Source organism: Ips typographus, unplaced genomic scaffold (genome assembly GCF_016097725.1).
Source record: "Ips typographus isolate SLU unplaced genomic scaffold, UJ_Ityp_2.0 IpsContig93, whole genome shotgun sequence".
NCBI lineage: Eukaryota > Metazoa > Arthropoda > Insecta > Coleoptera > Curculionidae > Ips > Ips typographus.
In genome coordinates, this window is record NW_028098583.1 from 38,196 (window position 1) to 182,374 (window position 144,179).

Below are 144,179 nucleotides of genomic sequence, written 5' to 3' on the forward strand. Positions count from 1 at the left end.
TTAAGCCACTATGCACAGATAGATATTCAGGATCTTCGAGAAGAATTTAAGGATTTAGTCAGCAAATGGGAGACACTTAAAAATTCTGTAGACGACCAAAAACACGTAGAAGAAGATTCTGACTCAGAACCAGAAGCAAGCAGTGAGACTTTATTTAGACATTCTAAATCCGCCAAACCCAACTGCGACTTTTGTAGAAATTGCGTACGTTGTGTTTACAAATTGCTAACGAAGTTCAATTTATATAGTAGCGCCTACAGCAATTTTTTATGGCATACGCCTTTGTGCTGACGTTGTCAACAACGCAAGTACAATGCGAAAGAACATTACATTACAACAACGAGATTAAGAAGTACTATGAAACAGGACAATTTAGAATCGTTAATATTGTTAAACATGGAAAAGGAAACCTTAGCAAAAACCACAGTGCAAGACATAATTGCGGAAATATGCAATATAGCTCCTGGCATAAAAAATTATTTAAACGGGTAAAATAATACCTGTTGTTGTGTCCCACATTAATAAATTGTTTTAACATGTTAGAATATTATTATTAGTAGTCTTAGTTTGTTTAGTCTTCAGCTAAACATATATCTTAATGTTATATAAATAATCAGGGTAATTAAGGACAATCATAGTTTATAGATCTTTTAACATTTCATAATTACAATTAGTAAGCAAAACGATAATTGTTTAACTATATTCAAAACAGCGTAACATAGCGTTCTATATTATTTAACAGTGGTTGCAATAATTATAGTTCAGCAGCCACCAAACTGTTTATAAATTGTTTACAAATGATGACTGTAACAACCATGTCAAAACCATAGAGTTTAATTGTTTCTGAGCCACTGGTATGTTTAATAGTTTAGTAAGATTGTTAGTTACATGCGTAGGATTAAATCAGTATTGAAATGGCACTCAAGACTCTCAATAACTCTACCCACCCAATCTAAACCTTCAACCTCCTCAATATTAAACATGGTCCTTCGAGTCTAAAATATTTAATCAGTAACCTATGTTAGCCACAGAACAAAAAATCTAATCAAGTAATATTCGGCCGCGAGTCGCGTATACAAATCGATAACTCAGTGCAGATCGCGTATACAAGTGCAGATAACAAGTAAAGTGAAGTGATTCATTCAGTGCAAGTGAAGAGTTTAATCTCAACACAAAAATGGAAACCGTTAACAAATTAAGCAAAGCTCAAGAGGTATTAGGACAAGAGATCAAACGCATTCACACCAATATAAAGAAAGACCCATTAAACAGAAAAACCCTACACCATGCACCTAAGTGGTGTAAGCAACCTTTACTCGGTTCATTTCGTCTTGGCAGCGGTTTTGACGTAGGTCAGGGTAACGCTTGTATCAGCGTGCGGTCGCATATTATTGATGCATTTGTTTCGACCTAATACATTATGCTGGTATTCAAAAATATCCAACACTTAAATAAAACGAAAACTCGTTATTTTAATCTGTCTATCCCCCCATTATCACATACCCCTGACATTTATATTTATTCAAGTATTTACTTGTTCGGCACCTACGGCATTTCCCGATATATTTAACGTCCCTCGTATTTTTTCTTTAAGTATGCCATTTTAATTATATCATTTTGCTCATTGTAGGCAAATAACTTGTAACACGCGCGCTTAGATAATCATTTTACACACTTTTGGCGTAACTGCGGAAAATTAGACTAATATCCGTTCGTGAATCTTTCAATTGGCCATTAAATTCAGACGCGGATAAGAGAATAAAAATCCCTGAGCTCAGTAACTTCAAATTTAGGTACAACTCGGTATGTGAAGTTTGTACCCAACAAACGTAATATTTTCACTTCAACAAAATTATTACTTTGTATACAAAGTGTTACAATCTTTATGTCAGTTAGGGATAGACGGTGCCTTATTATCGTTTATTTATTTCACTTATACAGCACTGCATTCACAGCAGTTTTGTCATTTTATGGACGAAGCGGTCCTTTATTTTTTCGTCTCCAGTCACTTTCTCTGTGAGCGTGAGTGACCGAAGTTGTTTCCACTACAGCGAAATTTTCGTTTTTCCCTTTGTTTTTCCAGTTTGTGTTTAAATAGTCATGGGCGGTAAGTTGATCTGTGCTCTTTAGCTCATTACTCGTAGGGTATGTAACCTCACGTTTTTTTTTTCCTATTTCATAGACAATTCACCTCCACGCTTCACCCCAACACCGGACAGTGCGCGCGTGGGTGGCGTATCGCCGCCCTACGTGTCTTGGGCTGCCGTTGCAGCTCGTATGACAGGACGGGAATCTCAACTCAGCAACCCGTGGGGGTCCCCTGACCCGTCCAGACCAGCGACACCCCCGGCCAAAGCCGATGAGCCTGCTACGGGGAACGGGACTGCCCCGCCGCAGCCCGCTGATAGGGAGGTTCCTGCCCCTAGGCATGGAGCCATCATCATAATTAGTGGTGCCAATTGCACCATTAATTTCAATTATTATTAAGTTTTTTTTTTTTTATATATATATATATATTTTAATATATTCTTTAGTTGTTCAAAGTTGTCTCTTTCGTGTGTCTTTCCCATCTTGTCCTCTTATAAAGGCGTGCATTCTGGGGTCCAGGGATCATAATAGGGTAATATTCTGCTTACGTGCACAACTTCTCTTTTTGCTTTATCTGATCTGCCCTTCTGTATCTCATAGTCCACGTCTGACTTCTTTCGTCTTATATAATAAGGTCCGAACCACCTAAGCAGTAATTTTTCACTTTTCCCAACTTTCCTTATCGGGGTGAAAACTTTCACTTGGTCACCCTCATTAAATTCCATATGCCGATGTTTACAATCATAACGAAGTTTATCTATGTTTTGTCGTCTTTTTATGTTTTCAGCAGCAAAATTACGTATTGCCAGACTAGTTTCCCTAATTTGATTGCTATCAAGAGATTCAGTATGCGGCATAATGTTCGCTTCAGTTGGTAAAACAGGTTCTCGTCCATATACTAACATAAAGGGCGAGAACTGCGTGCTGTCTTGCTTCGCTGAATTATAGGCAAAAGTTACATGTGGTAAGTATTGGTCCCAATTTGACTGATTTGTGTTGGTGTACATTGCCAACATATTTGCAAGAGTCTTATTAAATCGCTCCGTAAGACCATTTGTTGCTGGGTGATATGCCGTTGTAAATTGACTTGTAGTGCCCATTTCTTTCAATAGATTTGTCACCAATTCTGATTGAAACACTTTTCCTCTGTCACTTAATAACTCCTTAGGCGCTCCATGTCTCGTAATTATTTTTTCCAAAATAAATTTTGCTACGGGCCCTGCTTTTCCACTCGGTAACGCCTCAGTTTCTGCCCAACGTGTTGCATAGTCTGTTGCTACCACTATCATGGTTTTACCATTGCTACTTCGGCGGAAAGGGCCTAAAAGGTCAATTCCCACCTTTTCAAATGGTGTTCCGACAGGAATTGGGTGTAAAAATCCTATCGGCTTTTGATTTTGCTGACCTTTCCTAGCTTGACAATCTTGACAACCCTTAACAAATTTCTCAACATCTTTTTGCAACCCTTGCCAATAATACCGTTGCTTAATTTTTGATAGTGTTTTTGCTATTCCTAAATGACCACTCAGCGGTTCCGAATGGTGAGAATACAAAATTTCTCCCACTAACTGTTGCGGTATTACTAATAGCTTATCTCGACCTAAATCATTCGGATTTACTCGGTATAAAATTCCTGATTCAATCCTGAAGTTTTTTGCCTGCTTACGTAAACCAATTGTAGCATCTTCCGGGTTTTTGATTGTCATTATTATTTGGAAAATTTTTTCATCTTTCTTCTGTAACTCCTCAATATTACGAGTATCCAAAATAAATGTTGGTATTTCTTCAACATCGTGTTTGTCCGTATCTGGTTGCAGTACCGGATATCTACTTACACAGTCAGCGTCTTTGTGCGCAATCCCTGATTTATGGCACACCGTGTAATCAAATTCTGACAGTTTTAATGACCACCTGGCTAAACGACCTGTGGCATCTTTCAATGTCTTTAGCCAACACAAAGCATGATGATCAGTTATGATTTTTACAGGTTTACCATAAATAAAGTGTCTGAAGTATGAAAGTGCCCATATAACCGCCAATCCTTCTAATTCAGTTATGGAATAATTTTTCTCCGCTTTGCTAAGACTTCTGCTTGCGTAAGCAATAGGGTGTAACTTATGTTCTGTGTCTTCCTGCAACAATATAGCTCCTAGTCCATCTTTACATGCATCTACCCTTAATTCACACCCTTGGTTTGGCTGAAAATGTGCCAACACTGGTTCACTAATCAATTTCTGTTTTAGTGTTTTAAACGCTATGTCATGTATGTCCTGCCAATCAAATTTATTCTGCTTCTTTGTCAGATCATGCAAGGGGCGTGCAATTTTTGCAACATTTTCTATAAACTTCCGGTAATAGTTACAAAGTCCTAAAAAGCTTTGTACACCTTTTACATTTTTTGGCCTTGGAAAATTTTCAATTGAAATTAATTTTGATTTATCAGGAAAAATTCCATCTGTTGAAATTGTATAACCAAGAATATCAATTTTTCCTTTTAGATATTCACATTTTTTAGGTTTTAACGTTAGGCCTGCACTTCGAAGTCTATCGAAAACTTTACGTAATTTTTCCAAATGTTCATCTATTGTTTCAGAAAAAATTATAATGTCGTCCATGTAAATTAAAACTTCTTTCCATTTTAAATCTCTAAACACTACATCCCCTAACTGTTGGAATGTTGCCGGGGCATTGCACAACCCAAAAGGCATTACATTAAATTCCCATAACCCGTGACCTGGCGCCGTAAAGGCAGTAAGTGGCTTACTTTCTTCTTTTACTTTGACCTGCCAATAACCTGAATACATGTCTAACGATGAGAAATACTGGGCGTTTCCTAAGTAAGTCAAAATATCCTCAATATTAATTCCTGACCACGAATTTTTCACTGTTACATTGTTTAACTTGCGATAATCAACACAAAACCGCGTCTCTCCAGACTTTTTCTTTACTAATACGACGGGACTTGCCCAGGGCGAGTTACTTCGTCTTATTATATCGTACTGTTCCATTTCCCTTATTTGCGTATCTATTATTTCTCTTTCTTTTTGTGCTACTCTGTAAGGTTTTTGTTTTATAGGTTTAACATTTCCTACGTCAATTTCGTGTTCAATTACATCCGTTCTCCCCATATATTTTGGTGTTTTTGAAAAAACGTCTCTATACTCCGCAAGTAGGGTTCGCAATTTATTCTGTAATCCTAAGTTTGCTATATTACTTAGATTATGGTCATTCATTGTAATTATTTCTTCATCATTTTCGGTTTCATTAATAAAACAAACTGGAATTTTTGTCATGTCCGTTTTAATCGTTTTCTCGAGATTACCAATCGTGGAATTCTTTATTACAAAAAGTCTACGATGACCGACATTTTTAAGCTTAATATAAAAATGTCCATTCTGCAAAAACGGTAATCCTACGCAAATAAGACCTCTCGGTCGTAAAAAACTATCTTTCTCAATAAAACAATATTCCGCTAAGTCAGATGGTTGTAGGTTCAAGTTCAATCGGGTAACTATATCATTCCCAGGTTTCAACACGTAATCGCCGGCGACGGTAATTTTCAGGGAATTTACTGTTGGCTCGTTTGCTATGTTTACGAACAAATCTTGCTGTGGATCGCATTCTTCAGCTGAATCATAATCCCCAAAATTTATGATCAATTTGTCCGAACCATGCTGCAATGTCACTTTATTGTTATTATAGTCAATGACTGACTTTGTCGTCTTCAAAAAGTTATGTCCCAAAATTAGAGCTTTAGACAAATTTTTTACCACTAATGCTTCAACGCGTATCTCTTTATTATTAACTTCAATCGTCACTTGTGAATTTCCAATAGGTGTAAGAGGGTAACTGCCTGCAGTAATTAATTCAACATCATTTTCCAAAGGATACATGTTATTAATATAATTTAAATCCACAATATTTTTACACGCTCCAGTGTCTAGAACGACATTTACATTTTCTTGATTATTTACTTTTAAATGCACATACAATAACCCTCCTTTGACGCCCTTTGATGACAGGTGGACAATCTCGTTAGGGCTTCCTATTGACGAAATTGTCCTCTTTCGTTTGGGTTTTGATATACCCGATCATTTCGACGGTTATCTGGATTATTTCTGGAACTGTTTGCATTCCAGTTGCATGATGCATGCCCTATTCTTTTGCAATTAATGCATCTAATGCGTCCATCGTGTGTTCTTGTACTAGGTAAATAGCTATTACCTTGATTTCGGTAAGGTGCTCTGTTTCCATAATTTGGACCATAATTTTTACTCATTATTTCTATTCCATTGCACATTCCGATTTTGGTAATATGGCCGTTGACCGCCATTATTTGAACCACTATTAACGGTATTGTTCCTTGGTGGCATATTTCTTGTAAAATTTCCACGATAATTGACAAAATTCCTGTTCGGACCGTTACTGGCGACATTCCTGTTATCCACGAAATTTCTCCCTGTGCTATTACTATTATAATAGACTCGATTTCTATTTTGATTGCCATCTCTGCGTGGAAAATTTGTTGTATTTCCCGGTCCGCTCCTGATCATTTGATTCTCGTTATTCAACGCATCGGACACGGAAAGCAGTGCCGCCGTATCACGTGTCATCTGATTCACCAGGGTTCTCTCTTTAATGTCACTTAGCTTTAACACTAGCTGTTTTAAGTCATTAAAATTTTGATTACTTGAACTCAGCAAGTAATACATTTCATAGTAGGATGGGTGTAAACCATTTTTAAAATGGTCCCTAAACGTGTCAAAAGACATTGTCGGGTCAATTTCTGTTGCCAACGCAAGTAAATCAAAATAATATTTTTTAACATCCTCATTGTCTTGATGTTTTCGTGTATTTAGTCGAAACTTTAACTTTCTTAGTGGCTGTTCACCAGAAAATTCTTTTAAAAAGTCCGTTTTTATATTTGTCCATGTTTTTGCCTGGTTTGCCGGTTCGTTAATATAACCATCAAACCAAGTCTGAGCCGGGCCTTCCAAGAAATTTGCTAAGTAGGAAATTTTGTGGTTTTCCGACCAGCTGTTTGCAATCGCTGCTTTTTCATATTTATTTACAAAAATAATAGGAGAGTCAATCGATGGGTTAAATGTAGGTGGGCATGTAAACTTTGGTGTAGCTGGAGTTTTTGGCTCAGCCAAAGCTACCTGCAAAGTCATGTTAGCCATTGCTGCAGTATTGTTAGGACGTATTACACTGTTTCTCTCTTGAACTAGATAGAATAAGGTAGGCTCTGGCACTACCACTTCTAAGGGACTTTCTTGCCAGAACTCTTCTGATTCTCGCGATTTAGGCGGAGTCCTACTCAATGAGGCTCTTGGCTTAAAAAACTGTTCTGGGGATCGTGATCTTGCTTTGGAATCTTTAGCTTTCTGAACTCGGGAAGTCGAAGCTTTGGTTGTTTGAATTCGCGGGGTTTCAATTTGAGCACTTACGACAGTTCTTTCGAAAGGGCTCTCGTCCTCACTACTTGTTAAACTGACAATAGAAGTTGTTTTGTCAACTTCTGGGGCACCTGCAGAAGCAGAGGAACCGACAGTTGAGCTATGATGCGCGGGTTTAAATTCTCTCAACTCCTTTAAGACTTTTTCGGGGTTTTTTCCTTGAGCTAGTGCTTGTTGCAAAACAAATTTTTCTTTGTCTGATACACTTTGAGCTCTACTGCGAGTTCGTACTCGTGATTTGTCACTTGGTTCACTCATGTAAAATCTAATACGAAATGTTTGGCAGTATTTTTAATTATTTCGATTTTCCAAGTTTTCGGTCAAAATTTAAACGATTTTTTTTTTAAACAATTTGATTATTCCTAGCAATTTCTTTGCGAATTTGCTTGTTCATCAAACTAATAATTTTTTTGACGCTAAAATACACAAGCATTAATACCCCCATGCACAGAAAAATAATAATTAAAATTTCCTTTGCCGACCATGAATTATCTTTTTCTGAATTATTTGATACACCTCCACTGTTCCCTGCTTGGGAAATAATAATTTCTTCCTCTTTTGAAGATGTACCACCCATATTAAACCAAAATTTTGTCAAATAAGCGCTTTAATAGCAAAGGTAATCCCCAAAAAATCACTGAATAAATCAACGTTACTATCCCTAGCCAAAAGATAATAATACCTAAAACTTCTTTTATAGTCCACACATTATTTTCCTCAATCGGTATCATACCCCAAAAAATAAAAATAAACAACTCAACTATTGTTTTTCATCCATCTCAAAACAGACCGGCACCTCCACCAAATGTCACGTTTAATCTATGAGCCCTTCTGGGTTCACCAATTAAACTGACTCACGACAATAAACGTCGTGCCGGGATCTCAGTTTTAGGGATGGAATCAAACACTGAGTTTTTCTCATATAACACTTAAATCTATTAAATATGATATACACAAACGTGTCCGCACAATACGGTTATAAATACTAAAAATTGACAATTCTACAATATGTACTTACATAGTCACAAGCTAAGGACTTAGCATTTCTGGCGGCTGGCTTGGTCACTTCGCGTTTGAACAACTTTGGAGAACGGACTAATTAACTTGATCTTTTCCCGAGGAGAGTCGACATTTCGACTTCTCGGGTCAGCTGGTCGCACTACCGTTGATCGGTTCACACTTTTTCTATACTGCTAAAATCGGCGTATTTTATACCCGATTGATCGGCTGACGCAGTTTGTTATTGTCGCTTGTTTTTCACATTTCTGTAAAGCAGGTGGTGGTGACACATCACCGATACGGTGCACTCGGTGCATGACACACTCGGTGCATCACGGTGCGACCTTGCCTCGTGCGCTTAATATTTCGCAATCCTGGAATACTTTTATGTTTTTTAAGTTAATCAGTCCATCTTTTCAATTAACGGATTTTCCATTCGTGACAATACGTTGAAGAAAGGAGAACTCAAGTTCAGAAGCTATGGAACGAAGTTAAAGTAAATGACACCCAGCTCAAAGAGCTGACAACATTAGAAACGCAACACGCTACGTACTTTGCTAGCAATTACTTTGAACAAATCAGAACCATTTATAACGATGCTCTACAAGAGTTAAACAACTGCAAGGAAAAACTACTAGACGAAGAGAGAAAACAAGAATGAAAGCAACAAGATAAGCAGAAAAAAAGTGCCACTCTAAATCAACTCACGCAGGAACAAACCTTGCGAATGAGCGATTTGGATGAACTGGTTGAAGAATTCACTGCAACATTTGATCCCGAGGTAAAAAGTGGACTTTTTTCAACAATTTTGAAAGACTGGAACATCGTAACATCCTTACACTAGGAAATTTCAAAATTGGACGTTGATAAAGTCTCAAAATATTTTGAGGAAAACAAATTCAAGCAACTTCGTACCTTGATTGCCAAAATTCAAGGACAATCTAACAGCAAATCATCACCTCTGAAAAGCGAGGTAGAAAACCAACAACCACAAACGTCAGTGAATAGAACCAATAACATCAGCCTACCTCAAATAAAGATACCAATATTTACTGGAAACTACGAAGAGTGGACGCCATTTGAAGACATGTTCAAGAATGTGATCCATAACAACGAGGCACTCAGCGAAATCGAAAAAATGAACTATCTAAAAGCTCATGTCACAGGGGAAGCTGGCAGAGCAATTCAACATTTTCAAATCAGTTCAGCGAACTACCATATTGCATGGGGTCATCTCAAAGAGAGATACAGTAACGAACGCCTAATCACCAACAAGCTTATTAACAAAATACTGGATTTACCTGACAGCAAACAAGAATCATCAGAGCAGCTAAAAGAAATTTACAACACAACAAAAGAATGCTTGAAAGCCATTGAAGCTCTGAACATGAATACATCTCAATGGGACCCGATCATCGGTTGCGTTCTACTGCGGAAAATCGATAAGAGAACACAAGAGCTATTTGAAGCTAGTTTGATCAATCCACTACAAGTGCGAGAACTCGACGAGATGTTGAACTTCATCCTTAAGCGGTTTCGAGCCATCGAATCCATATCTACCGATCGACATGACGGACGCGAAAACAATAGCAGCATGGGCAGTTATCAACCACATCAGAGAAAACAGCAAAGTCAAAGCTGTAAGTACTGCAATTTATCTAACCATACCATTTATCAATGTTTAAAATTCAAAGCATTAACAGCTTATCAACGGTTTAATGCTGCTAAAGAAAAACGGTTATGTTTAAATTGCTTAAACCACGATTTAACTACAAAATGCCTGTCATTTCAAAAATGCAGAATTTGTTTTCAAAATCATCATACGCTCATCCACAAAGAAAACAACCACAACAAAACGAAAACGCCAAACGAGCAGAAATCAAAACCATATTTCAATCAATCAAACAGGGTAGGAACACATGTCGCGCATGAAGGAGGTAAAACATTATTAGCGACAGCAATCATTAGAATTCAAGATTCAGATGGAAAAAAACGAAAATTTGAGAGCCTTGATCGATTCAGCTTCGCAAGCATCGTTTATCACTATGGAAGCTGCCAATTTACTACAATTACCCAAACAGAAAATTCATGCCGAAATTTCTGGTATAGGGGGATCAACCAATGAGAGCTGCAAATACAAAATATCTGTACAATGCAAACCACGCATTACTAGCAAATTTACGTTAAATACTGAACTGCTGATTTTACAAAAATTAGCAAAAGATATGCCAGAACACCCAATTGAAGTAAACACCGAATTATGGCAAAATAAAATTCTTGCTGACCCAGGCTTCGGAAAGCCGGGTCCAATTGATGTGATTCTTGGAGCCCAAGAATTTCACGAAATTTTGTTAGAAGGAATGGACAAGTCAAACGACGGCCTTGTAGCGCAAAATACAGAGTTAGGCAGGATCATTTGGGGAAGCATTCATCAATCCTTAAAACAAACCAACATTGCAGTAGTAAGCATGATAACACAGTCTGAAGAGAAAGAATTATCACGGTTGGAATTAGAGGAAATTTCGGAAAAACGACAATTAACAAGCGATGAAAATGCATGCGAGGCATTTTACGATAAAACAACATTGCGTAATTCGAGCGGTACGTACACTGTTCAAATTCCGTTTAAAAACGAAATTGAGTCATCGCAATTAGGTGAGTCAAGGCCAAGAGCGTTGGCACGTTTACTGTCCTTGGAGAAACGATTATCTAATGATTACAAGTTGAATTTGGAATATAAAAAATTTATGAGTGAATACATTAAGCTAGGTCACATGAAACAGGTGCAGTGGAGTAACCAAATCCAAGGAAAATATTACATACCTCATCAACCAGTTATCAAAGAAACCAGTACGACTACAAAGTTGAGAGTAGTGTTTGACGCATCATCAAAAACGACAAATGGAAAAAGTTTAAATGACATCATGCACGTAGGTCCTAAAATTCAAGATGACCTTATAGATATTTTATTACGTTGGAGAAGTCACAGAATAGGATTTACAGCCGACATAGAGAAGATGTATAGACAAATTCGAATTTCCGAAGAAGATCAGGACTATCACAGAATCTTATGGAGATTCTCGACAAACGACCCAATTCAAGAATTCAAGTTATTGACCGTAACGTATGGAACGGCTGCAGCACCATACTTGGCTGTAAAAACAATTCAAAGGTTAGCGGAAGACGAGAAAATGTCGTATCCAACAGCATCAAAAATCAGCTTACAGGACTTCTATGTGGACGATCTAATGTCAGGTGAGTAGTAGAGCAATGGGGATACTGGACCATTTTGATGAAATGGTGAAGGCGCGAGGCGTAGCGTGTTGCCCCCGTAGCCCCGTGGGGGCCCCCTCGTGACGTGGGGCCCCCTGTCACTTGTCATACGTCACACGTGGGGCCCCCCTGTCACTTGTCATACGTCACCCCACCTGTCACCATTTTGGTGGGTGGGGCCCCCTGTCACTTGTCATACCCCACCTGTCACCATTTTGGTGGGCGCGTCCCGGTGCCTGCGTGTCACTTGTCAAAACAGGTTCGGTGAAGGTCACCCCCACCCCAACCCCAACCCCTAACCCCCAACCCCTAACCCCCAACCCCTAACCCCCAACCCCCAACCCCTAACCCCAACCCCTACACCCCAACCCCAACCCCTAACCCGAACCCAAAACAACCACTAGTGGAAAATAAAAAAATACTAAGTACTTAATGTTTTTTTTTATTGCGGAAGTGTATTAGACACCCAATCATGTATTTCAATACAATTGCGAAAACTACAAACATATGGTTTATCTGCTAAATGCTCCATGCATTTTGGGTAACTCGGTTGAGTTGGCGGTGCGGACCAATCCAATGACATATCAATAATACTTGACCCATTGAAATGGTAACTTCTTTAGCAATAAATTCTGAACCTTGCACCCCGTTTAAGGTAAAACCTTGAATATCAACAGCAAACACTTTCATTTTTTTCAGAGAGAGCTCAACTTTTTAGGTCAACAGTCGGACACCTACTGAAAAATGATCAAAAAGTGATTTTTAATTTCATACATGGTCTGACCAGGGTCACTACGTAGTAATTTTTACGCTTATTTTTCAAGTAATTAGGTATTTGATTGCAAATATATTCAAAAACAACAAATTATGCTTTTTGTTAATGTCCTATCAGCCCATATTTGGTGCTGCACTTTTCCCACCATTGACACATAATTGTTGTTGATGTACGCTTATTTTTCATGTATCTACCCACAAAATATATTTAAAAACAACAAATATGGGGTTTGTTAATGTCCTATCGGGCCTACTATCAATACATAATTGTTGTTTTTCGCTTATTTTTCATAAATCTGACCACAAAAATATATTCAAAAGTGACAAAAATATGTTTTTGGTAATGTCCTATCTCCCCTTTCTTTGGTCACAACTGCATATAAAAGCAGCGAACGCAGTAGTAAAAATAAACAGATCTTTTCTTCCAAGTCAGTTTGCAGCAGCTAAGATACAACAAAGAACAATGCCTAAGTCACCTGCCATTAGTGATTGTGCTGAAACCCTCATCGAGTTGTGCAACATTGTTACACCACCACAAATCCGGCCCGACGAAGTGATTGAAGAAGAAGAAAACCAAAATAATGATGGTGAAGATGTCGTAAGTGATACCTATAGCTGCTGTACGTACAATCCGAATATTGACGTGAGATTACGAATAAGGGAAGTGAATGATTTTTATGAGGCCCAGGTTGACAAGCGCATCCACAGCATTACTGGAGATGTGAATCAACGAGACAAGGATTGGTGGTTGTGGAATCGTGCTGTACAGCACCATGATTCAATAGTTTTTTGCAATTTCCATTATGTTCTCGAGATAAGATCTATAAATTTAATTATGAATATTTGCCCCGAATGCCATGAAGATTTTGACGATGAGTTTTACAAGAAAGTGGCTTATCACTACAAGGGTGTGTCTTTTTTGCTAGTGCATGAGCATAACTATTTTCATATGAATTGTGATGTGTGTTGTAAAACAAGCGCCTATAATTTCAATTTTTCATGTGTTTGGGGCAACAAAATACAAAAACGTTTAGAAATGGTAAAATTATGGGGAGCACGAGAAGAAGAAGAAGAATAAAATGTGTTTTTTATACTTTTTGGTTCTTTATTTTTCCACACAAAAACTCTCTTACAGCAGCAGCAGCAGCAGCAGCAGCAACATTGTTTTTATTAGTACCCCCACTTGAAAAACAAAAAAATAAAACTTGTTTATTTAATTTACTTTGCGAACAATTTCACTAAGTGGTAATTGCTCCATAATACAATCCTGAATTATTACACAATAAGCTTTAGTAGCTGCGGGTATACCCACTCTTGTTTCAATTTCTATTTTAACATCAATAGCAGATGATTTTAGGCTATCATCACGCCGAGAACAGTCAATAACAAAAATACTGTGGGTTTTAAAAGCATCATAATCCAAAAGTGTTTCCCTCCTTTCCGCTGAATTAAAGAAACTCGATGCAAATTGTACATAGTTGTAGTGGGCGTCAGCATAATCATTATTGGTAAAATTTAAATTCAATCGCTCATAAGGATAATATTCACCGTTGAGAAATAGTCTGATATCAGATATATTCAAATTATCAAACTGAGTTATGTCCTTCAAAGCTTGATTAATTCTGTTTGTTTGAAATCCAACGATGATGTAACGAGGGCAATCTACATCTGTAGTTGTTTTCACACTCCAAATCTCTTTTGTAGAACCTGCATTAAGGCTAGGTAATTCATGTAGTTCCCATTTTCGGAATGGAATTAGAATGGGTTTATCGTTACGTAATGATTTTAGCAGCTCAAGTTTAGTTTGATCATTGGGTGCCACATGTTTGACTTTTAATTCAATATTATTAATAGTTAAGGTGAATGTTGTATCATCCTTGGATACGAGAACACAATTAGTGTCAGTTCGTGAACGAACGAATCTAAAAGTGTGTCTTCCACTCATAATTACTTGATAATCTTGGAAAATGCCAAAAAAGTGTTTTAAGGGTATCCTCATGTAAAAAGTACCATCCGTATTTACTGACACATTCTCTGGGTAACTCCAGCTGGCTGTTTTTAAATGATTTTTATCACTTGTATTGTAACACAGATAGCCACGAATTAGGCTGACAATTCCGGGATTTTTAACATGTTCAACTTCAACACCGTTTAGTTCATAGGTCATGGAATCAAAGAAAAATCCTGCTGCATTATTCACTAATTTCACATCACCCGTTCCCGCTATTTTTGATAGTTTTCCTTTAATAGACAAAGCTGCATCGCATAATAGAACCCAAGCATCATTGCGGTTTACAGTTATCTCAATAATATCATTGTTTTGAAAGGATTTTATGTATGGTAAATATGTTCGAAATTCGATGTGATTAATGGAATTGTCGCTTGTAGGCAGTTGGTAGAGGTCTAAAATTTGGCTTGGCAACATAGCCGATTGAAGATAAGAATAAACTGTTGACGGTAGATAACGTTCCGCTTAGGTTTTTACTCCTGCTGTGCCGCAAGGGAACTGCTGACGGTGTACCATGCACTTGATTTTTATAGGGTGTGATCACTAAGACCATTTTTTTAATTCCAATCGAATAATAATTTCTTCGCCACGAAAATTTACTAAATTAGAATTCTGATCAAGAACTTGTAGAGTAATGTTACTGATATCAGTACGATCGATCGGTAAATATATTAAATTTCGCGGCACTTCGTCAATTGCAAATCCGGGGTCGCTGTTTATCGGAAATTCGTAGATGGTGTGTGAAGGTCGATCGTTGTAGTAAGCTCCTTGTGTTATGTTACTATCAATATGAATGGTTCGTACTTTTACAATGTTTACAGGTAGATCGGATTTATGTACTTCACCAGCTTTTAACAGCCGATGTGAAAAACCCAAAAGTCCGGCTAATGAACTCTCAGGCCTAAAGTCTATGTCGAAAGTGGGGTGAAATATTTCACACTTTAAGGTATTATTATTTGGTCGCAAGAAAAACGTTGGCTCTCCTTCTTTAACTATATTGTTTGACCCTTGTTGAAAGAAGCTTTTTAAATAATTGTATATATCGGTTATTTCATAAGCTCCGGGAGAAATGTTGATAGATTTTGCGGATTCGGTATTATCTATATAATGAAATATACTGTTGTTTGTTTCGATGTTGGGTATTGTATTATACGAATGAAATCCAATTAAAGCAAGACTATATTGGAAACTTGGGTTCAAATTGATGGGTATGGGGAGGTCTATAGATAAAGTTGATTGACGTCCTTTTAAAGTGAAGATTAAGGACATACTGACTGACAGTAGTGGGATTGTGGGGTATTTTATAGACAAATGTTACTAAAAAACATAAAATTTTATTCAATTACATTATATAAAAATTCAATACAAAGATGGCCGCAATTATATGTGTTGAATTTCTGATAACGATCCTTATTGTATAATATTTTAACATTAGAACCAAAGTAACGAACTAGTTCTTGTGGTGGTTTTAATTGGCCGAAACTATCAAAATAATTTACAGTGTTGCCATGTTTTTTGTATGCCACCCAGTGAGTACCTTTATGAACTGAAGAGTCCAAGTTGACTATACCACATTCCCTGTATTTAATAGTTTTGGGAAGCGTATCTCGCATAAAGACCCCTCTAAAATGAGGTATTTGCAATTGTTTTATATAATTTAAAATTTCATAATTGCTCAAGGCATGTTTGGGAAGGGCTATTGGAAGTTTTTTTTTTTTTAAATATAACCCAAATCCCCGTTGCGTTTTTTTCAGATAAAGTCCCGAGCCTTTCACTCCAATTTCCTCAGTTTTCTTTTTATCTCCTGTTAGTTTATTTTTTGCATTTGTAATATCTATGACATTCTTGGCGACAGTTGATGCACCCCCAGCCAGTGCTCCAAGCGCTCCTAACGCCGAGAGAATTGGTAAAAGTGGTAATATTCCCCCCAATTTTTTATCATCAAAAGGGATGCTTCGGGGAATTCGAATTTTTCTTTTACCTCCAGCTTTCTTTATAGCAACACGCGCTGCACGAAGCGCATGTAACGATGATTTCCTTAACAATTTACCATTCTTACCATTTAACAAATCATTCTTATTTTTAAGTAGTTCAGTCAACGACTTGGCAGTAGGTCTTAAAATGGTGTTGAATGATAGGGTTTTCTTTGCTTTCTTTTTCATGCCCATTCCCAATTTTCTTTTTACTTTCATACTGTTTGTAATTAGCCACGCAGCACTTTTTTCACCAAAACTTGAATTTTTCGCCTTAACACGGTCCCAAGCTTGATTTTCTAATATTGCATCAGCTTTATGTCGGTCTTGTAACGATTTATTTTTGCTGTATGCAAGATCGTGCTCTTTGCAGGCACTATCTAAAGGATTAATTCCAGTGTCTCCTCTAGCTAAGCGTTCTTTCACACGAGTTCCGGGTCCACACCACTGATAGGAAGGTAGATGTAGTTCAAAGGGTAATTTGTTAATTAGGGAGTTGACAATACCAGCACCTGTGTGCTCTTGGATTATTAACATACTACTGAAGTTACCATCTGTAAAACAGCTATATAAATAGGTTGTTCACCTAACACAAGAACCATTTTTCTCTATGAAAATGGAGGTAGTGCTGCAAGACATAGATCTTCCAATAGAGAATTTAGACTTTAAAACAACTGAAGATGTAAAACATAGCAAATTATTGCCAAACTGTTTTCGCGCCATAATTTGTGGGCGAAGTGGTTGTGGAAAGACAAATCTGTTTTTATCGTTATTGTTTAATGTGAATGGATTACGATTTGAAAATGTGTATGTGTATTCAAAATCTCTTTTTCAACCTAAATATGCGCTATTGGAGGAAGTGTTAAAAAATGTTAAAGGTGTGGGGTATTTTCCCTTTACAGATAATGATGAGCTAATTGTCTATCAAAATGCTAAAAAGAATTCCATATTTATATTTGATGATATTGCATGTGAAAAACAGGATAAAATACGTTCATATTTTTCAATGGGTCGACATAATGACATTGATGTTGTTTACATTTGTCAAACGTATTCGAAAAATACCCAAACAATTAATCAGAGATAATTGCAATATAATAGTTTTGTTTAAACAAGATGATGTGAATTTGAGACATGCTTTTGATGAACACGTGTCACCAGACATGACTTATGATGTTTTTAAAAAATTGTGTTCTGAATGCTGGAATGATAAGTTTGGAGTTTTAATTATTGCTAAAGATTTTGATTTAGATAGTGGGCGGTACCGTAAGGGTTTTGACAAGTATATAAAAGTGTTGTAACTGTTTGTATACTTTATTTCCGTTATGAAACTCCTTAGTAAAGCAGATGCAGAGCGTAAAAGAAGAATTGCCGAATTGAGTCAAAATGTTCGGAAAAAATATCAATCTCTTAAGCTAGGCCGATCTGAAGAGGACAAAACGTTGAACGAATTGTTCAAACCAGTTACAAAACCACTTGCTTTAATTCTAACGCAACAACAACAACAACAACTAGTTCAACCTCATCAAGAACTAAAACCTAAGAAATTGTTTGAGGCGGAGGAGGAGGAGGAGGAGGAGGTTGAGGGGGACGATGAGGATATAAATAATGAAACCAAAATAGAGCAGAATAGTGATGACACAAGTGATGACTATTATGAATCTTCTGATTCTGACTACTCTAAGATTGCACAAACGTACATCACAGAATACCTCAAGGCATCGCCAAAAATAGATATAACATTTGGACCTGCATTTAATAAAGCTGCCGATAAATGGACTTTAGGAAAGTCAGATCTCAGTTTTAAAGATAATGGTGATATAATAATAAACGGTACACGATTTAAAGGAACTAGGGGGCTTTACAATTTGTTGTTTTACAAAGATCCAAGTGATTTTGCAACCAGCGACCATGAGAATTATAAAAAAATTGTAAATCTGACTAATTTATACAGAACAGACTTTCTACCTGCTGGGAAAATAAAGGGGAGTTCATCTGCTAAATATAAGAATCTTGTTCGTAATTATCTATTACCTGCTCCCACACCTCAGAAAAAAGGTGGTGAAGTGAAAATGATTTATAATACAAATCCAGTTGACTATGTATGGTGGAATGATGTCAATGAACTAGTTGACCGATTACGACTGTTATATGCATCGAAAGGGGCCGGCAATACTTCCCATGATAATGAAATCGCATCAATAATTGAGGAACTTAAAGAAGCAAATATTATTTATTAGGTCTCAGTATGAAAATGAGTCTTGATAAGTTCGGACGTCACTCCAGAAAACAAGCTGCAACAAGTTACTCCAAATCAGTGTTACCCCATACACCTGAAGGAGATATTGATGCAGAAAATTTGAGAATTTGTAATTTAAAACCACCTATAGACGAAAATGATGCAACTACTAAGGAATATGTAAATAATTTATTGTCAAATATAAAAGATACAAAAGTAAAAATGAGTAAGGAATATGTAAATAATTTAATTGCAATTTATATAGATAAGAATATAATAATAAGAGATATAAAAAATGATGTTGATAAGGCGCATGATCTACTTAAGCAACAGGAAACTATCTTAAAAGATCTTCAAAAACAGTACAAGCTCTGGTGCTATAGAAATGAAACCTGTGTAGTTCTCCCAGATATCCCCCGGTGATGTCTAAAGAAAAAATTCAGCTTATTAACGAGTTACATAAACCCATTCGAAAAAAGTTTCCTAGACGACGTACTATTATTAAGGGTTTGAATGATCTGTGGCAAGCTGACCTTGCTCAAATGGATATGCATGTTAGAGAAAATAAACAATTCAAATATTTCCTTGTTGTCATTGATTGTTTCTCAAAGTACGTTTGGACTGAACCTTTGAAGACAAAATCGGGTGAAGAAGTAACTGCCGCATTTGCTAAGATACTACAACGTGCTAAGACTGGACCGAAAAATCTTCATACGGATCATGGAAAAGAATTCTATAACCACAGGTTTCAAAATCTCATGCAAAAATGGAATATTAATCATTATAGTACCTTCAGTCACACCAAGGCCGCTATAGCGGAACGCTGTATCAGAACGCTTAAGGAAACTCTTTATAAATTTTTTAGTTTAAACGGAAGTCACAAATGGATTGGTATATTAGCAGACATTGTTAAAAACTACAATGAAACCATACACTCAACTACAAAAATGAAGCCCGTTGATGTTAATAAGAAAAATTAAAAAAAATTGTTGTCTACAGCATATAATAATATTAAAATGGTTGATTTAACAAACAAATTTAAGGTGGGCGACTTAGTACGTATTAGCAAAGCAAAACATGTTTTTGAGAAAGGATTTTTACCTAATTGGACTACTGAACTCTTTAAAATTAGTCAGATTAAACTTACAAATCCTGTAAGCTATTTATTGGAAGATCAGCAGGGTAGACCCATAAAAGGGGCTTTTTACCGTCAAGAATTACAAAAAACCCAACAACCGGAGGTGTTCTTGGTTGAAAAAATATTGCGAAAGAAGGGTCAAAAGGTGTTTGTAAAGTGGCTTGGTTTCGACAAATCTCACAATAGTTGGATAGATATTAGTAATAAATTATAATTTTCAAATGCTTAAAAATCTGATCAATTAAGTTTAAGCATCTTTGAGAACCCAACAAAATTGAAAAAATGACTGCCTCCTATGACAATAGTTGTATATTAGTAATAAATCATAATGCACATGCGTTAAACTAATAAAATAACACACACACAGCTTATCACTCTAAAATTAGTAGTGCTTCAATTTTCATTAAAGCAACATGTGTAGTGAAGTATTAGATCAGGATGTTACTGAGCTTTTAAATATGTATGAGAAAGCTACGCATAAAAACATTGCATTTAATGGGGGGCAGTCAACCAGAACAACAGTGTTATCTGCTGAACACCACTTTTGCATGCCCCAGTAGCGGATTTGACAGTTGTATTGGTCTTAATATGTCAATGGATTTTCAACCAACTATAAGGATTCCAGTGGCAAACGGTACATTTTGTTTTACCGAAAGTGAGTGGAAACACCTCATTATCAATCTTCAGTGGTTTCAAAACAATTACTTTAAGAATAACAATGACGTCAGCATGCAAGTTTCATCCTGCAACGGCTTAATTACGACACACCTAATGAATGATAACACTAAAGTTCTTGCGTTAACCAATCAGGACGCCACATTGTACTTAACGGAAAGTAATGTATGCGATTTGTGCATTATTGATTGGTTTTTTATAGACACTAAAATTAGTGAGTTAAAAATATTGGATTTTGCCAAATATTATTATAATTTTGTAAATGTATTTCACGACTATATAACTGTTCATCATGTTTCTGTAGATAAAATTGAAGCTCTTGTACGCGTGTTTTGTAATATTAATTCTCATGTAGAAACATATTGTATAAGGGAGTGTTTAGCTAATAACAAAAAACAGCTTATACAAGATTTGCAAAACAATAAAAAACCATGAAAACGTGATTGAAGTATTTCACTGGAACCCTAACCTATGACAAATAAACCAGTTTAAAATTAATTGTATATCACTTTCTTAATCATATTACTCCCAACTTCCTTGCAGTAATGAAGTGCTTAATTGTGTTTTTGGTTTTAGTTAGCAGTTGTTGTTGTGATGCTAATTTTAGTGCTACAGATTATTTAACTAAATATGGTTATCTTAATATTTCAAGTGCAAATGAAAACGCTCAAACAGATCTAACGGATGCCTTAATGGCATTTCAAGAGTACTACAGCTTAAATGTAAATGGAATTCTTGATGATCAAACATTAGAATTTATGAAAAAAGCTAGATGTGGTGTGAGTGACAATGCATTTTCACTTCAGGGAAAATGGGGTAAACAGAAATTAGTTTGGCATATTGCTCACCCTACCACTCCGTTACCACATGCAAAACTAGTGCAACTAGCCTCGCAAGCTTTTAGTGTGTGGAGCAATGTTACTAATTTAGAATTTATAAGAGACATTAGAGACCCGGATTTGATAATTTCATTTGTTAGCTATAACCATTCTAACCAGGTTAGATGCTTAAAGAAAAACTGCCCTTATAATTTTGATGGGGTAGGTGGTGTATTAGGCCATGCGTTTGGACCAAATGGACGCAATGGAAGTACTTGTCTCGAGATTCACTTAGATTCTTCAGAAAAATGGTATCTAGGTACAGATAAAGCACCTTCAAATGAGCACAGCTTCATAGATGTTTTAACGCATGAGATTGGTCATGCGCTCGGACTAGGACATTCAGCTGTTCCCAAAGCCATCATGTATGCATACTACAACGATAATTCACGCTTACACTCGGACGATATTTTGGCTATTCAAAGTTTATATGGATTTAAAACTACTACTACTACTACTACTACTACTACTACTACTATTGAGCCATCTCGCACCGTCTATAAACCTACTCTGACTAGTACCATGCACACACCCTATACACAGCCGCTCTTACCGTACAAGCCTGAAATTAAGCCGCAACTTGATATATGTGATGTAAATCCAAGTGATTTGTTTTTCTTAATAATGCATTACAACTTATATATCCTACATTCAGATCAAATATGGATTATGGATTTACAGTTTAAGAAAATGTCTAAAAAGAGTATTTCTATCTACTCTGTATTTCCTTTTTTACCTAAAATAGAAAAAATTACGGCTGCCTATCAAAGACCTAATAATGAATTAGTTTTAATTGTAAATAAGGAAATCTATGTTATAAACGATAAAAATTTTAAGCTAAGTAGAAAACTTTATTTATCAGATCTACAGATTCCCTTTGAAAACGATTTGATTGGGGCAATCAACACCTATAGCGGGAAAACCATATATTTTTTTAGCGATAATTATTACTGTATAATCAATGAATGTTCCTTCACTGTAGAAAACTATGGGTATATTTCGAAAGACTTTAACGGAATTCCTCCAGCTATAAATGGAGCTTTCCGTTATACCAATGGGTTGTTGTATTTTTTCCAAAATCAGCGCTATTTTGAATATGATGAATTTTCAAATGCTTTAAAAAAATCTGATCAATTAAGTTTAAGCATCTTTGACATTCCCTGTCCAAATTTGTTCTTGTATGAACAACTTAAAATACTACTTACTCATATAACAAAGGTTGTAAATAAATAAAAAAAAACATTGTATAAAGTACATAATTAGCAGGTTTATTACAGCCCCCACAAAGCACGCCTATTTCATGTAATCTAACTACATGATTACAATGCTCACAAAAATAAAAATCCATTATTTCAGAACATCGTAGGGAATTGAGAAAGTCCACCTGCCCCTTCGCCTCCTCCTCCTCGTTTTCGTGTGGCGCGAGTAACAGCTCTTCAAACGGAAGGGGTGGTATTAGCAATAACAATTCTTTAAAACAACAGCAATTTTCTGCATCCAAAACGGTTTTACTCGACACCTGATCCATTTCAAACACCGTCATTTTTTTTTTCTCTGTCTAAACTAAAATAGAATTTTTACTGTAACCTCATCACAAATGCATAATCACTTGCGTGGGTGATGCAGTTCATGCGTGGGTAATGCAGTTCATATGTAAAATCTTGGCTTTCACGCGAGTCAAGTAAATTAATAATATAAACATTTGCATAGGAATGACTTCATATATTTTATTCCTTTATCACATGCATTGGAAATGTGGTAAGCGAGGCGGAAATGTGGTAGACCACCCCCCTCCCCCAAATGCATATAAAACCAGTCAACAAGAGTTGAAAACATTAGTCTACGCACAAACGTACCTATCTACCTTAAACAAAACAATCATGAACCTAACCAAAATTAACGAATCCGGCAGTTTGGTTGAAAACCCTCTACTAAAGTTTCAACAACTTGAATTAAACCAATTGTATCCCTTGCACAACCTAAAAGTGGTCAATTCAAAATTTGGTGATGTGGTTCGGGCCGAGTTGTCTGACAGCGTGGTGTTTTTGCCTAGTCGGATGACGACACCCATTAAAGACAGTTTGGCGGAGTTTATACCGCTGAAATATGGCCTAAAATTTTTAGGTATGAAAGTGGTTAGTGGTTTATCACCAACACCAATTGTGGAAATAACGGAAATTGATTCACAAATTGGTTCGGACCAAGTTAAAGAAAAATGATTTCTACTATCAAAATGTGTCACAAGAAAAGCAAAATTATTCTAGGCTTGATCAAAATCGAGGTATAAGAAATAGTAATACCAGAAATAATTATTCATCAAAATGTAAAACTTTTAATCGAGGTAGCAACAAGTTTTACAATTTTGGACAAAATAAGAATGTTTCTACACATCAGAATCCTAGTAAATGTGAAAACTCAATGTTAAGTGTTGATGAAGTTGCTCTAAACTCGACAAACAGTAAAGATAGCAATTTATTGTCAATCAAAGCTTCAATAAATAACGAAGACAATTTGTTTGATGTAATTTTAGACACAGGATGTGAACCAAATTTAATTGATTTAAATCTTATAACTAACATGTCTTTATCATCAGAGAAAATCCAATTAACTTCGGTAGGAGGTTATACTTTTAACCCAGTTGGTACTTCGAAAGTAACTCTAAAAATTAACAACATAAAGTTGGATATTGAAGCATTAGTAGTGAAAAATCTTTCTAAACCTCTAATTTTGGGACATAATTTTTTATCGAATTTTAACGCAATGATTGATTACAATAACAATATTTTGAGTTTTTCAACCAACAACAACGATAAAGTAACAGTTAATCTCAATCGACCTGATTTAGATGTTACATCTAAAAACCAAGTTCAGAAAGAGTATCTAATGGGTGTAGAAATTTCTGACGTCAAAAACACAGTAAAACCTGTAATAAAATTAAAAGTTGCTCGAAAGTATATTGTAAAACCAAATACGCAAATAACGTTAAGATTGAAAACAGCGAATAATGTACCTGATTTAACGAAATGCATTTTTATTAAAAGAGACAGTTATTTATGTCCAAGAAATCTGTGTGTAGGCACACCATTTTTGCAAAATGGACACAATTTATACATTAAAATTGTCAATAAGGGATTTAGAACAGTTCCTATTTTAAAGCATTCTGTTATAGGTAAATTCGACGTTAATGAATCAATCAATACAAATACGACAAAGGATTCAATGTTATGCATTTCAGAAAAACGCAAATCAAAAACTGCTAATAAGTTTCAGTCCGATTTTCCTGTTCAATCGAAAATGTTACATCCTAATTTACAGACAAGTAACATAAATGAAATCGATAATATTGATTATCGAAGAAACGTTGCGATGTTTAAATCAACTCATAAAACTTCACACCAAAATAGAGACACAGCTGACCAAGTCGAATTAAAAAATGTAACATTCCCAGTATACGAATTTTGTGGATTACAATATTCAAAGCAAAATGGGTGCTTTTAGCATTTCTATTTAGTAAAAGTTTGTATAAAATTTAAGCTAAAAAAAAAAATAAAAAATAAATAAAAAAAAAACTGCTGTCAAGATAGCAGAGGAAATAGTCACCAGACAGAGAGCCAATCAAAACCTCACAGTGGCCAGCGTCAACGCTGCTCAAGCAGGTCAACTGACTGCATTATGGATGGCATCCGAGCAAACCACGTTGCTTGACCAGGAAGTAGCAATGCAGAAGGTGATGACCATTTTACGCCGCCATCCGCCCTCTAGGAATCGAATTCAGGCATACTTTAACTACATGATTGTTAATTTACGCCAAGAACAAAACGCAGCTTACTCCATGACAGAAGGTGAATGCAGGCAAAGATTGCATGTGGAAAATGATCACTTCTTTGATATTCCACTTGCTCCAGAAGTCCATCCCCAGAAATTTCGTGCATTAGAAATGGGCGCCAATTGTGCTTCTATAGATCTCCTTGTAGATGACAATACTAAGGAGATTTTCAGGAGTATGAGAGAGATCAATGATGTCCCAGTTATTATTGCACAGGACCTAGAGATTAACATTGTGCCTGAGAATGAAGTTTCCAATGTGTGGGCTAGACTTGATGAAGACAATGTGACTCAATTTTATCATATCCTCGGAGAGATTGAGGTTGAAGACATTTTTGTTAGGATGACTGCTTACTTAATTGTAAGCTTACTTAACATCACCAAGAGTGGGAATGTGACTGAAAGATACCTAGACAGACGAATTGACCAGCTTGCGACGGAATTCCAGGCTGCAAATCTTAACCTTCACATCAATTCTGAGATCATAACCGCTTATGCTAAGATGTTTCCGACTACAAATCTCACAGCCGATTACGTGTACAAAGTGTTGTCAACTTACTATACTATCTTTAAGGGAGTTGACGCCGGTCCAGTTACTTGGATGATTGAACAGTCCGCAGCGTCTAATGTGTCGGCAGCTCTAGCTGTTGCTGAAATGATCAGGAAAAACCAGTGCGAGAGGTACCGGGATCGATACCCGACTATGGCAATTTCATTTCGATGCTTCGATATGGAATTGTGTTTTGGGGTAATGCCAGCAACTTGGAGCAACCTTTTGTTATCCAAAAGAAAGCGTTGAGAATAATTTTAAATCTGGCATTTAAACAATCATGTAGGGGGGTTTTTCGACAGAACGGGTTTTTGACTGTTCCAGCCATATATGTGCTCGAGTGCCTAATGTTCCTCAAGAAACATCCTAGATGTTTTTCTTTATCAGCCATCACACATGAACATGGTACTCGCAATAAATACCGCTTGTACAATTGTCCTAAACATCGATTAACATTGACTGAAACCAACTGCATGTACTCAATGATAAGCATATACAATAAACTGCCTGCAAGGATAAAGGAGATTAACTCGATTCAGGCTTTCAAAAACTCTTTAAAGAAGTACCTATGTGATGTTGAACCGTATTCACTGCAGGAGTTTCTGGACTCTGATGGAAAATAATTTAGAAAATAAAAAATAATAATAAAAATGAAAGAGGTACTTTCGGTCTAGCAGTGCACGCTTATGCTGTCTGTCTTGTGTTAATTTTATATGTATTTGTTTTCATTATTCTGCATCTATCTAAGTTTATTTTAAGTAATAATTGTACTGTAAATGCTCTTTGTGTCAGTTTTGACGTTTTGACGCAACCATTTGACGTATTTCAACACATTTCTGTTAACTTATTGTTGTTGAAATAAAGGCATTTTATTTATTTATTTATTTATACATGGTTTGGTAATTATATTAGTGAGCCAGAAAATCAGATGAAAACATGGCTACTACTTTCGACTTCTCAAGCAATATTTTATACATTTCCAGAAACTGTTGGAAATAAGGGAAGTGATTCGGTCAGTTCCTTGCTTCATCACTTTGTATTCAACTATCTCAACGAAGAAGTTCAACATTTAGAAATATTTTGCGACTCGTGTGGGGGGCAAAATAAGAACTATACTGTGTTCCGACTTCTTCACTATATAGTCCACGTTGAAAAAAGGCTACAATCGATAAAACTTACTTTTCCAATAAGAGGGCATTCCTATTTGGAGTGCGACAAAGACTTTGGTTTGATTAATCAAAAGAGCCGAGCTGAAGTACCGGAAGATTGGATTGAATTATTCAAATCAGCTAGAGTTAAACCAATGCCCTTTGAAGTGGTTGAAGTGTAACAAAGCAATTTTAAGAACTGGACGTTCTTTTTTAACTCTTTTTTAACAAAATGGAACTGGAAAAATTACTGAAGCACAAGAAAATTGGTGGTTGTGGAATCGTCCAACACAACACCATACCATGTTATCATTTTGCAATTATTACTATTCAGCTATGATAGAATCAAATGGAACTATAATGATTCTTTGTGCAAAGTGTTACCGTACATTAAGTAATACGTTTTGGGAAAAAGTGGCATACAATGTTAAAGATGTAAGTTTAATGTTGGTTCACGAACATACTAAAGGCCACTTAAATTGCGATATTTGTGCTGTAGATACGTGCAATAATGATAATTCTTTAATATGTTATTGGGGAGAAATTAGTAAGCGTCGAGAAATTGTAAAGTTATGGAGCGCACGTGAAGATTAAATATTTTATAGCGATTGCGAAGACCTTTCACCACCTCAACTAACCAATTCAATGATGGCACCATGCGAGATTTCCTGTCTTCTGAATTTGCTGGAACTTCTTTGGCCCATTCAAGTGGAGCAACTTCCTTTTTACCTGATATTACAATGGTTAGAATTAACGCAAGTAATCATGCAGAACGAAAACAACTTAGCTGGCAAACGCTCATTAAAGAACTTTTTACTACCACTCCAGAAAATAAAGAAGCAAATCAAACTAGCGGGGAGCAACAAATTCAACGAATACACAATTTCATTTCCGAAGTTCGTAGATCTCTTAAAGGAGCACGACTACTTCACGACATTTTGCCAAACGTCACTAGAACCGAATCTGCAGCAATGCTTAAAGCAACAATGGGAACAAAATATAACGGTGGTTTATTCTGGTGGATCTTCCACACTGACCTTGTCCACATCCTCCGGTTTGTTCCTGGGTAAGCGGGTACTGCAAATGTTCACGCTTCAATACAAGTTGCTATGGATTTATTTAATTCTGAGTTGGTTGAAAAAAGTATAAATGATATTTATGAGTGGATAAGTAACAAAACTCCATTGTATGCAGCTTTTCATGGTAATACAGATGATTATTATTAATCTATTGAAGATTCAGTACAAGTTTTAAATGAACTTCTGTATTTTCAATATAATAATGATGAAACAAGTATTTTAAATTTTTTAACTGATTGTATTAATGTTATTGATAAAAAACTTCCAAAAGTTAATACAGGGTACGGCAACCAAACTTGCTGATTTGAACAGGGCGCCATGGAGGGAGTGGGTGTAAGACATGGGTGGGGATAGGCTTACAAGCAGGTGTCGGTTGGGAAGTTTTTTTGATATTAGCTTCAGTAGCGAAAATGCATTGGCCGAAGGAGCAACGTGCGTTTGTCGTAGAGGCCTACTTCTCCAACGGTCACTCGATCATCGCCGCGCAGCGTGCATTTCGGGCACACTTCAATATTCCCCCCCGAGGTGTCGTTCCTGGACGAGAATCGATTATTTCGTGGGTCAGCACCTTCAGGAGAACTGGCAATGTTCAGAAAAAAAGAATAGGGTTACCAAGGCCGGTAAGAACACCACAGAACATCGAGGCAGTAAGACAGTCAGTTTTACGATCTCCTCGGCGCTCGGCAAATAAGCATGCAGCTGCTCTTCGACTTTCGGATCGTTCGGTAAGGCGAATTCTGCATGATGACCTCCATTTTCATCCATACAAATTGGCTGTAGTGCAAAAACTTTTCGTACGAGATTTTCTTGCTCGACGAAATGCTTGTGAAGCGTTGAATGAAAACTTACCTTCCGATGCACTTGTGTTCTTCAGTAATGAGGCACATTTTCATTTGTCTGGGTGCGTGAATAAACAAAATATGCGCTATTGGAATAATAAGAATCCGAGAGAACTTCACGAGAAACCTCTTCATAGTGAACGTGTTTCTGTGTGGTGCGCCTTGTCGCGAGAAAGGATCATTGGTCCTTATTTCTTTGAGGAGAACGAGCGTGCGGTTACTGTGAATTCTGAGCGATATGTCAATATGATAGAGAACTTTTTTCTGCCTACTCTGGGAGAAATTGACATTAGAATATGGTTTCAGCAAGATGGAGCTACAGCACACACAGCGCGGAATGCAATGCGTGTTTTACGAGAAAACTTCCCAGGCCGTCTGATCTCCTTAAGAGGCGATCTGACGTGGCCAGCACGCTCGCCTGATTTAACCCCCTGTGACTTCTTTTTATGGGGCTATCTGAAAAGCATTGTCTACACTGATCGTCCAAGGACCATACCCCAATTAAAGGAAAATATTCGTCGAACAATAGCTGGCATACCCGTCGCTATGTTAGAAAAAGTATATCAGAACTTTGTAAATCGATTAACTCAGTGTATTGACAATGACGGGCGTCATTTGCCCGATATTATTTTCAAAACCAAATAATATTTAATTTCCCATTTTGTATAAATTTGATAAAAAATAGTTAAAACGATATCTATTTACTTTTTTGTTTTATTTGTTAGAATTTGTTATAACTAATCTTAAATAAGACGAGTTAAAAATTATGTTTAGTTTGTAAAAAGGTAAAATTACCTTTTTGTAATATGGTACAAGTTAGTTTTTGAAGTTGGTGTTGCGAAATTTTTTCGGGCTGTCTAATTTAATTTTCTTATCTTAAATAAAACGTTCAAAGTTATTACTCTGTTGCTAATTACAACCCAACAGGTTATGGGCCCAGAGTTCGTTATGCTGCGGAAGTGATTTTGAAGATAGTGTTACAGAGGTCTTCAGTAAAAATAAAATTTGGACCTGGTGTTTGGTCGTGGTCATAAAGGCATAAAATTAAAAACTAAAATGACGGAGGAAGACGTTTCTCAGATTGAGAGATTAACAAATAGTGAAACATATCAAATTTGGAAATTTCAAGTCACAATCCTGTTTAAGGCACATGGATTATGGGAAATTGTGTCAGGAATAAAGAAAATGGAAGATCTGGCAGATGATAAGGAAAAAGCAGATTTTGAAAGGAAAGACGCCCGAGCTCAGAATGTAATAATAACAACCATAGATAAGAAGCAACTAATGCATATTTTTAATTGTAAAAGTTCTAAAGAAATGTACGACAAGCTTAAAAACATATATGAGAAACAAACAGAAGACGAAAAATGTTATTTGATGCAACAATTTTTTAATTTTTCGTACAGCAAAGGAACTGACATTTTAATGCACATTAGCAAAATTGAAAACTTGGCATGTAGGCTAAGAGTACTTGGACAAGATATCCCAGACAGTATGTTGGCATCTAAAATACTTGCAACATTACCTGATCAGTTTAGAAATTTTGCTACGTCTTGGGAATCCACTTCACAAGGTGATAAAACCCTTCAAAATCTCTCAAACAGACTAATTGGAGAAGAAGAAAGACAGAAGAAACAATGCGAACCCGAAGGTATGGTTTTTAAAGCTCAGCTACAACAACAAGTAAATAAGAATAAAACAAGATTTGGAGGAAAATGTTTTAAATGTGGCAAGGAGGGACATATTGCTCGTTATTGTGACAAAAGGTCATGTAGAATATGTAAAAAAACAAATCATGTAGAAAGCAATCTTCCGAAACAGACAGAGCCAAGATCAAGGTCGACAGGAAACTCATAGCAAAATAGCTTTTCTATGTGAAGATATGGATTTAAAATCAAATACAGCAACTTTCTTCATTGACTCTGGAGCTTCATCGCATATGACAAGCAATAAAAATCTGTTCACTTCATTACAAGCAGATTGTTCAGATGTTTTAGTAGCCAAGAAGAATTCATCTATAACTTCAGAGGGTAAAGGATTCATTGAAACAGATCAATGTGTTCTTGAAAATGTGCTGTATGTTCCGGAGTTAAGCAAAAACTTATTATCGGTCAATAAAATTACTGAAAATGGTGGTGAGGTAATATTTACAAGAAACAAAGTGGTCGTTTCTAAAAATAAACTACCAGTGTTGCAAGGTCAAAAGGACAATAGTGGACTTTATTGTATTAAGTTGTCAACTGAAGAAAAATGTTTAATAACAGAAAGAAGGGATCAAAATGTTTTGTGGCATAAAAAATTAGGCCATCTTAGTGCTAGCAGTATGAAAAAACTACAAGATTTTTCAAAGGGCATGATTTTAAATACTGTAGAATGTGACCAAAAAATAAAGGATTGTGTAGTTTGCTTACAGTCTAAGCAAACTCGTAAACCCTTTAACAGCACTAGGACCAGAGCCACAAGACCATTAGAACTGATACATAGTGATGTGTGTGGTCCAATTGAACCAGAAACCTGGGATGGCAATAGGTATTTCTTGACAATAATGGATGATTTCACTCATTACACTCAAGTTTATCTAATGAGACATAAGAGTGAATCAGCTGAAAATCTTAAAAACTACATACACGAAGTGGAAGCTTGTCAAAATTTAAAAGTATCAAAAATACGGTGCGATAATGGAGGAGAATATAAAAATCGAAACTTCATGGATTGGTGCAAAGCTAGAGGTATAGTTGTAGACTATACAGTGTCCTACTCTCCTCAGCAAAATGGTCGATCTGAGAGGCTAAATCGAACCATAATGGAAAAGGCTAGAGCTCTTATATTTGAGGCAAACTTGGACAAGGCTTTCTGGGGTGAAGCTGTATACACTGCAACTTATTTGTTAAATAGAAGTCCTTCAAGTACTATGGATAAAACTCCTATTGAAATGTGGAATGGAAAAAAACCTGATTTAACAAATTTACAAATCTTTGGATGCATAGCTTATGCGAAAAGACTGGGACCAACGAAGAAGCTTGATTACCGTTGTGATGAGTACATTTTTGTTGGATACTCTTTAGGAAGTTATCGCCTGTGGGACAATAAAAATAGAAAAATCGTAACTTCCAGAGATGTTATCTTTAAAGAACCAGTGGTTAGACCAGAATTTAACACAACTAAAAAAACCGTGTTTCTGGAAGATAACCTAAATGAAGAGATTGAACATTTGGAACCTGCTTCAGATGTAAATTTACCTGAAAATGTCATGGATGAAATCTGCAATGAAAATGTACCTAATGAAGAAGTTTCTGATGTCCAAGAAGAAATCGAAAATAATGTTCAAACAAGAAGTGGAAGAATCATCAAGAAGCCTCAACGATTAAATGAGTACGTAATGCTGTCATACAGCGAAGCTATAAATGGGGTTGAAAAGCACAAATGGGTTGAAGCAATAAATGAAGAGAAGGAGTCATTAGAGAAAAATCAAACTTGGATGTATGTGGACAGAGAGGCGGCTAAAAGTAAGAAGATTTTAAGTAGTAAATGGGTTTTTCGAATTAAAGAAAATAATAAATATAAAGCTAGACTAGTAATTAGGGGATTTGAGCAAGAACAGGGAATAGATTATACGGAAACGTTTAGTCCAGTCATAAGTACAGCTCCGTTAAGAATTTTGATTGCTTTAGCTGCTAAAAATAGTTTAATAATTAGGAAATTCGATGTCAAAACGGCCTTTTTGTATAGCGAATTAAAAGATGAAATTTTTATGGAAATTCCAGAGGGTTATTCGAAAGTAAATTGTGAAAATAAAATCTGTTTGTTAAAAAAAGCATTGTATGGGCTTAAACAAAGTCCAATGAGGTGGAATGAACATTTTACTTCTGTTTTAAAATCAATTGGTTTGATACATCTTAAAAGTGAACAATGTATATTCAAAAATGAATCCTCCACCTTATTTCTAGCGATTTACGTAGATGATGGTCTAATTTTACTAAATGATGAGGAACAGATTAATATTTTGATTCAGAAATTAACAACTAATTTTGAGATAGTGTCCTGTAAAAATCCAACTTCCTTTTTAGGTATTGAGATTTGCAAAGGCAAAGATTCTATTAAACTTTCTCAAAGTAAGTACATATCAGAAATCTTGGATGATTTTGGTTTGGAAAACATGAAACCAGTTAGTACTCCTATGATTTATAATCCAAGCACTGATGATACTTGTTTGAACAAAGTTTTTCCTTACAGAGAATTAGTAGGTACATTACTATATGTTTCAAACAAAACTAGGCCAGACATATCTTATGCGGTAGGATATTGTAGTAGGAAATTAGATAAACCCTCAGAACGTGACGTAGGAAATATGAAAAGAATTTTGCGTTATTTAGTTTCAACCATCAATTTGGGAATTCAATATACAAGTCATAGTGAGGATTTAAATTTGTTAGCTTATAGTGACTCAGATTTTGCAGGAGATATATACTCAAGGAAAAGCACTACAGGGTATATCATAAAATTTTGTGGTGGTCCTGTAGCATGGTGTTCTAAACGCCAACCTATAGTATCACTTTCCAGTACTGAAAGCAGAGTATATAGCTGCTGCAGAATGTATTAAAGAAGCTTTGTTTTTAAAATCAGTTATAGATGAGCTTTTGGGAGTAAATATAAATATAAATCTACATGTTGATAATCAAAGTGCTATTACTATAATTAAAAATGGACAGTTTAACAAACGCAGCAAGCACATTGATGTCCGGTATCATTTTATTAATGAGAAGGTATCTGAAGGTATTGTTAAATTGTTTTATTGTCCGAGTAGTGAGCAGCTTGCAGATAGTTTAACCAAACCTTTAGATAAAGTGAAATTTCAAATTTTTAAATGTAATACGATGTTGGATTAGATTTATGTGTTGTAATAGATAATAAGTATTCTTATTTAAGATTAGGAGAGGGTGTTAGAATTTGTTATAACTAATCTTAAATAAGACGAGTTAAAAATTATGTCTAGTTTGTAAAAAGGTAAAATTACCTTTTTGTAATATGGTACAAGTTAGTTTTTGAAGTTGGTGTTGCGAAATTTTTTCGGGCTGTCTAATTTAATTTTCTTATCTTAAATAAAACGTTCAAAGTTATTACTCTGTTGCTAATTACAACCCAACATTATTCACCTTTCAAATCAGCAAGTTTGGTTGCCGGACCCTGTACTATACATATTTTAGGACCTCCTGGATCAGGGAAATCTTATTTTATAGATTGTTTAATTCATAATTTTTTTAACTTTAGTCAAATTGGAAACTTTAATAAGTATACTTCATTTCCATTACATGATTGTGTAAATAGACGAATTTGACTATTTAATGAACCAAATATTAAGCCAGGGGCATTAAAAACATTAAAATTATTGTTAGGTGGTGATTCGTGTCCAGCAAAAATTAAGTAAAGGGTGTCCCAGAAATATTTTCATTTTTGGATCTGTCCTATGGCGCAATACGCATGTTTCGGAGAAAGGAGATAGTTGGCAAACGTTTGGCAACATTGTTAAGTTTTAGTTGCAATGGAGCGTTTTACGGGACCGCAACGTGCTTTTTGAGTTCGTGCGTTTTATAAAAACAACGATTCTTATGCCCTTGTGCGTCGTTTGTACAGGAATCATTTTGTCATAGCAAGAATGAGAGATGTCCCAAGTGAAAATTTGATTAAATATTGTATAAGAAAGTTCGAGAACAGTGGAAACACGATGAATAGTAAACCGCTTGGACGCCCAAGGTCAGCGAGATCGAACGAAAACATTGAACGTGTACGCCAATTCGTTAACGAGGATCCCCGGCAATCATTAAGATTGGGTGCAGCGTCTTTAATTTTGCATAAGTCGACTGTTCATCGCATTATTCGCTAGGATATGCATTTCCATCCATACAAGATTGTTATCACACAAGAATTAAAACCGCAGGATCCCGCTAATAGATCAGAGTTCTGTAGAATAATGAGAGAGGACTTCAACGGTTGCAACAACATATGGTTTTCTGATGAATCCAATTTTCACATTAACGGACATGTTAACAAACAGAACTGCCGATATTGGGCCGAGCAGAACTCGCAAAATCTTTATGAGACGCCATTACACTCGCCTAAAGTTATTGTCTGGGCTGCTATGTCAAGGCAAGGAATCATTGGTCCGTATTTTTTTAAGGATGGTCAAGCTCAAACTGTTACATCTGAGCGCTACTGCCACATGATTAAGACTTTTTTAAGTCCTGCAATTCAGAACCATGGTGGCTACAATAGAAACACGTTTTTCCAACAAGATGGAGCGACTTCTCATGTCACGAATGCTTCCTTGGATGCTCTTGATCAGTTATTCCCAGGGAGGATCATCAGTCGCAGAGGAGACATTAACTGGCCACCAAGAAGTCCCGATTTGACACCAGCAGATTTCTTTTTATGGGGACACCTCAAGTGTAAGGTATACACCCAACCGCCACAGGATTTGAGAGAATTGAAGCAAAAAATACCAGATGAAATTAACGCTGTTCCTCGTGCAATGCTTCAGAGAGTGATCGAAAACTTCGGTTCGAGATTACGAGAGTGTGAAAACATGAACGGTGCTCATTTATCCAATACTCTTTTCCATAAATAAAAATTTAATATTGAGGCTTTCCTTTGGTAATAAATTTATTTAGAAAAACAATTTTTAGTATTTTTTTTATTGCATAAAATAAGCAAATGTTTTTGAAACACCCTTTATAAGAATGATATTCTAGACACGCCCTAAATAATCTGCCTCTGAAGAAAAAAAAGGTTTTTTTAAAAAACATAGTTTTGGGATCATTTGGGTTAATTAACTTGTCCGAGAAAACCCATTCATCCTGGCAAGTTTTAAAAGAATACTATTGGACATTCATTATTTGAAACTTCTAAGTAACATTGTATATTAGGTTATTAGGTGTAACAACAAACTGGTTCTGTCACCTTTGGATTCAACAGCACGCTACAACAAGGAATGTGTATTATTTTCCAATTGATGGAATAGTTTAATGAAAACCAGGTGGAGAGCTTGAACAATTTTGTCTGCTCGAAAAAGGCATATGCGTCTTTCATAAACGATGATATTTCTGCCGCAGACAAGTGGTGCACTTTGTCAAAAATGTGGAAGATCTAACTTTGAAACAAATAGTTCAGATAGTGATATCAGTTCCTTGTAGCAATGCTTATGGGAAAGATTTTCAACTTAATGAACCAGCAAAATTTAATACAAAATACTATTGTAAATGTTGACATAATATGCAATTAGTTAAGTTTTAGAGTACGTTCTTTAATAAAGTTTTAATTTGGATTTATAAATGTTTTGTGTGTTTTTAATTATCTTGCATAAAAAAGCGATTGAAAAAATCACCTAAGTACCTATTAACCTCTCGACAAATTTTCGTTTACTGTGTTTTTGCTCTCCTATTTTCCAAGAGACGATTTTCTTTTATAAAAAAGGTGGCAATCGTATTTATTCCTCGAATGATTTTGCTGCAGAATGTCAATCAGTTGAAAAGTAAATCGTACGTTTGATAGATATAAATGGCTGATTGCTGGTCTATGTTCACTCCCAATGTCAACTTCTGCACAGTTACTCAGTTCGCCATGCGTAGATTGACATTAAAAAGAATGACACTTTTCCTAATACTTCGCCATTTATTCAGACATTAAATGAAAATTCTTGAGCCAAATATTGTGAAGATGTCGAATCAATAAATTACGTAACAGTAGTAATACGTTTTCATTAATGTGGAACTAAAATATATGTTCTCGGTAATTGCTCAATGCTGCATATGGCAGAACAATAAAGCAAATAAAACTACCCACAACCCCCGCCTCCATCTTCAATTTATTAATAAAAAAATAGGAATTCCACTCTTCACCTGGACGACTAGTTTTGCTTCTCACCACCGGGACAATATCTGGAACAAAAAAATATATTAATTTTAGTATGTATTTGAAACCAATTTCTAAGCTTGCAAAACAAACACTTGCTTCTGCGATTTTTAAAAGGTGATTATTTTATAAATAAAAAATATCTGTATAAAAATCTGCGTTTGACAGTCCTACGCCTAACTCACAACGTACCATAAAAATGGTAAGATTTTATTTTTTGTTTATTAATCCCAATCCTCTGATGCGTTTCGCCGTACTACGGCTCATCAGGCCATAGAGGCTTGGTAACCAAAGAACAAAACCCATGCAATATTTGGTTCCATCTGTACTCAAGTCTATGAGTTGGAACGTATTAATAGCGTCCCAAAAAAAAACAAAACTTTACTATACCACATCATATCAGTTCCTAGATTCCGTTAAAGCGTCAGTTCAACAATGGAATTTTTAATAGTGACAAAAAATATTCGCGGTTTTAAATCATAAAGTGTTTCCATTAAAAAAAAATCAAATGTTTGTACCATAGTTCAAAAACCGACGACGCTAGAAATTTACTACGTCACTGGATTCTACAGAAAATGTCTTTAAAAATCCGTTTTAACTTCTTCAAAAAGTTTAAATTATATCTGAGATACCTCAAAAGTGATATTTTTCCCTAACAAAAAAATGTTATGAGAATTCTGCTGTAGCCATGTGTAATTTCAAACAAAAGTAGCAAACTGTCGCAAAAAACACAACTTTATATCTATGAAAATAAGAAATTTTGTTAATTGTAATTTTTGTTTAAAATGCAGGATAAAAATTTTATGGTTTTGAAACAATTATTTTAAAAAAGAGTAATAAATCTCCCGAAATCAAATATAAGAATATATTACAAAATACTTTTAGTTACTTTCAAATTATAATACACCAAAACAACATGAACGATGGAATCATTACCACAGTATAGCAAGAGTACAATAAATACACTCGGGTCGACATTTTTTTCTTAAGTCTGGTTTTTATTCCCTCGTTTTTAAAGAAGTATAATGAAAAATATCGTTCATAATTCGTCCAAAAATAGGTTTTCCGTGTTTGCATGTCTTCCGGTGTTCGGCTTTGCCTCACACCTGAATTGGTTATACGCGAACGGAAAAACCTTTACTTTTGTACTAATAAAATATACTATTACCGCACTACAGCGGAAAAGTGCTACTTCCGCTTTGAAAAATCGTACGGCAAAGTACACTTTTCCACACGATCGTAGGAAACATTATTTTAATCATCCAACTGAACATTGCCTTAACCCCTATAATAATTCAACAACAGCCGACCAAAAATTGTAAAGTGTGCATTAAGCAAAGTACTTTTTGAATATACTATTACCGCACCTTAACAAAAAAGGTGGTACCTACAAATAAGCGTAACAACCAACAAACATTTTCAAAAACTTTTAATTCCGACTTTGTTTAAAAAAATTATTACACAGGGTGTTACGAATTCGATGCATTAGCATTGCTATCTCAGAAACTATAGTTGATAGAGAGAGATGGAGGCAAAGATGCGCATTTTATTGCTAAATAATTATGGTGCAAAGACATACTTTAAAACAACTAATTATTACTAAAAGACCTTAAAAAACCTATTATACAGGCTGCTTAAATTTGGATAAACAAATCTGAATTTATTTTTCTTCAAAACCGCTGCAGATATTTTTATAAATCTTTGAAGGTAACTGTCAACAATACGAGTAAAGCACGTTTCGCAATAAAAAGAGAGATGCCGTTGTATGTACTGAAGTCATGACGTTGTATGTACCGCTATGCAATTATATGAAACGTAGGGTTGAGCAATTGCTAGCAATTTATTTTTCATTATTCTACTCCGAATACTATCTTTTTCTCGAATTAATTATAGAGAAAATGTTACTTTGCCGTGAAAACGCCGGAAATGCTTATTTTTAAGGCGCTGTAAAACTCAATACAAAAAAATTTCAAAAGCTACGCAACTTCAACAACGAAACGTAAATTCGGTATTGTGATGGTGGCTTAAGGACATAGTGAGGTCGCTGGATGGAATCAGACCAATGTACTCAAATCTGAAGTAGCATTAGCTTTAAAACGATGCAGCTTCAAAAAACTAAAACTCACTTTAGTATTTCGTAAAAAATGAGATCGAACAAATGCTCCCCGTTCTGGACGGTAAAGCTAAGAAGCTTTTTTAAGAGAAATTCGGATCACCTGGGTGTCCAAATTTATCTTGAAAAGAATTTCGACCATAGGAAACAGCAGTTCAAAACTCTGACCCTTACAGCGTTTTGCCTTTAGACTATTTTTTAACTAGCCTTTGTTTATCGATCTTTTACGTTATGTCTGTATTATATTGTCACGATAGAAATAAATCAAATTTATTACACTTGAACGGAAACATTAAAAAATGTGGAATTCATATTACCTACTTGAGCGGAAAAATAAAAAATGTGGAATGCGGTTAAAATGCAAATGCAATAGCTAAACTATGCACCGGAGTATAACCGGATGCTGGGTTGTAAAATATGCGAAATAGCGAGGATCGACAGGTCGTCACGAGTGGTCGGCTAAAGGAGACTAAGTCTGGAAGCTTCTCATTGGTGGAACCAGTGTTTGGCATGAAGTTATATCCTAGAGAGGGGATAATTTCAGTCAGTCCTGCTTTGCCAAGCAGAAACTCGGAAAATGGCGCTACAAGTGACAAGCCTCTCTCCAAGATTCTATCTTCATTAGAAGTGTAAGTATTACTATTGTACTTTATTTTTGTGTATTGATCTTACACCTATTTAATTATGATTTTATTGGAAGTTAGTAACGTTTTTATAATATTAGTAAACCGCTTATTTTATTAGTTAGTAAGTTATGAGTTGTTTAGGTTAAGGAACTTATTTAATAAAATTTAATGATGTGTAACTATGTGTTTTATTTCACACTGAAACGAGATCCCAGGCAGTAAACTTGCATTCAATTCAACACGTCACGTTAGTCGTGGCAATATAATACCTTTAAACGTATTAAACCTATTTCATTAAAAAATATATTTTTTACCTACTGAAAATTTTATAATTTGTCACTCGCAACGTTACGGAAATGGCCGCCTCACTTAATATACTAATTAAGCAAATCCTCTAGTTTAGACACCTTTTATTGTCCGTATGTCAAGGTGCTAGAAATTAAATGGCGATTATGTAGAAAAGTTAACAAAGGTCTAATAAAAAAATTATCTTAAAAAAAAATTGATTTATAGGGCAATTTTTTGTATGTCAAAACGGCCCTTGCTTAGTAGTTGCCTGAAATAATCATGTAAGTAACCAGACAATAGTGTGGTTTAAACTTCAGATCATGCAAACATTACTTTACACTTCAACTCATTAAAGAGGAAAACTATGGAACGCCGTTTTGCTCTTTAATGTAACGCATAAATAATGTATTGTTCAAACAATAGAAATTTCGGCGATACATTTTAAAACGTTGGTTTGAAAATAAATGTCAATTCCTGCGTTAGTTTAAAAATCATGTACATATTTAATACCACCAAATAAAAACAATGCTTAATTTTAGCGTTTGTTGAATTAAAACGTTACTTTCACTTTCCCCTCAGACAAACGAGTGTAAAAAATCATGGTAATTTGGCGATCCTTTAATTATTACGTTACTTTAAATATTTCAACCACAGCTTAAAATGAAACAATTGTAAAAATTCAGTGAATTTTTGCGTTCGATGATTTTAAACATTCGTTTAAAAAATACAAACGATGTTCAAAATAAACAATTGCAATAAATCCAGGAATTAAAACGTTGGTTGAATTAATACAATACATTTAACTACGAGTACCACATTTTTACGTTCGTTCGCGCAATCTATTGTAAAAAATACGTGCTGCTGCATGTTGCATGTGGCGGAGTTTGGAAGTAGAAATAGTAGGAATCTGTACGATAGGCGTTCAAGAGTTGAGGTTGCTTTAATAGAGATGTTATGTGGTCCCGATATCGACCGGATGATCGATTCTTTTAATGCGTACTGCGTACACTACGATATTATACGAGGTTTCTAACCAGTCTGGAATATTGCAAATGTTTTGAAAAGTACTGATTTAATTTATATTATATTTATATTTATATCGTTATAATATACGATTTTATAACTTTAATTGAGGGAACGATATAAAACAAAATTCTAACAAGTAGTACCTATGTACCTAACTCCCTACTTAATTATTTTTCCGTTGACCGTATATTAACAGTTTTTTTAATGGACAATAACGGAAGCAAAATTGTTCATTAATGAGTCCCATTAATGCATGATTTTTCAATTGTTTTACTTTAATGTATTTTCTTTAATGATACGCTCGTAGAAGTTCTATGTTTTTTTAACTGTATTAAACAGACAGAAAGAGGCGTACTTTAATTACCGTTAGGTTAGTTCTCCATCCGCCATTTCCGACAAAGCTAACTGTGAATGTCAGTTATCATACATGTTTTGTTGTCATTGTCAGTGGCGTGTATACAACTGACAATTAGTAGGTAAATATTAAATAACTTTTTAGGATTACAAACATTTATTATAGGTACAGGGTGCGGAATAACACACAGTCTTCTCCACTATAAATTTATTAACCCACCAGTTAATGGGGGCGCGCTCGACTAGTTTCGGGCATAGACATGCCCATCATCAGGAGCTAAAAGAATTAAAACGCTCTACGCTTTACGCTAACAAAGGTGAACTCAAAAATGTGGACAATGGCGAAGGACATATCTTAAAAGCTGCTTAACACATTAGACGCTGTCTTTCTATACAGGGATAGACAGCGAGACCCATTAGTAGCAAAGAGTTAACTTAACATTAATGGAAGGCAACTAAACTGTAAAATGGTTGAAAAAGAATTTGAAATATAAAATTAAAGTATAAAAAAGTTTCATTACCTTATCATGGAGAAAAAACACTTAACTACACTTAGTAACTATTAAATGCTACATAACAAATTTGTTATTAAATTTATAGTGGAGAAGACTGTGTGTTATTCCGCACCCTGTATTCTTACACCTCCACTGCGAGACAATGGACTTCTACTTCAAACTATTTATTATAGGTACCTATACTACAGTCGGCGGAAAATTGTTGTAACCAACTCTTATATTAATAAGCGATTAAAAATCTCAATTATTAACGCGTTTACTATCGTTTACGCGTTAAAACCTTTCGATTATTAATCGCATTCGTTAATACACTCGTTGGTTAAATAACTATAAAAACTCTAACTTCAACGCATTCTGATGGGCTACATGTGATAGCCCATACGTTTTCCTAAGAAAAGTTTATGTGGATTTCTTTTCATTTTGCATAGTTTTCGTGCAAAAAGTTCCTTTTTTTTGTACTAGTGCAACAAAGTCTTTTTTGAACTACAAAATTGCACGTCTAATAGGTACCTGCAGGTAGGAGAAATTCCTGTCAAGTCAGACATTTCATATTTTAAAATTAACAACTAATGTACTTTTGTCATCAAATAAGTCGATTTTATAAAAAATTTTGTATGCAATACATGCAAAAAGTCCCTTTTTGCACTTACGTGTTGTTAAACTCGACCTTTGGTCTCGTCTAACAATTTTCACGTTGCGTTCAAAAAAATGTACTTTTTGCACTTGTTGCATAAATAACTATTTTATAACGACACACCGCAAACAAGTAACCTGAAATACTTTTTTTAAGATTTCTCAAAATCGTTGGTCTGTCCTTTTCTTTAAATAAGAGAAAACTTACGTCAACTGTGCAATGTGATTTTTGTTTTTAAAAACAAAAAGTTTCGGCTGATCAAAACGTTTTCAAAGTCATTAAAACGCACACGCGGTTTTGGAAATACATATCATTATCAATAACGATTTTAAAATTCCTTTGGGCATACCTATACTGAACAACCCGAAAGACCAATAAAATAATAAAGAAATTAAGAAGAAATCTTAATAACCTAACTTCTTCGTTTTCGTTTCGCGCCAACTTCCCTGAGTTGTTCCTCACTTAAGTTTGAATATTTGTCTCTAAACCTTATGCCTTCCTTGTAACAGTTACGGTAAACAACTGTTTTAGAACAACATAATAGTTTTGATATTTTTGATGCAGAAAAACCTTCATTTACTAAAAAAGCTAATTGTTCTCTAGGAATAACAACAGCTGGACGACCTTTTCCTACAACAATAATTGCATAAATACCTTCTAAATCCTTTAAAAGTGCTAAGTACTTGTACTAATATATACTAATATATCAGTAGACACATTAGATGATGAACCATATTTTGTGATTTTTGATTTTTGTATGGTTATGTTATGATTTTGACTGCTTGAAGTTGGTTATATCCAGTAACTTCCAATTTGCTATTTATTGCATTTCTTCTCTTTCTCTTCTTAATAGGCATTTTCAGTTTTTTTGTCTGTAATGTAGTTAATAGTTGTGTTCCTTCTAAAGCCGATTACACGTTATAAAAACAAATATGGTTTCCATAGGTATATAATGTGCTATAGAAAAAATATTAACATTGAAACATCAATATCTCAAAAACCGTTGCTAAATTATGTTTTGCGAGAAATTCAAAGACTTATAATATACGGGGCCAGAAAAAAATCAAGTGTGACATCATTACTATTACGTTGATCCCTTTGTATATACCGATTCTACATCAAAATGCGCAACAAAAAATAATAATAAACAGCGTATTCGAGCACATTTTGAAAAATTATACCTTGATTTTTAAACGTTTGTGATACCTATCTATAAACAAGCGTAGTGCACTCAGTGCGGCTGTACGCATGCAAACAATCGATCATCCGGTCGATATCGAGACCAGACACATCTCTATTAACACGACCTCACTTTCTCGTTAGACGCATATAGTAGTTTTCTACTATTTCTACTTCCAAACTCGGCCACATGCAACATGCAGCAGCACGTATTTTTTACAATAGATTGCGCGAACGAACGTAAAAATGTGGTACTCGTAGTTAAATGTATTGTATTAATTCAACCAACGTTTTAATTCCTGGATTTATTGCAATTGTTTATTTTGAACATCGTTTGTATTTTTTAAACGAATGTTTAAAATCATCGAATGCAAAAATTGACTAAATTTTTACAATTTTTTCATTTTAAGCTGTGGTTGAAATATTTAAAGTAACGTAATAATTAAAGGATCGTTAAATTACCATGATTTTTTACACTCGTTTGTCTGAGGGGAAAGTGAAAGTAACGTTTTAATTCAACAAACGCTAAAATTAAGCATTGTTTTTATTTGGTGGTATTAAATATGTACATGATTTTTAAACTAACGCAGGAATTGGCATTTATTTTCAAACCAACGTTTTAAATTGTATCGCCAAATTTTCTATTGTCTGAACAATACTTTAATTTTTGCATTCACTTTAAGAGTAAAACGGCGTAATGTGTGTAACTTAAAAGCAATGTTTTAAATGACTAGAATTATTACAATAGTTATTTCGGACTTGGTTGATTAAAACGATTGTTTAAAAGAATGGTTCATCTAGTAGAAAATTTCCATAAGCCGTTGTACTCTTTAATGTCTTTCACGCAATCTAACGCCAAATTATGTATTGAAATAATCATGTAACGTAGAAAATAGTGTGGTTTAAAACTATTGATCATTCGAACGATACTTTACGCTTCGACTCATTAAAGAGTAAAACGGCGTTCCATAGAAAACGGTGTTCCATATCTATGCAATGTTATTGTCATGTTGTGTAAATTTGGTTGGCAATACAATCACCTCTGTTATGACATGCAACTAAAGTTATAATAATCAGACTATACCTCATTATTACTATTACTTTAAACATGTCTTTAGACAACAGTACATACATGGTGTTTTCTAACAATTGCAAAAAATCTTAATCATCGATTATACACCAAGAAATAATGCCAGTTTGCTATACAGGTAATTCAAATTCGACCCTCACCATTGGGAGAAAGTTTAAATTGGGGCAAAGTTGCGTCATTTAAAGCTCAACCAAATGCAGTAGTAAACATTTTGATTTTTCGAGTACTTCCGAAGATATTTAAAAAAACTGAAAATTTTATTTTTTAATTTTATTTATTTCTAACCTTATTTGAAGAGATATTCCAAAACTAAAAGCATCTTTTCATTGCCACTTTTTCCTAGCCATTCGATGATAGATTCATATTTGCCGGCCGACGTTTTTTGGCAGCCATCATCAACTTTCTTTTTTCTTATGGGGGCCATATTGGATTCTTAACCCACCAAATAGTACGTTTTATGCTGATTTTAGTGATGTATAATCAGTTATGATTTGCTTCATAAATAACAAAACAATTGAATAAAAACTAATTTTACCTTTGTTGGCTTTGAGGTTATGAGAGGTATTATGAAGATTACTTGGTAGTACTTGTCACACGCAATTGGCCTGAACATACTTAGACACAATGAAGGGCATGATTTTAAATACTGTAGAATGTGACCAAAAAATAAAGGATTGTGTAGTTTGCTTACAGTCTAAGCAAACTCGTAAACCCTTTAACAGCACTAGGACCAGAGCCACAAGACCATTAGAACTGATACATAGTGATGTGTGTGGTCCAATTGAACCAGAAACCTGGGATGGCAATAGGTATTTCTTGACAATAATGGATGATTTCACTCATTACACTCAAGTTTATCTAATGAGACATAAGAGTGAATCAGCTGAAAATCTTAAAAACTACATACACGAAGTGGAAGCTTGTCAAAATTTAAAAGTATCAAAAATACGGTGCGATAATGGAGGAGAATATAAAAATCGAAACTTCATGGATTGGTGCAAAGCTAGAGGTATAGTTGTAGACTATACAGTGTCCTACTCTCCTCAGCAAAATGGTCGATCTGAGAGGCTAAATCGAACCATAATGGAAAAGGCTAGAGCTCTTATATTTGAGGCAAACTTGGACAAGGCTTTCTGGGGTGAAGCTGTATACACTGCAACTTATTTGTTAAATAGAAGTCCTTCAAGTACTATGGATAAAACTCCTATTGAAATGTGGAATGGAAAAAAAACCTGATTTAACAAATTTACAAATCTTTGGATGCATAGCTTATGCGAAAAGACTGGGACCAACGAAGAAGCTTGATTACCGTTGTGATGAGTACATTTTTGTTGGATACTCTTTAGGAAGTTATCGCCTGTGGGACAATAAAAATAGAAAAATCGTAACTTCCAGAGATGTTATCTTTAAAGAACCAGTGGTTAGACCAGAATTTAACACAACTAAAAAAACCGTGTTTCTGGAAGATAACCTAAATGAAGAGATTGAACATTTGGAACCTGCTTCAGATGTAAATTTACCTGAAAATGTCATGGATGAAATCTGCAATGAAAATGTACCTAATGAAGAAGTTTCTGATGTCCAAGAAGAAATCGAAAATAATGTTCAAACAAGAAGTGGAAGAATCATCAAGAAGCCTCAACGATTAAATGAGTACGTAATGCTGTCATACAGCGAAGCTATAAATGGGGTTGAAAAGCACAAATGGGTTGAAGCAATAAATGAAGAGAAGGAGTCATTAGAGAAAAATCAAACTTGGATGTATGTGGACAGAGAGGCGGCTAAAAGTAAGAAGATTTTAAGTAGTAAATGGGTTTTTCGAATTAAAGAAAATAATAAATATAAAGCTAGACTAGTAATTAGGGGATTTGAGCAAGAACAGGGAATAGATTATACGGAAACGTTTAGTCCAGTCATAAGTACAGCTCCGTTAAGAATTTTGATTGCTTTAGCTGCTAAAAATAGTTTAATAATTAGGAAATTCGATGTCAAAACGGCCTTTTTGTATAGCGAATTAAAAGATGAAATTTTTATGGAAATTCCAGAGGGTTATTCGAAAGTAAATTGTGAAAATAAAATCTGTTTGTTAAAAAAAGCATTGTATGGGCTTAAACAAAGTCCAATGAGGTGGAATGAACATTTTACTTCTGTTTTAAAATCAATTGGTTTGATACATCTTAAAAGTGAACAATGTATATTCAAAAATGAATCCTCCACCTTATTTCTAGCGATTTACGTAGATGATGGTCTAATTTTACTAAATGATGAGGAACAGATTAATATTTTGATTCAGAAATTAACAACTAATTTTGAGATAGTGTCCTGTAAAAATCCAACTTCCTTTTTAGGTATTGAGATTTGCAAAGGCAAAGATTCTATTAAACTTTCTCAAAGTAAGTACATATCAGAAATCTTGGATGATTTTGGTTTGGAAAACATGAAACCAGTTAGTACTCCTATGATTTATAATCCAAGCACTGATGATACTTGTTTGAACAAAGTTTTTCCTTACAGAGAATTAGTAGGTACATTACTATATGTTTCAAACAAAACTAGGCCAGACATATCTTATGCGGTAGGATATTGTAGTAGGAAATTAGATAAACCCTCAGAACGTGACGTAGGAAATATGAAAAGAATTTTGCGTTATTTAGTTTCAACCATCAATTTGGGAATTCAATATACAAGTCATAGTGAGGATTTAAATTTGTTAGCTTATAGTGACTCAGATTTTGCAGGAGATATATACTCAAGGAAAAGCACTACAGGGTATATCATAAAATTTTGTGGTGGTCCTGTAGCATGGTGTTCTAAACGCCAACCTATAGTATCACTTTCCAGTACTGAAAGCAGAGTATATAGCTGCTGCAGAATGTATTAAAGAAGCTTTGTTTTTAAAATCAGTTATAGATGAGCTTTTGGGAGTAAATATAAATATAAATCTACATGTTGATAATCAAAGTGCTATTACTATAATTAAAAATGGACAGTTTAACAAACGCAGCAAGCACATTGATGTCCGGTATCATTTTATTAATGAGAAGGTATCTGAAGGTATTGTTAAATTGTTTTATTGTCCGAGTAGTGAGCAGCTTGCAGATAGTTTAACCAAACCTTTAGATAAAGTGAAATTTCAAATTTTTAAATGTAATACGATGTTGGATTAGATTTATGTGTTGTAATAGATAATAAGTATTATTATTTAAGATTAGGAGAGGGTGTTAGAATTTGTTATAACTAATCTTAAATAAGACGAGTTAAAAATTATGTCTAGTTTGTAAAAAGGTAAAATTACCTTTTTGTAATATGGTACAAGTTAGTTTTTGAAGTTGGTGTTGCGAAATTTTTTCGGGCTGTCTAATTTAATTTTCTTATCTTAAATAAAACGTTCAAAGTTATTACTCTGTTGCTAATTACAACCCAACATTATTCACCTTTCAAATCAGCAAGTTTGGTTGCCGGACCCTGTACTATACATATTTTAGGACCTCCTGGATCAGGGAAATCTTATTTTATAGATTGTTTAATTCATAATTTTTTTAACTTTAGTCAAATTGGAAACTTTAATAAGTATACTTCATTTCCATTACATGATTGTGTAAATAGACGAATTTGACTATTTAATGAACCAAATATTAAGCCAGGGGCATTAAAAACATTAAAATTATTGTTAGGTGGTGATTCGTGTCCAGCAAAAATTAAGTAAAGGGTGTCCCAGAAATATTTTCATTTTTGGATCTGTCCTATGGCGCAATACGCATGTTTCGGAGAAAGGAGATAGTTGGCAAACGTTTGGCAACATTGTTAAGTTTTAGTTGCAATGGAGCGTTTTACGGGACCGCAACGTGCTTTTTGAGTTCGTGCGTTTTATAAAAACAACGATTCTTATGCCCTTGTGCGTCGTTTGTACAGGAATCATTTTGTCATAGCAAGAATGAGAGATGTCCCAAGTGAAAATTTGATTAAATATTGTATAAGAAAGTTCGAGAACAGTGGAAACACGATGAATAGTAAACCGCTTGGACGCCCAAGGTCAGCGAGATCGAACGAAAACATTGAACGTGTACGCCAATTCGTTAACGAGGATCCCCGGCAATCATTAAGATTGGGTGCAGCGTCTTTAATTTTGCATAAGTCGACTGTTCATCGCATTATTCGCTAGGATATGCATTTCCATCCATACAAGATTGTTATCACACAAGAATTAAAACCGCAGGATCCCGCTAATAGATCAGAGTTCTGTAGAATAATGAGAGAGGACTTCAACGGTTGCAACAACATATGGTTTTCTGATGAATCCAATTTTCACATTAACGGACATGTTAACAAACAGAACTGCCGATATTGGGCCGAGCAGAACTCGCAAAATCTTTATGAGACGCCATTACACTCGCCTAAAGTTATTGTCTGGGCTGCTATGTCAAGGCAAGGAATCATTGGTCCGTATTTTTTTAAGGATGGTCAAGCTCAAACTGTTACATCTGAGCGCTACTGCCACATGATTAAGACTTTTTTAAGTCCTGCAATTCAGAACCATGGTGGCTACAATAGAAACACGTTTTTCCAACAAGATGGAGCGACTTCTCATGTCACGAATGCTTCCTTGGATGCTCTTGATCAGTTATTCCCAGGGAGGATCATCAGTCGCAGAGGAGACATTAACTGGCCACCAAGAAGTCCCGATTTGACACCAGCAGATTTCTTTTTATGGGGACACCTCAAGTGTAAGGTATACACCCAACCGCCACAGGATTTGAGAGAATTGAAGCAAAAAATACCAGATGAAATTAACGCTGTTCCTCGTGCAATGCTTCAGAGAGTGATCGAAAACTTCGGTTCGAGATTACGAGAGTGTGAAAACATGAACGGTGCTCATTTATCCAATACTCTTTTCCATAAATAAAAATTTAATATTGAGGCTTTCCTTTGGTAATAAATTTATTTAGAAAAACAATTTTTAGTATTTTTTTTTATTGCATAAAATAAGCAAATGTTTTTGAAACACCCTTTATAAGAATGATATTCTAGACACGCCCTAAATAATCTGCCTCTGAAGAAAAAAAAGGTTTTTTTAAAAAACATAGTTTTGGGATCATTTGGGTTAATTAACTTGTCCGAGAAAACCCATTCATCCTGGCAAGTTTTAAAAGAATACTATTGGACATTCATTATTTGAAACTTCTAAGTAACATTGTATATTAGGTTATTAGGTGTAACAACAAACTGGTTCTGTCACCTTTGGATTCAACAGCACGCTACAACAAGGAATGTGTATTATTTTCCAATTGATGGAATAGTTTAATGAAAACCAGGTGGAGAGCTTGAACAATTTTGTCTGCTCGAAAAAGGCATATGCGTCTTTCATAAACGATGATATTTCTGCCGCAGACAAGTGGTGCACTTTGTCAAAAATGTGGAAGATCTAACTTTGAAACAAATAGTTCAGATAGTGATATCAGTTCCTTGTAGCAATGCTTATGGGAAAGATTTTCAACTTAATGAACCAGCAAAATTTAATACAAAATACTATTGTAAATGTTGACATAATATGCAATTAGTTAAGTTTTAGAGTACGTTCTTTAATAAAGTTTTAATTTGGATTTATAAATGTTTTGTGTGTTTTTAATTATCTTGCATAAAAAAGCGATTGAAAAAATCACCTAAGTACCTATTAACCTCTCGACAAATTTTCGTTTACTGTGTTTTTGCTCTCCTATTTTCCAAGAGACGATTTTCTTTTATAAAAAAGGTGGCAATCGTATTTATTCCTCGAATGATTTTGCTGCAGAATGTCAATCAGTTGAAAAGTAAATCGTACGTTTGATAGATATAAATGGCTGATTGCTGGTCTATGTTCACTCCCAATGTCAACTTCTGCACAGTTACTCAGTTCGCCATGCGTAGATTGACATTAAAAAGAATGACACTTTTCCTAATACTTCGCCATTTATTCAGACATTAAATGAAAATTCTTGAGCCAAATATTGTGAAGATGTCGAATCAATAAATTACGTAACAGTAGTAATACGTTTTCATTAATGTGGAACTAAAATATATGTTCTCGGTAATTGCTCAATGCTGCATATGGCAGAACAATAAAGCAAATAAAACTACCCACAACCCCCGCCTCCATCTTCAATTTATTAATAAAAAAATAGGAATTCCACTCTTCACCTGGACGACTAGTTTTGCTTCTCACCACCGGGACAATATCTGGAACAAAAAAATATATTAATTTTAGTATGTATTTGAAACCAATTTCTAAGCTTGCAAAACAAACACTTGCTTCTGCGATTTTTAAAAGGTGATTATTTTATAAATAAAAAATATCTGTATAAAAATCTGCGTTTGACAGTCCTACGCCTAACTCACAACCTACCATAAAAATGGTAAGATTTTATTTTTTGTTTATTAATCCCAATCCTCTGATGCGTTTCGCCGTACTACGGCTCATCAGGCCATAGAGGCTTGGTAACCAAAGAACAAAACCCATGCAATATTTGGTTCCATCTGTACTCAAGTCTATGAGTTGGAACGTATTAATAGCGTCCCAAAAAAAAACAAAACTTTACTATACCACATCATATCAGTTCCTAGATTCCGTTAAAGCGTCAGTTCAACAATGGAATTTTTAATAGTGACAAAAAATATTCGCGGTTTTAAATCATAAAGTGTTTCCATTAAAAAAAAATCAAATGTTTGTACCATAGTTCAAAAACCGACGACGCTAGAAATTTACTACGTCACTGGATTCTACAGAAAATGTCTTTAAAAATCCGTTTTAACTTCTTCAAAAAGTTTAAATTATATCTGAGATACCTCAAAAGTGATATTTTTCCCTAACAAAAAAATGTTATGAGAATTCTGCTGTAGCCATGTGTAATTTCAAACAAAAGTAGCAAACTGTCGCAAAAAACACAACTTTATATCTATGAAAATAAGAAATTTTGTTAATTGTAATTTTTGTTTAAAATGCAGGATAAAAATTTTATGGTTTTGAAACAATTATTTTAAAAAAGAGTAATAAATCTCCCGAAATCAAATATAAGAATATATTACAAAATACTTTTAGTTACTTTCAAATTATAATACACCAAAACAACATGAACGATGGAATCATTACCACAGTATAGCAAGAGTACAATAAATACACTCGGGTCGACATTTTTTTCTTAAGTCTGGTTTTTATTCCCTCGTTTTTAAAGAAGTATAATGAAAAATATCGTTCATAATTCGTCCAAAAATAGGTTTTCCGTGTTTGCATGTCTTCCGGTGTTCGGCTTTGCCTCACACCTGAATTGGTTATACGCGAACGGAAAAACCTTTACTTTTGTACTAATAAAATATACTATTACCGCACTACAGCGGAAAAGTGCTACTTCCGCTTTGAAAAATCGTACGGCAAAGTACACTTTTCCACACGATCGTAGGAAACATTATTTTAATCATCCAACTGAACATTGCCTTAACCCCTATAATAATTCAACAACAGCCGACCAAAAATTGTAAAGTGTGCATTAAGCAAAGTACTTTTTGAATATACTATTACCGCACCTTAACAAAAAAGGTGGTACCTACAAATAAGCGTAACAACCAACAAACATTTTCAAAAACTTTTAATTCCGACTTTGTTTAAAAAAATTATTACACAGGGTGTTACGAATTCGATGCATTAGCATTGCTATCTCAGAAACTATAGTTGATAGAGAGAGATGGAGGCAAAGATGCGCATTTTATTGCTAAATAATTATGGTGCAAAGACATACTTTAAAACAACTAATTATTACTAAAAGACCTTAAAAAACCTATTATACAGGCTGCTTAAATTTGGATAAACAAATCTGAATTTATTTTTCTTCAAAACCGCTGCAGATATTTTTATAAATCTTTGAAGGTAACTGTCAACAATACGAGTAAAGCACGTTTCGCAATAAAAAGAGAGATGCCGTTGTATGTACTGAAGTCATGACGTTGTATGTACCGCTATGCAATTATATGAAACGTAGGGTTGAGCAATTGCTAGCAATTTATTTTTCATTATTCTACTCCGAATACTATCTTTTTCTCGAATTAATTATAGAGAAAATGTTACTTTGCCGTGAAAACGCCGGAAATGCTTATTTTTAAGGCGCTGTAAAACTCAATACAAAAAAATTTCAAAAGCTACGCAACTTCAACAACGAAACGTAAATTCGGTATTGTGATGGTGGCTTAAGGACATAGTGAGGTCGCTGGATGGAATCAGACCAATGTACTCAAATCTGAAGTAGCATTAGCTTTAAAACGATGCAGCTTCAAAAAACTAAAACTCACTTTAGTATTTCGTAAAAAATGAGATCGAACAAATGCTCCCCGTTCTGGACGGTAAAGCTAAGAAGCTTTTTTAAGAGAAATTCGGATCACCTGGGTGTCCAAATTTATCTTGAAAAGAATTTCGACCATAGGAAACAGCAGTTCAAAACTCTGACCCTTACAGCGTTTTGCCTTTAGACTATTTTTTAACTAGCCTTTGTTTATCGATCTTTTACGTTATGTCTGTATTATATTGTCACGATAGAAATAAATCAAATTTATTACACTTGAACGGAAACATTAAAAAATGTGGAATTCATATTACCTACTTGAGCGGAAAAATAAAAAATGTGGAATGCGGTTAAAATGCAAATGCAATAGCTAAACTATGCACCGGAGTATAACCGGATGCTGGGTTGTAAAATATGCGAAATAGCGAGGATCGACAGGTCGTCACGAGTGGTCGGCTAAAGGAGACTAAGTCTGGAAGCTTCTCATTGGTGGAACCAGTGTTTGGCATGAAGTTATATCCTAGAGAGGGGATAATTTCAGTCAGTCCTGCTTTGCCAAGCAGAAACTCGGAAAATGGCGCTACAAGTGACAAGCCTCTCTCCAAGATTCTATCTTCATTAGAAGTGTAAGTATTACTATTGTACTTTATTTTTGTGTATTGATCTTACACCTATTTAATTATGATTTTATTGGAAGTTAGTAACGTTTTTATAATATTAGTAAACCGCTTATTTTATTAGTTAGTAAGTTATGAGTTGTTTAGGTTAAGGAACTTATTTAATAAAATTTAATGATGTGTAACTATGTGTTTTATTTCACACTGAAACGAGATCCCAGGCAGTAAACTTGCATTCAATTCAACACGTCACGTTAGTCGTGGCAATATAATACCTTTAAACGTATTAAACCTATTTCATTAAAAAATATATTTTTTACCTACTGAAAATTTTATAATTTGTCACTCGCAACGTTACGGAAATGGCCGCCTCACTTAATATACTAATTAAGCAAATCCTCTAGTTTAGACACCTTTTATTGTCCGTATGTCAAGGTGCTAGAAATTAAATGGCGATTATGTAGAAAAGTTAACAAAGGTCTAATAAAAAAATTATCTTAAAAAAAAATTGATTTATAGGGCAATTTTTTGTATGTCAAAACGGCCCTTGCTTAGTAGTTGCCTGAAATAATCATGTAAGTAACCAGACAATAGTGTGGTTTAAACTTCAGATCATGCAAACATTACTTTACACTTCAACTCATTAAAGAGGAAAACTATGGAACGCCGTTTTGCTCTTTAATGTAACGCATAAATAATGTATTGTTCAAACAATAGAAATTTCGGCGATACATTTTAAAACGTTGGTTTGAAAATAAATGTCAATTCCTGCGTTAGTTTAAAAATCATGTACATATTTAATACCACCAAATAAAAACAATGCTTAATTTTAGCGTTTGTTGAATTAAAACGTTACTTTCACTTTCCCCTCAGACAAACGAGTGTAAAAAATCATGGTAATTTGGCGATCCTTTAATTATTACGTTACTTTAAATATTTCAACCACAGCTTAAAATGAAACAATTGTAAAAATTCAGTGAATTTTTGCGTTCGATGATTTTAAACATTCGTTTAAAAAATACAAACGATGTTCAAAATAAACAATTGCAATAAATCCAGGAATTAAAACGTTGGTTGAATTAATACAATACATTTAACTACGAGTACCACATTTTTACGTTCGTTCGCGCAATCTATTGTAAAAAATACGTGCTGCTGCATGTTGCATGTGGCGGAGTTTGGAAGTAGAAATAGTAGGAATCTGTACGATAGGCGTTCAAGAGTTGAGGTTGCTTTAATAGAGATGTTATGTGGTCCCGATATCGACCGGATGATCGATTCTTTTAATGCGTACTGCGTACACTACGATATTATACGAGGTTTCTAACCAGTCTGGAATATTGCAAATGTTTTGAAAAGTACTGATTTAATTTATATTATATTTATATTTATATCGTTATAATATACGATTTTATAACTTTAATTGAGGGAACGATATAAAACAAAATTCTAACAAGTAGTACCTATGTACCTAACTCCCTACTTAATTATTTTTCCGTTGACCGTATATTAACAGTTTTTTTAATGGACAATAACGGAAGCAAAATTGTTCATTAATGAGTCCCATTAATGCATGATTTTTCAATTGTTTTACTTTAATGTATTTTCTTTAATGATACGCTCGTAGAAGTTCTATGTTTTTTTAACTGTATTAAACAGACAGAAAGAGGCGTACTTTAATTACCGTTAGGTTAGTTCTCCATCCGCCATTTCCGACAAAGCTAACTGTGAATGTCAGTTATCATACATGTTTTGTTGTCATTGTCAGTGGCGTGTATACAACTGACAATTAGTAGGTAAATATTAAATAACTTTTTAGGATTACAAACATTTATTATAGGTACAGGGTGCGGAATAACACACAGTCTTCTCCACTATAAATTTATTAACCCACCAGTTAATGGGGGCGCGCTCGACTAGTTTCGGGCATAGACATGCCCATCATCAGGAGCTAAAAGAATTAAAACGCTCTACGCTTTACGCTAACAAAGGTGAACTCAAAAATGTGGACAATGGCGAAGGACATATCTTAAAAGCTGCTTAACACATTAGACGCTGTCTTTCTATACAGGGATAGACAGCGAGACCCATTAGTAGCAAAGAGTTAACTTAACATTAATGGAAGGCAACTAAACTGTAAAATGGTTGAAAAAGAATTTGAAATATAAAATTAAAGTATAAAAAAGTTTCATTACCTTATCATGGAGAAAAAACACTTAACTACACTTAGTAACTATTAAATGCTACATAACAAATTTGTTATTAAATTTATAGTGGAGAAGACTGTGTGTTATTCCGCACCCTGTATTCTTACACCTCCACTGCGAGACAATGGACTTCTACTTCAAACTATTTATTATAGGTACCTATACTACAGTCGGCGGAAAATTGTTGTAACCAACTCTTATATTAATAAGCGATTAAAAATCTCAATTATTAACGCGTTTACTATCGTTTACGCGTTAAAACCTTTCGATTATTAATCGCATTCGTTAATACACTCGTTGGTTAAATAACTATAAAAACTCTAACTTCAACGCATTCTGATGGGCTACATGTGATAGCCCATACGTTTTCCTAAGAAAAGTTTATGTGGATTTCTTTTCATTTTGCATAGTTTTCGTGCAAAAAGTTCCTTTTTTTTGTACTAGTGCAACAAAGTCTTTTTTGAACTACAAAATTGCACGTCTAATAGGTACCTGCAGGTAGGAGAAATTCCTGTCAAGTCAGACATTTCATATTTTAAAATTAACAACTAATGTACTTTTGTCATCAAATAAGTCGATTTTATAAAAAATTTTGTATGCAATACATGCAAAAAGTCCCTTTTTGCACTTACGTGTTGTTAAACTCGACCTTTGGTCTCGTCTAACAATTTTCACGTTGCGTTCAAAAAAATGTACTTTTTGCACTTGTTGCATAAATAACTATTTTATAACGACACACCGCAAACAAGTAACCTGAAATACTTTTTTTAAGATTTCTCAAAATCGTTGGTCTGTCCTTTTCTTTAAATAAGAGAAAACTTACGTCAACTGTGCAATGTGATTTTTGTTTTTAAAAACAAAAAGTTTCGGCTGATCAAAACGTTTTCAAAGTCATTAAAACGCACACGCGGTTTTGGAAATACATATCATTATCAATAACGATTTTAAAATTCCTTTGGGCATACCTATACTGAACAACCCGAAAGACCAATAAAATAATAAAGAAATTAAGAAGAAATCTTAATAACCTAACTTCTTCGTTTTCGTTTCGCGCCAACTTCCCTGAGTTGTTCCTCACTTAAGTTTGAATATTTGTCTCTAAACCTTATGCCTTCCTTGTAACAGTTACGGTAAACAACTGTTTTAGAACAACATAATAGTTTTGATATTTTTGATGCAGAAAAACCTTCATTTACTAAAAAAGCTAATTGTTCTCTAGGAATAACAACAGCTGGACGACCTTTTCCTACAACAATAATTGCATAAATACCTTCTAAATCCTTTAAAAGTGCTAAGTACTTGTACTAATATATACTAATATATCAGTAGACACATTAGATGATGAACCATATTTTGTGATTTTTGATTTTTGTATGGTTATGTTATGATTTTGACTGCTTGAAGTTGGTTATATCCAGTAACTTCCAATTTGCTATTTATTGCATTTCTTCTCTTTCTCTTCTTAATAGGCATTTTCAGTTTTTTTGTCTGTAATGTAGTTAATAGTTGTGTTCCTTCTAAAGCCGATTACACGTTATAAAAACAAATATGGTTTCCATAGGTATATAATGTGCTATAGAAAAAATATTAACATTGAAACATCAATATCTCAAAAACCGTTGCTAAATTATGTTTTGCGAGAAATTCAAAGACTTATAATATACGGGGCCAGAAAAAAATCAAGTGTGACATCATTACTATTACGTTGATCCCTTTGTATATACCGATTCTACATCAAAATGCGCAACAAAAAATAATAATAAACAGCGTATTCGAGCACATTTTGAAAAATTATACCTTGATTTTTAAACGTTTGTGATACCTATCTATAAACAAGCGTAGTGCACTCAGTGCGGCTGTACGCATGCAAACAATCGATCATCCGGTCGATATCGAGACCAGACACATCTCTATTAACACGACCTCACTTTCTCGTTAGACGCATATAGTAGTTTTCTACTATTTCTACTTCCAAACTCGGCCACATGCAACATGCAGCAGCACGTATTTTTTACAATAGATTGCGCGAACGAACGTAAAAATGTGGTACTCGTAGTTAAATGTATTGTATTAATTCAACCAACGTTTTAATTCCTGGATTTATTGCAATTGTTTATTTTGAACATCGTTTGTATTTTTTAAACGAATGTTTAAAATCATCGAATGCAAAAATTGACTAAATTTTTACAATTTTTTCATTTTAAGCTGTGGTTGAAATATTTAAAGTAACGTAATAATTAAAGGATCGTTAAATTACCATGATTTTTTACACTCGTTTGTCTGAGGGGAAAGTGAAAGTAACGTTTTAATTCAACAAACGCTAAAATTAAGCATTGTTTTTATTTGGTGGTATTAAATATGTACATGATTTTTAAACTAACGCAGGAATTGGCATTTATTTTCAAACCAACGTTTTAAATTGTATCGCCAAATTTTCTATTGTCTGAACAATACTTTAATTTTTGCATTCACTTTAAGAGTAAAACGGCGTAATGTGTGTAACTTAAAAGCAATGTTTTAAATGACTAGAATTATTACAATAGTTATTTCGGACTTGGTTGATTAAAACGATTGTTTAAAAGAATGGTTCATCTAGTAGAAAATTTCCATAAGCCGTTGTACTCTTTAATGTCTTTCACGCAATCTAACGCCAAATTATGTATTGAAATAATCATGTAACGTAGAAAATAGTGTGGTTTAAAACTATTGATCATTCGAACGATACTTTACGCTTCGACTCATTAAAGAGTAAAACGGCGTTCCATAGAAAACGGTGTTCCATATCTATGCAATGTTATTGTCATGTTGTGTAAATTTGGTTGGCAATACAATCACCTCTGTTATGACATGCAACTAAAGTTATAATAATCAGACTATACCTCATTATTACTATTACTTTAAACATGTCTTTAGACAACAGTACATACATGGTGTTTTCTAACAATTGCAAAAAATCTTAATCATCGATTATACACCAAGAAATAATGCCAGTTTGCTATACAGGTAATTCAAATTCGACCCTCACCATTGGGAGAAAGTTTAAATTGGGGCAAAGTTGCGTCATTTAAAGCTCAACCAAATGCAGTAGTAAACATTTTGATTTTTCGAGTACTTCCGAAGATATTTAAAAAAACTGAAAATTTTATTTTTTAATTTTATTTATTTCTAACCTTATTTGAAGAGATATTCCAAAACTAAAAGCATCTTTTCATTGCCACTTTTTCCTAGCCATTCGATGATAGATTCATATTTGCCGGCCGACGTTTTTTGGCAGCCATCATCAACTTTCTTTTTTCTTATGGGGGCCATATTGGATTCTTAACCCACCAAATAGTACGTTTTATGCTGATTTTAGTGATGTATAATCAGTTATGATTTGCTTCATAAATAACAAAACAATTGAATAAAAACTAATTTTACCTTTGTTGGCTTTGAGGTTATGAGAGGTATTATGAAGATTACTTGGTAGTACTTGTCACACGCAATTGGCCTGAACATACTTAGACACAATGAGGAAAAATGAGGCAATATTATTTTAAGCTTCAACACAAATTTGGAACTAAGTTAACAATATGAGAGCAAACCAACTGTAATCAGTAAGCCAACAGCACCACATAACTTTATTTAGTTAAAACTTAACCAAAACATAGCTTGATTTGATGTTTTTCAAAATCCCATATTAAATTATTTAAACTTGCACAACATTACAAAAAAAGCAATTTGGCAAAAAATGGAGTTCCTAAAATGATGATCTTTCTCTTGGAAACATATATGACCGGTTTAAGTTAGAGATAATGCTAACAAATCTCTTCTGATTAACCTAAATTCTGCAGCAATCCTTGTATAATAATAACATTTTGTGCGCCGGTTTCTTTTCTAGATACATTTTTAACTTGACTTGCTCTAATAATCGTCCGAATTATCGTGTTTGACAAGTACTGTCAAATAATGACATTTCATAAACCGTCTCATTAACTCAAAGCCGACTAAAGTAGAATTAGTTTTTATTGAATTTTATTTTGTCATTTGTGAAGCAAATCATAAGTCATTATACATCACTAAAATCAGAATAAAACGTACTATTGGGTGGGCTAAAAATCCAATATGGTGCCCATAAAAAAAAAGAAAATTGATGATGACTGCCAAAAAACGAAACGTCGTGTGGCAAATTGGAATCTATCATCGAATAGCTGGGGAAAATGACAAAGAAAAGATGCTTTTAGATTTTGGATATCTCTTCAAATAAGGTTAGAAATAAATAAAAACAAAAAATCTAATTTACAGATTTTTTCGGATATCTTCGGAAGCACTCGGAAAATCGAAATTTTTAAAACGGTATTTGGTTGAGCTTTAAATTGCGCAACTTTACCCAAATTTAAACTTTCTCGTATCTCTTATGGTTCTGAGATCCCAATGGTGAGGGTCGAATTTGAATTATCCTGTATAGATCATATTTCAAAAATGCTTTGTTAAAGAAATACAGGGTGTTTGGAAGAAAATCATTTATTTCTTCAGTATCGGTAACTGTTTTCAAGCAGATTTAATTTTTATTTTCAGAAAAAACATCTCAATTTCATAATGCACATTGATAGAGAAATTGGTATGGTTTTTCTGACAAATTTGTAAAATTGTAAATTTGTTATTTTCTCAAAAACTGTGACAGATACAGAAAAAACTAAAGAAGCAAAAAAGTTTCTAAATTAACAGAAATATTTCATAAAAAAATCATTGTGGCACCATTAAAAAGTTTGTGGAAGGAGAAAGGAGGTCTTAAACCCCAAACAATAACACAGAACTAACACTCAAGTATTTCATTAATTTCATAACAAAGCATTTTTGAAATATGGTTTGTACAGTTACAAATTTGATGCAAAAACATTGCTATCTCAGAAACTATAGTTGATAGAGCTTTAGTTGAATGAAGGCAAAGTTGCGCATTTTAATGCTAAATAATTTGGTTAAAAAAAATTTTCATTACTTCCGGAGAAATCCGACAAAAAGCGAAAGTCAAATTTCTATTTTATTTTTTTACTACTTTATTATTGATTATTTTGGAAAATCAATGGCACCTTCTGGAGGCACTTTTTTAGGCTCTTTAAGAAAATAGTTAGTTTTCAGCTCAGACGTTTCGATTTTTAGATACCATCATCAACTTAAATTTTTCAATACGAACCTGAACTTTTTATTTCGTTTTTTAGTAGCTACAGACCTCTTGAAACTAATGATGTGCCACACTTGTCAAAAAATTATATCTGCTGTACTTAAGTACCTATTTTTTTTTAAATATGCCTTTGGAATTCATATGTTGTCATAATGAGTAGATAATTTAGTTTGACATGATTTAAGAATTAGGTTTTGCTCTAACACTAAAAATAAAGTTTAAGCTGTTTCATCGAAACTCAACCTCGAAATCAAACACGTGAGTGTCTGAAAAATACATAATTAACCAAAAACATATTTTTTTAAATTAATGAATTGAAAAGTACTATAAGAAACTCTCTTTTTTTCAAAGGAGCAATGAAACTAATTTTGAATTATATCAAAGTAAATTATTTACTCATTATGACAACATATCAATTTCAATTGCTTAATTTATTTAAAATACTTAATACTTAAGTACCAAGTAGGTAATACATTAGATATATTTTTTTGACGTGATATAAGTTTCGGAAGGTAGCTACTAAAAAACAAAATAAAAAGTTTAGGTCCGTATTTGAAAAATTAAATTAAAATAAATTAATTTAATTAAAATAAGTTGATGATGGTATCTAAAAAACGAAACGTCGGAGCTGAAAACTAAAACTATTTTCTTGAGGAGCATTAAAAAGTTACTCCAGAAGGTGCCATTGATTTCCCAAAACTTTTTCGGTTTTTGTCGGATATCTCCCAAAGTAATGAAAATTTTTTAAATTTTTTCACCAAATTATTTAGCAATAAAATGCGCAACTTTGCCTCAATTTAACTAAAGCTCTATCAACTATAGTTTCTGAGATAACAATGCTAATGCATCGAATTTGTAACACCCTGTATAATACATATTAATTCAATGTTGAGCAATTCGGTTTACTAAAGTGTATAATGATGATTATTGTGTTAAATGTAAAACAATAATGAAAACAGCAATACTGTAAAAATTTTAATGTTAAGGTGAATTTATGCAGGACATTAAAATAGAATTAAGATAAACTAATTTAGTACTAAGAAACATCAACATGTGTAATTGCAACATGCATTTATGCAACTGAATTTTCTATTAAGTTTAGTTAAGTTAAATTAAGAAGTTGGTCAACTTTTAACTTTCTTAACTTAATATTACTTATTATTATTATTTGCTTATAGCACATAGCCTGAATAGGATTTGGACAAATGACAAATGTCAATTACATCTTATCTTGATTAATGTTTTCTTCCTTTGTCAGATTTTTCCGACAAAGGGCTCTGTGAGCCTAATGTCTGTTTCCCCCACACTTCCAAGACAAATTTAAGTATGTACCGGTTGACCCAATAAGACTGTTTCTCGGCCATATCTCGGGAGCCGTTCGTCGTAGGACTTTGGTGTAAAAAAAATTATTGGGCCATGAAGAATCGCTGGAAAATATTTTCTAGTTCTAAAAATAACCACCAGAGTGCGTAACTGCCATCTTAAATTTTAAAATCGCATTTTCTCTAAATTTCCCATAATAAACTAAAAAGTTTTTTTCATATTTTGAAAGAGAACCAGTTTAACTACAGTGTGACCCATTTAGAATGGAAACACCCCTATACAATTTTAGGTTATTAACCGATTTCAATGATTTTTTTTTTTTAAATAATTAGGAATGAAATGTCTATTACGGGAGAAAATTTTAAATATTTATTTCAGTTTTCAGGTCATATTACGATACTTTTTCTTGATAGAAAATGGAGAATTTTTATTAGCGATTTTTTTATTAAAAAAATTACTACGCCACTGGATCTATAGTGCTTTCAAATAGCTGTGACCAAAATTGATTTTATTTTTTGATTTTTTTTTGATTTTTTTTTTTTTTTTAGAAATTAATCAATTAATGAGTAATAATAAACAAGTAAATAGTAACACCATGTCTATGGCAACAGTTGATGCAGGGTGTTCTTTTCTGACCATTAGCTTAGAGGATTTTTGAATTTTAATTTGTCATAACTTTGTTATTAATGAATGGATTTTCATGAAATTTTGGTCACAGCTATTTGAAAGCACTATACAGGGTAATTCAAATTCGACCCTCACCATTGGGATCTCGGAAACTATAAGAGATACGAGAAAGTTTAAATTGGGGCAAAGTTGCGCAATGTAAAGCTCAACCAAATGCAGTTTTAAAAATTTCGATTTTCCGAGTACTTCCGAAGATATCCGAAAAAAACTGAAAATTTGATTTTTTGTTTTTATTTATTTTTAATCTTATTTGAAGAGATATTCCAAAACTAAAAGCACCTTTTCATTGCCACTTTTTCTCAGCTATTCGATGATGGATTCAAATTTGCCACACGACGTTTCGTTTTTTGGCAGCCATCATCAACTTTCTTTTTTCTTATGGGCGCCATATTGGATTTTTAGCCCACCAAATAGTACGTTTTATTCTGATTTTAGTGATGTATAATAATTTATGATTTGCTTCATGAATAACAAAATAATTCAATAAAAACTATTTTTACTTTAGTTATTGGCTTTGAGTTAATGGGCCGTTTTATAAAATGTCATTATTTGACAGTACTTGTCAAACACGATAATTCGGACGATCATTAGAGCTTTTAGAGATTTTACCTTAGTTAGCTTTGTTAATGAGACGTTTTATGAAGATTACTTCGTAGTACTTGTCACACGCAATTGGCCTGAACATACTTAGTCACAAAGGTGTACACGTGACTTGACTTAAACCGGTTTATTCACTCGAAGAGCTTAGGCCACTCGCTACGCTTGTGGACCTAGTTGTTCTTTTCGTGAATAAAAAATGGTTTAAGTCACTTGCTGTATAAATAACTATTAAATCACACTGAATGACATTCGCCTATTTACAGATGTAAACAAACAAGCATCAATGTTACATCTACGGGGCGCGGTGCAATTTTAATAGAACTGTAATTTTAGTTTTTTTTTTTTAATATAAGAAGTCGAAATTTCATAAAATACTGTATAAGACACGTGACTTAAACCGGTTTATTCACTCGAATAAATATGAATGAATAAAAAATGGTTTGTCACTTACTGTATAAATAACTATAAACTTGCAAAAAATGAAGTTCTTAAAATGATGATCTTTCTCTTGGAAACATAAATAAGCCTTTTAAGTTAGAGATAATGCTAACAAATCTCTTTTTCTGATTAACCTAAATAGTTCAGCAATGCTTGTATAATAATAACATTTTCTGCGGGGGTTTCTTTTCTAGATACATTTTTAACTATGATTGACGCTCTAATGATCATCCGAATTATCGTGTTTGACAAGTACTGTTAAATAATGCCATTTTTTAAAACGGCCCATTAACTCAAAGCCAATAACTAAAGTAAAAATAGTTTTTATTGAATTATTTTGTTATTTATGAAGCAAATCATAAGTTATTATACATCACTAAAATCAGAATAAAACGTACTATTTGGTGGGCTAAAAATCCAATATGGCGCCCATAAGAAAAAAGAAAGTTGATGATGACTGACAGAAAACGAAACGTCGTGTGGCAAATTTGTATCCATCATCGAATAGCTAGGAAAAAGTGGCAATGGAAAGATGCTTTTAGTTTTGGGATATCTCTTCAAATAAGGTTAGAAATAAATAAAAACCAAAAATCAAATTTTCAGTTTTTTTTGGATATCTTCGGAAGTACTCGGAAAATCAAAAATTTTAAAACAGCATTTGGTTGAGCTTTAAATTGCGCAACTTTGCCCCAATTTAAACTTTCTCGTATCTCTTATGGTTTCTGAGATCCCAATGGTGAGGGTCGAATTTGAATTACCCTGTAGATCCAGTGGCGTAGTAATTTTTTCAATAAAAAAATCGCTAATAAAAATTCTCCATTTTCTATCAAGAAAAAGTATCGTAATATGACCTGAAAACTGAAATAAATATTTAAAATTTTCTCCCGTAATAGACATTTCATTCATAATTATTAAAAAAAAAAAAATCATTGAAATCGATTAATAACCTAAAATTTTATAGGGGTGTTTCCATTCTAAATGGGTCACACTGTATAATTTTCGTTAAATAAAATTTTCAGTTATTTCAAAAACAAAGATGGTGTGGGGTGTTCAATTGATTTTGCAATAACCTGCTTTAACTTTTTAACGGTTTGACCGATTTTAACAAATCTCGTATCGTTGAAAACAGCATCCTTTGGGCAATAAGAATCAACCAAAATATAGTTATTTTAGTTGAACCTTTCTCTCAATGGGGGCATCAAATTTGACAAAAAATCTTTGTTAATGGTTCCAAAATATGTGTAATTTGGTTATAGTATATTTATTTGGGTTTTTAGGCTTCTTTGCTAAACTAAAGGTAAGTAAGAATTTCAAGAGTAATATTAAAGTGACTTAATAAGTTCAGGATGCGTTTAGTCCCTTTGGAGCAACATGAATGTTCTGATGATATATATTTTTTTAAATAATGCCTAAATGAATTATATTTAAACTCACAATTGCCTCTTTAACATCTTATTCATTTTGTAGCTAAATATTTAATAGTTTTAGAACATTTACCGCGCGATCCTTGGCCTTCAAAGATCCATTAATCTAATTTTTCCAATATTTGAGGTTAGGATCGAGATTTTGAAAAACGGTTTTCCCTAGCCTATTTGGATGTTATTTGGCTACTTTTTCATAAAGAAAAAGTCATATCATTTCATTTGACTTTTCTGATTTTTTTTTAGTATTTGGGTCATGGTGTCATAACTAGCCCCCTGGCGGAGAAAGGTTCAACTAAAATAACTATACAGGGTGTCCCACGACGAAAGACCTCGATTGATATTGGAAAAAGTATAAATAGGAGAGTTTTGAAAATTTGGTAGAATACTGATGTGGGCATGCCCAATCCAACTAAAATATTTTCAAGATGGTTGCACTTCCGCTTATACCGGAAGTCGATCACAACTTTCTTATTTTAAATAGAACACCCTATATATTATTACATATTTGGATTCCTCACAAAATTCTGACCAACTTTTGTATAGAATGCCCTATGCCTATCTCTAGCCGTTTTCGAAATATTTGATGTTTTTCCAAAAAAGTGACAGTTGCAACGCTCAACATATTTTTGTACTATGTTAAAACCGTATTTCATTTTGCAATGAAACTTTGGGTTATTGTAAATAAAGGATCGTTTTATTAAACTGAGGGTGCGTAATGACTCATTTGTATACAGGGTCGTCCAAAAAAAATCATAAAGTTGCCACTAAAAAAAATGAAAAATCTCAAGTTTTTTAAATAGAAACCCACATTTTTTATGACGGAATCATTTTGAGCATTAAAAATTACTATAAGTTTCAATTTACTTGCCTATACCTAAATCCAACTCATTTCGTTTTATTTGAGAATAAACATTTTTTTATTAGGCTGCATGGTTGGGATTAGCTGGTACTCTAGTTAGCCATGCTTTTGACACACGGTGATATTGGAGAACTGCAAAGCATGTTATGTTGAGCGTTGCAACTGTCACTTTTTTGGAAAAACATCAAATATTTCGAAAACGGCTAGAGATAGGAATAGGGCATTGTACACAAAAGTTGGTTAGAAATTGCAATTTCTACATTTGTATTATTAAGGATTGGTTTTGTTTTAATAGCTTTTATCTTCACAGATCCCGTATTCTTAAAATTTTCAATTATTTGCTTGACAGCTTTTCGTGATGGCTTTGGTTTTTCTGGATAACGAGCGGCAAATACCTCACATGTTCTACTCACAACTTTATCACATTCTCCGTAAATAATAAACAGATTTAAGTAATCTTGGTTTGAATAACGTAACCGCGACGGCATATTTGCAGTTGTCAAAACACCCAAAACTAGTGTTATTAACATGCCCTGCAGGTCTCCAATATCACCGTGTGTCAAAAGCATGGCCAACTAGAGTACCAGCTAATTCCAACCATGCAGCCGAGCATGCAGCCTAATAAAAAAATGTTTATTCTCAAATAAAACGAAATGGGTTGGATTTAGGTATAGGCAAGTAAATTGAAACTTATAGTAATTTTTAATGCTCAAAATGATTCCGTCATAAAAAATGTGGGTTTCCATTTAAAAAACTTGAGATTTTTCATTTTCTTTAGTGGCAAGTTTATGATTTTTTTTTGACGACCCTGTATACAAATGAGTCGTTACGCACCCTCAGTTTAATAAAACGATCCTTTATTTACAATAACCCAAAGTTTCATTGCAAAATGAAATACGGTTTTAACATAGTACAAAAATATGTTGAGCGTTGCAACTGTCACTTTTTTGGAAAAACATCAAATATTTCGAAAACGGCTAGAGATAGGCATAGGGCATTCTATACAAAAGTTGGTCAGAATTTTGTGAGGAATCCAAATATGTAATAATATATAGGGTGTTCTATTTAAAATAACAAAGTTGTGATCGACTTCCGGTATAAGCGGAAGTGCAACCATCTTGAAAATATTTTAGTTGGATTGGGCATGCCCACATCAGTATCCTACCAAATTTTCAAAACTCTCCTATTTATACTTTTTCCAATATCAATCGAGGTCTTTCGTCGTGGGACACCCTGTATTTTGGTTGATTCTTATTGCCCAAAGAATGCTCTTTTCGACGATACCAAATTTGTTAAAATCGGTCAAACCGTTAAAAAGTTAAAGCAGGTTATTGCAAAAACAATTAAACACCCCACACCATCTTTGTTTTTGAAATAACTGAACATTTTATTTAACCAAAATTATAGAGAAACTGGTTCTCTTTCAAAATATGAAAAAACTTTTTAGTTTATTATGAGAAATTTAGAGAAAATGCGATTTTAAAATTGAAATGGCAGTTATGCTGTCTGGTGGTTATTTTTAGATTTTGAAAATATTTTCCAGCGATTCTTCATGGCCGATTTACCCAATAATTTTTTTTAAACCAAAGTTATACAACGAACGGTTCCCGAGATATGGTCGAGAAACACTCTCATTGGGTCACCCGGTACAACTAGCTAAGTTCAAGTTTGAATGTGACAGATCCGATGCAAAATAACTATGCAACAACAGTCTAAAGTAAACTTATCTAAGATGTCCTTATAATCTACTTAGCCAAAGTTGGGGAAACTGACATAAGTAAATTGAGCAAATAACAAAACACAAAACAAAAACTGTAATCAAACAATTAAGCACAAGGTAAAAAAAAACCTGTGAAAACAAATTAGTACATCAAAAGTTGTTTATACCAATGTACAGGGTGATTGATTGAATTTTGACCACCCCCTTAACTTCCTTAATTTTGATTTTAGCAAAAAACGTTAAATACAAAACTAGTAGATATTTAGGTCTACTTTATTCTTAGATGAACAGTTAATATACAGGGTGTCCCAAATTTGCGTAACGAAGTAAACTTATGTTTTTTTTAAATACAATGATCAACTTTTTATACGATAGTTAAATTATGCGTCAAATAGGCCTTACTGATGTAAAATCTCTGTATCGATATTCAACTGTTTCCGCAGCAGTGTCCTTGATTGATTGAATTCTGACCACCCCCTTAACGTCCTTATTTTTGATTTTAGTAAAAAAGTTACTAAACAGTTAGTAAACAGTTATTATACAGGGTGTCCCAAATTTGAGTAACTAAATAAACCCTTAATCACATAGTCGAGGCAACATTGTTAAAGTAACAGATGCTGCTTCGGAAACAGTTGAATATCGATACAGACATTTTACATCAGTTAGGCCTAGAATTTGACGTAACCTTCAAATATCAGATAAAAAGTTGGTCATTGTATTTAAAAAAAAAAAAAGTTTGGTTCGTTACTCAAATTTGGGACACCCTGTATAATAACTGGTTCTCTAAGAATAAAGTAGACCTAAATATCTACTAGTTTTGTATTTAACGTTTTTTGCTGAAATCAAAAATAAGGAAGTTAAGGAGGAGGTCAAAATTGAATCAATCAAGGATGCTGCTGTGGAAACAGTTGAATATCGATACAGACATTCTACATCCATTAGGCCTAGAATTTGACGTAGAATTCAAATAGCGTATAAAAAGTTGGTCACTGTATTTAAAAAAACATAAGTTTGGTTTGTTACTCAAATTTGGGACACCCTGTATAATAACTATTTATCTAAGAATAAAGTAGACCTAAATATCTACTAGTTTTGCATTTAACGTTTTTTGCTAAAATCAAAATTATGAAAGTTGGTGGTCAAAATTGAATCAATCACCCTGCACCTATCAATCAACTCCCAAATGATATGATTACAAGATAATATAAAGCTCATCAAACAAAAAATTATGATGAGATCTTAGACAGTAAGGAGTCCTTTGTTAGAAATTGTTCTGAACAAATACAGGAAGCAATTTATTTTAATAATGTAAGTACAAAAAACCCAATTTGACAATGCTGATAAACAAAATAACTTGGTGAGGCACATCCTTACAGGGTGTTACAAATTTGAGGCATTAGCGTTGCTATCTCAGAAACTATAGTTGATAGAGCTTTGATTAAATGGAGGCAAAGTTGCGGATTATATTGCTAAATAATTTGGTAAAAAAAATCAAAACATTTTCATTACTTCCGGAGATATCCGACCAAAACCGAATAAGTCAAATTTCTATTTTTTTTTACCACTTTATTAGCGATTATTTTGTAAAATCAATAGCACCTTGTGGAGGCACTTTTTTATGCTCTTCAAGAAAACAGCTTTCGTTTTCAGCTCCGACGTTTTGTTTTTTAGATACCATCATCAACTTCAATGTTTCAAATACCGACCTAAACTTTTTATTTCGCTTTTTAGTTTTTAGTAGCTACAGACCTTCTGAAACCAATGATGTGTCACACTTGTCAAAAAAGTATATCTAGTGTATTATGTACATACTTGGTACTTAAAGTTTTTTAAATAAATTAAGCAATTGAAATTGATATGTTGTCATAATAAGTAGATAATTTAGTTTGATATAATTTAATAATTAGGTTCATTGCTGGTTGGTTTTTTGGTGAATTATTTATTTTTCAAATACTCACATGTTTGAATTTGAGGTTGAATTTTGATGAAACAGCTTAAACTTTATTTTTAGTGTTAAAAAGAGCAAAACCTAAATCTTAAATCATATCAATCTAAATTATCTACTCATTATGACAACATATGAATTACAAATGGATTAAAAAAAAAAAACAAGTACCTAAGTACACTAGGTATAATTTTTTGACAAGTGTGGCACATCATTAGTTTTGGGAGGTAAGTAAGTGTAGCTCCTAAAAAATGAAATAAAAAGTTCAGGTCCGTATTTGAAGAAATGAAGTTGTTGATGGTATCTAAAAAACGAAACGTCGGAGCTGAAAACTAAAGCTGTTTTCTTGAAGAGCATAAAAAAGTGCCTCCACAAGGTGCTATGGATTTTCCAAAATAATCAAAAATAAAGTAGTAAAAAAATAAAATAGAAATTTGACTTTTGTGGTTTTTATCAGATATCTCCCGAAGTAATGAACATTTTTTTACGCAACTTTCCCTCCATTTAACCAAAGCTCTAGCAACTATAGTTTCTGAGATAGCAATGCTAACGCCTCGAATTTGTAACACCCTGTATATTTTTGGGTCTGGTGCGATATAGGTGCAACCATATTTTTGTTGTTTGTGTTGATGAAATTGATGTCATATTGTTTATTTAACTTAGTTCCACCCAAAAATGGGTGGTTGGAGCTGTTTGTTGGGAAAAGAATAGTAAAAAAATGCCTTTGAAAGTGGTCAGGTTACACCAAGTACATGAAGGGTTTAATAGTTAAATAACTTGAAAATTTGTAAATTAAATAAGTATTTTTAGTTTTTACATGCAAAGTGACTCTTTACTATCTATAATTACAGTTGACAATGTTAACCTTAGTGTCAGATTAGTACAAGGGGCAATGTTTATTTTTTGTAAATGTATTGAAAAAGATGCATGGTAACCTAGTGCTAACCATAGTGGCCGATTCATATATGTAGCAATAATTATTAAGATCTCAAAAAGAGAAAAAATATGGAAACTTCCATTTTAAGAAATTAAAAATCAATTTTTAGAATGACTTTACTAATTTTGAACAGAAAAACAGTTCTGTTTGACAACATTGCTAGGGTTGTTAGGCACCAAACAAAATGTTCAACAATCAGGCGGGTGGTGCTGGTACCGATCAAAAACAAGTCATTTATGTTTAGTATGGAGAATGCCATAGGAGTTTTTCCTGTGTGAAAGTGATTCATCCACCCTTATTTTGGTAAAAGTAAGTTAAATAAACAATCTGACATGGATTTCATCAAAAAAGAACTAAAAATGAGGTGGCCTCTAAATTGCACCAGAACCATATTTTTCTTAGCTGTTAATTTCATGCTGAAAATTGAATGTAACTACAAACCTTACTTTCATTTAGTATAATTCTAACTTGCTTTAATTTAACGTCTGCATAAACCCACCTTTAATTTAAGTAAAATCAGTTAACTCACCTTAAAACTTACTTTTTTATCCACCATTGTAATGTAGTTGCAAAAATTGCACATGATTTGGCTCTTCAACTTTATTGATATGTTGCACTTCTTGGTGGGCAATATGGGCCTCAAATAGGACAATTTCTTCAAAGAAGTTGTGCTTTCTCATCCAGATGAAAAATGGGAAAGTATTCAGCATATACGGGATAAGATTCTGTAATATTTGTTAAATTTGTAGTAATGCAGCCATGTTGGTTACACAGGTTATGTATCAATTTGCCACTGTAATCAGTGTTATCTTACCTGGGCAAGCAGCCGTTGTATCCATTGTGCTTATGCATATCAAAAACTCTACATTTCCTTGATTTTAGTGTATAATCTTCGTCAATTATTAGATAATTGGGGTCTTGTGAAGAATAGCTAACCACGAATTTTGAGTCAATTTTTTTTTTTTGGGTTAGGTTACGTCCTATATAGTACAGATAAAAAAGAAAAAATGCGAACGATCCACAATTTTTGTCACAAAATCGTTCAAAAAATCCATGATTTTACAAGCATTTTGTGGAATTTGATCAGCTGATTTGGAAAGTTCGTCTGCGCTGTTGCCAAATCGCACGCGTAGTCTGAAATCAAATATTACATCATTCTTAAAAATTGTAGAAGTGTTTTGAAAAAAGAATGAATATGAGAATATGTGAACCTATGCTAACCTAGTGGCCGATCACATAGAGTAATCAAAAACATGGTTATGCTGTAATGGTTATTTTTTAAATATTATTAAAAAAAAATGCTTAGGTGAACCTATGCTAACCAAGTGACTGATCACTTAGATGGCAACAGCGGACAAAGCATCTCGTCGTAGTAAATTCATGGTTAGTTATTGTTCACAAGACCCGATAATTGTAATATAAATTAAAATAAACTACAATTATTTTAAGCTGCATGCTGCATGCATGGCAATTTTTTTGACAACACGACAAAAAGCTAGCAATGCATAGTGACAAGCTGACAGCTGACAAGTCGGAAGTTTAAGGCGTATTTTGACGGCAGTACTAACCTGAGTTTTAAGTTGTAGTAGCATAGGGCGTCTTTTTCTATCAGAATGAGTTAAAATGAGACAGGCATTGTAAACACTCCAGTAAACACTGACGCCAAGCCAAAACACGCCTTTAGTTGACATCGCAAATCGCAACACAACAGAAATGACAGATCGAAGATATTCAGCCGAGTTTGGGGCAAAGCGATACGCTGCATGACGTCACAGTGGGTGCTCGGGTGTACAATATGCAATTAAAACCCAGGTGGAAGGTTGAAGGGGAGCCAGAGGGAACAGCCGTTGTCCATGGTTTGGGGGTTGTTAACTTTAGGTATCCACGAATTTCGAGTTGTTTCTTTTTTTTTAACATGTAGATTATGGCTTATACACGTATGGTAAATCCAAAACCGACCATAGGAAAACCGTGTAACGGACAGAGAAACATAGATAAATGCATGTGCAGGAAAAATATCAAGTAGGCCAAAATTTGAGCGCGCTGTTGCCAAACGCCTAAGTATCTAATACCGTCGACAAAACCAATTTTGTTGTTGGATTGTTCCTAATTTATTTCCATTCATTTGGATAATCTGTCTTCGGTCAGCGAGCTGTATTTAGTCCGATTTCTGTCTATTTGTTTAACAATTTGAATGAAATTATTTATTTTTCATTTAGCAGTCGAATTGCTATAGCGCTACCACACCTCCCTATATTTCATCTGTCATCTGCGATTAAAATCTAACCTCAATTGTCAAATTAAAAGTAAACAAGAAATCATTTACAGTGACAGGCATATTAATACCAGAATGTACTCCTATTAGTCCTATTATTGTAAGATTTTAGGAAAACATGAACAAATAACACTATTTACACAATAGTAAGAGTTCCTCTAGTTGGTGGCCTTCTCAATTTAAGGTAGGAAACTCCCCCCAGACAATTCATCAGTGAGAGAATAGCAAGAGACTCCTCTAGTGTAGTGTTATTAATAAGTTATTTTTAGGTAGTAAAGCCGATTTGCTAGCTTAGCCATACAACATCGCAACTTTTATTGAGTCTAGAGTCCAGTTACCAACAAAGCCACATTTAAGGAACCAGCTAACAAATGGGGTGTACAGTATTCTGTTGTTATTAGCAAAGTTACTTAGTTGAATGACAATGATATAATAAGGTGTGAAACATCTAAAAGCTTCAGTTCACTAGACAATATACAAGCCATCTGATCCAGTGTTCAGGTTGTGTTCAATCAATTTGCCAAAAGATATAATACTTAGATCAGTGCTCCATTTTAATTAAATTGTAAACAATTTTATGGTTCCTGAGCAATTTTTGTGTGACAAGCAAGTTCATCCCCCAACTTGGTTACTGTAAAATGAAGTGTAAAGTTGGCTAATGACTGTGCTTTTTAATTTACAGTTGTAGTTTCAGATCATGCACACAGGGTTGTAACACAGAATTCATTCTCCCACTATCTGTACTGCTAAGGAATGCAACCAACAATGTACAGGGTGATTGATTGAATTTTGACCACCCTCTTAACTTTCTTAATTTTGATTTTAGCAAAAAACGTTAATTACAAAACTAGTAGATATTTAGGTCTACTTTATTCTTAGATAAACAGTTATTATACAGGGTGTCCTAAATTTTAGTAACGAACCAAACTTATGTTTTTTTAAACACAATGACCAACTTTTTATCCGATATTTGCATTCTACGTCAAATTTTAGGAATTGATGTAAAATTTCTGTATCGATATTCAACTGTTTCCGCAGCATCTGTTACTTTAACAATGTTTCCTCGACTATGTGATTAAGAGTTAATTTAGTTACTCAAATTTGGGGCAGCCTGTATAATAACTGTTTATCTAAGAGTAAAAGTAGACCCAAATATCTATAACTGTTGCTACAACTAGTTTTTTTACTAAAATCAAAAATACGGAAGTTAAGGGGGTGGTTAAAATTCAATCAATCAAGGACGCTGCTGCGGAAACATTTGAATATCGATACAGACATTTTACATCAATTAGGCTTAAAATTTGACATTGAATTAAAATATCGATTAAAAAGTTGGTCATTGTATTTAAAAAAATCATGTTTGGTTTGCTACTTAAATTTGGGACACCCTGTATAATATCTCTTTATCTAAGAGTAAAGTAGACCTAAATATCTACTAGTTTTGTATTTAACGTTTTTTGCTAAAATCAAAATTAAAGAAGTTAAGAGGGTGGTCAAAATTCAATCAATCAAGGACGCTGCTGCGGAAACAGTTGAATATCGATACAGACATTTTACATCAATTAGGCCTAGAATTTGACGTAGAATTCAAATATCGGATAAAAAGTTGGTCATTCTATTTAAAAAAACATAAGTTTGGTTTGTTACTCAAATTTAGGACACCCTGTATAATAACTGTTTATCTAAGAATAAAGTAGATCTAAATGTCTACTAGTTTTGTATTTAACGTTTTTTGCTAAAATCAAATTTAAGGAAGCTAAGGGGGTGGTCAAAATTCAATCAATCACCCTGTACTTAATAATTATTATATCAAGTCTATGATTATATCAGTTCATAAAATAATGTAATATGGTTATTTGTAAGTATAATAGTGTGTTTTATCATAGGAAATACAATAACAAAAAGTTTTCAATCAACATATCTATCTGCCACTGTACCCAAAGTGAAGGTGCAGACGCTCATAAAAAGGCCTGCTTCTTAGCATATGCCAAGAATCATTGTACCCTTCAGCTGTTCACATTTCCTAGCAATAGGCATGCCTGCTTTAAGTAGACACTATGTACTTTATGGCTTGCTCATAAGCAACCGATCTTCAGATGTGCCAAAAGCATGCCCCCCTTCACCTATGCTCCAGATAGTAGGTATAGTAAAAAATCTAAATACGTATTGCTATTTTATGAGCATGATATTTGTAGCAAACCATGTCCACACATGCTGCTCCACACAAGTAGCAATTGGTCAGTAATAATGTATGTATGTATGTAATACTAATGACATGCTTTTGTGTTTTTATTGAACATGTTTGTCTGCACTGAGAATATTTTTGACCTTCTAATGAATGGAAACATACACTTCTATTTTGTTTAAAAACATGCTGTTTAGTATAACTAAAGGAACTTGTGTTGACAATCTACAGTATAATGTAAAACCCACCATGTTTATAACATACAAGAGGAGAATCAAAGGGCAGTTTTATAAAAATAAATGTTACTTAATATTTTTCTTAATTTCCTTCTATTGATGTTACTGATGTAAGAAAGTTATGGAATGCTACTAAATATTTAATTTAACATTATTGAACTGTCTTTAAGTAAAAATCTGTTCTTTTAAATAGTATGTATGTAAATAAATGTATTAAAATTGTTTGTAAAAGTGTTGGTTTTTTTAAAAAAGCCACAAAATTTTAAATTTTATTTTTTAGCAGGATTCTCTCAAAATTTCAAAAATCTAGACTAGGCTAGTTTGGTACAGTTAATTGAATTATTAATACATTATCATTTAGACCACTTATCTTAATAGTATTCTATTAGTTCTTTAGTACGCAAACTCGAAATCATAGTCATTATAAAACAATTACGGATAATCAAAAATTCTGAACGCAGCCTGTCAAAAGTATTCGGCCCAACTCAAAAATCAACGCGGGATTATTTTCAAATGACATGTCGTTTATCCTTTGTTTTTCAAATAAACATTTTGTATTTGCAAATTGAAGTTTTCTTGTTCTGTTTTATTACGTCCTTATACTACCACCTACTACCTATTACACTATTATTATACATATTACATTACTGAATATTTATTAGTTAGATTAGTGAAATAAATTACCTAATTAACGGTTTGCGCCCCAGATAAAGGTAAGGCTTAAAATGCTTTTAAAATAACATTTTTGGCAACATTTTTTGGTTTCAAGATGTTTTCCGTCGAATAACGAGTACAAATTATTAAATGGTACTATTCTGGTTGTACAGTGGAGGAAATTATCGGAAGATTCATATTTATGTTTGAAAATCGACCTCTGCCAGCGAGTACGACAATTAAAGATATGGTCCATAGATTTGAAAATACTGGGTGTACGCAAAACTGTACCAAATGTAGAGATCACGATTTTCCGCAGCCTCCCGAAGGTATCCGTCATCCTCGAAATGAAAATCAAGAGCAGCGCGAAACGGCAGTTTGCAGTTTGGCAGAAGTCAACTTCCCATGTAATAGTACTGCTATTGCTGCGGAGCTTGTCATTGCACCAACTACTGTGCGAAATATTTTAAAACGGAACAAGTACCGGTGCTATAAGTTACGCACAACACAAGAAATATTTCCGGAAGACTGCGAAAAACGAATGTTGTTTTGCGAAGACATGATTGAAAGGTCTAACCAAGACAACACTTTCATAGCTAATATTTTATTTACCGATGAGTCCTCTTTTTCCTTGCATGGTCGTCACAATCCGTCCGTTACTGTGGCTTATTCAAGGGAAAATAGGCATATAAGCGTACCTATTCGGACTGAATATCCGCAAAAGGTCAATGTTTGGGCTGGCATTTTAAACAATCATATTATAGGACCTTTTTTTATTGATGGAAACTTAAATGACAATAAGTATTTAAACCTTTTAAGAGAGAACGTGCTACCAGCTGTACATAATGTGAACATTAATGCAAAAAAAAAAAAATCTGGTTCCACCAAGACGGTTGTCCAGCGCATAATGCCAGAGACGTACAAGCATTTTTGCACCAAACATTTCCAAATCGTCTGATTTGCAGAAATGGTACTGTCAATTGGCCTCCTCGATCGCCCCAAATGACTTCTTTCTTTGGGGGCATGTAACCCAAAAATTTTACGGTCATCGTCACATGAGGGCTGAAGATTTAGGCCAATTGCGACTGAAAATAGTTGAAATACTAGGTTCTATTTCTAATCAAACTTTCATTAACGTGCGTCAGGAATTTTATGACAGGTTAGGCTACTGCTTAGGAGATTTATTTGAGAACGAAATCAAATAAATGTTACGTTATTATTATTCTCTTAATTATCATTTCTTTCGAGTTTTCTGCTGTTCTTGCCACTTCTGCATAAACAATTTGTTATAAGCGTCCCTAAAGAAAGAAATCTGGTGGTCAAATCTGGCATACTGGCCAGTTAACAGTACCATCACGCCAATCCACCGTAAGAAAAAAAGAATGAGCTGGACAGCCGGCATGTTAATACCAACACATGGTCATTCATCGATTTAAATTTATTTCTTTATTTTCTTCGTTCTCTCTTAAGTGGGCGGACATAACGGAGCGCCGACCATCGCTCTGACCATAGCATCGTACCCTAGCATCGTTCACAAAAAATAATAAACGCATAGTTTTAAATGTGTATGGCCATAACGGAGCGCCGACCCGCGCTCCGCGCATAGGTCGAAGCCAAGGCCTGGCACCATCGAACCGAGCTTAGTATTTTTTAGACCTTGGACCAAGGCGCATGCGTATGAGCAACAATGGATAAGGAGAAATTAATCGGTCTTGTGTTCGTTCGGGAGTCTATTTGGAACAAGAAGAATAAAAATCACCACAACTGCATAATTTTAAACAAGTTATGGAAGGAAATAGCAAGTGAATGCGGTGTATCAGGTAAGTGACAAAATATTAGGATAGCTCAGCTGTGTTTATGACTTTTATTAACATTGTAGGACATGCAAATGAGGATTATGTTAGTAATGAAACCCAGATTCCACTGAAAAATGTAAGTGATATTGATGATGAAGGACCTTCAAATGTGGATTTTGTTAGTAATGAGACCCAGATTCCACTGAAAAAGAGGAAAAGAGATAATTCTTCTGATATCCTAACGGCAATGAAACAAAGTGTTGCCGAAAGGGAGACTTTATTAAAAGAACTGGTAAAGGGTACACCTGCACCACCCGATGATGAAATAGATGTGTTTTTCAAAAGTGCCGCAATGACAGTAAAATCATTTCCACCATTGATAAGAGCAGAAACAAAAAGTAGAATTTTCCAGATAATTTCAGATGCCGAAATACAACTGCTACGCTCACCAAATCCCCCTTCAAGAATATCAAACTACTCCTATGGAAGTAGTACAATCAGTACACCTATGCTTTCCCCCAATGTTTGGGAACAAGAGGTACCGTCGACGACGTTTTTTGGAAACTTTAGACCGTAAAATAATAACATTCTTTTTGTGCCAATTTATTAATATAATTTATCTAACAATGATTAGTTGAATAAATTTAGCTGTCATTTTTTTTTCATTATATGTATAATTTTAATTATATAATATAATAAAATAAAGTTTTTCTACCTTAATGTTATTGCTAATTTTTCCGCTGGAGTTATTGGTTCTTTTACACGATTGTACGGGGTACTCTTCAGATCATCTGCTATAAGCTTTAATATAGAATCGAACTGGTTCCTCGAAATTTGGAAAAATCCTTTGAATTTAGTTTCGTTGTCGGTTAGGTGATGTTTTATTAATATAGAATGAAATCCTTCTTCTTTTCGCTTCTTGAACATTGGTAAAACTTGTTCTCTTTTTTCCCGATCATGCACTAAGGACAGTAGTAATATATCATCATCCTGATAACTGTCCAACAATAAAACTAAAGACCTTTTTCTAGACAGGTTCATTTTAACTCCGTTTAATGTTTCAACTCCGATGAGAATTACAACACGAAGCAAAATTCGCCAGCGAATTAAATCTAGAGGAAAACAGAAGCCGGAGCGAAAATCGTGACCGAATCAATCGTCGCTACCGAGTCGCGGTCGCTGACGACTGGCGACCGTGGAAGAAAACGTAGCTTTAGGGCGTGCGCGCAATGAGCGACCAGGTCGCAACGGCCAGGTCGTTGCGACTTTTTAGATTTGCGTTTATAGGTGCGTCTGGTATAACGACGATGACCTATTTTTGTGCAGTTGAAAAATGAATGCCGAACAAGTAGCAACTATTGTGTATCTTCTCCGACGGGAAAAAAAAAAGTTATGGGTGCACCCTTTGATACAAACTCGCAGTCCAAATGGAATGTTTAAAACGTTTTATGAAGACTTGCGAAAATACGACGACAAGTTTACTAACTATACGAGGATGTCTGTAAAATCCTGTGATGAGCTGTTACAAATATTAGGCCAGTCGTTAAAAGGTTCAGATACACAAATGAGAAAATCTATTTCTCCAAAAGAAAAATTACTTGTAGCTTTAAGGTAGGTGAAACTGGATTACTTTATTTTTAGTTTTATAGTATAATAATTATTAAAAAAGTTTTAAAAGTGTAGATTCCGTAGAGGTAACAAAAGTGTCTGTTTCGACGGAAGAAGAATTTTGGCTCCATTGACTTTGGCGAGGTATTTGCATTGACTGATCTGTATGCTGCGGGCAGAAGTTCTCGGCTAACTGGGTAGATGCAGAAGATCCAAATGGCGTTCTATGAGAACTCGAACTAGTAAAGTTTGGCTGGCAAGTTTGAGAACGGTTGTTCGCTGAGATAATCTGTAATTTTTTGTTAATTACATTCATTAACTCAAGTCTAGTTGTCAGTTTCTCGTTTTTGGAATTTTCTTCTAAGATGGTAGTAAAGATAGTAGAAACAGAAGATCTGAGTCTCCTTCCGCCTCAGCTTCTCTTTTCTCTCTACTTTCCAAGAAATAACAATAATTGCATCTAAACTAGATAAAATAAAGTACCATATATAAAATATATAATAAAGTGTTGACATATTCTTCTGGGGGTAGGTTATTTTAATTACCTAGTTTTCTCTTTTCCTCATCATTAAGTTTCTCGTCCCCAAAAATTTCAACTAACTCCTCCCAATGCTTTTTTTTCAAAACCCGGTTGCTGAAGTCAACCAACTTCAGGATAGGTATTTAGAAATAGCGGATTTACAACCAACTTCAGGATAGGTATTTAGAAATAGCGGATTTCCAGAAAAAAAAAGTTAGCAGTAAAACTGGACAAATTATTATGTTAATGAATGATATTGAACATGTTTCTTTGTTTTGTAAAAAATGTTTTAAAATACTATTCACACTATTCCAAGTCATTAAGCGCTATTTTTCAGGAAGCAAATTATATATCTTTATCATTGTAAATGTAACATTTCTCTGAAGAAAACTAAACACATATCTTTCGCAAATAAGATTAGACGCATATCTAGTATTATAGCTATGGTCCACATCTAAATGCTTCAAACAAATCCTTATTATTTCTAAAAACAAACAAAACACACTCCATAATGTACAAACAAGTGACAGTCAAAATTTGGTTACATACAAATACAGGCTTACATGACTCTATCAGACTCATACTCATATAAGACCAAGTCATTATTGCAAAAATAGTCATTAAACCTGTTTATAACCGTTTCAACAGAAGTCAACACCGTTTTTTTCGCTAAAAATTGGCGTAGTATTATCCGCATATAAGTCGGTGTTTTCCCCAGAAACTAAATAATATAAAGGAGTGGCCTCAGTATGCACCCCCCTTTAAATGCCAATTTTATTAGATTTTATTAATTGCCCTTCATGATCACGTTCTACTATCTGCTGCGTTCTACACGTCAAGTACGACTTGATAAGCTCATGTGCACGACCTCTAATCCCATATCTTTCCAATAGTTCTTTAAGATTTACGGTATCGAAAGCTTTTGATAAATCTAGACACATCGCTAATGTATGTTTCTTCTTGTTTAGCGAAGAAAACACATCCGACAGTAGTAGTATCAGTACCTTTGTATCACTTTCGTATTGAAAGTTTTTCTCTAATACTAAAAATAAAACTTGTATTGGGGTGGTCTATATTCAATCAGTAACCCTGTACATTATTCCACACTACATTTTGCATTATGCTATTCACAAATCCTCCACACTTATTAATTTTTTTTGGTTTTGACGACGTAAATAAGACAACTGGGTCATCCAAAACTGCACGCGATTATTTGATGAGGTGGATGACCTAACAGTAAATAAGATACTGGACATCAAGGTTATTGAAACCATTTCTGTCAATGTAATAATACAGTTTAATAGTTTCTTGTACACATCTCACTAAATTTGTAATAGTATATTAAGTATCAAGAACAGTAAGTAAGCATAACTTATCAATGACAAAGTTTGGATAAAAAATGAAAATAAGCCGACTGATGGTTGGGCAAAAAACAACACCATCATATGCTTTACTTCCAATTTTACTTATCTATTAGGTATCAATCTGGTTCCAACTACCATGTGTCATTATGACAAATCTAAGAATCAGAGAGCCAATTAAGGGTTCAAAGTGACATACCGCGGAAGTCACGGAAGTTTGAATCCATTCCAATTTCAAGACAAGATTTATTGGAATTTATTGATCCTCCAACAGTTACATTGAATTTGGTCAGGACTACACCAGACATTACCGTCACAGAAATAGATCAAGATCATTTGGATGACATTGATGAAAGAATGTAAGCTTTTGTAGTATACATAGCAGGTTATGCTGCTCACGCTGCAATAAAAAAAACAAAATGTGAGTATTGCAAAGTCTATTTAATTCAAGAAGAGGACTGTTCCATTAATTTTATGAATAGAGGGCTTTGCTACCCCAACAAAGATGTAGTACTGTATACAGATTTTACATATTTAACCATAAAAAGTTTAGTAGAAGAAGCAGAAGCAGAATATTTTTTTTACTTGTACTTCCCAAAAATCCATTTTAACTACATATACTTTGTTAAACTTATCAAATATTTGAATATTTGAGGGGCATAGCTGCAATACACATAATTGTGAATATAATTTAAATATTTTATTAAATTCATTGACCAATATCTTTTTTAAATAACTACAGTAAAAAACAAAATGATGTACCTAAAATTAAAAATTAAAAAGATTCTTGGTGATACTCAAAATGAATGATCCTCCCTTTTGAATAATTAAAACTTGTACTTACAGTTTAATTTTAAATAAGAATAAATAAAATTTAGTACTATATGTATTAGATAGTTTACATGTCCCATTGGTCTCACAAAATTCTTAGTAATAGTCTGAAAAAACTTATTTTTTTCGAACTTTAAGAAAACCTGTATTTACCGTTAACTAGAGGGTCTACTAATGTGTTCTGTAAATGTATATTTTAGTTATTGTGTACATTGTATGTATACATACATACAAACAAACAAATCTCTAAACATGTATTACATTTGCAATTTAATGCATACAATACTAGTTTTGATTTGGTGAATCGTGATAATGTATGCAAGGAAGAATTATATGACCATTTATATTATTTTATCATTATAATATTGTTCTTCAGACGTTGCACCGTCAGCATTTACTGTAATCTATATAAATGATGCAGCACAGCATTACATTTTAGTCATAATTTCTGTCTTAACCAGTGCGGTAATACACATATTGCTTTTTGAGTTTTATTTTTAAAAAACGCTAGTTGCCGAAAAGTAAATAAAATTGGCGCAGTCGGTAGGATTCCTTTCAGAGTACGGTTATTTTGTGTCGGAGTGCAACGATAGTTTTGTGCTGTGTTGTGTTCGGAATTATCCATCTTGGATTGCGGAGTGGCCTGTGCCTTCTGTTTCAACAGTTAAGAAAGGAATCACCCTTGTGATAACCCCTGCGGAGAGATAGCTTGTGACTCCTGGCAACATCGCTCTTGGTCAACCATAACGAGATAGCCAGCCTGGACAAATTGGCCTATGCTAGTGTCCACTGCAACCAACCTAGGGAGTGTATCTTCTTAGCGACGTCCCGTTTGACACAGGAAGAAGACTTGAAATCAATCCGTGAGTTGATTGTTTCTTATAGTTGTACAACCTGTTATTTAGGAAGTGAATTTAAATGTTTTAATGAGCAAATTTAAAGCTCAAACTAAAAGAGTTCTAGAGGAAATCTCTTATACAAAAAACACAAGTAATAATTTAAGTTCCAATTCAGAAGCTTCAACTTCAAGTTCTGATATTGAGAAAATTTATTCGGATATTTCTATAAATTATCCATTACCTATAACTAACGTAGATTTTAATTTAGACAGTAGTCCTCAAACTAATTTAAGACCAACAAACATGGCCGACGCTTTGAGATCAACTGTTACGCTATTAAAAAACTTTGACGGAACACCTTCCAGATTGGAGTTCTTTTTAAATCAAATTGACACTTTTCATAGCAGATATTTTAATAATGATTTATCTCAGCAAGAGTATGTTATGCTCGCTATTAGATCCAAAATTGTACAATCAGCCGAAGACTTTTTACTAACTCGACCAGATTTAAAAACCTGGCCTGAAATTAAGTTAGCATTACAACAAAAGTTCAGTGACCCGATCACTAGAGCAAACTTACAGCAACAATTAATTTTCTTGTCAAGGAAGAATGAATCTACTCAAGATTACATTCAGAAACTCAAAGCCTTAGTCACGAAAGTAAACACTAAGATTTGTACCGAAGTTCAGAATGCTGAAGCACGAGCAATTTTAATTTCTCAAAATGAGTTAACAGCAACTCAAAATTTGTTAGCAAATATTTCCAGTGAACTGAGAACCTTATTGATAGTTCAAAACCCTCAGAATTTGGAAAACGCAATTGAGATAATTAATAATTACGAAGTGTTAACTAGTCAAACAAATTTCAAAAACAATTACATCCAAAATCATTCCAAATTTAATAATAAATCTTCTAATCAAACAACGCATAATCCTTTCACAAAGCCAATGCAGCATCCACACGTTTCAAACTTTACAAAACCATTTAATGGGCGAGAAAATCTACACAATTCCCCAATGTTTCAACCCAGATTTCAATCGCAACCTCAACGAACATTCAAACCACCAAATCAGCCTTCAACTTCAAATCAGCAAAGACCACCTTTCAAACAATCGTTTCCACAACCAATGTCTGGAGTGAGTACGATTAATCGAAATTTGCCACAAAAATCCAATTTTGCACCCCAAAGACCTTTTCAATCTCATTTCCAAAAAACCGGAAATCCGAACTTCACTTTTCAAGAGCTAACTCATGTAGAAAGCGAAGAAAACCGTGATTGTAAAAATTTGTTATTTAATCCAAATGATGAATTTAATGAGAATTATTACCCTGAAAATTTTGATGATGAATCATCAGAAGAACAAAGTCTTGTAGAACAGATGGAAAATTTTCAATTACAAGCCTGGGAAGAAACCAATGTTGCTTAAGCTTAAATAGCTTACAAATCAATCAACATGTCGAAATCCCTAGTTACAATATTCGATTATTGATTGATACTGGTTCACATGCATCCCTTCTTAGACCCTCAATAGCCGAAGAACATTTTTCTGAAGCAATTGTTACTCACACGAGCACTTTACAAACTTGTGCAGGATCAAGAAAAGCTACACAAAAAGCAAAAATTCCATTATTCTTATGCTACGGTATAACAGAACCAATCGAATTTATTCTTTATCCCTTTCATGAATACTTTGATGGAATTCTTGGACTAAATGATTTGCGAAAGTTGCAATTAAATATTGATTTAAAAAATAATCAACTAATTAATCACTACTTGCAAATTCCGTTTCAATATAGAAAATACTTTGATCATTACATGATTGAAATTCCACCTAAGACTATTCAACGGACAACCTTCAAAACCAAGTTACCAAATGACACCACTTGGACTATATTGGAAATTGAAATTCAACCTACTTTAGTGACGATTAATAACCAAAGCTATACGCTAGATGTTTTTAATCATACGAATAAAATTCTTACGATAAATTGCGATATAAATGAAAACATGCCCTTAGAACCTATTAATCTTAAAAATTTTGAAATTTTGAAATTTTTAATTTTGAAATTTTTAATTTTGAAATATTCAATCAATCAATACAGCAAAAAAACATTTCTTGTAATATTGATTTTAATAATCTAATAAGACATGACCATTTAAATCAAGAAGAAAAATTTAAACTTTTTAAATTAATGAAAAATTATGAATCAATTTTACATAAACCTGGAGACAAATTAACATTTTCAAATCAAGTAAAACATGTAATTAACACTACTGATGAAATACCAGTACATGCCAAAAGTTATAGATATCCACATATACATAAAGACGAAGTGAATAAACAAATTAATCAAATGTTAAATGACGGAATCATACGACCATCTAACTCACCTTGGAGCTCACCAGTTTGGATTGTACCAAAGAAATTGGACGCTTCTAATCAAAGAAAATGGAGATTAGTAGTTGACTACAGAAAGCTAAACGAAAAAACTATTGATGATCACTACCCCTTACCTAATATTTCTGACATACTAGATAAATTAGGGAGATGTCAATACTTTACCACCATTGATTTAGCAAGTGGATTCCACCAGATCGAGATGGACTTAAAAAGTATCCCTAAAACAGCCTTTAACGTAGAACATGGACATTACGAATATATTCGAATGTCATTTGGACTAAAAAATGCACCCTCTACATTCCAACGTGCAATGGATAACGTTTTACGCGGATTACAAGGAAAAATATGTTTAGTGTATATGGACGACATTATCATATATTCCACAAGCCTTCAAGAACATTTAGATTCCTTAAAATTAGTATTTGATCGTCTTAATTCCTTTAACATGAAAATTCAATTAGACAAATCTGAATTCATGAGAAAAACTGTTAAATTTCTTGGACATGTTGTAACTCCCGAAGGAATAAAACCCAATAAAAACAAAATTCAAGCAATTCAAAATTTTAAAATACCAAGTACTCCAAAAGAAATTAAATCTTTTTTAGGTCTTGTAGGTTACTACAGAAAATTCATAAAAAACTTTGCCAAAATTACCAAACCTTTGACTCACTGTTTAAAAAAGAACGTAAAAATTGTTCATGATAAACCATTCATAAACGCTGTTAATTTATGTAAAAATATTTTAACAAATGATCCAATACTACAACACCCTGACTTTCAGAAACCTTTTATTTTAACAACGGACGCATCAGACTATGCAATCGGCGCTGTTCTATCCCAAGGATCAGTTGGAACTGACTTACCAATTGCCTATGCCAGTCGAACTCTAAACCCAGCTGAATGTAACTATTCTACGATTGAGAAAGAATTACTAGCAATCGTATGGGCTACTAAATACTTTAGACCATACCTATTCGGACGTAAATTTATGATTGTAACTGACCATAAACCACTCCAATGGTTATTTTCTATAAAAGAGCCAAACTCAAAGTTAGTCAGATGGAGATTAAAACTGCAAGAGTACGATTACACTATTCAGTACAAAAAAGGAACGCAAAATTCCAATGCGGATGCACTTTCGCGCCCACCTAAGGAAATTTACCCTATAGATGTGACAAATTCCCCACTGACACACATGTCTGCTACATGCGATAAAAGTGAAGAAGACAAAATTAAAGATGAATACTTATGGCTTGATAGAGTAAAACATTTCTTTGAAACTCAAGAGAATGTATTCAATTCAAACCCACAGAAGATCAAACCTAAGCCAAAAATTCAAATAATATCGGATATTAAAATAAGATCCCCAATTCCAACAAACAAAAATTCATCAACAACAGACACAGCTAGTGAAGGAAAAACTGAAGAAATCACTGAAAATCCAATAAGAGAAGATAACTCAGATACGATAACAATACACACATCACATGAAAATCCTATTTTAGGAGCACCTTACGTCCATAAGAGTTTAAATACTTACACAAATCAATTAATATTCAAATGGACAGATAAAGAAAAACCGTATATTAACAAAACTAAATTGTTTGATACGAAAAATCGAATAATCATCTTTATAAACAAAGATCCAATTACTGAACAAATACAAGAACTTTTCAGAGATTATTTACCACCAGATACTTACTGTTTACACTTCCCTAATAAAGAATTAGAGCCAGTAATTATCAGGATTTTTCAAGAAACATTTAGACATAATATGTTCAAGCTATTCATTTCTAACATTCTACTCGAAGATGTTACAAATTCAAATGATCAAAAAGAAATAATCGAAAGGTATCATACAACCAAAACGTCACATCGAGGAATGACAGAGAACATTAAAAATATAAAACAAACATATTATTGGCCTAGCTTAGAAAAAGATGTAATAAATTACGTCAGTACTTGTGAAGTATGTCAACGTACAAAATACGAAAGACACCCTTACAAAGTAATTTTTAAACCAACACCGATAGGAACAAAACCATTTGAACACATTTACATGGATACATATTCTGTATCAGGACAAAAGTTCCTAACGATAATTGACAACTTTTCTAAATTTGCTATGGCATACCAAATAAATGAAAATGCTATAGAAATATGTCAAAACTTAATCAAGTTCTTTTCACATCATGGAACACCAAGTAAGATAACTACTGACAATGCACAATCATTTAAAAGTCACTTAGTACAAGACTTATGTAAAACATATCAAATTGAGTTACATTTTACTCATAACAACAGTATACATTCTTCACACGAATATACACCCTTTCAAATAATTAAAGGAAATCTAAATTATCAATTGAATTTTGAGAAAAACCTAAATCAAATTCAAACTGACTATGTTCACGAACTAGCGGAAACATTTAAAACACTTAATAAAAACATTACGTCAAAATTAAATGCAAAAAAGGCAAACGTTTTGAGTAAATTAAATGAAAAACGCGAAAATGACCCTGAAATACCCGTAGGTACTAAACAACTAATATCTAAACCAGTAAAATTGAAAAAGAAGTTACAACCTAAATAAACATTAACAGAATTTAGAAATCAAAGGCATCCTAAAGATGTTAAAAGAAAATTGTAATTTCAGGAAATGAAAAATGGACTATTCTTCATATTTCTACCGTTACTCACCAACGCTCAGTACCGGATTGAAGAATTAAATAATCCATTACTACCAATTTCGCAAGGAACTAGTTATATAGTGATAAGTAATTACCATATTTATTACCATATCAATCTCACCAACATTAAAGAATGTTTAAGGACAACTGAAAAAACACTTTTACAAACCAACAAAACCTTAGACAATTCAAACAAACCTTTGTACAACCTTTTAAAGATAAGAATTAACGATTTGTTTGATCAAGTGAATTCAATTAAATCATTTGTAAATCACTATACTACTCCTAGTAATAGAAATAAAAGAGGTTTATTCAACTTCCTAGGAAAAGCTCACAAATATCTGTATGGTACATTAGACGCAGATGATGGAGACCGATATGACAAATATATTAACATTCTTCATGAAAATCAATTAACAATTGATAAAGACATAACTGCCACGCAAACTATAGTTAAGCAGCTGACTGAAGACGTTGACTCTAAGTTAAGCGACATAAAAATAAATCAGCAAAATATACAAATCAAGATTAACGAATTATCACGTATGACCCAGTCTACAGGTACAACATTATACGTTATCACGTTACTTGATAATATTGAAAACAATCTTCGCGTGCTAAATGAAATAAAATCCAATGTTCAGACCGCGATCAGTTTTGCAGAAATTAATATAATGCATCACAGTATATTCAAGTATCAAAAACTGCAAAGCATAATTTCAAAATTGGAACAAAGAAATCGTATCCCTTTTGATAACATAATCAAGTATTATGAAGTTGCTTATACAGACGTGACAATAAAGAAAGACTTAGTTATTTTCTATATTGCAATTCCTTTAATTTCTGGAAATCCATACGAATTCTATCAATTGTATCCAATCCCAGTTAATAATCAATTAATGACCTTAAAGAATCGTTATCTTTTAAAGTCATTAAACGATTTTTTCAATTCAAAGGAAAATTGCCAAAAGATTGAAGAAATGACCTTATGTCAATCAAGTCAATTAAACAAAAATGAACCATGCGTTTTACAGACCATGAACCTTACCAGTCATTGTCCAATGATGTTCGTAAAGTACGAAAAAACATCAATTACCCAATTAAGAGATAATTCAGTGATAATAATTCCAACCTCATCTGAAAATATCTACTTTCAATGTCCCAATCAAAACACTATCGAGAAAATATCTCAAGCTTCATTAATATTACCTGCAGAATGCACAATAAAAATAAAGGACAATCATTACGATTCTCAGAGACCAAATACTGTTAATCTAAGATTGAAATTGCCATCAATTAATATCGATGAAAATTTGATTAAAAATACAGAACCATTATTGTTAACAGAGATCAATTTGGAAAATATTCACAATGACATAGAATTAGCGAAAAAATTGATTGTACACCCTTTAAAGAACATTGATGTTGAAACAACGAGTGTATCTGTATTTACTACATTATTAATTATATTGGTAATATTAGGAATTATAGTTTTAACTTACTATTATTGTAGAAAACCTAAAAAGGATGTAAAAGTGGACATACAATTAAAACCCCTCGAAAATGAAACCCCATTTTCTCAGTCTTAAGGACGGAGGAATTATATGACCATTTATATTATTTTATCATTATAATATTGTTCTTCAGACGTTGCACCGTCAGCATACACAGAAAACCATACTGATGAGTAGTAAAAATATTAAAAGAGCTAAAATATTTATACAACCGGTCGTACAGTGCCCGTTCGAATATTTTCGAGAGAGAGGGTAAAATTGAGATGGGTCTGTAGTTTTCAACTGATGTAGGTTCTCCGTTCTTGTAGATGGGAACCACTTTGGCCCCTTTTAAACTATCTGGAAAGGTACCCGTGGTGAAACTCTCGTTGATTATGTCAGCCAGTGGTTCTGATATAAAATGAGCTACATGTTTCAGGATTTTAACGGGAATCTCGTCCAGACCTGCAGAAAATTTATTTGGCAGGCTCATCAAGAGTCTAAATACTTCACGCTCATCTATGGGATCCAAAAATATTGTAGGGTATTGGAACAAATCTGATACCGGGACAAATTGTAGGTTTGTACTTGAAGCTGAACAATTCAGATATTCGTCCAGGGTCTGACAGTACGCTGCCACTGTCAACGAGAGTCAACTCGCGCTGTTGCTTTACTTTATTAGTAAGTTTATTAAAAATATTCCAGGCTGATTTACTTTTATTAGTCGAGCTTGAGATTTGACTATCAAAAAGAGCCTTTTTATAATTAGAAAGGAAGTGTCTATATTGTTTACGCTCCCTTTTGTATTGCTGGTAGACTAATGGGCTTTTTGTTTCTTTGTACCATACATAAAGATCTTTAGAGTAGTCACTTATTTCTCGACCAATCCAACTTTTAGACTTTTTATTAGTTGTTATGGTACCTACGGGAAATGCCGTATCAAACCAGAAAAATACTGTTTCGAAAAAACTCGCATATTTAGCGTCCGCGCCATCCAGATCTAAAACATCCGACCAAGAAGTTTCAGACATATATTGTACAAATAATGCAATATTTTCTTCTTTAAATGCCCTTCTGTTCACCTTGCAGAATCCGGGAAAGTTACCCGCTGATACATTTATCGCCAATAGCTGGCCATAGTGGTCAGACATACAAGTTTTGAGCACTGAGCACTCCATCAACTCAACGTCGATATTCGAAAAAATGTTGTCAATCAGGGTAGAAGAGACGGCACTAACCCTCGTCGGCTCCACGACATGAGGTTTCAAGCCGTAAGATAGCATAAGTTGCAGTAAAGTATCAGTAAGTTTCGAATTATGCAAAAAATCAATGTTAAAATCGCCACAAACAACTGCATGCCCACGTGCGACGCATACCCCAATGCAATAGTTCGTCCAAATCAGAGAGAAAGTCATTTGTGTCGCCAGCAGGCGACCTATATACACAGATAAGGATACACTCGCTATCCAACATATTAAATGTAGAAATACAAAACTCGAATACTCTTTCTTTTGACTGAACGCCAGTGGATACCTCAGACGCAACTACATTCTGACAAAATATAGCTGTCCCACCCCCTCTATACACCGTTCGAGAAGAGTAGCTTATAAGGTTATAATCACTTAAATGGTGCTTTTCAATATCACTATGTTGAAGCCAGTGTTCAGATAAACAGAGCAAATCAGGCTTTACCTGAGACAAAAGAACTTCCAATTCCAACACTTTGTTGTTAATACTTTGAGCGTTTATGTGAAAGATTTTTAGAGAATTTTCATTCAAATTACCTGTCCTATCTGGGTTGTTGGATTGTGTTGCTGGTCTAAAAAATTCTTCCCCCTTCCAAAGTTGAATCTTTCATAAGCAACTCCTGCTGGCCAGAACTGCTCTGCATAAATAGCCTCCTTGAACTCCGGTGGTACCCCTACCATAAAGCATTGTTTTCTTGATTTTGACTCTTTTGGAATACACTTGTTTACTACGACATTCTCAGGGATTGAGTTTGTACGTTTTACAATGTATTCCTTTATTGTAGTATCCCCTACATGCTCATTAATTTTGTGTACAAAAAGCCAAATCTTTTTGTTATTGATCGAAGGTGATGTGTTAAACGTTTCGCAGTCACTTGCGTCCGTATTTGAACCTACGAAAGGATTTCTCTTCCGCTTCTGATTAGTTTTTCGTCCGCGGTACCGGGGAAATTCAAATTCAGAGTCGCCCGTTTCCTGATCAGCATTGAAAACGTCAATCTCGGGTGTTTTCGATGTTTTACCGGTGTTTTGGTCATTCCAATTATTTTCACATGTACGGGATTCCTTTGCGGCGTTGTGTTTATGTTTATTCTCAGTGTTGACGCTTAGAGATGGCAAACGTTCGGATTTATCAGCATTTGTACGGCCGTTCTTATCATCGGGTCGCAATCTAACGGGTTTTTGTGATTGTTGTGTTTGATTGCTTACCATAGTGATTGGATCTGATTTCTTCAATTTTCCTTCCAGGTAATTGGCCTTCTCCTTCCACAAATTGCAGTTTTCTTCCAATAATGAATACTTCTGTTCTAATTCCTTAATAATTTTCAATAGATAGAATGTTTCATTGCCAATAACATTTTTAACCTCATCGGATTCCACAGCTGTATGTTTACAAATAGCTTTTTTTAAAGATGCCGCCTGGATTAAGCAGGCAGGATGGAAAGCCTCCAGACACTTTGAACACTTTACCGTATTAACCACAGTTTTATTACAATAATTACACTGGATATCGCTTACACTTTTGGAGCGAACTACAAGCGCGTCCTTAGTCGGCGCCATCTTTTTCAGCAAGAATGGTGCGCGGAAAACTGCTTGAGATTGAATGTAGAAAAGACTCGGTTGCTAAACTTTGATAAACAAAAGCAAAACTACTCCCTTTACGTTCCCTGTAAAGGTGGATCTATTCCAGTCGATAGCGGCACAAAATTTCTAGGAGTTTATCTGGAACCACAATTAAATTGGGAAATAAACAGCAAAGTCCTTGTTTCCAGACTAAGCAGCATCTGCGCTCTTTTGCGCCGACTCCGAGATGTTCTGACCTTAGATTCCATTCGAATGTATTACATTTCCTGTGTCCAACGATTAATCTCATATAGTATCCTGTTCTGGGGTTCTTCAGCCGGCGGCTCATCGTCGGTATTCATAGCACAAAAACGCATCATTCGTACTATATTCAATTTAAAACCTACCACTAGTTGTAAATCCTATTTTAGTAGTTTTAACGTTTTTACTGCTCCGGCATTGTATTTCCTGGCACTGGTGGTTTTTGTGAAGAAAAACCCTGAGCTCTTTAATAGAAACTGTGATATTTATACCCCCGAAATGTCGATGGGCACCAGGTGTGCTACTGATCTTCGCGTACCCAGACATCAGTCAAGTTTCTTCGAAAAAGGCCCTTTTTATAGAGCGATCAAAGCATACAACATGTTGCCACGTGATATTCGACGGGTTCGGGTTGCCGCCTCGTTCAGAGAGAGAGTCATCACTTTTCTTAAGGAAAAACAATATTATTGTTTCAATTTTACCAGGTAATTGTCATATTATTAAATGTTGTATTTTAAATATGTACTGTCACTTATACATCAATCTAGTTTTAAATTTTTAAAAATGTAAACTCTACTTTTACTTTAGGTGTTTCAAACACCAAGATGTGACGTTGCTTTGTGATCTTGGTATCATTTTGATGGCAATAAATTTATTATTATTATTATTATTATTATTATTAGCATTTACTGTAATCTATATAAATGATGCAGCGCAGCATTACATTTTAATCATAATTTCTGTCATAACCAGTGCGGTAATACACATATTGCTTTTCGTAATTTCGAGTTTTATTTTTTAAAAACGCTAGTTGCCGAAAAGTAAATAAAATTACCGTTCAAGTTGTTTACATGACTAATTTTGTTCGCGCAGTGCATACACGGAAATCCTTGCTTTACAGCATTAGGGAAATAAATTTCATACGTTCCATTTTTTATTTTTTAGGAATGGAAAATGGATCGTACATACTAACACATAAATAAGAGTTAAAAATGATGCTAAAAATAATTTTGTTATAAGACATGATATTGTATATTAAGCCTTAAGTTGCACATATTAACCTTTGTTCTTATATTTCATGTAACACTGAGGACTATATGAGAAGGAAGCCAAAGCAGACTATGATGAGCTATTATCGTTATTGGAATTCACGATGGGCCTGTACGTTGATGCTGAGGTCCAAGCTAGCCGAATCATCGATTGAATAATCGACCCACACCACAAACATTTATGGGACATTAATCATAAAGGTGTTCAGTGATGTGAGATGCGAAGTTTTGCTCATAGGACTAAGCCTCTATTAAACTTTTCTCAGTGTTGCAGTATTTTTGTTGTTCTGCCATTGCCAGAATCGGATAGATTTAGGGTAAATAAAAGTGCATAATGTTGTTTAGGTATAGTTACTGGAAAGGAAAGATTTTATTAGGTTTCTTGTTAGAATAAGAACTAACTTACTATTAAGAAATGATTGTAACCAGTGTCCTTGGACAAACTTAACTGAGTACCATGTAATACTCACATATGTAAACCTACTAACCATTATTATAATGTCTTCGTATTTATTAGGTAAACGATATATTTTTATTTTTGTTAAAAATTTTAATTATTGTTCATATAAAACTGGGGACCAGTTTTTCTGGGGCGGAGGCATATGTCACGAATGGAAAATCCATTAATTCAAAAGATGGACTTATTGACTTAAAAACATAAGAATATTCGAGGATTGCGAAATATTAAGCGCAAGTTATGTGACGGTCCTGCACGAGTTCCGCTGAATAAGCCAGATGCTGACAATGCAGTTATATTGAATAAAACCATTTTTATGTTAATTATTAAGGGACTTCATTTTTAGCTCTAAGACTAGTTAGATGTTAGATTAACCACAATAAACGTAATTAGTAAATTTTAGTTGTTTTTAAAAACGGCCTTGCCATATCGAAATAGTTAACTGGCGCAGTCGGTAGAATCTGTCAAGGTCCATCTATCGAAGAGTGACTTTTCGTTCAACGATTTATTGGCAGATCGATTTGTTCGCGAGTTCGGTAATTAACAACTTGTTGTTCGAGAGCATATCGACCGGGTTTAAACATTACTGGACAGTGAATCGTAATAGTGGTTTGTTTAATCGATTAACAAAACCATTCGTGGAAAGTGTCACCAAATTGGACATTTTCGCAAGGACTACAATTTTTGGAATGGACCACATCGCCATCCAGAAACTTGGGACCTTATAGTATTGATATGGTCAAGTTCGCCGTAATTTTTATGTAAGTGCAATTTATTTCATGTCGCATTTAGAAACAATAATTGAAGAGTTAAGTAATTTGTCAATTGAAGGCAAAGAGAACCCTTTAACCGACTCTACTCAAAGTTGCAAAAAATTACTTGAAGTTCCATTAGTAACTAAACAAGAAGTCAATAGTTTATCAATTAAAATTTTAAGTAGTTTTAATATGGCACATTTTAAGCCTGAATATTTAAAATGCGTACCCGAATTTGATGGAAACCCCAACGATTTAAACCGTTATTTGTCAACTTGTCAGAGTTTAATAGACAATTTTTATAATACCGCTAATCAGCGTGATTTTCAAAATGTCTTTTTACTGAATAGTTTAATAGGTAAACTAACAGGAACTGCTAAAATAATCGTTAATATTCAAAATGTCACGACATGGGACGATTTAAAGGCAGTATTGCATCGAAATTTTGCAGATCAACGTGACAAATCTTGCTTAAACGGAGACCTAGTAATGCTAAAACAAAATTCGAATGAAAATCAGAATCAATTCTATGATAGAGTATTACATCTATTGAATTTGCTTTGTTCGTACATATGTAGATAGTCATGAAAACTCTGATGCTGGCAGAATTTTAAAAAAAGGTTTATACAACGATTTAGCTTTAAAAACCTTTCTGTCTGGTTTAAAAGAACCATTAGGCACTACTATACGCTGTATGAAACCTAATAGCCTAGCTGAAGCTCTTCAATATGTCACTCAGGAGCATAACAATAATTATTTCCAAAACTTTGCCAAAAATCAATCCCAAAATTTTAATAAGTCAAACTCAAGACCACAACCGGTTCAACAGTTTAGAACTCCTTTCTTGACCCAACCTCAACATCATTTTTCTTCATTTAATTCTCATACCCCTCATAATCTATTTACGCCCAGACCTCAAATTGCGCAAACTTCGCAATTTCCTTCACAACCTATAAACATTCGCCCTAATTTTAATAAAATTACCCAACGATTTCCTAATAATTCTCATGTATTTGGTCGACCAAACCAATCAAACGTTTCCAGACCAAATCAGAATAGACCACTTTCCAACCCACAACCTATGAGTGTCTGTACGTCAGGGCCAAAAGGACCTTTAGTTCCAACTAATAGATTCCAAAGGCCTAATCCTCAAAACAATCAACCAAAATATCTAGTGGAAGAATTATATAATACAGAAATGCAACCTAATTTCGACTATGATCAATACGATCAATTTAATCAATACGGGTTATCGGAACAGTATTCATCAGGAGTTACTGATTATTACGCAAATCCAAGCACACTTGCTAATTCTTGTGAAAATGACGGAGAAAATGCTGAATGTACGTATTCGCAAAATTTTCTGGAAAATCCGACCTTAGACAACAATACCAATGTCATCGACCCCCGAGAACAAAACACCACAAATTTTCAAGTAACGCCTCAGATACACAATCAAACATAGCAATTTCCCTAAATTTAACAAACACCAGTGAACTGTCTTACATTACTCTACCGGAACATAACATTAAACTTTTAATCGATTCAGGATCTACAAAATCTTTTGTGAATCCCGAAATAGCAAACAAATTTTATAGTAACTGCATTGCAGCTGACCCATTTATTGTTAGTACTGTATTCCAAAAATCAGCTCATCGATATAGTGCTTCAATACCTGCATCAAACATTTTCAAATTACCATCTAATCAAAATTTAAAATTTTATTTGTTTAAGTTTCACAATGTATTTGACGGTCTTATTGGTCTCGACAATTTGAAATTACTACAAGCAAATATTGATTTTAATAATGGTTATCTTATTACACCACATACAAAAATCAAACTTATGTATTACCAAACAAAACCTGAACTGAATTGTATAACTATTTCTCCTCGTACCGAACAAGTAATAAAACTAAAAACTACTATCAATAAAGGTGAAATAATTATACCTCATCAAAAAATACACAATTGCGAAATCCCTGAATGTTTGACTGTTGCAAAAGATGGATTTGCATTGACCACAATTTTAAATAGTTCTTGTATGCCTGTCACTTTAGATTTTCGGAACCAATACTAGTCAAAAAATTTAATCGTAAAGAAATTGAAAATATCGATTTAAATAATTTTGATGAAACAGCAAAACCGAAATTAGACTTAAACAAACTAAGACTTGATCACTTAAATTCAGAGGAAAAAGATGAAATATTGAAATTATGTAAAGAATTTTCCGACGTTTTCTATCAGGAAAATACATCACTCACTTTTACTACAAATATTAAGCATCACATAAGAACAACTGATGAAGTGCCTATTTACACCAAGTCCTATAGGTACCCCTTCATTCATAAGAAAGAAGTGGAAAATCAGATTGGTAAAATGTTGAATCAAAATATAATCAGACCATCAAACGGCCCATGGTCAAGTCCAATTTGGGTGGTACCCAAAAAGATAGATGCATCTGGGACTCAAAAATTGAGAGTAGTTATAGACTACCGTAAGCTTAATGAAAAAACTATCGACGACAAATTCCCTTTACCAAACATAACCGATTTGTTAGACAAGCTGGGGCTGGGCTGGGAAAATGTCACTATTTCACAACCCTTGACCTTGCTTCAGGATTTCACCAAATTGAAATGAATGAGGAGGACATCCCTACGACCGCGTTTAGTACAGAAAACGGACATTTCGAGTATTTGAGAATGCCTTTCGGTTTGAAAAATGCCCCCGCCACTTTTCAACGCGTAATGGATTCGATATTACGAGGTATTCAAAACGAAAAATGTTTGGTTCATCTCGATGATATCATCATTTTCTCCACGTCATTACAAGAACACCTTACAAATTTAAAAGCTGTATTTAAACGACTCCGCGACTCAAATTTTAAGATCCAACTCGATAAGAGCGAATTTGTACGTCGAGAAGTCGCATATTTAGGTCATATAGTTACCCCCGACGGTGTCAAGCCGAATCCAGACAAGATTTCTGCAATCAAAAAGTACCCCATTCCAACTACCACCAAACAAATTAAAGGTTTCCTTGGTTTATTAGAATACTATAGAAGATTCATTAACAATTTCGCCAAAATTACTAAACCTCTCACTAAATGCTTGAAAAAGCAGCCAAAATTCAACAGGATAAAGAATTTTTAGATTGTTTCGGAATTTGTAAAAATCTTTTGATAAACGAGCCAATTTTGCAGTATCCGGATTTTTCCAAGCCTTTCAACTTAACGACCGATGCGAGCAATGTTGCATTAGGTGCAGTTTTAAGTCAGGGACCACCAGGTCGTGATCTTCCAGTAGCGTACGCTTCACGTACTTTAAACGATTCCAAACAAAATTATTCCGCTATAGAGAAGGAATGCCTTTGTCTCGTATGGGCTACAAAGTATTTCCGTCCCTATTTGTTTGGACGAAAATTCAACATCATAACTGATCACAAGCCATCACAACGGTTGTTTTCACTCAAAGATCCCAGTTCAAAACTGCTACGCTGGCGCACTAAATTGGAGGAGTATGATTACAAAATATTGTACAAAAAAGGAACATCTAATACGAACGCGGACGCATTGTCAAGAATCGAGATTCATGCAAAGGAAGACGAACCGTTTTCTCTTAAATCCTACATGGAAGAGTTTAACAAGCAGTTAGAAAGAGAAACAGAACAAGCATCTACTTCAGCACAACGTCCGACATCACCCCAACTATCAACATCAAATAGACAAGAAATAGATCAAGCGTCAATGTTAGTCCAAATCGATAATCATCAATCAGAATTTGATACAAACGATGAAAGACAAGATAATCAAAATGATGAACAAGACAATGATACTATTAAAGTATACAAACAACGATCAAGACCCAATAGTTGGAATACCGATAGCCGATATCCCTGTAAATTATGGGGCTAACCAAGTCATAAGATCGCAAACATTACACTCGCCGGTAAACCCAAAGTTATCAATTATATTCGAAAAGAAACGCAGCTTGGTTGTACAGGGGTGGGCATAAGTCACCTGGCAGCCTTGAAAACAGTTCATGCGTCAGACCCACCACTCTCGCTCGGATTTCAGGTGCGCGTAGCAACGCGGCCGGGTGGGCATAAGTTAGTATGCTTGTCGACCTGAAGCAAGACAGATCAAACCGGTTTTTTGCGTTGTTAGATTGTAATTTTTGAGTAAAATGGCACAAAACGTTCGAGTCAAGTTTTCATTACAACAGCGTGTGTTTTTGTTGAAACAGTTTTATTGTCTGGATCGCGATTATGGAGCTATTGAAGAGGGTTTTAGAGAAAAGTGGCCTGATACACATTTCCCAAACCGCAATTACATGGTTGAATTAGCCAAAAAGTTTGAAAGGACCGGTAGTGTTGAAGATGCAAAGCGTATTGGGCGTCCACGTTCGGTGCGCACTGAACAGAATAGCATGATGGTAGCGCAAAGTTTCGTCGAAAATCCTCGCCGCTCTGCCAAACGGACATCGTTGGTGCTTGAAATACCATCTCGTACACTTCGTAGAATCATGGAAGATATCGGTTTGCACTGTTATCGTCCTCATTTGCTGCAGCAGCTAAAACCGCGAGACCATCTGCCGCGCATGGAATTCTGCGAGTGGTACCTAATTATGAAAGCAGCCGATCCTTTTTTCGAGAGACAAATCTTGTGGAGTGATGAAGCACAATTCAAGGTTGATGGCAGGGTAAATAGGCATAACTGCGTTTATTGGGCCGATGCTCATCCTCATGAGATCCTCGAAAAGGAAGTGAATTCTCCTGGAGTTATGGTTTGGGCCGGAATGAATTATCGAGGGATAGTTGGCCCCTATTTCTTCGACGTGTCCGTTAATTCGGAAACTTACTTAGAGCTTTTACAAGAATTACGCGTCACCTTGGATGAGGACGACAGATTCGAAGGACGGAACATAATTTTGCAGCAGGATGGCGCCCCGCCGCATTTCAGCTTGGAGGTTCGCGCTTTCCTCAACGAGCACTTCCCAGGATGGATTGGTAGAGGTGGTTGCATTGGTTGGCCCCCAAGGTCTCCGGACCTCACAGCGATGGACTTTTCAATTTGGGGCCTAATGAAGAACCGGGTTTATACGCATCCGATAGCAAATGTCGAAGATCTCAAACATTGGATAACAGTCGAGTTCGATATCATCAATGAAGACCTCACGATGCTCGCCCGTATTGTTAATTCGATCGAAAAACGTTATTTGAAGTGTATCGAGATGAACGGTGACCATTTTCAACACCTATTATAAATATTTTTTGTGTTATAATGAAATAAAACGAACGTTTCTTAAACTTGTGTTTCCGTTTTATAAAATTTCTTGAATTTTTGCAAATTTGCCAGGTGACTTATGCCCACCCCTGTACAACTTAGTAAAAGTAATTTCGAAAACGATGTTTTAAAGTTAATCAAAGAAAACATTGTCCCCGGTAAACAATATCATCTGTACTTCGAAGAACCAGGCGTATACAAACAATTTTGCGAAGTAGTGAGAAAGTATTTTAGATGGCCTTCTCTAAATCTCAAGAGATGTTTAAAAAAATTACTTGACGTTACAAATAAGTCAGACATAGAAGAAATAATACAAAACTATCATTGCGGTAAGACTAATCATCGAGGAATTGATGAGACTTTATTTAAAATTAAAGAACGTTATTCTTGGCCTAATAATCCTATTTATATTGTACCGTCGTACTCCTTAATGACACACTTTTTGTACAACACTGTATATTGTTTACAAACAATAAACTGACACTGACACTTAACCTCGTAATCTGACAACTTCGACTTCACTACAACCATCAACTCAACAACTAACTAACCAGGCCTGGTTCAGCTGCTTATATAGGCTTCCATGGTTTCTAGAAAATTCCCAAATATCTCTCTCTATATAAGCAACGGAGCCAGGATTTTCTAGAACACAGACAAAAGAATGTAGAACGTAAACAAAGCAACATAACATACAGGGGTAACAACAAATAACTAAAGAAATCCTAACTAATAATCAAAAGTTCGCTTTGCAACACTGCCCCCCTCCTAGAGTTGATCGTCCCGATCATCAACTTCACCAGCTTTGGGTGGTCGGTAAGGTGCAAGTCGATCCAGGTGAACTATTTTCATTTTCGCCCGATGTCCTCGCTGTATTCTGTAGACGACGTCGTTCAGACGCTTTATAACGTCGTAGGGTCCCTCCCATGACCTCTGTAGCTTCGGTGACTTTCCTTTCTCTCGAGCAGGATTGTATAACCAGACCTGATCACCGGCTTGGAATCCGCTGCTGTTGGCCCTTTTGTCATATCTTGTCTTTAGTCGGTCGCTTGCAAATTTCAACTTCTGCCGGACTTCCTCATGGATCACGTGCAAGCGTTGCGACAATTTTTCCGAATAGCTATCACAAGAGGTTGGGGGTTCTTCCGGAAGAAGATCCATTGGCAAACGAAGCTCCCTTCCAAAGACAACACTAGCTGGTGTTTTGCCAGTGGAATCATGTACTGCCGATCGATAAGCCATCAGGAACAACGGAATGTGCTGATCCCAATCTGTCTGATTGTTATCAACGACTGTCCTTAGGTAGTTGTCTAGTGTCCGGTTGAAACGTTCCACCATTCCGTCTGACTGTGGGTGTAATGGAGTAGTTCTGGTTTTCTTAATTCCCAATCGGTCACACACTTCCGTGAATACTGCCGATTCGAAATTACGCCCTTGATCCGAATGCAACTCCCTCGGTACTCCAAATCTGCAGAAGAAGTTGTCAACCAGAACTTCTGCTACAGTAGCGGCTTCCTGGTTTGGTATTGCGTACACTTCTGGCCATTAAATTATTAGGAATTAGTTTTGGGAAAAGGTCCAGCTACATCAACGGCAATCCTCTCAAACGGAGCTCCGACATTATACTGCTTCATACATCCTCGGCTCCGAGTTTTGGGACCCTTGCTACTGAAACAGTCTGCGCAACGCCGACACCAATCTTCTACATCTGAGCGGCTTTGTAGCCAATAGAACCTTTCCCTAACTTTATTTAACGTTTTGTTGATGCCAAAGTGCCCTCCACCAATTCCATTATGGGCTTCTTTCAGTACGTCACTAACTCGGTTTCTTGGCAGAACTACCTGAAGTCGTTCTTCTTTCCCATCCGGACTTTCCCATTTTCTTTTTAGTAAATCTCCATCAATAATAAGGGACTCCCATAATGCCCAATATCCCTTTAATGTTGGAGACTTAGCGGAAATCTCCTCCCAATTTGGTCTTTCTCCACGCTCTTTCCAGTTAATTATCTGTCCTAAATCGGGGTCTTCTCGTTGATCGGCAGCCAAGTTTTCCCGATCCCATGCGATGTCATTTTTCAGAGCGATCCTTCGACAAGGCTTTCCAAATTCAGCTATCTCCAGGCGTTTACAGTGATTGCAACCTTCCACACAAGGTCTTCGTGACACTGCGTCCGCGTTTCCGTGCAAACGTCCCTTTCTGTGTTCAATCTGGGAGTCATATTCTTGAAGTCTTTGCAACCGTCGAGCTATTTGTCCTTCTGGATTTTTGAATTGAAATAGCCATTTCAGAGAGGCATGGTCCGTCCTTAGTCTGAATCGTTGTCCGTACAGGTATTTGTGAAACTGCTCGACTGTTTTCACTACGGCTAACAGCTCCTTCCTGGTTACGCAATAATTTCTCTCTGGCTTTGATAGTGATTTGCTGAAATAGGCGATCACTCGTTCTTCACCATCTTGGATTTGAGATAAAACTCCGCCTAAACCAATATTACTAGCATCTGCGTCCACAATAAACTCTTCCCCAGGTCGTGGAAAAGCCAAAACTGGTGGAGAACAAAGGGTTACTTTCAGTTCTTCCATGGCTTCTTGACATGTTGCAGTCCATTCGAAGGGCTGGTTATTCTCCGTCAATTTGTGTAGGGGTCTGGCTATATCAGCAAATCCACGAACAAACCTTCTGTAATAGGAACACAATCCCAGAAAACTTCTTAATTCATGCTTGTCTTTCGGAACAGGCCAATTTTTTACAGCTTCAGTTTTCTTCGGGTCGGTTTTTACTCCTTTTGACGATATAACGTGTCCCAAGTATTCGACTTCTTCTTGGAAAAAGCTGCACTTCTTCGGATTTAATTTCAGGTTTGCCCCTCTGAACTTCTTGAAGATTTCTTCAACGTTTTGCAGGTGTTCTTCAAATGTTTTGCCCATAATAATGATGTCGTCTAAATAAACAAGACAGGTTTTCCAAGTCAATCCTCGTAGAACAGTTTCCATTAATCTTTCGAAGGTTGCCGGAGCATTGCAAAGTCCAAAAGGCATGACGTTAAAATGCCACAAGCCATTTCCAGTTGAGAAGGCAGTTTTCTCTTTGTCCCGTTGATCCATCTCCACTTGCCAGTATCCACTTTTTAGATCCAAGGTGGTAAACCACTTTGCGTTAGCCAGAGTGTCTATGGTGTCATCTATTCTGGGCAAGGGATAACTGTCTTTCTTAGTAACTTCATTTAGTCTTCTATAGTCCACGCAGAATCTTGTCGACCCATCTTTCTTAGTAACAAGTACCACAGGAGAACTCCAAGGGCTGGTGGATGGCTCAATGACGCTGCGATCCGCCATGTCCTGTATAAGATTTTCCACTTCTGCCTGCTTAGCCAATGGGAGTCGTCTGGGTCTTTGCTTAATGGGCAAATAATCTCCTGTTTCAATTTTATGCCTCACTAAATGAGTTCTTCCCAAATCCGTTTCATTTAAGGCGAACACGTCCTTGTAGTCGTGAAGCAAACGGTCAAAAGTCTGTTTTTCTTGATCAGTCAAAATTGAGCTCGTCTTTTTCATTAAGTGCACCAAACACTCAGGAAGGTCACTGTCGGGGTTTGGTTTTGTTTCGTGCGACTCCTTAGTCACCATAAGTACTGGTTCGGATTTGGCTATTATATCGCCTTTTTTTAATCTTTGACCACATTCTTTCAAATTGGCGACTTTTACGTATGCTTGGCCGTTTTTCTGCTGAACTAGGGTGCGGGCTACAAGAACTCCCTTCTTCACAGCATCATCTTCCTCTTCATAACTCGGTTCTATCAGCTGAAATTTGCTCAATTCCGTTTTCCTATCCAAATTAACTTTAACGATGGTCTCTGATCTTGCAGGTAAGTTGACATCTTCTTCCAACGTGACTTTCCTCACACGCATATCTTGTTCGGGTGTCATCATAACAATCTCGTCTTGTCCAGTCTTGATCATTCTATTCTCCAAATCCAGCTGGAACTTGTGTTGCTGCATAAGATCTAAGCCCATTAAGACGTCATCAGTTATGTTGGCCACAAAAACGGTATGGTTGAAGACATGCCGCCCAAGTTTCACTTCAGCTTCATGGATTCCCAGAACAGGCATTGACTCACCAGCGGCAGTTTCCAATATAAACTTTGTACCAGTGTCGCTAATCCTGCAGTGTTTCACTATGTCCGGCCTTACGATAGTATGGCAAGAACCGGTATCAACAACCATTTGGCAATCCCGGCCGCAAATCTTACCGGTCACTATTAAGCTGGTGTTTTCGTGCTGAAGACGGGCTACTTTAATTATGGTTGGTGGGGCTTGACAGTGTTGCGTAGCCAGCTTTTGCCCCGGAAAACTGGCTACTCTTCGTTTTCCTGGTTTGCGACACTGCGATTGAATGTGCCTTTTCTCCACAGTTCCAGCATTCCAATGACCGAGTAAACGTGGTGGTTTGAGCGTTTCGGTTGTTCTGACTTCTTCTATTTAACGCTCCCATTAGTTCTTTTCGAAATGTCTCCAGCTGACGATTCAAGTCTGACTGAGTGATTGTGTGATCTGAATTGGAATATCGGTTTCTCGGTTCCGGTGTAAGGCTTCTGACTTGACGCACTCGAGTATGTCCTCGTGATACTTGCTTGACCGCCTCAAACTCCAAAGCGTAAGCAAGAGCATCATGCAATGTTTGGCATCTCGCTAATCGTATTGCTTGCTCTGTGTCACAATCTTTAAGACCTCGTACAAAAGCCCGTACTGCCATTCGCTCTCTAATGTCGTGAGAGGCCGTTGGATAGGCCAGACAAACTAATCGAGCAATGTCGGCTTCATACTGTTGAAGTGTTTCCGTGCTTCTTTGGGTCCTACTAGACAACTGAGCTTCGTATACTTGTTCTAGGTGCTTATTTCCAAATCTCATCTCTAAATGTTGGATTAAGTCGTCGTAGTTTTTGTACTGGCTCTCGTCCAAAGTCTGCAAAACCTCCCGTGCTTCTTCTCGAAGTGACAAAACCAAGGCAGTGGCTTTGTCACTTGATGTCCAATTGTTGGCCTCTGCGGCAGCCTCAAACTGTTTTTTGTAAACCTGCCATGAGGTCTTACCGTCGAAAACTGGTGGCTTAATATTTGAGCAGACACTAGAACTGGCGACTACGGTTGGCTTTGAAGACTTTTCCTGTAGTTTGTCAAATTCCTCTCGCAAGGTCTGAACGGTCTCCTCCATACCGCTTATCCTCTCATTTACCTTTTCTTCCAAAATTTCCATCCTGTTGTCCATTTCTCCTTTTATTTCATTTATTACTCGGTCTAGTTTTTCATCTTGTCGTTGAAACTGGTCTTTAATTTGGTCTTGGCTTGCTTTGAACTGCTCTTGACTTATTTGGCTTGCTTTCATTTCTTCGAACTTTTGGTCTTGGCTCGCTTTCATTTCTTCGAACTGTTGGTCTTGGCTCGCTTTCATTTCCTCCAACTTTTGGTCCTGACTTGCTTTCATTGCTTGAATCATCTCCATAAGTTGTTTCATTCCTTCATCCATTTTGGCACTTTGTTGTCGTGTACTCACAGGCATTCAACACACCTTCTGCTTTTGTCGGTTTATTCTGTCTTCCTCTGGAACTCTTCTTCGATTCTCCTATCCCACTTCTGACACCAAATGTACCGTCGTACTCCTTAATGACACACTTCTTGTTCAACACTGTATATTGTTTACAAACAATAAACTGACACTGACACTTAACCTCGTTATCTGACAACTTCAACTTCACTACAACCATCAACTCAACAACAACAACTAGGCCTGGTTCAGCTGCTTATATAGGCTTCCATGGTTTCTAGAAAGTTCCCAAATATTCATGAAATTGACTTTCTCTCTCACACTCATTAAGCTATAACATAAATCTCTCTCTATATAAGCAACGGAGCCAGGATTTTCTAGAACACAGACAAAAGAATGTAGAACGTAAACAAAGCAACGTAACATACAGGGGTAACAACAAATAACTAAAGAAATCCTAACTAATAATCAAAAGTTCGCTTCGCAACAATATGAATTGCGATGTGTGTTGTAAAGCTACAAACGCTTTTAAGTTAAATTTTTATTGTTATTGGGAGAAGAAAACCAAAATAATAACGACAGCGCCTTAGAAGACGAAATAGGAGAAGATGTCGTAAGTGAGACGTATAGCTGTTGCACTTATAATCCAAATATTGACGTGATATTAAGAATAAAGGAAGTGAATGATTTCTATGAAGCTCCAGTTGACAAGCGTGTCCAAAATAATACTGGAGATGTTAATCAACGCGATAAGGATTGGTGGTTATGGAATCGTGCTGTACGACACCATGTATCAATAGTGTTTTGTAATTTCCATTATGTTCTTGAGATAAGATCTATACATTTAATTATGAATATTTGCATTGAATGTCATGAAGGTTTTGTTGATGAGTTTTACAAAAAAGTTGCTTATCACTACAAGGGAGTGTCTTTTCTGCTAGTGCATGAACATGACTTTTTTCATATGAATTGCGATGTGTGTTGTAAAGCTACAAACACTTATAATTTAAATTTTTCTTGTTATTGGGAGAAGAAAACCAAAATAATAACGACAGCGCCTTAGAAGACGAAATAGGAGAAGATGTCGTAAGTGAGACGTATAGCTGTTGCACTTATAATCCAAATATTGACGTGATATTAAGAATAAAGGAAGTGAATGATTTCTATGAAGCTCCAGTTGACAAGCGTGTCCAAAATAATACTGGAGATGTTAATCAACGCGATAAGGATTGGTGGTTATGGAATCGTGCTGTACGACACCATGTATCAATAGTGTTTTGTAATTTCCATTATGTTCTTGAGATAAGATCTATACATTTAATTATGAATATTTGCATTGAATGTCATGAAGGTTTTGTTGATGAGTTTTACAAAAAAGTTGCTTATCACTACAAGGGAGTGTCTTTTCTGCTAGTGCATGAACATGACTTTTTTCATATGAATTGCGATGTGTGTTGTAAAGCTACAAACACTTATAATTTAAATTTTTCTTGTTATTGGGAGAAGAAAACCAAAATAATAACGACAGCGCCTTAGAAGACGAAATAGGAGAAGATGTCGTAAGTGAGACGTATAGCTGTTGCACTTATAATCCAAATATTGACGTGATATTAAGAATAAAGGAAGTGAATGATTTCTATGAAGCTCCAGTTGACAAGCGTGTCCAAAATATTACTGGAGTTGTTAATCTACGCGATAAGGATTGGTCGTTGTGGAATCGTGCTGTACGACACCATGAATCAATAGTGTTTTGTAATTTCCATTATGTTCTTCAGATAAGATATATAAATTTAATTATGAATATTTGCATTGAATGTCATGAAGGTTTTGTTGATGAGTTTTACAAAAAAGTTGCTTATCACTACAAGGGAGTGTCTTTTTTCCTAGTGCATGAACATGACTTTTTTCATATGAATTGCGATGTGTGTTGTAAAGCTACAAACGCTTTTAAGTTAAATTTTTATTGTTATTGGGAGAAGAAAACCAAAATAATAACGACAGCGCCTTAGAAGACGAAATAGGAGAAGATGTCGTAAGTGAGACGTATAGCTGTTGCACTTTGTAACGAAGTTACAAATTTTTTTGTTAATATGTAGAATTAGTTTAAAGAAAACAATGCGCAGCCTCACACGCTTAAGGTACAATGCGTCTTCGCGACAGAATGGTGAACGCACCGTCGCGATTGATAAAGGTTCAGCGCGCAGCCGCGGTAGCGTAAACGAAGCAACATCGCGCCGTCGCGACTCGCGAGCTGGTAACCAGGTAATGCGCCGCGCGCTACATTAGGGAGTTCATGAGTTCATCTGGGAGTTCGGTTCATCCCGGACCACTACCGACCGACGCTTCAGCCAGCTGAACGGTAAATCTTATTGTTCCTGGGGGCAAGCTTGAAGGTGTAGGTATTTCGGAATCGTTTCCTTCGGACCGCCAGTACAGGATGTTATAACACTGCTGGTTAACTTCGAGGGCCACGACTCCGAAAACCTCTCGGCGATTTGAGTTGTTTCCTCTGGACTGCCAGTACCGGATGTTATAACACTGCTGGTCAACTCCGGAGGCTACAATCTCACTATCGCCTAGGTATTTCCGAACCGTTTCCTTCGGACCGCCGGTACTGGATGTTATAACACTGCCGGTTAACTTCGAAGGCTATGGCTCCGAAATCCTGTAACCAGACCTGATCTCACCCAGGTCTTTCCGAACTGATTTCTTCGGACTGTCAGCTCCGGCCGTTTTAGCCCCCAACTGGTTAACTCCGAGGGCTGACCGTTTGAAAGCTGTTACTGATTCTCTGACCCCGTCTGTACCCCCAGGGCACAGTTTTCATACCGTCCGAATCTGTCATGCATACCGTAACCGTCTGTTTACCGTTTCGAAACCGTCCTAATTCTCCGTACCGTTCCCCGTTCTGAACACTAGGTTGTGTTGTCCGCTTGTTTTCCGTTTCAAAGTTACCGTATTAATTTAGTTGGGATCTCCAGGTCCGACTGTACCGTTTATTAATATGAACACGAGGCTGTGTTGTTCTCTGTTTGTTCATTTGTGCTAGAGTTTTAAGTAAGGATATGAATGTTTGTTATTTTTCATGGTTAACACGACTTGTTTAATTTTGCTGACTACCCCGTGTTTCCTTATTTTTGTCCCACTCCCTTCATCCACTCACAGATAAACGTGAACTCTGTCTTCGACTGTGTAAAAGCTCCCCAGGTATACGAAGCGAGTTCCTTAGTTACGCTTCTTCAAATAAAACTAAGGTGGCGCCCGAGTTTCAAAGCACCTACCCCTAGGTGTGGCAAAAACCGTACCTGGACCGGTACGTAAAGGAGGCGTTACAACTTATAATCCAAATATTGACGTGATATTAAGAATAAAGGAAGTGAATGATTTCTATGAAGCTCCAGTTGACAAGCGTGACCAAAATATTACTGGAGTTGTTAATCAACGCGATAAGGATTCGTGGTTATGGAATCGTGTGGTACGACTTCATGAATCAATAGTGTTTTGTAATTTCCATTATGTTCTTCAGATAAGATATATACATTTAATTATTAATATTTGCATTGAATGTCATGAAGGTTTTGTTGATGAGTTTTACAAAAAAGTTGCTTATCACTACAAGGGAGTGTCTTTTTTTCTAGTGCATGAACATGACTTTTTTCATATGAATTGCGATGTGTTGTAAAGCTACAAACGCTTATAATTTAAATTTTTCTTGTTATTGGGAGAAGAAAACCAAAATAATAACGACAGCGCCTTAGAAGAAGAAATAGGAGAAGATGTCGTAAGTGAGACGTATAGCTGTTGCACTTATAATCCAAATATTGACGTGATATTAAGAATAAAGGAAGTGAATGATTTCTATGAAGCTCCAGTTGACAAGCGTGTCCAAAATAATACTGGAGATGTTAATCAACGCGATAAGGATTGGTGGTTATGGAATCGTGCTGTACGACACCATGTATCAATAGTGTTTTGTAATTTCCATTATGTTCTTGAGATAAGATCTATACATTTAATTATGAATATTTGCATTGAATGTCATGAAGGTTTTGTTGATGAGTTTTACAAAAAAGTTGCTTATCACTACAAGGGAGTGTCTTTTTTGCTAGTGCATGAACATGACTTTTTTCATATGAATTGCGATGTGTGTTGTAAAGCTACAAACGCTTTTAAGTTAAATTTTTATTGTTATTGGGAGAAGAAAACCAAAATAATAACGACAGCGCCTTAGAAGACGAAATAGGAGAAGATGTCGTAAGTGAGACGTATAGCTGTTGCACTTATAATCCAAATATTGACGTGACATTAAGAATAAAGGAAGTGAATGATTTCTATGAAGCTCCAATTGACAAGCGTGTCCAAAATATTACTGGAGTTGTTAATCAACGCGATAAGGATTGGTGGTTATAGAATCGTGCTGTACGACACCATAAATCGATAGTGTTTTGTAATTTCCATTATGTTCTTCAGATAAGATCTATAAATTTAATTATGAATATTTGCATTGAATGTCATGAAGGTTTTGTTGATGAGTTTTACAAAAAAGTTGCTTATCACTACAAGGGAGTGTCTTTTTTGCTAGTGCATGAACATGACTTTTTTCATATGAATTGCGATGTGTGTTGTAAAACTACAAAGGCTTATAATTTAAACTTTTCTTGTTATTGGGAGAAGAAAACCAAAATAATAACGACAGCGCCTTAGAAGATGAAATAGGAGAAGATGTCGTAAGTGAGACGTATAGCTGTTGCACTTATAATCCAAATATTGACGTGACATTAAGAATAAAGGAAGTGAATGATTTCAATTAAGCTCCAGTTGACAAGCGTGTCCAAAATATTACTGGAGTTGTTAATCAACGCGATAAGGATTGGTGGTTATAGAATCGTGCTGTACGACACCATAAATCGATAGTGTTTTGTAATTTCCATTATGTTCTTCAGATAAGATATATAAATTTAATTATGAATATTTGCATTGAATGTCATGAAGGTTTTGTTGATGAGTTTTACAAAAAAGTTGCTTATCACTACAAGGGATTGTCTTTTTTCCTAGTGCATGAACATGACTTTTTTCATATGAATTGCGATGTGTTGTAAAGCTACAAACGCTCATAATTTAAATTTTTCTTGTTATTGGGAGAAGAAAACCAAAATAATAACGACAGCGCCTTAGAAGACGAAATAGGAGAAGATGTCGTAAGTGAGACATATAGCTGTTGCACTTATAATCCAAATATTGACGTGATATTAAGGATAAAGTAAGTGAATGATTTCTATGAAGCTCCAGTTGACAAGCGTGTCCAAAATAATACTGGAGATGTTAATCAACGCGATAAGGATTGGTGGTTATGGAATCGTGCTGTACGACACCATGTATCAATAGTGTTTCGTAATTTCCATTATGTTCTTCAGATAAAATCTATAAATTTAATTTTGAATATTTGCATTGAATGTCATGAAAGTTTTGTTGATGAGTTTTACAAAAAAGTTGCTTATCACTACAAGGGAGTGTCTTTTTTGCTAGTGCATGAACATGACTTTTTTCATATGATTTGCGAAGTGTGTTGTAAAGCTACAAACGCTTATAATTTAAATTTTTCTTGTTATTGGGAGAAGAAAACCAAAATAATAACGACGGCGCCTTAGAAGACGAAATAGGAGAAGATGTCGTAAGTGAGACGTATAGCTGTTGCACTTATAATTCAAATATTGACGTGATATTAAGAATAAAGGAAGTGAATGATTTCTATGAAGCTCCAGTTGACAAGCGTGTCCAAAATAATACTGGAGATGTTAATCAACGCGATAAGGATTGGGGGTTATGGAATCGTGCTGTACGACACCATGAATCAATAGTGTTTGGTAATTTCCATTATGTTCTTCAGATAAGATCTATAAATTTAATTATGAATATTTGCATTGAATGTCATGAAGGTTTTGTTGATGAGTTTTACAAAAAAGTTGTTTATCACTACAAGGGAGTGTGTTGTAAAGCTACAAACGCTTATAATTTAAATTTTTCTTGTTATTGGGAGAAGAAAACCAAAATAATAACGAACAGTGCCTTAGGCCTCTTTCACACGGTCAGGGTGTTTGTCCGCCCGAGTTTTCCTCCGTCAGCCGGACAAGTAGCAGTACACAGTTTAGGGGGTTTATCCGGGTGTTTAATCGTTCCATTGGTCTATATTGTGTTGTTTGCAAGTAGTAGCGTGTAGTCTGTTGACGAGCGACGACGGTGTGTATACTCTGCAGTGTAGCTACGAGAATTTGAATATGTCAAAAGAAATAGAAGAAATAGATTCTGAAATTCTGATTAGTTTAGTTCAAGATAAACCAGAAATCTGGGACAAAGCTATCGAGGATTATAGAAATCGCAATAAAAAAACAGAAGCGTGGAGGAGTATTTGTGCCCAGTTGAAGGAAAATTTTGAAAATTTGAGTGACGAGGAAAGAAAAGAATTCGGTAAGTTTAAAATTATTTTATCATTTGCCTCTTTTATTTATTTTCAGACATAGTGTCACGTTTAATTTATGAGCCCTTCTGGGTTCACCAATTAAACTGTCTTACGACGTTAAACGTCGCGCCGGGGTCTCAGTTTTAAGGATGGAATCAAACACTGAGTTTTTCTCATATAACACTTAAATCTATTAAATATGGTATACACAAACGTGTCTGCACAATACGGTTATAAACACTAAAAGTTGACAATTCTACAATTGTACTTACATAGCCACAAGCTAAGGACTTAGCATTTCTGGCGGCTGGCTTGGTCACTTTCACGTTTGAACAACTTTGGAGAACGGACTAATTAACTTGATCTTTTCCCGAGGAGAGTCGACATTTCGACTTCTCGGGTCAGCTGGTCGCACTACCGTTGATCGGTTCACACTTATCCTATACTGCTAAAGTCGGCGTATTTTATACCCGATTGATCGGCTGACGCAGTTTGTTATTGTCGCTTGTTTTTCACATTTCTGTAAAGCAGGTGGTGGTGACTCATCACCGATACGGTGCACTCGGTGCATGACACATTCGGTGCATCGTGATGCGACCTTGCCTCGTGCGCTTAATATTTCGCAATCCTCGAATACTCTTATGTTTTTTAAGTTAATCAGTCCATCTTTCCAATTAACGGATTTTCCATTCGTGACATATGCCTCCGCTCCAGAAAAACTGGTCCCCAGTTTTAAATGAACAATAATAAAAACTTTAAACAATAGAAAAAACATATCGTTAACATAAATTTAAAAATTACATGTGCACATACCAAGGCATTCTGATAAATGGTTAGTAAGTTTACATACGCGAGTATTTCATAGTACTCAGTTAAGTTTACAATCATTTCTTAATAATAAGTTAGTACTTATTCTAACAAGAAACTCAATAAAATCTTTCCTCTCCTGTAACTATACATAAACAATATCATGCACTTTTATTTATCCTAAATCTATTCGGTTCCGGCAATGGCAGAACAGCAAAAATATTGCAACACTGAGAAAAGTTCAATAGAGGCTTAGTCCTATGAGCCAAACTTCGCATCTCACATCACTGAACACCATTGTGATCACTGTTCCATAAATGTTTGTGGTGTGGGTCGATTATTCAATCGATGATTCGGCTAGCTTGGACCTTCGTATCAACGTACAGGCCCATCGTGAGTTCCAATAACAATAATGGCTCATCATAGTCTCCTTCCCTCTTACATAGTCCTCAGTGTTACATGAAATATAAGACAAAAGGTTAGTATGTGCTACTTAAGGCTTAATAACAACAGATAATAATATATAATATTACGCGCATATTTCTTTTATATCTCAATTAAATCAATAACCTTTAACCGAGTGAATTTTGTTCACTGGTATACTTCGAACCGATTGCAATAACTTTTGCATATGTTTAACTAATGTCTCAATTTCCATATCAACTAAATTGCTGTAAAAACTGGAACATTAACATTCTAATTTTATTTCAAATCCGTGCGGAGAAATATTTTATTTATCCAAAAACAAAACTAAATTGACGATAACGTTTGATTGCTTCTCCCCTAGATTATCTGTAAACAAAAACAAAAAAGTAAATTATCAAAACGTAAACACAAAATAAAATTTATGGTTGTCCAACGACCCCATGGTCTGAAATGCACCTAAGTGGTGTAAGAAACCTATACTCGGTTCATTTCGTCTTGGCAGCGGTTTTGACGTAGGTCAGGGTAACGCTTGTATCAGCGTGCGGTCGCATATTATTGATGCATTTGTTTCGACCTAATACATTATGCTGGTATTCAAAAATATCCAACACTTCTACAACACACGAAAACTCGTTATTTTAATCTGTCTATCCCCCCATTATCACATACCCCTGACATTTATATTTATTCAAGTATTTACTTGTTCGGCACCTACGGCATTTCCCGATATATTTAACGTCCCTCGTATTTTTTGTTTAAGTATGCCATTTTAGTTATATCATTTTCCTCATTGTAGGCAAATAACTTGTGACACGCGCGCTTAGATAATCATTTTAACACTTTTGGCGTAACTGCGGAAAATTAGACTAATATCCGTTCGTGAATCTTTCAATTGGCCATTAAATTCAGACGCGGATAAGAGAATAAAAATCCCTGAGCTCAGTAACTTCAAATTTAGGTACAACTCGGTATGTGAAGTTTGTACCCAACAAACGTAATATTTTCACTTCAACAAAATTATTACTTTGTATACAAAGTGTTACAATCTTTATGTCAGTTAGGGATAGACGGTGCCTTATTATCGTTTATTTATTTCACTTATACAGCACTGCATTCACAGCAGTTTTGTCATTTTATGGACGAAGCGGTCCTTTATTTTTTCGTCTCCAGTCACTTTCTCTGTGAGCGTGAGTGACCGAAGTTGTTTCTACTGCAGCGAAATTTTCATTGTTAATTTCCCCTTTGTTTTTCCAGTTTGTGTTTCCAGATTGTTTAAATAGTCATGGGCGGTAAGTTGATCTGTGCTCTTTAGCTCATTACTCGTAGGGTATGTAACCTCACGTTTTTTTTTTCTATTTCATAGACAATTCACCTCCACGTTTTACCCCAACCCCTGATAGTGCGCGCGCGGGTGGCGTATCGCCGCCCTACTTGCCTTGGGCTGCCATTCTCGCACGTGTATCTAGCGGACGGGGTTCCCAACCATCCTCCCAGCAAAGTAACCCGTGGGGGTCTCCTGACCCGTCGAGGCCAGCGACACCCCCGGCCCAAGCCGAGGAGCCCGCTCCGGAAAACGGGACTGCTCCGCAGCCTGCTGATAGAAAGGCTCCTGCCCCTGGGCATGGAGCCACCATAATAATTAGTGGTGCCAATTGCACCATTAATTTCAATTGCTATTAAGTTTGTTTTTTATATAATATATATATTTTAATATACTCTTTAGTTGTTCAAAGTTGTCTCTTTCGTGTGTCTTTCCCATCTTGTCCTCTTATAAAGGCGTGCATTCTGGGGTCCAGGGATCATAATAGGGTAATATTCTGCTTACGTGCACAACTTCTCTTTTTGCTTTATCTGATCTGCCCTTCTGTATCTCATAGTCCACGTCTGACTTCTTTCGTCTTATATAATAAGGTCCGAACCACCTAAGCAGCAATTTTTCACTTTTCCCAACTTTCCTTATCGGGGTGAAAACTTTCACTTGGTCACCCTCATTAAATTCCATATGCCGATGTTTACAATCATAACGAAGTTTATCTATGTTTTGTCGTCTTTTTATGTTTTCAGCAGCAAAATTACGTATTGCCAGACTAGTTTCCCTAATTTGATTGCTATCAAGAGATTCTGTATGCGGCATAATGTTCGCTTCAGTTGGTAAAACAGGTTCTCGTCCATATACTAACATAAAGGGCGAGAACTGCGTGCTGTCTTGTTTCGCTGAATTATAGGCAAAAGTTACATGTTGTAAGTATTGGTCCCAATTTGACTGATTTGTGTTGGTGTACATTGCCAACATATTTGCAAGAGTCTTATTAAATCGCTCCGTAAGACCATTTGTTGCTGGGTGATATGCCGTTGTAAATTGACTTGTAGTGTCCATTTCTTTCAATAGATTTGTCACCAATTCTGATTGAAACACTTTTCCTCTGTCACTTAATAACTCCTTAGGCGCTCCATGTCTCGTAATTATTTTTTCCAAAATTAATTTTGCTACGGCCACTGCTTTTCCACTCGGTAACGCCTCAGTTTCTGCCCAACGTGTTGCATAGTCTGTTGCTACCACTATCATGGTTTTACCATTGCTACTTCGGCGGAAAGGGCCTAAAAGGTCAATTCCCACCTTTTCAAATGGTGTTCCGACAGGAATTGGGTGTAAAAATCCTATCGGCTTTTGATTTTGCTGACCTTTCCTAGCTTGACAATCTTGACAACCCTTAACAAATTTCTCAACATCTTTTTGCAACCCTTGCCAATAATACCGTTGCTTAATTTTTGATAGTGTTTTTGCTATTCCTAAATGACCACTCAGCGGTTCCGAATGGTGAGAATACAAAATTTCTCCCACTAACTGTTGCGGTATTACTAATAGCTTATCTCGACCTAAATCATTCGGATTTACTCGGTATAAAATTCCTGATTCAATCCTGAAGTTTTTTGCCTGCTTACGTAAACCAATTGTAGCATCTTCCGGGTTTTTGATTGTCATTATTATTTGGAAAATTTTTTCATCTTTCTTCTGTAACTCCTCAATATTACGAGTATCCAAAATAAATGTTGGTATTTCTTCAACATCCTGTTTGTCCGTATCTGGTTGCAGTACCGGATATCTACTTACACAGTCAGCGTCTTTGTGCGCAATCCCTGATTTATGGCAAACCGTGTAATCAAATTCTGACAGTTTTAATGACCACCTGGCTAAACGACCTGTGGCATCTTTCAATGTCTTTAGCCAACACAAAGCATGATGATCAGTTACGATTATTACAGGTTTACCATAAATAAAGTGTCTTAAGTATGAAAGTGCCCATATAACCGCCAAACCTTCTAATTCAGTTATGGAATAATTTTTCTCCGCTTTGCTAAGACTTCTGCTTGCGTAAGCAATAGGGTGTAACTTATGTTCTGTGTCTTCCTGCAACAATATAGCTCCTAGTCCATCTTTACATGCATCTACCCTTAATTCACACCCTTTGTTTGGCTGAAAATGTGCCAACACTGGTTCACTAATCAATTTCTGTTTTAGTGTTTTAAACGCTATGTCATGTATGTCCTGCCAATCAAATTTATTCTGCTTCTTTGTCAGATCATGCAAGGGGCGTGCAATTTTTGCAAAATTTTCTATAAACTTCCGGTAATAGTTACAAAGTCCCAAAAAGCTTTGTACACCTTTTACATTTTTACATTGAAATTAATTTTGATTTATCAGGAAAAATTCCATCTGTTGAAATTGTATAACCAAGAATATCAATTTTTTCTTTTAGATATTCACATTTTTTAGGTTTTAACGTTAGGCCTGCACTTCGAAGTCTAACGAAAACTTTTCGTAATTTTTCCAAATGTTCATCTATTGTTTCAGAAAAAATTATAATGTCGTCCATGTAAATTAAAACTTCTTTCCATTTTAAATCTCTAAACACTACATCCCCTAACTGTTGGAATGTTGCCGGGGCATTGCACAACCCAAAAGGCATTACATTAAATTCCCATAATCCGTGACCTGGCGCCGTAAAGGCAGTAAGTGGCTTACTTTCTTCTTTTACTTTGACCTGCCAATAACCTGAATACATATCTAACGATGAGAAATACTGGGCGTTTCCTAAGTAAGTCAAAATATCCTCAATATTAGATCCTGACCACGAATTTTTCACTGTTACATTGTTTAACTTGCGATAATCAACACAAAACCGCGTCTCTCCAGACTTTTTCTTTACTAATACGACGGGACTTGCCCAGGGCGAGTTACTTTGTCTTATTATATCGTACTGTTCCATTTCCCTTATTTGCGTATCTATTATTTCTCTTCCTTTTTGTGCTACTCTGTAAGGTTTTTGTTTTATAGGTTTAACATTTCCTACGTCAATTTCGTGTTCAATTACATCCGTTCTCCCCATATATTTTGGTGTTTTTGAAAAAACGTCTCTATACTCCGCAAGTAGGGTTCGCAATTTATTCTGTAATCCTAAGTTTGCTATATTACTTAGATTATGGTCATTCATGGTAATTATTTCTTCATCATTTTCGGTTTCATTAATACAACAAACTGGAATTTTTGTCATGTCCGTTTTAATCGTTTTCTCGAGATTACCAATCGTGGAATTCTTTATTACAAAAATTCTACGATGACCGACATTTTCAAGCTTAATATAAAAATGTCCATTCTGCAAAAACGGTAATCCTACGCAAATATGACCTCTCGGTCGTAAAAAACTATCTTTCTCAATAAAACAATATTCCGCTAAGTCAGATGGTTGTAGGTTCAAGTTCAATCGGGTAACTATATCATTCCCGGGTTTCAACACGTAATCGCCGGCGACGGTAATTTTCAGGGAATTTACTGTTGGCTCGTTTGCTATGTTTACGAACAAATCTTGCTGTGGATCGCATTCTTCAGCTGAATCATAATCCCCAAAATTTATGATCAATTTGTCCGAACCATGCTGCAATGTCACTTTATTGTTATTATAGTCAATGACTGACTTTGTCGTCGTCAAAAAGTTATGTCCCAAAATTAGAGCTTTGGACAAATTTTTAACCACTAATGCTTCAACGCATATCTCTTTATTATTTATTTCAATCGTCACTTGTGAATTTCCAATAGGTGTAAGAGGGTAACTGCCTGCCGTAATTAATTCAACATCATTTTCCAAAGAATACATGTTATTAATATAATTTAAATCCACAATATTTTTACACGTTCCAGTGTCTAGAACGGCATTTACATTTTCTTGATTATTTACTTTTAAATGCACATACAATAACCCTCCTTTGACGCCCTTTGATGACAGGTGGACAATCTCGTTAGGGCTTCCTATTGACGAAATTGTCCTCTTTCGTTTGGGTTTTGATATACCTGATCATTTCGACGGTTATCTGGATTATTTCTGGAACTGTTTGCATTCCAGTTGCATGATGCATGCCCTATTCTTTTGCAATTAATGCATCTAATGCGTCCATCGTGTGTTCTTGTATTAGGTAAATAGCTATTACCTTGATTTCGGTAAGGTGCTCTGTTTCCATAATTTGGACCTCTGTACTCATTATTTCTATTCCCCTGCACATTCCGATTTTGGTAATATGGCCGTTGACCGCCATTATTTGAACCAGTATTAACGGCATTGTTCCTTGGTGGCATATTTCTTGTAAAATTTCCACGATAATTGACAAAATTCCTGTTCGGACCGTTACTGGCGACATTCCTGTTATCCACGAAATTTCTCCCTGTGCTATTACTATTATAATAGACTCGATTTCTATTTTGATTGCCATCTCTGCGTGGAAAATTTGTTGTATTTCCCGGTCCGCTCCTGATTATTTGATTCTCGTTATTTAACGCATCGGACACGGAAAGCAGTGCCGTATCACGTGTCATCTGATTTACCAGGGTTCTCTCTTTAATGTCACTCAGCTTTAACACTAGCTGTTTTAAGTCATTAAAATTTTGATTACCTGAACTCAGCAAGTAATACATTTCATAGTAGGATGGGTGTAAACCATTTTCAAAATAGTCCCTAAACGTGTCAAAAGACATTGTCGGGTCAATTTCTGTTGCCAACGCAAGTAAATCAAAATAATATTTTTTAACATCCTCATTGTCTTGATGTTTTCGTGTATTTAGTCGAAACTTTAACTTTCTTAGTGGCTGTTCACCAGAAAATTCTTTTAAAAAGTCCGTTTTTATATTTGTCCATGTTTTTGCCTGGTTTGCCGGTTCGTTAATATAACCATCAAACCAAGTCTGAGCCGGGCCTTCCAAGAAATTTGCTAAGTAGGAAATTTTGTGGTTTTCCGACCAGCTGTTTGCAATCGCTGCTTTTTCATATTTATTTACAAAAATAATAGGAGAGTCAATCGATGGGTTAAATGTAGGTGGGCATGTAAACTTTGGTGTAGCTGGAGTTTTTGGCTCAGCCAAAGCTACCTGCAAAGTCATGTTAGCCATTGCTGCAGTATTGTTAGGACGTATTACACTGTTTCTCTCTTGAATTACCGGGGGTGGGCAAGGATTATTACAACCTTGTAATAAATCTGCGGGGCGGGATAAGGTAGGCTCTGGCACTACCACTTCTAAGGGACTTTCTTGCCAGAACTCTTCTGAGTCTCGCGGTTTAGGCGGAGTCCTACTCAATGAAGCTCTTGGCTTAAAAAACTGTTCTGGGGATCGTGATCTTGCTTTGGAATCTTTAGCTTTCTGAACTCGGGAAGTCGAAGCTTTGGTTGTTTGAATTCGCGGGGTTTCAATTTGAGCACTTACGACAGTTTTTTCGAAAGGGCTCTCGTCCTCACTACTTGTTACACTGACAATAGAAGTTGTTCTGTCAACTTCTGGGGCACCTGCAGATATCGATGCCTGTACAGAAGCAGAGGAACCGACAGTTGAGCTATGATGCGCGGGTTTAAACTCTCTCAACTCCTTTAAGACTTTTTCGGGTTTTTTTCCTTGAGCTAGTGCTTGTTGCAAAACAAATTTTTCTTTGTCTGATACACTTTGAGCTCTACTGCGAGTTCGTACTCGTGATTTGTCACTTGGTTCACTCATGTAAAATCTAATACGAAATGTTTGGCAGTATTTTTAATTATTTCGATTTTCCAAGTTTTCGGTCAAAATTTAAACGATTTTTTTTAAACAATTTGATTATTCCTAGCAATTTCTTTGCGAATTTGCTTGTTCATCAAACTAATATTTTTTTGACGCTAAAATATACAAGTATTAATACCCCCATGCACAGAAAAATAATAATTAAAATTTGCTTTGCCGACCATGAATTATCTTTTTCTGAATTATTTGATACACCTCCACTGTTCCCTGCTTGGGAAATAATAATTTCTTCCTCTTTTGAAGATGTACCACCCATATTAAACCAAAATTTTGTCAAATAAGCGCTTTAATAGCAAAGGTAATCCCCAAAAAATCACTGAATAAATCAACGTTACTATCCCTAGCCAAAAGATAATAATACCTAAAATTTCTTTTATAGTCCACACATTATTTTCCTCAACCGGTATCATACCCCAAAAAATAAAAATAAACAACTCAACTATTGTTTTTCATCCATCTCAAAACAGACCGGCGCCTCCACCAAATGTCACGTTTAATTTATGAGCCCTTCTGGGTTCACCAATTAAACTGTCTTACGACGTTAAACGTCGCGCCGGGGTCTCAGTTTTAAGGATGGAATCAAACACTGAGTTTTTCTCATATAACACTTAAATCTATTAAATATGGTATACACAAACGTGTCTGCACAATACGGTTATAAACACTAAAAGTTGACAATTCTACAATTGTACTTACATAGCCACAAGCTAAGGACTTAGCATTTCTGGCGGCTGGCTTGGTCACTTTCACGTTTGAACAACTTTGGAGAACGGACTAATTAACTTGATCTTTTCCCGAGGAGAGTCGACATTTCGACTTCTCGGGTCAGCTGGTCGCACTACCGTTGATCGGTTCACACTTATCCTATACTGCTAAAGTCGGCGTATTTTATACCCGATTGATCGGCTGACGCAGTTTGTTATTGTCGCTTGTTTTTCACATTTCTGTAAAGCAGGTGGTGGTGACTCATCACCACCATCCCATGCACACATTCGGTGCATCGTGATGCGACCTTGCCTCGTGCGCTTAATATTTCGCAATCCTCGAATACTCTTATGTTTTTTAAGTTAATCAGTCCATCTTTCCAATTAACGGATTTTCCATTCGTGACAATAGTGTATGTAGTAAATGTATAACTTATAAATACTGAACTAAACATAATTATGTTATGGTTGGGTAATAGTATTATTAATAAAACAAGACAGCTAAATTTTCGACAATTGCCATGAAATTTTGCCTACTTCAGTTAAAAAATAGTCACTTAGAACATTCCTGATACTATTAGCTGCTCTTCCACCTTGCATATTTGCTTCTTGTGGCAAATCATTCATACCCACAACTGTCATGGTATCCTCAAACTTATATCCATCTCTTTCTCTCACGAAATTGTGAAGCACTACACAAGGCTTCACAATATTAACGGCAAAGTCTGTATTGACATTCAAAGGTCGATGCAAAATTCTCCACTTGTTTGTCAGTATGCCAAAGGAACACTCAACATATCTCCTGGCTCGGCTGAGGCGATAGTTAAAAATTTTTTTCTTCTCAGAAAGTTCCTTTCCTCCAAAAGGCCGAAGTAAATTAGTATTTAATCCAAAAGCTTCGAATCCTATGAGAAAATAAGGTACATCTGGAGCTTCAGAACCAGGTAAAGGCTTTGCAGGTGGTAATTCCAAGCGTTTTTCTTGTATACTCTTCCACAAAGTACTTTCTTTGAAAATACTTGAATCACACTCACTCCCATATGCGCCTACATCAACATAAATGAATCGATAGTTTGAGTCTGCAACTGCCATCAGCACAACTGAGAAATAGGACTTATAATTATAATATAAGGATCCGCTAAACTCGGGTTTTATAATTCTAATGTGTTTCCCGTCCACAGCACCAATACAATGAAAAAAATTTGCTCGTTTTTCGAATCCAGCAGCAACTGACTCGCAACGTTCTTTCGTAAGTTTAGGGATAAATTCTTCAACTAAGCACGACCAAACAGTGTGACAGACCTCTCGAACAATTTTTGTAATTGTAGAAATTCCCAATCGATAGCTATAATGCATATCTGTGAAGCTACATCCACTAGCCAGGTACCTGAAAGTAAAAAAAGACAATAAAATAAAAACCAAGAATTCAAAAAGTCTAGTATTGTTGAATAATAATTATTATTTTTTTGTTGATGCAGGTCAACTGGTTGTTAAGAGATGGAATAATATCAGAGACCAGTGGCTCAAATGGAGGAACCGGGACAAACATTCCAAGAAATCAGGAGCTGCTGCGTCAAAGCTACGAAAATATTTGTATCACGAACAGCTAAATTTTCTAGAGAAAGGCTTGTATCGCAGGGCAACTGATTCCAGCATGGCAGATAATAAGCACACAGGTGAGGCAGAAAGTCAGCAGCAGATAGAAGAACGCCAGTCAGCAGCAGATCAAAGGGAGACTCCAGATGCAACTGAGCAGACCTCGCAAACTTTATCTGCGAAAACCCGTGCCGTGAAAACTACATCTGTGCAACAGTCAGCGCGGAAGAGAAGGCGAGGCCTCGACGAATTTGACCTAAGAATGCTTAAATCGATCGAGGCAGGGGACCAAGAGGACCGTAATATGCAATTTTTTAAAAGAATTCTTCCTTCTGTTCAAAAGTTCACTGACAACCAAATTGTAAATTTTCAGATGGGAGTTCTGCAGGTGATTAAAAACATTCAGAACACTGTCTCTATTCGAACAATCCAACCTCAACAGCAACAGATTTATGCTTCATATTCTCACCAACACACACAACAGTACCCCTATAACTTCCCATTGCAGAACTCTCAGCAACATCAACCGACTCCATCAAGTATCATCTCACATGTTGCAAACCTTCCGCCCATTTCATGTCCTACTGAAACCATATCTCCACCTTTCCTGTCTCCTGCTTCTAATGATACACAATCTAGCAGTTATTCTAACAGTTTGTCATCTCCCTTAACACAGAATTCAAATATTGACTTTTGACTATTTGTATTATATACCTACTTATATTAAGAAATAATACATTAACCTAAATTTATATTTTGTTTTTTTTAATTATAGAAACTTACCTTAATGTAACAGCCAACATTTGTTCAGGTTGAATGCAGTTCCTTATGTTTGTATCCCGTCTCTGTAGCTGTGTCTGCACACGTTGCAGCAACTCATCAAAAGAAGAAACGCTCATTCGAAAATAATTAAAAAACTTAGCTTCATCTTCTTTCAGTTGTTGAAAAAGCACAAAGAAGGCTCCTTCCAGGTATCTGCTTTCTAGCAAAGGATGAACCCAAATTTGCCTATTACGTTGTTTTTTTCGCCGATGTTTTAATAAAGCTAACAAAATTTTAACGCGTCTACTGTCCATCGTAGTCATCGGCAAACTGAAGTATTTAGCACCAAGTTGTCCGGATTTTGGCAGGCACTCCTGTGAAGAGAGCTCCAGGGTCTCGTCCGACCGGGCAATCACCCGGACAGACAAACACCCTGACCGTGTGAAAGAGGCCTTAGAAGACGAAATAGGAGAAGATGTCGTAAGTGAGACGTATAGCTGTTGCACTTATAATCCAAATATTGACGTGACATTAAGAAAAAAAGGAAGTGAATGATTTCTATGAAGCTCCAGTTGACAAGCGTGTCCAAAATATTACTGGAGTTGTTAATCAACGCGATAAGGATTGGTGGTTATGGAATCGTGCTGTACGACACCATGAACCAATAGTGTTTTGAAATTTCCATTATGTTCTTGAGATAAGATCTATAAATTTAATTATGAATATTTGCATTGAATGTCATGAAGGTTTTGTTGATAAGTTTTACAAAAAAGTTGCTTATCACTACAAGGGAGTGTCTTTTTTGCTAGTGCATGAACATGACTTTTTTCATATGAATTGCGATGTGTGTTGTAAAGCTACAAACGCTTTTAAGTTAAATTTTTATTGTTATTGGGAGAAGAAAACCAAAATAATAACGACAGCGCCTTAGAAGACGAAATAGGAGATGTCGTAAGTGAGACGTATAGCTGTTGCACTTATAATCCAAATATTGACGTGACATTAAGAATAAAGGAAGTGAATGATTTCTATGAAGCTAAAGTTGACAAGCGTGTCCAAAATATTACTGGAGTTGTTAATCAACGCGATAAGGATTGGTGGTTATGGAATCGTGCTGTACGACACCATGAACCAATAGTGTTTTGAAATTTCCATTATGTTCTTGAGATAAGATCTATAAATTTAATTATGAATATTTGCATTGAATGTCATGAAGGTTTTGTTGATGAGTTTTACAAAAAAAAGTTGCTTATCACTACAAGGGAGTGTCTTTTTTGCTAGTGCATGAACATGACTTTTTCATATGAATTGCGATGTGTGTTGTAGAGCTACAAACGCTTATAATTTAAATTTTTCTTGTTATTGGGGCAACAATATACATAAACGTTTAGAAATGATAAAATTATGGGGAGCACGAGAAAAATAAATGTGTTTTTTATACCTTTGGTTCTTTATTTTCCACAAAAACTCTCTCTGTTACAGCAGCAGCAGCAACATTGTTTTTTTATTTTATAGTGCCCCCCACGGAAGGGTATTGTAACAATCATTCATTAAAAACCTTTTATCGTCACATGAATTTAACGCTAATGTGTCTCTGAAATGTTTGATAAATATAGTGTATAAACATATAAATAGTGCGATGTTAATTACATTTCCCATTCGTTCTAGTAACATGGCTCTGTTACATCCAACTTTTTTAATTCTCACTGCTAATCAACAATGTTCTATACGTGTATCAACCTGAAAAGAATCCTGATGTATACGTGTGTTTCGATAAGATGTGTTTCGAAAATTGATAGTAAAAGAAGTAATAAAACTAAAGACTAAAGCAGTAATCTAAAATTCGCTTGTAAATAATTATTAGAACTTATAGAACATTATATTGATAAATTAAATGATAAATTCGATTCGATTTGCCACCTTACTGGTCACGATGACGTCAAAGGGTTTAGACGCGAATTATTCGACAGTGTTTCATATGCTATCAAATGGCTTTTTGGAACCGGAGACATGTTAGCAACGATTCTCCGCAACGAAATTGGCAGTTCGTTTTTCCACCAGTGGTCGCGCGTATTCACTTTACGCTTTCTACCGTTTGTTCTCCCGTCTAGCCTGCTCTTGCTATAACTACTGTAGAAATATAAAATACAGTTAAATAATTAAAAATGTATTATAGTAATTACTAAGTAATTATTGTGCATCATTCTAGGATTAAGTGTTAATGAAATGGGAAATGGTAAGAAAAATAAACCAAGTATTTTGTTTAAACATTTTTTAAGGGTTGAACATCGACCGTTGCTGGGGGTTTTTTTCACTAAATCGACTAAGGGTAGATATAGGAATATTATCCTGTCAAAAACTCAGAAAGGCCGGGTACTTTAAGGAAGTGAGGGTTAATTAAATGCAAGGTGGTGGAAAAAGTAGAAACATTTTACAATTTAAATTGTTTTTAAGGGTTGAAAATGGACCGTTGCTGGGGGTTTTTTTCACTAAATCGACTAAGAGTAGATATAGGAATATTATTCTGTCAAAAACTCAGAAAGGCCGGGTACTTTAAGGGAGTGAGGGTTAATCAAATGGGAAATATTAAGAAAAATAAACCAAGTATTTTGTTTAAACATTTTTTAAGGGTTGAAAATGGACCGTTGCTGGGGGTTTTTTTCACTAAATCGACTAAGGGTAGATATAGGAATATTATCCTGTCAAAAACTCAGAAAGGCCGGGTACTTTAAGGAAGTGAGGGTTAATTAAATGCAAGGTGGTGGAAAAAGTAGAAACATTTTACAATTTAAATTGTTTTTAAGGGTTGAAAATGGACCGTTGCTGGGGTTTTTTTTTCACTAAATCGACTAAGGGTAAATATAGGAATATTATTCTGTCAAAAACTCAGAAAGGCCGGGTACTTTAAGGGAGTGAGGGTTAATCAAATGGGAAATATTAAGAAAAATAAACCAAGTATTTTGTTTAAACATTTTTTAAGGGTTGAAAATGGACCGTTGCTGGGGGTTTTTTCGCTAAATCGACTAAGGGTAGATATAGGAATATTATCCTGTCAAAAACTCAGAAAGGCCGGGTACTTTAAGGAAGTGAGGGTTAATTAAATGCGAGGTGGTGGGAAAAGTAGAAACATTTTACAATTTAAATTGTTTTTAAGGGTTGAAAATGGACCGTTGCTGGGGTTTTTTTTCACTAAATCGACTAAGGGTAAATATAGGAATATTATTCTGTCAAAAACTCAGAAAGGCCGGGTACTTTAAGGGAGTGAGGGTTAATCAAATGGGAAATATTAAGAAAAATAAACCAAGTATTTTGTTTAAACATTTTTTAAGGGTTGAAAATGGACCGTTGCTGGGGGTTTTTTCGCTAAATCGACTAAGGGTAGATATAGGAATATTATCCTGTCAAAAACTCAGAAAGGCCGGGTACTTTAAGGAAGTGAGGGTTAATTAAATGCAAGGTGGTGGAAAAAGTAGAAACATTTTACAATTTAAATTGTTTTTAAGGGTTGAAAATGGACCGTTGCTGGGGGTTTTTTTCACTAAATCGACTAAGGGTAGATATAGGAATATTATCCTGTCAAAAACTCAGAAAGGCCGGGTACTTTAAGGAAGTGAGGGTTAATTAAATGCAAGGTGGTGGAAAAAGTAGAAACATTTTACAATTTAAATTGTTTTTAAGGGTTGAAAATGGACCGTTGCTGCGGGTTTTTTTCACTAAATCGACTAAGGGTAGATACAGGAATAATATCCTGTCAAAAACTCAGAAAGGCCGGGTACTTTAAGGGAGTGAGGGTTAATCAAATGGGAAATGGTAAGAAAAATAAACCAAGTATTTTGTTTAAACATTTTTTAAGGGTTGAAAATGGACCGTTGCTAGGTTTTTTTTTCACTAAATCGACTAAGGGTAGATATAGGAATATTATCCTGTCAAAAACTCAGAAAGGCCGGGTACTTTAAGGAAGTGAGGGTTAATTAAATGCGAGGTGGTGGGAAAAGTAGAAACATTTTACAATTTAAATTGTTTTTAAGGGTTGAAAATGGACCGTTGCTGGGGTTTTTTTTCACTAAATCGACTAAGGGTAAATATAGGAATATTATTCTGTCAAAAACTCAGAAAGGCCGGGTACTTTAAGGGAGTGAGGGTTAATCAAATGGGAAATATTAAGAAAAATAAACCAAGTATTTTGTTTAAACATTTTTTAAGGGTTGAAAATGGACCGTTGCTGGGGGTTTTTTCGCTAAATCGACTAAGGGTAGATATAGGAATATTATCCTGTCAAAAACTCAGAAAGGCCGGGTACTTTAAGGAAGTGAGGGTTAATTAAATGCAAGGTGGTGGAAAAAGTAGAAACATTTTACAATTTAAATTGTTTTTAAGGGTTGAAAATGGACCGTTGCTGGGGGTTTTTTTCACTAAATCGACTAAGGGTAGATACAGGAATAATATCCTGTCAAAAACTCAGAAAGGCCGGGTACTTTAAGGGAGTGAGGGTTAATCAAATGGGAAATGGTAAGAAAAATAAACCAAGTATTTTGTTTAAACATTTTTTAAGGGTTGAAAATGGACCGTTGCTGGGGGTTTTTTTCACTAAATCGACTAAGGGTAGATATAGGAATAATATCCTGTCAAAAACTCAGAAAGGCCGGGTACTTTAAGGGATTGGGGGTTAATTAAATGCGAGGTGGTGGAAAAAGTAGAAACATTTTACAATTTAAATTGTTTTAAGGGTTAAAAATGGACCGTTGCTGGGGGTTTTTTTCACTAAATCGACTAAGGGTAGATATAGGAATAATATCCTGTCAAAAACTCAGAAAGGCCGGGTACTTTAAGGGAGTGAGGGTTAATTAAATGCGAGGTGGTGGAAAAAGTAGAAACATTTTACAATTTAAATTGTTTTTAAGGGTTGAACATCGACCGTTGCTGGGGGTTTTTTTCACTAAATCGAGTAAGGGTAGATATAGGAATATTATCCTATCAAAAACTCAGAAAGGCCGGGTACTTTAAGGAAGTGAGGGTTAATTAAATGCAAGGTGGTGGAAAAAGTAGAAACATTTTACAATTTAAATTGTTTTTAAGGGTTGAAAATGGACCGTTGCTGGGGGTTTTTTTCACTAAATCGACTAAGGGTAGATATAGGAATATTATTCTGTCAAAAACTCAGAAAGGCCGGGTACTTTAAGGAAGTGAGGGTTAATTAAATGCGAGGTGGTGGAAAAAGTAGAAACATTTTACAATTTAAATTGTTTTTAACGGTCGAAAATCGACCGTTACTGGATGTTTTTTTCGCTAAATCGACTTAGCAGTTCATTCAGACATTTTCAGTAATTGTAGGTTATGGTTGTTGACTCATTTGCCATATCAATCATTATTGTATTTGTAATACCACTTATAAGGGTATCTAGATCCTTTATTTAATTTTGTTAACTATGACAACACTGCAGACATTTCGTATTTCAAGAAAATTTGACTTCTTTATATCAAAGGAGCGCCGACAATGATTATGGAACGCCGCGTGCCGGTGGGGGACGCACTTCTTTTTATGGAGAGTAGGATTAAGATAATAAATTAGGCCAGTCAGCTTTTGTCTTCGCCTATTTTTATATTTTTTAACGATCATTTTAACAAGTAAATATAGTCTCTTCAAACAGAGAAATTACAGTCATGTAATTCTCTTTTGCCTTGGTGTTGGTAATTCTAATTTCTTGGATATTTTACAAAGCTTTTACTTTGCTTGGAAAATCGTTATTATTGCAACCAACTTTATAAAATTTGCCAGTTACTTTGGCACGGTTAAATACTTCACAGTTCATTCGCTTCTTGTACGTTGTTGTGCTAACTGGGAATTGCCTACTCGTTTCCCAAGTGTCCCAAGGGAGTTATTTCCAAATTGTTCATCTAAGAAAACTGTTTCTTATTCGCAATGTAAGTATGTTTGAGTAGAAATAAATTACAGTTTAGCATAAAGAAAGTTGAAAATATCACAAATTTGTAACTTATATCGGGTGTCCAGGAGAACACGGGGACAAGGAACAGATTAACATTAAAAATCGTTTTTTTCTTGTGTCTGTTCAGTTGGGTAATTATTGTAAAACTTTTTAAATTGAAGTCGTAGAGCGTCTATAAAACTATTAAACTGAACTGGTCATGTTGAGGGTTGTGATCATAATTTTGATTTTTTATTAATTTTGGATTTTGTATGTACTTTCTACAAACTAATTGTAGTTTTATCATTCTTGAAAATTTTTAAAAAGCTAAATAGACTGAAAACAATCAAGATGTCTGTTTCTTGTCGACGGTAAAATTGCAAGATTGAAATTTAAACTAAAAGTTTTTAGTTTTCCAACTAAATCATCCTTACAGAGGAATAAAAATAACCATATTAACCTCTCTTGCTTTTTCTGGACACCCGGTATGTGGTTTTACACAAAACTCAAGATAGATCGTTCTTATAGTGCGATGTTATTTTTTTTATAAAATAACGAATTGTAAGCATTTGAATTTTTTAGGAATAGGATCAAGGAAGTCGAATTTCGACATTTTTGGGTTGCGTTCAATAGAGGAGAAATAAGTCCAGCGGCTGTACTTTCAGAGGTCGACAGGGATTTATTTTCTTTTCACCCCGAGTATGCTCTGGTACACTGCGTGTCTGCCGACTTAAAAATGTCCAAGGGCATTGCACGAAAAATTAGGTAATTTTTGTGTTTGCTATCTCTTATTTTTATAGATACATTATTGCAGTTTTAACAACAGTTTTAGTACATTTTCGTGTAATTTACGGATGTGACCAGCAATTTTTATTTTGGTTTTTACTACAGGGTGAAATTGAAAAACTGTACTTATTTATAGACATTTACTTTAATAAAACTTGAAGTATTTTTTTATAATAAAAAAGGTGCGCACTACACACTATACGTTTTCTGTTTATGCTCACTAACAGTAACAGCTTTTTTGTGGTAGTATTGAGCGCTTTTTTTGGTTTGAGTAAAAGGACAAAATGTATCAGAGACAATATGAAAGGTGGGTTTATAAAATCAATAAAATAAAATAATTGTTGAAAGTTGCTGTTTGCTATGTCGTTGCGTTGCGTTTATAAAAAAAATAAATAATATATAAATAAGAGATAAGATAAAATAAGATAAGCTTGCGAACTTATTTTAACTTCCTTTTTTGTTAACCTTAAACACTAATTTTGATTGGTTCTGTTTTGAATAAATTAAAATTTTAAATCGGGAAGTCCTTTAAAAGCAATTATTTAAAAACAAATTAGGATTAAAGCAATTTATTTGCTGGACTTAAATTATTATTTTGGAAATCACGCTAAAAGACATACAACTACCTGTACTTCTTTTAGGGATGGCATCAGCTGAGGTAATAATAAATATCTGGTAGTTTCTCTATAGTAATTTTTATTTTGTTCTGTAAACCCTTTTCAACCACAGCAGATCATTTATATTATTAAATTATTTTTATTTTATTGGTTTTATAAACCCACCTGAAGCCGAGTTGTTTTCGGCTGAATAAATACCTGAATGTTTTATGTTTTATTTTATATTTTTAGGTCAAAATTTGGGGTTGGTGGTTTTACCCATTAGCCTCAGCAGGGCAAAGTGGGCTATGCACTTCTGCAGTTTTCCAAGGGTTTCAAAATAATTCATTTGATCACAAAGCCCAAATATTTCCACAAACCTAAATATTTGTACTTATGGAGGGCATTGGTAGATTAACGGCAGTTGTGCATCTCACGAAATTTAAAAAAAATTGTTATGCCAAAAATAGCGTGTGGATTAGATAAAAAAAATTATAAAATCGTGAGATGCATGATTGCTTTCATTTTCTACCAGTGCCCTATGGAAATTATAATTTGTAAATTTTAGTTTTATTTTTACTGTTTTCAAGATTCCCATGCTTTACACATGAACTTGTTTCACACTATAATGTATTATTTATTTTTGTTTTTTGGGCTTCGCGTCAAAGGTTATCTATTGTTTTATTTTTACAACCATTCACTGCAACAATAGTCGAAACATTTATGTCAATTTAATTGACAAAAAATCTTTCTCAGAATTCAAAATTACTAAGTATCAGGTTGTTTATTTATTATAAGTTATTGTTTGCTGTGTTCTGCTGTTTTTTATTTTTCAGATTTCTTGAAGTTTTTCAGGTTCAAGACCGAACCTAAGTCAGTGGTCTTGTGTTGGGACGACTAGGTTAATGTTATTTTCTACTTAGTTAAAAATAGTGCAAAATTCCATTTTCCCAACAAACCTTTTTGATGCGGTGAGACGCAAAGCCCAAAAATCGAAAATAAATGAATAACTCTCCTCAACCAACTTATAGAACATAGCTCCAACAATTTATTATGTTTATATTTCAATAATATACAGGGTGTCTTAGAAATAAGTACCGTAAATTTAGGGATAAACTGAGCTGGCCCAAATATGAAAAAAGTTAAAATATACGTGGATCCGAAAACTCTTCGTTTTCGAGATATAGAGAGTCAAACACTCTAAAAAATACAAAACTATAAACTTCTGCAAAACCGTCTCATCAATTTAACTCAAACTTTGTGGGTAGTGAAGGTTGTTTATTTTCAATAATTTTATATATTTTTTAAATACATTTATTTGTTTTATTCTATTTATTCTTTATTTATAATTACATGTATTTCTGAGATACCCTGTATTTTTATATTTTATTAGGAAAATAAGTGTGTTTGTGTCATTTCATACAAACTTTTATTGAACAATTAGTTTTATAAAATGATGAGTCAATAGAGCCCGTTTATGTGCCTGATTTTATGTACAATTGTAACTGGATTATATACATTTAAAAATAAAACAAAAACCTACGATGTTTTCAATTTGTCAATGACGTTGAGAATGGGCCTGTCCCACAATTTTTTTTTATTTCATAACTACAAAGACGGATTGAAAATATTATACCCGTATTTTTTTGTTTTCAAAAATATTAAGTCTAAATAGAAAAAAAATCATGATAAAAACTACATTAATCTCATGTTTTAAACGCCCGCCGCCGGTGACGTACTACACTTTCAACCAATCAGCGACAAGAAGTGAAACAGTTGGCGTGCCAACAGCCAATAAAATCGCCCAGAATTACGTACGTCACATGCGCGCCAAAACAGATCTTTTAAATTTAATGGACAAATTCAAACTAATGTAGGAACATTTACGACCATAATTTTTTCTTCAAGAATATGAAAAATTAGTTTTTTAATCCTATTCTTTCGATTTCAGTCATTAAAACAAAAATTTATGATATGTGGGATAGGCCCCATTACTTTATTTTACTAGTACTATTAGGTCTACTAGTTTTTATTAGGTTAAGTTAGGTATTATTGTAACTCGTATTGGGTGTTTCAACCACGGAGTATAGCACTCATAACAAAAATAATTGTAAAGTAGGCGTCGTGACATAAGATGACAATGTAATAGAAAAGTTTGACTCTTGCCATATACGCCCCACAAAAAAGACGCCAACAATGACAATTATACTTTCACTAAAACTGATGTTTGAAAATAATAATTAATGTTATAAAGATTTGTGTAAAAGTATAAACCTGTTTTCGTTTTAATTATGTTATTACTTTATTTGCAAATATCAAAAATTGAAATGCTAGAAAGTCGCTCTTATATTCGCTAACAAAACCAATTCAACCACTTTGTCAGATATATTCAGAGCAACTAAACTAAGCCTAAAAACGTTAAAACAAAAGCATACCAACAAGACGTGAGGAAAAGAAATAAATAATACGATATGACTCTTATTCTTTCTAGACAATTTTTATATAGGCTTTGCCAATTTTTCGGCGGTTTCCAACTACTTCGGCTTCTTATACGTCGGCTTACATCAAAGAACACCGTCCTGGCCGTGTCTGGATCTAATGTAAACAGACATGACGCGTGAAAATAGAAAACGCTGAGCCTTGCAACAAGCTCCTGGTCAAAGAAGGCAATGTTGCCAATACGAACGTACTTAACCACCAACTGAATTATCTTTCAAAAATGTTTTTTTCTTACGATACATCCATAAAAAAATAAGAGTCGGGCTTTCCAAGGTCTTCCAAAAATGTGATAGCTACATGTATCCTACTTAGAGAAAAATCCTTACTATTTTCATCAGGGCTCATTTAATTAACCTTACGTCCCTTAAAAGGGTCGGTCTTAAAAGTCGGCCTTTCAAAGGTCTCTCCAGAATGTAATAGATATATGTACACTAAGTCCTTTTAGTGAAAAAAACCCCCAGCAACAGTCGATGTTCAACCCTTAAAAACTGTTTAAACAAAATACTTTGTTTATTTTTCTTAATATTTTCCATTTGATTAACCCTCACTCCCTTAAAGTACCCGGCCTTTCTGAGTTTTTGACAGAATAATATTCCTATATCTACCCTTAGTCGATTTAGTGAAAAAAACCCCCAGCAACGGTCCATTTTCAACCCTTAAAAACAATTTAAATTGTAAAATGTTTCTACTTTTTCCACCACCTTGCATTTAATTAACCCTCACTTCCTTAAAGTACCCGGCCTTTCTGAGTTTTTGATAGGATAATATTCCTATATCTACCCTTACTCGATTTAGTGAAAAAAACCCCCAGCAACGGTCGATGTTCAACCCTTAAAAAATGTTTAAACAAAATACTTGGTTTATTTTTCTTACCATTTCCCATTTGATTAACCCTCACTCCCTTAAAGTACACGGCCTTTCTGAGTTTTTGACAGGATATTATTCCTATATCTACCCTTAGTCGATTTAGTGAAAAAAACCCCCAGCAACGGTCCATTTTCAACCCTTAAAAAATGTTTAAACAAAACACTTGGTTTATTTTTCTTACCATTTCCCATTTGATTAACCCTCACTCCCTTAAAGTACCCGGCCTTTCTGAGTTTTTGACAGAATAATATTCCTATATTTACCCTTAGTCGATTTAGTGAAAAAAACCCCCAGCAACGGTCCATTTTCAACCCTTAAAAAATGTTTAAACAAAATACTTGGTTTATTTTTCTTACCATTTCCCATTTGATTAACCCTCACTCCCTTAAAGTACCCGGCCTTTCTGAGTTTTTGACAGGATATTATTCCTGTATCTACCCTTAGTCGATTTAGTGAAAAAAACCCCCAGCAACGGTCCATTTTCAACCCTTAAAAACAATTTAAATTGTAAAATGTTTCTACTTTTTCCACCACCTTGCATTTAATTAACCCTCACTTCCTTAAAGTACCCGGCCTTTCTGAGTTTTTGACAGGATAATATTCCTATATCTACCCTTAGTCGATTTAGTGAAAAAAACCCCCAGCAACGGTCCATTTTCAACCCTTAAAAAATGTTTAAACAAAATACTTGGTTTATTTTTCTTAATATTTCCCATTTGATTAACCCTCACTCCCTTAAAGTACCCGGCCTTTCTGAGTTTTTGACAGAATAATATTCCTATATCTACCCTTAGTCGATTTAGTGAAAAAAACCCCCAGCAACGGTCCATTTTCAACCCTTAAAAACAATTTAAATTGTAAAATGTTTCTACTTTTTCCACCACCTTGCATTTAACTAACCCTCACTTCCTTAAAGTACCCGGCCTTTCTGAGTTTTTGACAGGATAATATTCCTATATCTACCCTTAGTCGATTTAGTGAAAAAAACCCCCAGCAACGGTCCATTTTCAACCCTTAAAAAATGTTTAAACAAAATACTTGGTTTATTTTTCTTAATATTTCCCGTTTGATTAACCCTCACTCCCTTAAAGTACCCGGCCTTTCTGAGTTTTTGACAGAATAATATTCCTATATCTACTCTTAGTCGATTTAGTGAAAAAAACCCCCAGCAACGGTCCATTTTCAACCCTTAAAAACAATTTAAATTGTAAAATGTTTCTACTTTTTCCACCACCTTGCATTTAATTAACCCTCACTTCCTTAAAGTACCCGGCCTTTCTGAGTTTTTGACAGGATAATATTCCTATATCTACCCTTAGTCGATTTAGTGAAAAAAACCCCCAGCAACGGTCCATTTTCAACCCTTAAAAACAATTTAAATTGTAAAATGTTTCTACTTTTCCCACCACCTCGCATTTAATTAACCCTCACTTCCTTAAAGTACCCGGCCTTTCTGAGTTTTTGACAGGATAATATTCCTATATCTACCCTTAGTCGATTTAGTGAAAAAAACCCCCAGCAACGGTCCATTTTCAACCCTTAAAAAATGTTTAAACAAAACACTTGGTTTATTTTTCTTACCATTTCCCATTTGATTAACCCTCACTCCCTTAAAGTACCCGGCCTTTCTGAGTTTTTGACAGAATAATATTCCTATATTTACCCTTAGTCGATTTAGTGAAAAAAAACCCCAGCAACGGTCCATTTTCAACCCTTAAAAACAATTTAAATTGTAAAATGTTTCTACTTTTCCCACCACCTCGCATTTAATTAACCCTCACTTCCTTAAAGTACCCGGCCTTTCTGAGTTTTTGACAGGATAATATTCCTATATCTACCCTTAGTCGATTTAGTGAAAAAAAAAACCCAGCAACGGTCCATTTTCAACCCTTAAAAAATGTTTAAACAAAATACTTGGTTTATTTTTCTTACCATTTCCCATTTGATTAACCCTCACTCCCTTAAAGTACCCGGCCTTTCTGAGTTTTTGACAGGATATTATTCCTGTATCTACCCTTAGTCGATTTAGTGAAAAAAACCCCCAGCAACGGTCCATTTTCAACCCTTAAAAACAATTTAAATTGTAAAATGTTTCTACTTTTCCCACCACCTCGCATTTAATTAACCCTCACTTCCTTAAAGTACTCGGCCTTTCTGAGTTTTTGACAGGATAATATTCCTATATCTACCCTTAGTCGATTTAGTGAAAAAAAAACCCAGCAACGGTCCATTTTCAACCCTTAAAAAATGTTTAAACAAAATACTTGGTTTATTTTTCTTACCATTTCCCATTTGATTAACCCTCACTCCCTTAAAGTACCCGGCCTTTCTGAGTTTTTGACAGGATATTATTCCTGTATCTACCCTTAGTCGATTTAGTGAAAAAAACCCCCAGCAACGGTCCATTTTCAACCCTTAAAAACAATTTAAATTGTAAAATGTTTCTACTTTTTCCACCACCTTGCATTTAACTAACCCTCACTTCCTTAAAGTACCCGGCCTTTCTGAGTTTTTGACAGTATAATATTCCTATATCTACCCTTAGTCGATTTAGTGAAAAAAACCCCCAGCAACGGTCCATTTTCAACCCTTAAAAAATGTTTAAACAAAATACTTGGTTTATTTTTCTTAATATTTCCCATTTGATTAACCCTCACTCCCTTAAAGTACCCGGCCTTTCTGAGTTTTTGACAGAATAATATTCCTATATCTACTCTTAGTCGATTTAGTGAAAAAAACCCCCAGCAACGGTCCATTTTCAACCCTTAAAAACAATTTAAATTGTAAAATGTTTCTACTTTTTCCACCACCTTGCATTTAATTAACCCTCACTTCCTTAAAGTACCCGGCCTTTCTGAGTTTTTGATAGGATAATATTCCTATATCTACCCTTACTCGATTTAGTGAAAAAAACCCCCAGCAACGGTCGATGTTCAACCCTTAAAAAATGTTTAAACAAAATACTTGGTTTATTTTTCTTACCATTTCCCATTTGATTAACCCTCACTCCCTTAAAGTACACGGCCTTTCTGAGTTTTTGACAGGATATTATTCCTATATCTACCCTTAGTCGATTTAGTGAAAAAAACCCCCAGCAACGGTCCATTTTCAACCCTTAAAAAATGTTTAAACAAAACACTTGGTTTATTTTTCTTACCATTTCCCATTTGATTAACCCTCACTCCCTTAAAGTACCCGGCCTTTCTGAGTTTTTGACAGAATAATATTCCTATATTTACCCTTAGTCGATTTAGTGAAAAAAACCCCCAGCAACGGTCCATTTTCAACCCTTAAAAAATGTTTAAACAAAATACTTGGTTTATTTTTCTTACCATTTCCCATTTGATTAACCCTCACTCCCTTAAAGTACCCGGCCTTTCTGAGTTTTTGACAGGATATTATTCCTGTATCTACCCTTAGTCGATTTAGTGAAAAAAACCCCCAGCAACGGTCCATTTTCAACCCTTAAAAACAATTTAAATTGTAAAATGTTTCTACTTTTTCCACCACCTTGCATTTAATTAACCCTCACTTCCTTAAAGTACCCGGCCTTTCTGAGTTTTTGACAGGATAATATTCCTATATCTACCCTTAGTCGATTTAGTGAAAAAAACCCCCAGCAACGGTCCATTTTCAACCCTTAAAAAATGTTTAAACAAAATACTTGGTTTATTTTTCTTAATATTTCCCATTTGATTAACCCTCACTCCCTTAAAGTACCCGGCCTTTCTGAGTTTTTGACAGAATAATATTCCTATATCTACCCTTAGTCGATTTAGTGAAAAAAACCCCCAGCAACGGTCCATTTTCAACCCTTAAAAACAATTTAAATTGTAAAATGTTTCTACTTTTTCCACCACCTTGCATTTAACTAACCCTCACTTCCTTAAAGTACCCGGCCTTTCTGAGTTTTTGACAGGATAATATTCCTATATCTACCCTTAGTCGATTTAGTGAAAAAAACCCCCAGCAACGGTCCATTTTCAACCCTTAAAAAATGTTTAAACAAAATACTTGGTTTATTTTTCTTAATATTTCCCGTTTGATTAACCCTCACTCCCTTAAAGTACCCGGCCTTTCTGAGTTTTTGACAGAATAATATTCCTATATCTACTCTTAGTCGATTTAGTGAAAAAAACCCCCAGCAACGGTCCATTTTCAACCCTTAAAAACAATTTAAATTGTAAAATGTTTCTACTTTTTCCACCACCTTGCATTTAATTAACCCTCACTTCCTTAAAGTACCCGGCCTTTCTGAGTTTTTGACAGGATAATATTCCTATATCTACCCTTAGTCGATTTAGTGAAAAAAACCCCCAGCAACGGTCCATTTTCAACCCTTAAAAACAATTTAAATTGTAAAATGTTTCTACTTTTCCCACCACCTCGCATTTAATTAACCCTCACTTCCTTAAAGTACCCGGCCTTTCTGAGTTTTTGACAGGATAATATTCCTATATCTACCCTTAGTCGATTTAGTGAAAAAAACCCCCAGCAACGGTCCATTTTCAACCCTTAAAAAATGTTTAAACAAAACACTTGGTTTATTTTTCTTACCATTTCCCATTTGATTAACCCTCACTCCCTTAAAGTACCCGGCCTTTCTGAGTTTTTGACAGAATAATATTCCTATATTTACCCTTAGTCGATTTAGTGAAAAAAAACCCCAGCAACGGTCCATTTTCAACCCTTAAAAACAATTTAAATTGTAAAATGTTTCTACTTTTCCCACCACCTCGCATTTAATTAACCCTCACTTCCTTAAAGTACCCGGCCTTTCTGAGTTTTTGACAGGATAATATTCCTATATCTACCCTTAGTCGATTTAGTGAAAAAAAAACCCAGCAACGGTCCATTTTCAACCCTTAAAAAATGTTTAAACAAAATACTTGGTTTATTTTTCTTACCATTTCCCATTTGATTAACCCTCACTCCCTTAAAGTACCCGGCCTTTCTGAGTTTTTGACAGGATATTATTCCTGTATCTACCCTTAGTCGATTTAGTGAAAAAAACCCCCAGCAACGGTCCATTTTCAACCCTTAAAAACAATTTAAATTGTAAAATGTTTCTACTTTTCCCACCACCTCGCATTTAATTAACCCTCACTTCCTTAAAGTACTCGGCCTTTCTGAGTTTTTGACAGGATAATATTCCTATATCTACCCTTAGTCGATTTAGTGAAAAAAAAAACCCAGCAACGGTCCATTTTCAACCCTTAAAAAATGTTTAAACAAAATACTTGGTTTATTTTTCTTACCATTTCCCATTTGATTAACCCTCACTCCCTTAAAGTACCCGGCCTTTCTGAGTTTTTGACAGGATATTATTCCTGTATCTACCCTTAGTCGATTTAGTGAAAAAAACCCCCAGCAACGGTCCATTTTCAACCCTTAAAAACAATTTAAATTGTAAAATGTTTCTACTTTTTCCACCACCTTGCATTTAACTAACCCTCACTTCCTTAAAGTACCCGGCCTTTCTGAGTTTTTGACAGTATAATATTCCTATATCTACCCTTAGTCGATTTAGTGAAAAAAACCCCCAGCAACGGTCCATTTTCAACCCTTAAAAAATGTTTAAACAAAATACTTGGTTTATTTTTCTTAATATTTCCCATTTGATTAACCCTCACTCCCTTAAAGTACCCGGCCTTTCTGAGTTTTTGACAGAATAATATTCCTATATCTACTCTTAGTCGATTTAGTGAAAAAAACCCCCAGCAACGGTCCATTTTCAACCCTTAAAAACAATTTAAATTGTAAAATGTTTCTACTTTTTCCACCACCTTGCATTTAATTAACCCTCACTTCCTTAAAGTACCCGGCCTTTCTGAGTTTTTGATAGGATAATATTCCTATATCTACCCTTACTCGATTTAGTGAAAAAAACCCCCAGCAACGGTCGATGTTCAACCCTTAAAAAATGTTTAAACAAAATACTTGGTTTATTTTTCTTACCATTTCCCATTTGATTAACCCTCACTCCCTTAAAGTACACGGCCTTTCTGAGTTTTTGACAGGATATTATTCCTATATCTACCCTTAGTCGATTTAGTGAAAAAAACCCCCAGCAACGGTCCATTTTCAACCCTTAAAAAATGTTTAAACAAAATACTTGGTTTATTTTTCTTACCATTTCCCATTTGATTAACCCTCACTCCCTTAAAGTACCCGGCCTTTCTGAGTTTTTGACAGGATATTATTCCTGTATCTACCCTTAGTCGATTTAGTGAAAAAAACCCCCAGCAACGGTCCATTTTCAACCCTTAAAAACAATTTAAATTGTAAAATGTTTCTACTTTTTCCACCACCTTGCATTTAATTAACCCTCACTTCCTTAAAGTACCCGGCCTTTCTGAGTTTTTGACAGGATAATATTCCTATATCTACCCTTAGTCGATTTAGTGAAAAAAACCCCCAGCAACGGTCCATTTTCAACCCTTAAAAAATGTTTAAACAAAATTCTTGGTTTATTTTTCTTAATATTTCCCATTTGATTAACCCTCACTCCCTTAAAGTACCCGGCCTTTCTGAGTTTTTGACAGGATAATATTCCTATATCTACCCTTAGTCGATTTAGTGAAAAAAACCCCCAGCAACGGTCCATTTTCAACCCTTAAAAAATGTTTAAACAAAATACTTGGTTTATTTTTCTTAATATTTCCCATTTGATTAACCCTCACTCCCTTAAAGTACCCGGCCTTTCTGAGTTTTTGACAGAATAATATTCCTATATCTACCCTTAGTCGATTTAGTGAAAAAAACCCCCAGCAACGGTCCATTTTCAACCCTTAAAAACAATTTAAATTGTAAAATGTTTCTACTTTTCCCACCACCTCGCATTTAATTAACCCTCACTTCCTTAAAGTACCCGGCCTTTCTGAGTTTTTGACAGTATAATATTCCTATATCTACCCTTAGTCGATTTAGTGAAAAAAACCCCCAGCAACGGTCGATGTTCAACCCTTAAAAAATGTTTAAACAAAATACTTGGTTTATTTTTCTTACCATTTCCCATTTCATTAACACTTAATCCTAGAATGATGCACAATAATTACTTAGTAATTACTATAATACATTTTTAATTATTTAACTGTATTTTATATTTCTACAGTAGTTATAGCAAGAGCAGGCTAGACGGGAGAACAAACGGTAGAAAGCGTAAAGTGAATACGCGCGACCACTGGTGGAAAAACGAACTGCCGATTTCGTTGCCGAGAATCGTTGCTAACATGTCTCCGGTCTTTTTGGAACTCCTGATGCCGATGATGCAATATTTTACACAGAAACCATTGAAGCCGTCGCTCAACAAAATCACGACATGCAGTTATAGAGGAAACAACAAGTTCACGTAATGTCTGACGCCATTAGTGATTATAATAAAACTGCATCTACTCTCCAATTTAACGAACAAATACTTAATAAAAATATGTTAAAGTTCAATAATTCCTCTAAAAATACTGTAAAAAGAATCAACTCCTTAACTTACAGTCAAACGGTTACTGATCATCTCAGCTTAATTAGTCAATTATGCAATGAACTAAACGAAGAATTTGATGTAATGATAGCATCAATCTTATTTTCAAAGCAAAATATATTGCATCCAAACATAATTACCCCAAGGCACTTAAGGTATGAGTTGACAAAATTAAAATTAGTATCAAATTTGGAATTACCGTATGATACACGACTTTGATCATTTTCATTTTATAGTTTCTTCCAAACAGTTTAAAAAGCAGATTGCTCCAACATGTTAACTCTTTGATGCACCATGGAGCAAAATTTGGACCACTTAATATTTGTCAACAGATGCATAGTGGTACATAAAATAAACCACTTCAAATTCGCTAAATACCTTGCAGCACAGTCGCTCAAAAAATGAACCACAAGCCCCACTCGCGTAATATACTGTTGCGAAGATCGTGGAGCGAAATTTCCCGCAATTTTTTAGTCCGTTGTTTACAAACACGCGTTGTAGTAGGAGTAATTGCGCATATTTTAATCACCCACTGTTTGTTACGATTAATCAAAATAGTAAGTATAATTTAGTGATTTTTAACATTAAGACAGTTATAATAGTTAGTTTAGATTATACATACTTAAAAAGTTTCGCATAAAATCGAAATTTGTTTGAGATTAGGCTATACAGGGTGATTCCAAAGTTGGTGCTTTCCTTTCACCTGCGAATAGGGCTTAAAAAAATAAGGTTTTTTTTTTCTTTGACGTTTTTTCAAATTTAATGATTTTGGCCAAACCACATGAGATAATTAGACAAAATTTTGTAGGTGTCAGCAGCTACGTGGAAAGAAAATTTTCCAAGAAACAACAATTTTCTTGCGTTTACCAGTGGCGCGCGTATAATTTTTTTAAAACATTTTCGAAAAAAAATATTACCCTACTGGTTTTTTTCAACATAAAATTTATTATTGAATTCCTTGTTCAATTCTAAAAATAAAACCCCTTCTATTATTTTTTGCTACGACGCACCGCTTTTGAGTAAAAAAATAAAAACCGTCTTAATGCGTGCCTAAAATTAAATGCTGTTTTAATTTAAAATGTCAAATTATTAAAACTTAGTTCAAAGGCGGCTGAAATCTTTTGTTATTGTTTATGTCTGTTGATAAGGAATAACCTGTAGTTAGGTAAAATTAAATTTAAGTTATTTTTTATTTTGTTTTTTTTCAGTAAAACTTTGACACCCTGTATCTTCGTTATTGTTCATATTTCGAAAAAGTGTCAAAGGAAAAAAAAGCTTATTTTTTGAAGCCCTATTCGTAGGTGAAAGGAAAGCCCCAACTTTGAAATCACCCTGTATATATATTGTGTCCAGATTTTGGATCTCCATGCAATTAGGTGATGTTTGATTATTTTCGCATCTTAGGTGATCGCCATGGATTCGGTTTATCTTCCATTCAGTTTGGTTGGGATGTCGAAAGCGGAATTTGAGAGGGAACTGGAGGATGTGTACAGCATACCAAGTGATCAGAATTCGGTTCTTTCTGATGACGAAGATGAAAATTTGGGAAAAGTGTTTTCTGAAAGCGAAGATCTAGTTTTACAGGAGTCAAATGAATCCAATGACGACGAATCGCTTATAAAATATGTGAGTAAAAACACCTCACTACCAGAACCTCCTGTTCTATGGTCTCAATATAATATTACATCTGCTGGGGTACCTGACTCTTTCACTCACGAATATGGTTTATCTCAAGAGCTATTACAAATTGAGAACGATGATAATATTACGCCGTATTTTTTGTTCAGTTTGTTCCTAACAAATGACGTAATAGATGATATTGCATTCCAAACTAATTTATACGCGGAGCAGGAATTCCAAAAAAGTAGTATAAAATACACTCCAACATCTACCGACGAAGTAAAATTGTTCCTTGGAATAAACCTACTCATGGGAATAAAAGTGCTTCCGAGCTATCGTGATTATTGGTCGACTGATAATGATTTGAATGACCCTTATATTTCCAAACTGATGGTTGTAAATAGATTCGGCTGGATGTTAAGCCATTTGCACTTGAACAATAATGCCTTACTCCGAAACAGACAACAACCGGATTTTGACAAACTATACAAAGTTGGGCCATTTATCGACGCATTACAAAAAAATTTTCAAAAACACTACAAGCCGCATGAAAATATTGCCATCGATGAGTCGATGATTAAATTTAAAGGTAGATGCGGATTGAAGCAATACATGCCAAAAAAACCAA

The 144,179-nt window shown here is 34.8% G+C and overlaps 2 protein-coding genes and 3 long non-coding RNA genes across 8 annotated transcripts; 2 read left to right on the top strand and 3 right to left on the bottom strand.

Moving 5' to 3' along the window:
• Window positions 1–9,273: 9,273 nt before the first annotated feature.
• On the top strand, window positions 9,274–15,529 carry LOC145739990 (uncharacterized). Its single transcript, XM_081995311.1, has 4 exons — window positions 9,274–9,327; window positions 9,391–10,186; window positions 10,569–11,801; window positions 15,423–15,529. Exons 1-4 carry the CDS (start codon window positions 9,274–9,276, stop codon window positions 15,527–15,529), a joined length of 2,190 nt encoding a protein of 729 aa, XP_081851437.1.
• Window positions 12,224–41,066, bottom strand: LOC145739996 (uncharacterized). Its single transcript, XM_081995319.1, has 2 exons — window positions 39,908–41,066; window positions 12,224–36,876 (listed from the first exon to the last, which is right to left on the bottom strand). The coding sequence occupies exon 2, from the start codon at window positions 17,109–17,111 to the stop codon at window positions 15,936–15,938; it is 1,176 nt and encodes a 391-aa protein (XP_081851445.1). The 5' UTR covers window positions 17,112–36,876; window positions 39,908–41,066; the 3' UTR covers window positions 12,224–15,935.
• A 384-nt stretch (window positions 41,067–41,450) lies between these two features.
• On the bottom strand, window positions 41,451–72,382 carry LOC145739997 (uncharacterized). 3 transcript variants are annotated; one of them, XR_014181317.1, is made up of 4 exons: window positions 71,711–72,382; window positions 71,426–71,621; window positions 41,779–50,888; window positions 41,451–41,717 (listed from the first exon to the last, which is right to left on the bottom strand). It is a non-coding gene; the product is annotated as an uncharacterized LOC145739997 (long non-coding RNA). The 3 variants fall into 3 exon arrangements; XR_014181318.1 differs by having other exon boundaries at window positions 41,451–50,888; window positions 71,438–71,621; window positions 71,711–72,332; XR_014181316.1 differs by having other exon boundaries at window positions 41,451–50,888; window positions 71,711–72,332.
• LOC145740001 (uncharacterized) lies at window positions 55,463–63,965 on the bottom strand. The gene is made up of 2 exons (XR_014181323.1): window positions 55,791–63,965; window positions 55,463–55,729 (listed from the first exon to the last, which is right to left on the bottom strand). It is a non-coding gene; the product is annotated as an uncharacterized LOC145740001 (long non-coding RNA).
• A 108-nt stretch (window positions 72,383–72,490) lies between the features above and the next one.
• Window positions 72,491–75,814, top strand: LOC145739998 (uncharacterized). 2 transcript variants are annotated; one of them, XR_014181319.1, is made up of 2 exons: window positions 72,491–73,384; window positions 73,441–75,814. It is a non-coding gene; the product is annotated as an uncharacterized LOC145739998 (long non-coding RNA). The 2 variants fall into 2 exon arrangements; XR_014181320.1 differs by having other exon boundaries at window positions 72,491–73,355.
• The last annotated feature ends 68,365 nt before the right edge of the window (window positions 75,815–144,179 follow it).

Coding starts and splice junctions, on each gene's coding strand:
- LOC145739996 (XM_081995319.1), bottom strand. CDS start 17,111: ATGTTAATAATCCAAGAGCACACAGGTGCTGGTATTGTCAACTCCCTA.
- LOC145739990 (XM_081995311.1), top strand. CDS start 9,274: ATGAGCGATTTGGATGAACTGGTTGAAGAATTCACTGCAACATTTGAT. Junction 9,328..9,390: donor CTGCAACATTTGATCCCGAG/GTAAAAAGTGGA, acceptor TCCTTACACTAG/GAAATTTCAAAATTGGACGT. Junction 10,187..10,568: donor AAAACAGCAAAGTCAAAGCT/GTAAGTACTGCA, acceptor TGATCGATTCAG/CTTCGCAAGCATCGTTTATC.